Raw genomic sequence first — 144,179 nt, 5'->3', positions numbered from 1 at the left:
GCCAGGAAGCGTCCGGGAAGAATGGCACGTATGGTCACCCTAACTTAGGTTCAATGACAAACACATGACAGTGACTGTAACGCTTTTATACGCTGATGTCGTGTTGTATGAGCTGTTTCTGGATGAAGGCAGGCTGCTGGCTGCAAGTTGTGTTGACAGAGTTCAGGGAAAACGTCCAAATGTCAAGTTTAAAACGAATTTGCGTTTAAGGTGTGTGACAAAAACACACGCACTACAATTAGTGCGATATAGATGCGATAAAAGTGTACACTCCACCTGTTTTAATACGATTATACTTGCTGCGATTGTGACCTTAATCACATTATTTTTATCGCAGTATTATGTTTACATGAGGTAAAGTACAATCACAATATAGCCAAAGTCCCATTATAATCGCATTATGAGGTTCATGTATCAAACATTGATACTGACTACGGTCCAGGATTTTCTCTCATATTGCTCGGGAAAATCAGTAATAAATCTTCCTAAAACTCTTGTAGTCTGAGCCATACTTAAGGTAAATTCTTACAGAACAGGGAAAAGAGAGTCTAATCTATGCAGACAACATTTTAAGTTATCGTTCAAATAAATAGCGTAAACATTAATGACACAATGTATGACAAAAACAAAACTACATTATCATCAAAACTATCATTATGGGAAGATGTACTTGAACTTTGAAACAAATCCACAAGGCCATTTGAGGACCCAAGCATGTCCTAACATATTTCCTCACCAATTATAAAAGCATAGCCTACATATTTCATGCAAAAACAATTTGACAGACACAGTGTGGCTTTTTATGTAATAAGGGTTTGTGCCTGTCCAGGATTATGTACAACTAAAGGCTCAAGTGGCGGCCAAGGCGTAAGGAAGACAGTGTTTGTGTTATTGTGTGTTAGGGACGTTGGGTGGGACTGCAGCAGGTGCCTGCACGTCGGACAGCTCATTGAGGAGAGGCGACGGCCTCACATGCCTCAGATTTGGCACATAAATCCACCAGCTTCACACGCTACAGCGGACAGATCTTCTTTCAGCACCGACACTTCTGACACTTCTTCTAGTTTCTGTGGAGTTAATGGCACTGCATGAACATGGCTCTTGATCCCAGATATTGTTATCATTTGTGGTATCCTCATAATCCTGTATTTAATATTATTTTAGGATTTATTATGCCAAAATCACTTTTTTACAATGTACTGGGTTATTGTACAAAGACTTGGTGGACTGGAATAGGTTTTCATATTTGATGTCAAATCAGGGGTGGTGATGGTGCAGTGGATAAGACATACACCTTTGGTGTGAGAGACCCGGGTTTGAATCCACTGTGACACACACCATTGTGTTCCTGAGCAAGACACTTAACCCCTAGTTGCTCCAGAGGCGTGTGACCTCTGACATATATATCAATTGTAAGTCGCTTTGGATAAAAGTTTCATACTAAATGAATAAGTAAGTAAGTTGATGTCTGCCTTTAATGCTCTGTTTAGCTTCGGCTTCTTCTGAAACTCTTATGCTGCGTCCGAAACCGCCTACTTCATACTATATAGTACGCGAAATGCAGTAGGCGAGGCGATTAGTATGTCCGAATACATAGTATTCGAAAAACAGTATACGAAAAGTACCCGGAAAACCTACTACTTCCGGCTAGATTTTGCAGTGTGCATACGATGGTCACTTCACTATCCCATGATGCCCCTGAGAGGAGTTATCCAACGAAGAAGAAGAGGCATGCAGCTGTTTTCGCGCCGGAATGACATGACGTGACGACGACGTATGTCACGTGATGTAGCAACATGGTGGATGTAGTACGTCCAAATCTCATTCATACTACCAGGATTCATACTATACAGTCTTCATACTTCATCTTATTCAGTACCTACTATACAGTATGCGGTTTCGGACACAGCCTTAGTCTTCTCTGATTGGAGCAGACAACAATCTGTTGTTATTAGTCACTGCTGAGAGTGTGTTTCGGAAATGTCCCACCCAGTACAATACCTGCGACCTATAGCTTTGTCACAATAGCAATGGATGCATTAAAGTTCACATATTGGCAAAACTGAAATTTTGTGGCTTTTTTCATGATAACTGAGGTAGGGGCTATGTAAGTACCATATAAGTTTCTAAACAGTCTATTAACAGTCAAAAGCACACAGCCTGCTTGAATTAGCTGTGAGTTAAAACGGTTAGTTTGTACTTCCTTAAAATTGTGATGTCACAAATACACAGTCGCAGCCTTCAGTCTCCACCACGAGCACAAACCCCTAAGGAATCCCAGCTAAAAAAAACAGCATACCAGCAAGACCAGCATATGTTGTGTTTTGGTGCTGGTTTGCTAGTGAACACCAGCTAAACCAGCACCAAACCAGCATCAGCAACCAGCACCGGCTCCCAGTTGCCGCTTCTGAAAGCAGCTGATAGTGATTTACTACAAATCAATGAACCGGCTTTACTGACGAGGTGCGCGAGACAATTGCATGCAATTTATCATGCAGCCCTAACTTTAAGTTACATTATGGAGCCAGAGAAAAATGAAATGATATATTGTAAACAGTTATGCAACGCTAATGTGATGCTAACACGTTGTTTTGTAACATTAAATTCTTTGGTAGCCACAAGTTTTGATTGAATATCTGTTGGAAATGAGACACTGTTTGTTTCAAAAACGTTGAAGACCCCTGCCATAGAGGATTTTCAGATGACCTCCTATCTTTTGGACTGATTTGTTAAAACAGTGAGACATACTGCTGCTCACCTGGCAAGGGCTGACCAGGGTTACATCTGAATGGGGTGTGGGTGACAAAATGTGACCCGTCACGGAAACCAGGGACTCAAGTCGGCAGCACAAGTTTCGAGAAAATGAGAAACAAAGTTTTTTTTTCGAAATTTGTGATTTTCGTTTTATTGCAGAATCTGTTAGTTGAGATCACGAAGAAGCCTCTCCATGTTTGAGATAGCAGTTTTTGTATATTTAAAAGCGTACATTTTGCTGTTAAAATAGGCTTGTTTTTCCGGAGATTCTAGCGTGCAGCGGGGGGCGTCATTGTCTGTGTGTATATTTACATACTGTATAAGCTTGTGTTTTCGCCTCCGCCCACAAAGGGAACAGCGTGACTACTAAATAAGGATAGTTCGCCCAAAAATGAAAATAATGTAATTAATGACTCACCCTTATGTCGTTCTAAACTCGGAAGACCTCCGTTCATCTTCGGAACACAGTTAAAGATGTTTTATCGTTAAATTTAGTCCGAGAGCTTTGGTCTTCATTGAAAATCTATGTATGGTTTCCATGTCCAGAAAGTTAATAAAAACATCATCAAAGTAGTCCATGTGACATCAGTGGGTCAGTAAGATTGTGTTGATGCATCGAAAATACAGTATATTAGCAGAATTACGACTTTATTCAGCATTGTCTTCTCTTCCGGCTCGAGCGTGAAGTCACGTGACTGTAGTGACGCGCTGCCCTGTTCCTCAGACATGTTTGCTAAGTTTTTTTTTTTTTTTTCAAACTTATAGCCTGCGTCTCCCCAGACTGTAAAGCTCGGGCGCACAAAACAAAAGAAAAATAAAAGAAGCTGGGGCGGAACAAATAACAGTCAGCCGCATCGTACGTCAGCCGCGTCACTGACTTTATGCGGCGCCGCAGTCGGATGACGTCAAAGTACCGCGAGAGCTCTTCAAGAAATCTTACGGAGTAGTTTAATTTCGACTCGCTCTCGCGGTACTTTGACGTCATCTGTATGTCAGTTCTTGCAGCGCAGCATGAGTCCAAACACACAGAAGTTACACAGATATAGTTGTATTCTTCATATAATTGGCTACATGTTTTGTCTATCAATATTTTCCATGAAGTCATTGGCTGATGGAGGAACGAGCGAGCCATTGGTAACCTCTCTAAAGGATGTCACGTTTTCGACGGCGCTGTTTGGATGATCTATTATACTACTTCCCTATTTTAAATACAAACTTTGAAGGCGGGTTCATGTGTTTAACGGAGTGAAAGCTCATATACCCTTACATGTTACGATTTAAATAGTCTTCAGATTATATATTATATTGTATTACCAGACATTCATGCGAAATCTGATGTAAACAATCTATATTTCACGGATTATACGCATTTGTGGACAAATATGGACATTGGATAATCTGAAACAGACTGGATTCGACTTGTGATCCCCACAAAGGTAAAAGAGTCATGTTTATTTTTGCGGGTTGTCATTTGGTCATAAAATACTACATATGATGCTAGAACATCTCAAAAAGGGTTTTACAGGGGGCATGGCTTAGCTAAATGAGATGTAAATGAGCCATATTGTCTCCCCCAGCTGAAAAGAAGAGTCCCTTTCGTCTCGATTTTCTCGGTTTGAGTATTTCTGAGTTCCTATATTCAAATGGCCACAACTTCTCCAAATCTTATCAGATTTCCATGTGTTACACATCGTTGGAAAGCTTAGAAACTGCACTTTCAGAATCTGTGAATAACTCAAAATGCCCAGATCCGACTTGTGTCCCTACTTTCCGTGACTGGTCACAAATTGTTGCTTACGCACAGCATTGTAAAAAGACAATGCCAGAAACATTGTTTCAGCCCTAAAAGATCTCCACTGGGACCACAACCTTGTTTCGCCGATATGCTGAACCTAACTTTCAGGGCTGGACTGAAAGAGGTCCAACACCTATTACAAAAGGTTAAGATGATAATTGAATACTTCCACAGTTGCTTCAGACAAACTCAAGGCCACACAAAAACAGATGGGTCAAGAGAAATTACTAAACCATTTTGGAGGTCACCATCAAAGTGAGCGCAGAAAAGTAATTTAACATTTTTATTAACATTCCATTTAAATCCACATTTCAAAATTTATATTTCATGATGCAAGTTTACTTGAAGCCTTACATGTATTTTTAACAGAAGAATGTACTGTATACAATTGATATTGATTTTGTTATTAATTAATAATGTAATTATGTATGTCAATATAATTAATACAATAATGACTTATATAATTATTTTATGTCAACATCTGTTAATCTTCATAGGTTTCCAATTTTTAAAAAGCAAGCCCTTATAAACCCTAGGCAGCAGAAGAAACAGCAAGGAAAGTTACAGCATCTACAGCAGCTGCTAACTCAACTCAAAGCGAAGAGGAGAATCCTTCAGATTCTGGTATGACTGCCACTGCAGGGGACGTGTTTTGAGAGTCCTTTAATGAGAGGATAGCAAGCCTAAGGCCTTTTCCTACCATTTCAAATTCATCAGATGCTATGGTGGAAATGCAGGCATACCTTGCAGAACCACTCGGTGCAGGCATGGAGATGTTCAACCGTCTACAAAAGCCTTGTTCTGAGGTCATAAAGGCTAGACTTGTGTATTCAGGTGTATTGTGGCCACATCTGTGCCATCTGAAAGAGTTTTTTCTAAGCTTGGGGAGATAATCTCAGACAGACAAACAGCCTCAGCCCATCCAGGTCCAGGTGCTTGTCACGTGACAAATGAACGAACCAACAAACGACTTTTCTCGGATCCGAAGACTCAAAAGGTGAACTAATCCATTCTGTTTCCTGTACAGACTGAAGCGTATTGGAAAGAATGAACGACTCGAGGCTCAGACCCGAGACTTGAGAAGTGCACTAATCTATTCTGTTTCCGGGACACAGACCGCATGGCCTATTGGAAATAATGAACGACTCTGACTCGAGAGGTAAACAAATCAATTCTGTTTCCGGTATAAAACGAAAGGCAAAATTATACATGTTTAAATACAAGATTTTATTATACAGCTTTTTTTCTGTAAAAAGTGGTGACGTCGTCCTCCATTGCGCTGACACGTCTTAAAATGGGAATATCTGATCTGTCCTCGTACATTGCAGGCACTAATGCATATATCCAATTCATATCCCATTATTTTCCATTCATTTCCAGATATGAAGGAATATGGAAATGTTTACACGTTCGTTCATGGGTCATATCCAATCTGTGCCACGTGAGAGAAAAAGATTTGAATTGTGTCTTTTCTGTGTAAATGCGGCCTTGATTACTTTCTTTCTGGTGACATGACTAAACAACATCTCTCTGAATTAATTATTTAAAAAAAAATTTTTTAAAGTTCATCCATGGCTGCTGATATGGAAGGTTCTTACACAAGTTTGTATTCATTTAATTCCCATTCAGACAAGTTACACAGCTAAAAGCAGCTAGCCTGACCTGCTTAAACCAGCTATCACCAGCCATCCTGACCAGCTAAAACCAGCTAAGTCCAGCTAAAACCAGCCTAACCAGCTAAAAAAGTGGTCAAAACCCTTCTTAAACCAGCATGATAAACCAGCTATGACCAGGCTTGGAGACCAGGTAAAACCATCTTGACCAGTTTAAGCTGGTTTTAGTTGTTTTTTCAGCAGGGAACTGAGCAGCCACTAACTGCATCAGGAAAGTGTTTAGGTTTAAGTCGTTTAAACTCGCAGACTTCCGACAAGCTTTATTATTCTGGAGGAGCACAGCATTGATTTGTGTGTTATGTTATGTTGTGACCCCGAATAAATGATTGAGCTGCCAAGTAAATATGTGAAATAGCCAGCTTTAGACGCTGCAAAAATTTTACATTTATACCAAAGACGACTGAACAATGTCCACACAACTGAATGAGACACAGTGGGCAGGGTTCTGGTGTCTACGCCAAATTTGGCTCAATTTCACGTTTCCACCAATGAAAAAGCAGATTCTGGAGCTAAACCTGCTGGTCTCAAACCAGGAATTACTAATGTCAGTAGCTAGGGATAGGATAATGTCTTCAACAAAGTCAAGTTTTTAAAACAATGACTCAGTCTGGCTACAAAGCAAAACTACAGCACTCACATAACAATCAACAACACTGTCTACACCAGGAAACACCTGCTGCGTCTAAATCATTGATAGACGCTATATCAGCATTTGAAGTTCCACCAAAAAAATATGTTTTTATTTACTACTACAGTATAAAATGTGTGGGTTGCCAATGTTATGAATGCACACTCATTCAAAAACAACAGACATTCTTTCAAATGTTTTCTTTTGTAATACAGTTTTGACATACACAATAACAGGTTTTTTTTAGGTAGCGTCTGGGCTTCTCCTCGGTATCCCTCTAATCTCTGGCACACATTTTAGTTTCATCTCTCGAGACAGTTCAGATCAAAAGAACTACTCACCGTCTCTTAACTGTGAGACAATGAGCTTTGTGAGTTAGCACACGTCCAACACCCACTACAGACCGTGCACACTCTGGATTCTTCCACTGCTTACGAACCTCTTCAGCTGTCCTCCGCCCCCATCATACCTGAGAGATTATTCTCCATGGCCCAAACGCTGTGAATTGTTCACATTCTTTCCCCGTTTTCATAATGCTCCGGAAAAGTGAGACGAGAGCTTAGTGGGGAAGGCCAAAAACGTCCTCTGAAGTTACAGGGTTCATCCCTGGTTCATTGTGTTTGTTTGGAGATGTGTTAATGTGTGAACGTAGAGAGTGATTTAAATCGAGCTGGAATGTAAGAACGAGTGCTTTGCTTATCGGTGGAGTGAGTTAATCGCCATTTAATGTCCGTCTGAAATTACAGATGCACGATGGTCGGCCATTTTCCAAACTCTTGATGGTGTGAGTTCTTTTCTCTGGGATTTTCATGAAAGGTTTTGGCATGTCACAGCTGAAGAGTGGGATCCCGTACAGTTGAGTCCAGGTGAATGTTATCGCTCAGCAGCTGGCCAGAAGATGACATCAGATCAATTCAAAAATGTGTTCTGAAGGGAATCTCAGGTCACGGAGACTGGGAGGAAACAAAGGGAGAAACAGGCGTAATGAAAAACAACTGTGCATTAAAGTAGCAGCCTGTCTAACGTCTACTGTACACTACAGAGAGATAACCTACGACCCTGGCTTCCTGTTTATGGAGTAACACGACCCCCTTTTAACCCGACTGAAAAGACCAGCATGACTACCCATGAGGCTGGATCATGCTTGTTTGATTCTGGTTTTCACCTGATAGACCAGCACAGCTAAGCTCCCCACCAGCACAACTGAAAACATGGTCTTTGTGTGTTTGTTTCATTAAGGAAATCTTGATTTGTTAAAGGAACAGTTCATCTAAAAGTTTAAATGCTTAGTTTAGTCTCTAATTTCAATTTGAAAAGACACATGTGTCCGCCACAGGACAAACACGTCATCGTCTGAAACAACGTAGTGACGAAACACACTCTGTAGAGTAGTATCCGTTTAGTTTGTCCCAATCCTGGGGCCTTATTTATGAAGCGTGCGTACGCACAAAACGGGGCTGAAAACGTGCGTACGCCAGTTCCCACGCAAAGGTTGTGATTTATAAAAAAACAAACTTTATGGGAGAATGGGTTTGCAGGGTGGGATATTAGGATGATTCATGTACGCACACTTGCAGGTGATCTGTGATTTATAAAGGGAACACTGCTTTGTTTTATAAGTCTTCATAATTTTTGGTGTATGCTATTTTTGGCTTTTTGTAGACTTTTAGCAAGGTTCCTACGCACAGTTGAATGAGGCCCCTGGTTGTTGCGTACCACTTCTCAGAATGTTTTAGATGTCTTTTTGTGATTCAACTCAGCAGCCTCCTTCCAAAATGGTTAACAGCATTATCCAAACAGCATTTATGCACCCATGAGGGGCCCTTCGTGAAGGGGACGCCATTTGTAGGGACGTTTCACACAAAAGTGATCTTGAGTTTTTGCAATGCATTAAAAAAAATATGGCTGGGAAATTATTCAGTTTGTCTTGATTTTAATTTAACCCCGGAGAACCCATGGGGTCAAATTTGTTCAATAGAAGAAATGGGTTTTTGGATTCTCCTGGGTTCTCCAGGGTTAAAGGCTAGTTTAGATTGTAGGAAAGTGTTTTATAACTGCAGCTGTGTTTTATTGCTATATCTACTTTAAACACCAAGCAGATAAAAAATCAGTTTTAAATAAGACAAAAATAAACAATATTTGACAATAAGTAATAATATTAATGTGCAATAACTGAATCATGGATTCCATGCACACGAGTGGCGTTGTCAATGTTGGTTTATTATTCAGAATCTTACACCCTTCAAAGAGCTCACTCCAAGGGCTCTGCCCTCCGAAGGGAGTAAGGCATAGGGATGCTCACTTCACCCCTGGAAATCACCCCCCTGTCCCCTGATGAGTTGAAGCAAATTTTTTATATAAGAGACATCAATAACATTCTGGCAGCGGGGACGCGAGGACCAGGATTGGGAGACACTGATCTATTTCGTCGCTGTCCGATGAAAACCACGTATGTCCATTTTGCCAATTTTGAGATTTTTCGATGGATTAAATGTCCAGGTTCATTTCTGTATACAGTATGCTTCACATATCTAAATGGCCAATGAAAAGTTGTGAAATCATTTTGTCGTATATCCATTTGGTGTCAAAGCTGTCAATCACGCCGTGTATCTCCCGCCCAGTGGAAGCATCTCGCCGGTTTCGTGAAGTTTCATCGGAGCTCAGCACTGGATAGCCGAATAAACATAGCCTGGTGAGACAATGACTTTCCTTCATCGAGGTAAACGTTTCCCCCTGATGCCAGACGTACGTCTTGGAATGACAAAATTACGGTAGGACTGTGTAAACAAAGTATCTGTCTAGCATTACCATGTCAGTGTATTGATTCATTGTCCCTTCATAGTTTGCAAGAGACATTTGATTTAATAAATGTATAATTAATATTAAATAAACTAAGCATATTTAATAAACTAAGAAGTAGGCTATTTAATAAACTGAGCGTTTTCATTGCGTATTCATGTATTCAAGAAAGCGTATCGACCACCGTTACTGTAAAATATGCAAGTATGTCCATTTAAACTTAATTTTGGTAAAATGTGGATTATATCATTACACTGGCAAGAATATGGTTACATATAAAGATGCCGTACCAAGTATGACAACGCTACATTCAACTGCTTTTGAAATACTGTGTTTTTTTTTCACTTCCTGAAAAGTAACCGTTTTGGAGTTTCATCGGGCAGCGACAAAATGGTAGTTTTGTGTGAGGATTATGTAAAAAAAAATGTAAATCACTGTTTACTGAAAATCTCCAATTGCAGCTCAAATGTTAGTTTTTAGCAACACATAGGGCACACTTGCTTATGACACATGCCACAACTGGTTGTCATCAAACTTGCTGTTGTACATATGTGTCACTTCTGAATCTAAATGTTTACACAAATATAGGAGAATAAACTTTTAGTATGAAAATATTGGTTTGTTCTTGCTATTGCATGACTTATACCCCACATGGACTTTACTTAAACGGTTCATTTTGGCGCTTGAGAGCTTTGTGAAGGCAAAACACTGGGAAAAATGATCGCAGCACTCGTGTTCACAAAGCATCGTTTTAGGTCACACGACCGGTAATTTCTGTATAAGGGCATGACAATATAAATGTGTCAAATGTTATTTGAATGGCTTAACAAACAACTATGTTTTATTGAAAGTGTAAAACTACAAAAATGTTTCTGCGAGGGGTTAATGAATAGTAAATTTCATTAGCTCAGTATGAAAACAATTACACCAATGGAAAGTTCTTGCAAACCATATATGCTGGCCTGGCAGGGATGTGTGCATGTGTGTGCTTGCGAGATGATGGTATGGGAAACCTACAGTACGTTCTCATGCCACTTTGACTCGGTGGCTAATGGCAGGAAAAGCTCCGACCTTCACACAGGAAAGCAACTTTGTCTGCTCCACTTGTTGGCAGTCCAGCAGACACACAACAGTGGCCTTGATCAAACACACACCCCTACATATAGACCATCACACACTGTGTCTCTCTGTTCTGTCTGCCTCCCACACACTGTCTGTCTATAAAACTGACCGCAGGCACAGAGAAACGCACAAAGCTCAGAGCTTAAAGTGTTTGGATAAGATATGGAGGCGAGGGGCTTTCCCTGCTGAAGTGAAGAACATCAGACGCCTTCTGTCAGACCAACAACAGCCCTCTCTAACTCTCCATTAAAAACACACAGAGCTCTTTGATTCCCACAGGAAAGAAAAATTACAAATGAGATCTCCGATATCTCAATTCTTACTTCTAGAAATGTGTTTCTAATCTTTTTTCCCTTTGACTCCTATATAGTTTCAGAACCAGAAAGCTTAATATCTGAAATTGCTCAGATTTGCCAAGATACCAAAGTCATCAAAAATCCATCAAAAAGATTTCAATATAAATGCAAACATTTCATTCTCCTAAGACCAGATGATTTAAACTACGCTCCTATAGTCTTCTAAGCTATGAACGAGAAACAAAAGAAGCACTAAACTAATCCCCTGGCTTTGTCTGCTGAAATATAAAACTACTGGGTTTAATATAGAAGACCCCTTCCTACCCTTTTAGAAATTTCTGAATAATACACCACACACACACACACACACACACGCACGCACGCACGCACGCACGCACGCACGCACGCACGCACGCACGCACGCACGCACGCACGCACACACACACGCACACACACACACACTCACACACACATTTTTTTGGAAATAATAATCAATTTTGCTGTAGCCAGCCGCATAAATCGTTAATTTTGTGACAAAGCAAGCATATTACATTTCATACGCAACAGTGACAAAGTTAAGCAGAAGCTTCTGCCAGCCAGTTGCACTGACAATGGGCCAAAAGTAAAAGGTAAACCTTATGGTTAGCATTCACTTAGAGGCCTTTCAGCAAATTTGCTGGGACGGCTGGCCAATGAGTAAGGAATAATTGACGACAGGCCGTTAAATTATAAGAAAGTAACGCACACCCAAGGTGGTTATGGGGCACGATGCGCAGGGGAGTGACGTTACACTGCGGGTGTGCATTATTTTCGAATAATTCAAAGGACCAGAGTCAATTATTCCACCTATACCACGGTTAACAAAAATATTGCTTGGGTGCCTATTTTTAGGACATCAACACCCATTGAACATTTCTTAGCCAATCAGAATAAAACTTTCAACAGCCCCATGGTATAACATTGAAGAACAAAGATGATAATATTCACTTGACCCCCCAACTTTTCACATTGTTCCTACAGGCTTTCTCAAGAATCATTTCTCTAAAACCAACAAAAGCTACTGAGATTTGCCAGGCGATTTTTCAGCTCCCACCATGATTTGTGTACAGTTGGGTGGGAGTAGTTTATGTAAGAAAGTTAACTGTTATTTTATGTTTGTTTATCAGATAAGAGACTTTGTCAGTGGTTAGAGTTACTACAGTATCTGGAGATTTGGATGCTGGTTATTTTGGGGGTTCCCAATGTCATGATGAGTTAAGTCATGTTTGGGTCAAAAGCAGGATTTGCCAGCCAAATAGAATCAGCTAACGTTGTTCGCTAAAAGTGGCGGGTAATGTTGTCAAATCACTAGCCAATATAATTTTATAAATTATGTTCAATGGTTAATTTCTTTGTAAAGTTGTGTGTACATAAAGGGTGTGTGCTTTCCCCACAGCTTTTAAAGACTCCCGGATAACCCTTCTGCTGAAGAAACCCAAATTTTGGGCCAATCCCATTTCTCTATCTTACCCCTTCCCCTTACCCCTTAGTTTTGCACGTTCACGAGAGTGAAAGGGCTATCCCGATTGGTCCTTACTCTTACGTGAACATGCAAAACTAAGGGGTAGGGGTAAGGGGTAAGACAGAGAAATGGGATTGGGCATTAATCCTGCAATGTTAGAAAACTCTATCTACTCACCGAGTATCTCTCCTTCCCTTCATTGCCAAGACTCTTGAGTATGTGGTTTTTGACCAGCTCACCTCCTTCTTTAAACAAAATAACCTTCTGGACAGCAACCAGTCGGGTCATTTCACTGAAACTGCACTGATTTCAGTCATTGAAACCCTGAGGCAGGCAAGGGCAGCCTCTAAATCATCATATTGATCCTACTGGATCTATCTGCTGCTTTTGACACTGTCAATCACCACATCATCCTGTCGACCCTCAAGGCTATGGGTGTCTCTGGAACGGCACCACTATGGTTCAGGTCTTACCTCTCAGGTAGTTAATTTAGAGTATCCTGGACGTCTCTGAACCTCAACATCTTAATACTGGGGTACCTTAAGGCTCAGTGCTTGGACCACTGCTCTTTTCTATATACATGACATCCCTGGGTCATTCAGAAACATGGCTTTTCCTACCACTGCTATGCAGATGACACACAACTCCACTTGTCATCATCGTATACTAATACAACATTAATTAATTTCATTATACATTGGGACACTTGATAACTTATTTTCCGGTGACGTGTTTATTAAAAGAAGACATCACCACTGAAATTTAAAAGCAATAAGGAGAAACAACATCTCTCGGACAATAAAAAAAAACTGGTTAAAGAACAGTATGAAAAACACTTTAATTATTATTCTCTTCATGTAGTAAAAGAATAAAGTCCAGTAAAACAAGACAGTGCTCTAGTACAGGGATAAGATGAAACAGAAAATCTATTTAGTATATTAAATTAATATATAAATGATAGAAAGTATTCAATGCTTTATTTATTGTTTATTGTACTGTGTTGATTTTTTTACCTAAAACAGTTTTAGTGAAAAGGACAAGGATGAAAGTAAGGGAGGAGATGGCAGGATGACAGCATTTTGTTTGAATAATATGCAATTTAGATTTTATAATAAATTATAATGAAATGTTTAACAAATTAATATATCTTTTTTGCTAGTACAAGTTGTAAATGACCAGTCACTTACAAATTAAGTAGTGTGTATGGATCTATTTGCAGAAAGTGGGGCTGTGAGAGAGCGAGTAACATCAGTAAATGCTCTCGAGGGTCGTGAATAACAAGTCATTAGCCGATTAGGTCAATGCCTGTCTGATTATTCACTCTTTCTCTATCTCTCTCAAATTTAAACATTTACATCGTCCATTCACACGCCCCTGACAACCTCGCATTCAATCCCCCATCATAACTCACACCTGTGCCCGGGAGGCGTTCTTTCAGTGTCAATCACAGCAGCCTGGGAAGAAGTGCGTGAGTTTATCGTCTCAAACCACCCAGCAAGAGTTACAGGTACCGTACATCATTACGAGTGAAGATAGTGTCATCTCTGGAAGTCAGGGAAGGCCGCCAACAGGTACTACACCCTGAGCAAACCACCCAGGACGCACCGCTAACATCTGTCAACGGCGGAGTCGGTCAGTCTCACTGCGTGTGAATTATGGAGGAGGAAATCTGGGTCGACACCGGGGCAGAAAGAGACAAAATGTGCTAATATATAGTACTCGACAACATTTTACTACCATAAATTGCACAGAAAATTTTTATTTTACATTGCAGAATAATTGCTTTATGTGTGACTTTGTGAACAAACATTTGGGCCTTTCAGTCTTGAAGCTTTAGTGCTGCAGCATTGCTAATACAAAGTAAATTTAAAAACAAAAAATTTTACCGCTTTACTCGTTTGTTGGTTATTGTCAGAACGTTGCCATGGCTGATTGCTAACAGAAGTGTTCTGACTGTTTTTAGTCTATGGTAGATTGATATTGATGTGTGACATGTTCAAAATAATAAAAAATATGCAAGAAATTCAAACTAAAGCTTATCTGCTTGCATACAACCACATATTTGTAACAGAAAAACTGCCATGCACAGCCAGTCACATTTTTATAAGTGACATCGTGCCTCTTAAATCCTGTTAAAGGGACCATATTATGCCACATGTCTCAGGTGTGCCTCAAAGTTTCAGCTCAAAATACAAAAAAGTGCATGTGTGTTTTCATGTGTCTGCCTTTAAATGCAAATGTGCTCTTGCTTTCGGTTATAAATAGATCTGATTTTCTTTTAATACAGTCAGGTTATATTTAGCTGCATTAGTGCTACAATGTGCTTACAAACACATTTAAAAAAGGTTTTGTTTAAGGTTAACCAGTCAGTCAGTGGCTGTGGGCGGGGCTTAGTTTGTGTGACATCATATTTACAAGAGAATCAAAACAACATGTCTAATGAGACTGGTCTGGTTGGAGTGGTTGGATTTTTTTATTGTAGGGTGGTTGTGTTCACACATTTAACTCCTTGTTAAGTGAAAATATGCTGTTATAAGCAATAATTTTTCAGCTGCTTGGTTCACCCTTATGCAACAAACATATATTTCTCAATATATTACATGACAATATATTTAATGTGTCTCCATATATTGTGAAATTTACAAAGTAATATATATCATGATATATTATATAAAAATATATTATATATATGTAAGTGATATATTGCAATATATTATACAATACTGCAATTATTGCCGTTTTCATATATTGATTAAATACATCTCATTATACTATTTAATATATCCCATAATATATTGGAAATATATGAAGTAATATATTGATGCATATATTCTAAATGCATGTAATATATTGAAGTATATATTGGCAATATATGTAGTAATAAGTTGATAAATATACTCTTAATGCATGTAATATATTGCAGTATATATTGGCAATATATGGAGTAATATGTTGATAAATATACTCTTAATGCATGTAATATATTGCAGTATATATTGGCAATATATGGAGTAATATGTTGATAAATATACTCTTAATGCATGTAATATATTGCAGTATATATTGGCAATATATGGAGTAATATGTTGATAAATATACTCTTAATGCATGTAATATATTGCAGTATATATTGGCAATATATGGAGTAATATGTTGATAAATATACTCTTAATGCATGTAATATATTGCAGTATATATTGGCAATATATGGAGTAATATGTTGATAAATATACTCTTAATGCATGTAATATATTGCAGTATATATTGGCAATATATGGAGTAATATGTTGATAAATATACTCTTAATGCATGTAATATATTGCAGTATATATTGGCAATATATGGAGTAATATGTTGATAAATATACTCTTAATGCATGTAATATATTGCAGTATATATTGGCAATATATGGAGTAATATGTTGATAAATATACTCTTAATGCATGTAATATATTGCAGTATATATTGGCAATATATGGAGTAATATGTTGATAAATATACTCTTAATGCATGTAATATATTGCAGTATATATTGGCAATATATGGAGTAATATGTTGATAAATATACTCTTAATGCATGTAATATATTGCAGTATATATTGGCAATATATGGAGTAATATGTTGATAAATATAATCTTAATGTATGTAATATATTGCAGTATATATTGGCAATATATGGAGTAATATGTTGATAAATATACTCTTTATCTATGTAATATATTGCAGTATATATTGGCAATATATGGAGTAATATGTTGATGCATATATTCTTTATGTATGCAATATATTGCAGTATATTGTAAAATACATGAGTAATATGTTGATACATATATTCTATATATATGTAATTTATTGCAGTATATTGATAAATATAAATAATTGTCGCTTTTAATATATTGCACGTGAATATAATATATGTGTTTATATATCTCAAAATATGCAATATTATATTTACAAATATCCACCATATTGTATTCCGATTGATATGCAAAAATGTATTAACAATATATGTACAGATATAGTGTCACATGTATGTTTACTATATTGTAGAATATATTTTAAATAATATGTAAAATTATATAGAAATATATACATAAAAATATGTACACACATTTATACCACATATTAACACAGACTAATGGATAATCTATCAAAAGCCACCTTTATTTTCTTTTAATCAGGCACACATACTAAAACTAATTTGAGGTAGAGAGCTAAACAGACCTAGTACAACCACAAGAGATTTTGCACATGGTCAGACAATGTGGTTTGCTTTACATTACATAAATGTCTTGCATTACATTAACATAAATTACATTTTAAAAGAGTGACATAAAACAGAAAATATACAAAATATAAATGAAAGCAATTTAAATTACAAATGTCTATTTATTTCAAACTTTCAGCAGTGCCGTTATACAGTTAAAAATACAATATAAACAAAATGCACAGACAATAATAGATAAATAAATAATAAACAAACTTTCAAGGAGCTTTGGCAATGTGAAAAAGCAAAGACATAAATTACCAAAAGAACAGGCCTTTATCCTGGCTAGGAGTCCATCTTGGCTCTTCACTGGTTTAAATTACTTATATACCCATGCTTTTGCACTTCACCTGGTGTCTTAGCTCGCATATTCTACTGTTGATGGATTTTCTAACATCAGCTTCGGCCGTGGAAACTGGTTTAAAACAGCATCTGTGGAACAAAACAACAACGATTACTCTCTCCCTTCTCACTCCTTCCCCTCTGGTTCACAAAAATCTCTCCTGGAAGAGATGCAATCAAAACTGGAAAGCACCACCTCTGAAAACTATGTACCTTGTAAAGCTTGAAGTTTTTCCTGGGTTGAGAGCATGCCAACGATCAGTCTCCTTCTCAAGTTTTACTGGTGGTTAGCAAACAACTTTTAGGTGCATTACCGCCACCTACTGATTAGGAGTATGAGTTAGGACTATAGGTCAGGACCAGAGATGTATAAAGTACTAGGGACCCAGACTTGAGTAAAAGTACAAGTGCTCTATCAAAAAAGTGACTTGAGTAGAAGTTGAAGTGCTCTTTAAGCACAGCACTTAAGTGGAAGTACTAAAGTATTAAACATGTTTTGTACTTAAGTATTGCAAGTAGTTTATTTTAAAATATACTACTCAAGTACTGAAAGTAAAAGTACAAGTATTGTGTAATGTAGTTATTAAAGAAAACAGTCAAAAGTTTGAATATAATATTGTTTATATTATTTCAAATGTTTTAGCTAAAGGACACTCACAATTCCTTTGGCTGTAGCAGGAGTACAAAGACAGGACTGTTCAGATAATTTAGATTAATTTAACCAAATAATTAAATATTAGTCGATATAATGGTAATAGGTACAGTAAAGGTACAAGGTGTTTCAATGAACTTAAGTTTCCTTCTTTCACGCACACTCGCCCTTTCTCACGCATTCTCTCTCTCTCTGTCTTTCTCGCGCACTTTGGTTCTCTATTTGCTTCACTTTGTCCACAACCCCGGCTCATATTTGGGAGTGAGAGGGAGGGAGGGGTCCGCCCTTCACTATCTCCGATTGGTTTAGAACACGATCTGTGTGTGTTTCTAATGTGTATCACCGCTCTGGCAGTGATAATGTGGGTTTGGAATGATTCGTAACATTTGAGTGTAACGAGTAACTATGCAGCACATAAAAAATGTATCGGAGTAAAAGTATTAAACTCATCGAAAATATGTACTGAAGTAAAAGTGGAAGTAGGAGAAAAATATATACTTCAGTAGAGTACAGATACTGTCTTTTAGTACTTAAGTACAGTAGTGAAGTAGTTCTACTTCGTTACTATACATCTCTGGTCAGGACCTATCAGCCTCATTGTTGCTAGTCACAGGTATGTGTCCTTGTCCTCTCCTCGCGCCTGAATCTCAGCTTCCTACTCAAGCATTATGCTCCATCGCCTTTGGCACGCATTCTGGTTGAAGCAGTCGGTGCTGAGTAGAGTACTGACAAATGTAGAAAATGAAAGAAAGGTCTCTGCTGTTTCAATAAAACTGTTATTTGTGTAATGCAGATTTTTGTCTTTAATATTTTCTTTAGGCTATATGCCATGCATATTCATGAATATGCTGTAGTTGTTTATTTGGAAAGAAAAAAAAATTGTTAAATCATATATACATACATACATACATACATACATACATACATACATACATACATACATACATACATAGCACATCCATATATTCATGGGCATTGCTAGATATAAAGCTCTACTGGGGCACAGGCCCCCCATTTTTTGCTGACTTTTTTGAAAGCCTGCTGTGTGCAAGAAGTGTGCAACACTTCTATACAATGTCCTTTGCTCAACCCACTATTCTACAGTTCAACAGTTACTGCAAAAGATACATATATACAAGTATAATCTTCGTTATACCTAACATTATTACACATTTCTTGAAACTATGCCTCATATTCTCAAAACAGTAAAGACAATTCCATAAAGTCTCACACAATACTCCAAACATCATATTTTCAGGTCAAAATGAAGCTCTACACTCAAAACCATTCACTCTTACTGAAATACCAAACTTTTCCCTCAGACAACACACACAAGCTTTCAAAAACACACACACTACAATATAGTATTACACACTTGTGCAATCAATTCAAAACAATATATCCAAAACTGGTAAGTTGCTTGTGGTTCTCCCCCTCAAAAACCTTTTCACATGACCAAAAAGACACAATCAATGTATGCATTTTTATTCATTCATGTGCTATACACAGCACAACTGTAAATTGTAATATTTCGCCTCAACATCCCGTCTTAGTTCTGGGTCAGGCCAGAGAATCTCATCCACATCACAGGCTATATTGGTCCTAGCCAAACAGCAAGGGTAAAATCCTCTTGCCTGATCCACTCCTTGCATTCATCTGCTGATATGTCTATCTGTATGGAAGGCAATTTGATGCATTTCTTTATTCCAGTAGCATAGTCCAACAGTGTATGCACACTAAAGTTACTGTATAGAGCAGTCTTACTGTAAGTACACCTATCTGTTTTCCTCCCTGAAGGCTCTGAAGATGGAGGCATAAGTAAAGCGACTCAAATTAGGCTTTACTCGTTGCTCAGCCTCCCTCATAGTCATACCATGGACCAGGACATGGTCAACTAGAGTGGCTTGTATTTCACCTTGAAATTGCTTGTCACCTTGCCCTTCATCTCCTTCCTCCTCTTTCACCACGTCCTCCTCCTCTTCCTCCTCCTCCACTATGTCCTCTTCCTCCTCCTTCACCACGTCCTCCTCCTTTCCCTCCTCCTCTCCCTCCTCCTATTCCTCTCCCTCCTCCTCCTCGACCTATTTCTTCATCATGTCCCCTCCCTCCTCCTTTACCATGTCCTCTTCCTCCTCCTCCTTCACCACGTCCTCCTTCTTTCCCTACTCTTCTGCCTCTTCCTCTCCCTCCTCCTCTTCCTCCTCCTCCTCGACCTATTTCTTCATCATGTCCTCTCCCTCCTCCTTTACCATGTCCTCTTTCTCCTCCTTCACCATGTCCTTCTTCTTTCCCTCCTCCTCTTCCTCCTCCTCTTCCTCGACCTATTCCTTCATTTCTCTGTGGATCCATTGTTTCAAAGCTCAATGAACAGATTCAGGCCCTTTTATGTATCTATTGAAGGATCTGATTGCTGTGTGTTCAATTTTGACTTTTAGTGTTTCCAGCTTGGTAATTGTTTGCTAAGCTGTGCTGACTTGAGTGAACAGTATTGAATGCTAGTGCTTTCCATATGACCAGATGGTGTAAGCACTGAGAAATGTAAGGATTTGTGTGTAGAGTTTTGAAGTAACAGTTCACCAAAACTGACTCATGTGTTAACCAAGGTGAAAAAGTAGTACACTTCCATAGTGTATTTTAAGTGCTTTATTTTCGCACACTAATTTTGTACTTAAGAAGTACTAAAGACAAATTTTTAGTATATTAAGATGTTCTTAAGATCATCTTAGTGTACTTCACTGTGCTATTTTGAGACACCATAAATATGAACTAAAATGTGCTAAAAATGTATTTAAAAAATGTATTTATGTACCACTTGTAGTAAACTTGAACCCATCTTTGTATAAAAGTTGTGTTCAAGATTAATACAAGTGTTAACTAAATAAGTTTTTTTATACAGAGATAGTATGTTAAAAGTGCATGTTAGTTCATATTCATGGTGCCTCAAAATAGCACAGTGAAGTACACTTAGATAATCTTAAGAACATCTTACATCTGTCTCAGCAACAATTCAATTCTACAGACTTGACAAGGTTTTCCTGAGATTTTTCCTCTAATGTTTCAGACCTGATCGGGTGAGGATGTAGTTTGTCTTACCTCCTTAAAACTCATCATCTCTCTTGTCTGCTTCGCTTTCCCTGCTTTGCACAAAACATGTTCATCTAAAGAAGCCAATAATGATCGAGTCAAAATAAGATTATTATTATTATTTAGAAACTTACTTTAGTCTGGTCATGTTTTCATAAGCTAAGTCACTCACGTGGCATCACCTTTTGAATGCGGTTGTGTGCAATGCGGATGAGCGCAAGACGTGCGCGGACATGGATACGTGCGTGCACGAGTCAATGCGACTGCTTCGTTACAAGCGTAAATTGGGTAACTACATTGCATATAGATCCGTTTTTGCCGCGATTATCTTTGTAAAGGAATACACTATTTAACTGCTAAAATTTAAACTTGAGATTTACACCGGGGCACAAAAGATTTACACTGGGGCATGTGTCCTGGTTAAAGGGGTCTAGCGATGCCCCTGCATATATTGCAGTATATTAAATCATATAAAGACAAACTATTACATGGAAAAACATAGTGCCCTTTTTGGTCTTGGTTACAATATATTTTGTATCAATATATACATGTATGGTCTATTCATATACTGCAATATAATGGAAAATATACATATTAAATCCTATATATGGGAATATACTGCCTAATATATTACATGATATTTTCTATGCATATATTACAATATATTGGGAAATATAAATATTAAATCCGATATATGGTAATATATTGCCTAATATATTACATGATATTTTCCAATATACTGCAGTATATGTTTGTTGCATAAGGGCAGGGTGCCCTTCCTGCTTCCATCACATGCAATAGTAACTAGCGGGCACACATACCAAACGTGAATTCAATGATTTGTGCAAGTAGATTACATGCAACGTCAATGCAAAGACGCAAATAGATGCAGGCGATGCGAATGACGCGATTGCCACAAAAACATACGCCATTAAAAATATTCAACAGAAACATGACACAAAGTTAAATCCCGCGAGTAATCTAGAGTAAGGAATGCGATGCTTCACGTTTGGTGTGTACGCAGCATTAGCAAGCACCACAAATAAGCAAACTCAAGTAACAAACTTTGATATCAAGTATAGTAATACACCTAACTTGCCAATGTCATGCTCCAAAAAAGCTGGTCCAAGACCTTAGATGACTGGGTAATTTCATAAACAGATAGGACTGTGTGTGTTTGTCTTTGTGTGAGTTATGAGGCCACCAGGGCTCTAGGTTTGCACACTGCATTGTTTTGATCTCCCTCATGTAGGGCATTAGTGTGGTATCGCTGTACACAGCCTGTGGCATTGAGACGCTGGCTACAGTGTATCCACGTTGGCAGAGGACCCATACAGAAAAATGCAGTGCATTGTTTGGTATATGAGGGGATCTGCGAGGGGTGCTTTAGAGTTCACTCGCCACACACATGTGCACTTGGACGAGTTGGCAGGTGTAGCCTCGATTAAGCTCATTGTATTGATGGACAGGGCCAGTTGGGTTTCCTGGCAGCAAACCAGGAACATCGCTGTGCCTGATATATAAGATACAATATAACCCATTTCATACGCAAACTACAGAGTTATTTTTCACATGCTTGACCAAGACCTCACACAGGCTAGATTGTGTTAAGATTGTGCATATGCGTAGCCCTGGCCTTTTTTCAAACTGTAATAGCATGGCTCTCAATGAATGCATTTGTGCAGTAGTAGATCAATTTTGCACCTTTATACGCAAGTGATAGACAGGGACAGATTGTTCACAGTCTCTACTTAAGGATTATTATAAAGCTTATTCCTATATAGAGCAGCCTATGCAACGACCATAGCAATTGAGTGTGAGCCAAGCTGCAGTGTATTGGATGGAGATAAACAGCAGACTCATTTCAGCTGTTTTTGAGTCTGTTTTTTTTGTGCAGAGCACAAGAAGTTACAGTCATTCCTAAACAGCATACACATAACCTAAGGTGGAGGTCTCAGAGGGGTCGATGAAGCACCTGAGACCCAGCAGAGGTGCGCCATATCCCTGGAGGCCTGGTAGTCTTGGAATTTAGAGGTAAAGAATTTTTGGGGACATGTGAAAAATGATACCGACCCTGCAATTGCTCAAAGCCGCCACTGACAGCTGGATTACGCCCTGCGATGCAAACCATTATGTGCCATTAATCTTGCAGGCTGGTACGAGTCATTACGTGCTATTAATCTCCGCGAGCTGGGTGCGACCAATTATACGCCATTAATCTTTGGAAATAGGGTGCAGCTTTTGTGACCACAAGCGGAGCAGGTTCTTTGGGTCAAACTTTGCTCCCCGCTGGTACTTCAGTACAGAGCATTCATAAGTGCACATGATGGAGTGCTGTTTAATTACTTCCTTACACAGGCAATGTATGACAGGATTAACAGAGCAATGGTTATTGTTAACTCTCTGCTTCGCTCTGACCTTATTCACCTCAGCCAATACATCTTACCCACAGGAACTGACAGGTGCACAAACGCGTTCTCCTTCTGTGAGGGTTTCACCAAACAGTGAAATGGGAACGTTTTTTGTATTAATCGCGTTTAATGGCATACAAAATAAAAGGTTGTTTTTGCATTATATACTGAATGTGTGTAATTATTTTGTATATATAAATACACATACATGCATGTATTTCAACATTTACGTGTGTGTGTGTGTGTGTGTGTGTGTGTGTGTGTGTGTGTGTGTGTGTGTGTGTGTGTGTGTGTGTGTGTGTGTGTGTGTGTGTTATACATTTAAAAATATATATACACTCACCTAAAGGATTATTAGGAACACCTGTTCAATTTCTCATTAATGCAATTATAGTTGCTTCAATGCATTTAGGGATGTGGTCCTGGTCAAGAGAATCTCCTGATACTGAATGTCAGAATGGGAAAGAAAGGTGATTTAAGCAGTTTTGAGCGTGACATGGTTGTTGGTGCCAGACAGGCCGGTCTGAGTATTTCACAATCTGCTCAGTTACTGGGATTTTCACGCACAACCATTTCTAGGGTTTTACAAAGAATGGTGTGAAAAGGGAAAAACATCCAGTATGCGGCTTGTTGATGCTAGAGGTCAGATGAGAATGGGCTGACCGAAACAAGCTGATAGAAGAGCAACTTTGACTGAAATAACTTTGACTCACTACAACCGAGGTATGCAGCAAAGCATTTGTGAAGCCACAACACGCACAACCTTGAGGCGGATGGGCTACAACAGCAGAAGACCCCACCGGGTACCACTCGTCTCCACTACAAATAGGAAAAAGAGGCTACAATTTGCACAAGCTCACCAAAATTGGACAGTTGAAGACTAAAAAAATTTTGCCTGGTCTGATGAGTCTCGATTTCTGTTGAGACGTTCAGATGGTAGAGTCAGAATTTGGCGTAAACAGAATGAGAACATGGATCTATCATGCCTTGTTGCCACTGTGCAGGCTGGTGGTGGTGGTGTAATGTGTGGGGGATGTTTTCTCAGCACACTTTAGGCCCCTTAGTGCCAATTGGGCATCGTTTAAATGCCACGGCCTACCTGAGCATTGTTGTCCATCCCTTTATGACCACCATGTACTCTGATGTCTAAGAAGGCTAATTTATTTTACAGCTGAAACAGGCACACAAATGGCAACACAGATTTTCTGCAGTGTCTGCAAAATGTTTTGTGCAACTCACTGTTCGCTTCAGAAAAAAGCTAAATGCCTGAATGTAAATGTAATGTTTACATACCCCAAAATTCATGTTAATAAAAAGGGCTGATTCTAAAATCTGGTGGACCCATATACCTGTGACCGCACATTCAAAATCAATGCACCTGCATAAATAAATATTTCTAGTTTAAATGAACACTAAAGTTGCTTTTACCACGGTTAAGTGATGTTCTTAGGCACGACACAAACGTCATGTTAAATATCTCTAGTGGCTTAATAATGGAGGCTGCAGTCTGCAGGCGTATGAGAAATCTACCCAGCTGTCAACACATCGTCTCTGCTCTGCTCATCCTGTTACCAAAACCGCAGGCATTTTATTAAGAGTTTAAAAAGCATTGGGCAGGTAATTTACTCTCTGAGATGAAGAACAGGGAACGGAGCCATGAACATACTTTCCAGAAAGTCTCTCTTACATAATCTATATTCTGTTTCTCTCAAACACTTTATATTTGGGTTCTTAGCTAGGGGTTAAACTGAACCAGAATCCTCAGACTCTTAAATAATGAACTATTGGCAGTCTCTGGATGGGGTGGGACTGCTACTCCTTTCTTCTTCTTTATGGGAGGTGGATGTAGACTCTTGCATTTATGTTGCATTGTGTGGCCTTCCCACCAGGTTTAACCAGCTTCACCAATTTACAGTGCCTAACCAACACAGAATGGTAAAAACACGTCAGTAAAATTTGTACTAGTTGAAGCTGGTCTCTTCGGGGATTCCGATTAGAGGTTGGGACGCTATTTGAACTGAATGAAACTTTTGTCTTACACACAGAGTATCTAGTGAGGTGAGGAAACACACTGGTTGCTTATGTGCTGAGTAAGCTAACAGTGACCAACACAGTCATGAGGAATGTCTCACGGAGTAAAGGTCCGCACCCAGCACGCCACAGTGGTGATACTTACGTTTTCGGCCCTGTTTTAAGCATTTGTTGAATTTGCATCATAAGCTTTGGAAGATCCCAACAATATCTATCAGATGTTATGTCAGTTATGTCAATGGCCATAATATTTTTTTCATGGCCTCTGAAAACATTGAAATGTGAGATATGTAATAGTTCATGTTATGAATTTGGAAATTGTGTAGTTAGTATCTGTTAATTTTACATTGGCTATCATAGTGATTGTTCAAGCATCTGTTTAAATGTGAGGAGTTATGAGAGCAGATGCTGCATGTGGGTGTAAATGAGTGAATACACACACACACAGCTGTAGACACTGTTACACAATGTGTATCATTTTACAGTCAAGTCAATGGGCAAATGAGGAAAAACAACTTGAAATCTGAGCTGATCTTTTAGAATGAATCACATTAGCAAAAATCTAGTTTTAAAGCACACACAGACTATAAACAGATCTGCTACCTGTCTGAACAAAACCCCAGAGCATATACATCTAAAAACTCTACAGGAAGTGATTGTGGTTTAGATTCTCTTGATGATCTTATTTCAGTGATTTTTATCTTGAGCGACTACACGGGACTAGATCAATTAAATAAGCACTCATTGTTTTAATTTGTAAAATTTCAGCAGATGACTACTGTGACGTCCCCAACCATTATAAAGTTACAGTATTTTGAATTGTTATCCATTCGGCTGGATTTAAGCATTCAGTTTCTCATGTAAATGTCTTGGAAGACTCTCTTTAATGACAAGAACAGATTGTTATTATCGACAGCAACAAGAAAAACACAAAACCATTAATAACCCTCCCACTGCTGCTCCGCCTGATACAAACCTGCTGGTTTCCAGAGACGGCTGAGTTTTAATTGTTATTTTATATGATGATGGGTCATGATGTTTATATATGAAGCTAAAATGCTCCACAGGGATCTTAAAGTCCCCTATACTCTTCAGCAGGCTGTGGGGCTGTTTGATCTTAAGATGCGTTTTGGTCGATCGGATCACAAGTGTGAGTTTTTGTTTATGAATTGCTCTGAAATATCTATGCCAAATATGCTTTATCTCATTCCCTATTAATTACATGTTAATGCGAACTTGTGCTATGTTTGCGTCCACATGAACGATAGTGTTTCCCTTACGAAAATGAACAATGGTTTTACTACAGTTAAAATCAAAAACCATGGTTACTGTAGTAAAACCACAAAATAACCATTGTTTTCAAAAACGATAGTGTAGTAAAACTATGGATTTGCTGATAGTAATCAATACACCAAAACACATGGTTACTACACTTTTACTACAATAAAACCATGGTTAATATGGGTTCACTACAGAGTTTCACTATAGCATCATGAATGCATGAGCTTTTTTCATTCAAATGGATTTAATTCAAATGTTTTATTGTCAGTCAGCAAAAATAAATTTGAAAACGATCCTAAGGATATTGTTCCTCTGTGCTGTTATCATTACATTTTGTGTCAGCAATAGACATACGTAGATGCCTCATTCAAACCGCTCTATAATTGCTAGCCATTAATTGGGCATCTATGTATAAATGTATGTTTCCTGTAGAAATGCATAGAATGATTCCAGATCAGGTGCTACAAATCATAGAATTTGCAGCTGACACCCGAGTTGAAAAATTTGAACTTTGGCGGATTTTCACGCCACGATAACCAATCAGGAGCCTGCTTGCTGCTGTGGCGGCACTCATTCAACATGAAGGAACGCTTGATATTGTCCATGAGCAGTCACCCGGAGCTATACGACGATAAGTTCTTATTTCTACAGAGACAGAAATAAAAAGGACCTCGCTTAGAAGAGTGTTAGTGAGGACATCAGTAAGTTGTAAATACACATTTCACTTTTGAGTCACGTGACGTTTATTGACCCGCGCCGTTTATTTTCCCCCTATAGACCAAATACAAACCGGTAACTCTCTCGATAAATGCACAATCAACATCAGCCATCTTGCAAACAGACAACCGCATAGCACTTGACGCACGTCAAATGCTTGCTTCTTTTGCACGTCTACTTGAACGAATGCATTCAAACTGTTCAAGCGGCAAGCTAGGCGCGGTTTTGACGCCTCAAACGCGGTTGGTGTTAATGCAGCATAAGAGAATGCCCATTTCAATATACAGCACTCAAATTTCATCTCTTCAGCTATATGCACTATAAATACCTGCCCTGCTGTGTTGCTGTCTTGTTTGACATGTTTGGTTTTCAATATTCCTTTATTATAAATTTTTACAATATAGTAAGTATACGTGTGTGTGATAGTCGTGGCCAAAAACAGGCAGGACAGATGATGATCTAGTGGAAAAAATTGTTTATTCAATAAGGGAAAATAATCTTCCCATAGCAAAATGACAAACATAAAGGCTAGCAGCCCATGCTGTTATAAGGGCTTGACAACACTGACTCACATTTTAACACAGCACCCCTATAAATACATTTTGGCCTCTACCAATTTCCCACAAAAGGTATATATTAAATAATACTTTAATCAGTAAACCTTTAAACCATACTAATATTCTCAAAACATACATATTGTATTACAATTAACTCAATACAATCAATTATCTAAGAAAGAATAAAGTTATTAATTACTACAAACAAACAAAGACATGAACTACTTGAAAAGAATAAATGATATCCCCCTCAGAGTCTGAACATGATGGTATAGTCCAACTTCCTCTGGAACAGCATAAGTTGAGGCTTGAAGCCCCGCCTCTTCCTTTGTTTGCTGGCACATGGAATGTGGCCATTCACTCCACACCAGAACAACAAGACTCAGGTAAAAGATAAACAGTATTAAGAAACAGTATTAAGAAGTGTGCACCCTTCCATACTCAGGTTCCAATAAACTGTCAACTTTTAACATGTCTTGAGATTGTTTATTTGTATATGTCACAGGTAGGGGTGGACCCAGGTGTAAATAAGGTCACGCCCCTTTCTCCACCTCGAGGAGATTCCCAAAGCCACCCCAATGACCAGACACACAAGATAAGCATAAAATTTAAAATATACTTTATTAAATTACTTAAAAATATTAAATAGGGAAGGGGAAAGGGGAACTTAAAATAACAGCCACTCCAGGCTCTCCTCCACAGCTCAATATCTCCATGTTCACGTTGGCTCTCCTTTTCTCTCTCCACAGATGACTGCTGGGACACAAAGGCACAATGAATCGGTTTCCAATGGTTCTCTCACCTCTGCGCTGACTACAGCTTTGGGTAGGTATGGCTCTCTTCACAATTCGATATCTCAGCGTTCACGCTGGCTCTGTCTCTCCACAGATGACTGCTGGGACACAAAGGCACAATGAATCGGTTTCCAATGGTTCTCTCACCTCTGCGCTGACTACAGCTTTGGGTAGGTATGGCTCTCTGCACAGCTCTCACAACACACTCCTCTTCCCTGTTGGTTTAGCAATTTTAACAGGTCGTATTTTATTCAGCAGGGTGGCGGACTTACGATAGCGGCCTACACGTTGCGTCAACTGGACAGTGGTTTCCTCTGTGCCGCCGGGGGCCAAAACCCTCTCGGCGAGCTCGTTGGTCTACAGAGGGGCGAGAACGTCACGCCGGCACACCGGGTCGAGCGCTGCCCTTTCCTCGAGACCCGTTGGTCAATCGAAAACTGGACCGGGGCGCCCTTTCGTCGAGACCTCGGGCCGACGGATCTCCTTCGCCTCAAGCTCTGTGATGATAAAAAGACACAGGTAAGGTAGCAATATTATAGGTAATACTCACACGCCGTCGATAGCACAGTTCTTCACCGCCACTCCTAAACTCAAGTCCGCCAAGCGTTTGGCTGGGAAAATACTTCGAGATGCCGCTCCGTGATTTTAAAACTGAAACACACTCACAGCATATTCATGTCTTACTCTAGGACCGTTCTTCCTCTTCGTCGTCTCAGGAACGAGTGACTGTAGGCGGGGGTACGTCAGACAAGACAACAGCAATCTCACTGCAATACACAGCATTACACAGCACCACTTCAAGTGAAAATTTCTATATCCAAGACTCACCCTCCACGCTCAGTGCACACAAATAGACGCCCGTCTTCCTTTACTTCGCTCTGGACGAAAATATGGAGATGGTAACTCGGCCTAGTGTTTGTCTTCGTCACCGGAGCTGTTTCAGCACAAAAACTCTTCGGCTCACCCACCGCGCTGGCTCAGGGGTAGGGCCACCCACTCTCTTTCGGAAACACTCAAAGAGATATACAGGTCAAATACATGCACAACACTTCCATAAGGAGACTCCGTTACTCACAACTGCTGCACTTTCTTCGTCCCACGTTCTCCAAGGTTGATCTCACACTGCTAAGGCTCCAGATGCATAGACAGGGTGGTTTTCAGCCACCAACACCCTTTTTCCACAACCGTATACTCACAATGGTGCGTCTTTCCTTCCTTTGTGTCTTTCATCCAAGGTCAGTGTTCATTTAATTCTTCTACCTATAAGGTCTTCGGTATCTTCATCAATGTAAGTCTTTAATCCAAATGAGAGAGAGAGCAAATACAGCAATCCAAATTAGCGTACCCGGTGAGCCCAACTCAACGCTACGATACACTCCAACAACAGGAATAATAAGCACCCTCGGGGTGCTCCTTTCAAAAGATCCACCGCTTTTCTTCCTTTCACCTCCTATGGCTCTGTCCTCTCTCCGCTCGCTTTAGCGATCCCCGGATCAACAGAGCTTCGGGCTCTTCAGAAGGTGCGTGTCTTTATATTGCCTTCGGCAAAGGAGCTCCCCCGTGTCACTCGCCTCTCCTGTCCATCGCGCTCGTGTGAATCGCCCCCAAACTGTGGTTTAAACTGCCCTGAAATACTCTCCTGAGTGTTGCCATCGTCCAATCACCCGGCGCTCCTCTTAATGACTCTCAGCTGTATGTAATTTGGCTGATTTCAGCGTTCGCGACGCTACCGGATGTCCGGTGTTTTCTCTTACCGGTCCGGGCGGAAACATCCGGGCGGAACCAAAACTTTCCAAATTTTTGGTTCCGCCTAAAAGATCGTCACCTTGTGACATATACATGAGGGAATTCAAAAAGCAACAAAATGCAATTAAACTTCAAACTAACTTAAAATTGGTAGAGCTAAATGCTTAAATGTGCAGTGTGCTACGTACCCGTCACACTCTCCCCCTCCTCTGGTTTCTCGCCAACATGGCGGGAAAGAAAGTCAGCAGCAAGATTTTCTCTTCCTGGTCGATGGAGAATTGTAAATTGGTAGGGTTGTAATGACAAATACCAGCGTGTTATCCTGGCATTTGAGTCCTTCATTTTATTCATCCAGAGCAGGGCTCGATGATCTGTCTCCAAAGTGAAATGTCTTCCCAGTAGATAATATTTGAGAGAGTCTAAGGCCCACTTTACTGCCAAACATTCCTTCTCAATAGTCGAATAACGTGTTTCCCGAGAAAACAACTTACGGCTAATATAAGCCACCGGGTGACGATCCTCCCCTTCTCCCTGAAGTAACACTGCTCCCAGTCCAATTCCTGAAGCATCAGTCTGCAGAATAAAGGGTTTATCAAACTGGGGACAGTATAACAATGAACTTTCCTGAAGAGCTCCTTGAATATCCCGAAAAGCTTGTTGCGCTTGCTCAGTCCACTTAATCTGGTTCGGAGCATTCTTCTTGATTAGATCTGTTAGAGCAGCAGCTCGTGAAGAAAAATTTGGTACAAAACGACGATACCAACCGACCAAGCCGAGGAAAGATCTCACTTGTTTCTTGGTTGAGGGCAGTGAACAGGACTCAACAGCTTGGACCTTTCCCACTTGTGGCCGAATGACTCCATTCCCCAGGACATAACCTAGATATTCAATCCTCGTCTTTACCAGGGCACATTTTCCAGGATTAATTGTCAGTCCCGCTTCTTGAATGCATTGGAAAACTACCTGTAAGTGCTTCAGATGCTCCTCCCAGGTTTTGCTAAAGATCACAATGTCATCAAGATATGCTGAAGTAAAATCAGATAGGCCATGCAACACCTGATCCATTAGTCTTTGAAAGGTGGGCGGAGCCCCATGGAGTCCAAAAGGTATGGTCTTAAAATGATGTAGGCCCCAAGGAGTCCGAAAGGCAGTCAACTCTTTGGATTTGGCACTCAAAGGCACTTGCCAATATCCCTTAAAAAGATCAACTGTACTCAGATATTTTGCTTCACCCAAGCATTCAAGCAACTCCTCAATGCGAGGCATGGGATTGGAGTCAAATTTTGAAACTGAGTTCAAGTATCGGAAATCAATGCAAAATCTTGTAGTTCCATCCTTTTTAGGCACTAAAACTACCGGACTACACCATTCGCTTTTGGAGGGTTCAATCACTCCTAGGGAAATCATCATGTCTAGTTCTCTTTTAAGAGCTGGAAGTAATCTTTCAGGTATACGATAACTCAGTCTCTTAGGGGCCGCATCCTTCTTCAAGACAATGTCATGCTCTACCAGTTTTGTTAGACCCGGCTTTTCTTGGAACAACTCAGGAGGACACAAAGAATGAATTTGTTGTTGCTGAGACTCAGAGATGTTTCAAACTGAGCTCTGCCACATTCTGCACCGGAAAATACTGTTCTTCCACCCAGGGGCGAAAATCTCATCTAAATGTTGGGGGGGACAATAAACATAAAATTTTTCAAGAACAATTTTTGAAGGGGACACCAATAATACAGGCAAAATTGTACTTGCAAGGAAATGGGTACAGATAGAAAACGTTTCTCTTTCTCTATGAACGGACGCAAATTTAATTTTAATACATATGAATGCAGAGGTGAAAAGAGTAATACAATTTTCTACTTAAGTAATAGTAAAGTTACTTTAATAATATTTTACTTAAGTAAAAGTAAAGTTACTGGTCTAAAAATCTACTCAAGTAAAAAGTCATTTTAATTTTAAGAGTTACTTTTTTACAGCGGGGAGAGGTTTCTAGTATAGTTCACAAAGGAAGGATATATACATCTCAAACTATGTTTTTAATTGTAAACATCTCTACAATTAAAGTGCAATAACAAATGTTAATAAAATAAAAAGCTTTTTATAACTAAGAAACATTTATGGAATTATTTAATGATTTTTACAGGTGAGTTATGCACTTTTGAAGCAAAAATAATATGAGGTCAGCAGCTAGTAAATACAATCATTATATGAAGGTTGTAATTGATGTATTGCTGGTAACATACATTGTTATTAAACTATATACATAAATGAACATATAATGAGATGAGTGCCATGGCTATACACTATACATCCTTTACACGTTTATTAGCTCCCAGACCTGTGTACCTGATGTCTTTCAATCTATCTCTCTCGCGCTCTCTCTCTCTCTGCAATGTCTAATGATCTGCGCATTCTCGAGGACGTTCTCAAGTTGTTTGACTTGACGCGAAGCTGCTAGACCTCGGAAGATAATGCGCATGTATTAAAAATGCATCGTGCAAATTAGCGGTTAAACACGGTCGGCAATTCTCAAACTCCGTACTCAAGAGCATGAACCCTACCTGAATGAAACAATCGCTTTGCGTCAATGGCCAGGGGTTTCTTTCGTAAGAATTGAATTGAGGGTCTGCATTAGCCTGCGCCTGTCTCGTCCCTCTCCATGGTTCTTTTTGCGCGTTCCCCCGCCCATCAATCAATCATCCGACCGTGGCGCGTCTTTATCACCTTACTTTTTTATTTATTTTTACTCAGTAACGGATATGATTTAACATGTAGCGAAGTAACCAACAATACTTTAAACATACTTAAGTAAAAGTAAAGTACAGATTTTAAAAACTACTCAAAGTAAAAGTACACAAAAAACTCAGTTACAGCAAGGTGAGTAAATGTAATTTGTTACTTTCAGCTCTGCCTCACCTCTGCATGAATGCATAAAAATGTTTTCTTGATCGTTTATCTGCTTCTGTTCTCAGAAAACGAAATATGTTCATGTTTATATGTCAAAATAGTCCAGTTTTAAAACATATGAGGATAAACTGATAAGTGATGGGAAACGTTGTATTGTATATAGCTTATTAACGCGTCGGCTCCGTACACTTCTCTACCACCGGAATGTGTGGTGGTGAGGTAAAAGGGGCGTGGGCAGTGGACCAAACCACTGTGAGGCAAGGGAGGGGGAATCCAAATATTTAAAACGTTTTTTTGTTGTTGCTCCGTTTGCATTTGTATTGTTTCACTTCTTACACAACTAGTTTAAGTATTATAAATCATTAAATTATTTTCAATACACATATTCTAATGATAATTTAGGGGGGACAACCCTCAGATAGGGGGGGTCCTGTCCCCCCCGACCCCCCCGGGATTTCCGCCCATGCTTCCACCTCTTCCTCGTCTTTCACAGAGCGAATAAGCATACAGTTTTTCCGAGGGAACCACTCTTTCAGGAGATTTACATGCAAAATCCTACTTGAGCGCCCTTGTCCAGGTGTTGCAATCTCATTCGTTGTAGGACCAATTTTCTTGAGTACATTAAAAGGCCCTTGCCATTTAGCTAAAAGTTTACTGGATGCAGTGGGCAACATTACCAGCACTTGTTGTCCGGGAACAAAGGTACGGGTTCTAGCAGACCTATCATACCAGGATGTTTGTTTCTGTTGAGCCTCTGACATATGCTCCTGAGCCAAGTTGGTCATCCTCTGCAATTTCTCATGCATGGCTACCACAAAGGAAGCAACATCTTTCTCTTCCCCCTTCTCCTTCTGGCCAGCCCAAGACTCTTTTAACAGTGACAATGGTCCTTTCACTTCATGGCCATATAAGAGTGTAAAGGGTGAAAACCCCGTGGAAGCCTGGGGAACTTCACGATATGCGAAAAGCAAATAAGGCAACCACTTATCCCAATCTGAGCCAGTCTCATTTATGAATTTTCGGAGCATATTTTTGAGAGTTTGGTTAAACCTTTCTACTAATCCATCTGTTTGATGATGGAATGGCGTAGACTTTAGTCCCTTTATGCTCAAAAGCTGATAGACCTGCTTCAAGAGTTTTGAAGTGAAATTGGTGCCACAGTCAGTAAGTATCTCCCTTGGAAATCCTACTCTCGAAAATAATTGAATGAGACAGGAAGCTACTTGCTTTGCTCCAATAGTCCTCAGGGGGAAAACCTCAGGATACTTGGTTGCATAGTCACTCAACACTAACATGAACCTATGACCTGTTCTACTTTTCTCAACTGGGCCCACAATGTCCATAGCAAGTCAATCAAATGGGCCTCCTACAACTGGAAGAGGATTAAGAGGGGCTTTGGAGGGTAGTCTATTAGATGTCAACTGACACTCTGGACAGGTTTTGCAGAATTTAATTACATCTCTTCTAAGGCCAGGCCAAAAAAAATGTTTCCTGATACGAGCCAACGTTTTCTGCCTACCTAGATGACCGGCCCAGGGGATAGAATGACCCAAAGACAAGACAATATTTTGAACGTCCTTGGGGACCACCATCTGCAAACTATCTCCCTGTTGTCGATACAACACTGCTTTTTTAAGGACAAACTTCTCACCTGCACTCCCTTTTACAGACTCCTCACCTTCTCCATGACTTGTCATAACTTGTTGGTACAATGGCGACAAAATAGGATCGTTCTGTTGTAGCTGGGATATATTACTGGGAATATTAAATTCTATGAATTCCTCCATCTTACCACCCAATTCTTGACCTTCAGTTTCTGCATACCTATACTTTTCTTGTCTCCTCTGCCTTCTGGATTTCCTCTCCTTAACTGGCCTCACCTCAAGCTCAGAATCAAAGAAAGGGAGGTTTTTAAGAGTTTCAGACTCCTTTTCAGAATGCTTAATCTGTGCCCGAGTCATTACCATATTACTGGCAGAATTAGGGGCAAGCAAACTCATAAGTAAAGGAAAATCTTGGCCTAAAATCACAGGATACGGTAGCTTCTCGACTACACCTACTCTCAATAGACAGGGTTGCCCTTGTACCACTACCTGATTTTCAGTTGTAGGGTAAGTCTGCTCCTCACCATGCACACATTTAATGACCACCTCACCTTCACTCTTTTCCAAAAGTTTAAAAACTAGCTGTCTTTCGACCAGTGTCTGCATGCTACCGGAGTCTAACAATGCACTCACTGTTTTCCCGTTCACTTCTACAGGAACTGTTAGACTTAAGAACGGAGTTGACTTCTCTACTTGGACTGATGGAACAGAACAAACGTGAGAAGTTTTAACAGACAACTTGGGACACATCGGCTTCTTATGCCCTTCCTGTCCACATTTATAACAGATGGGCACCTGAGTAACCTGCTGTAAAGGTCCAGAGGGCTGATTTCCTGTACTTTTAGGCTTTCTACTAAAGGGATTACCCTTACTGTCACCCCGACCAACTGATGAACTACTACACTCTCTACTGCCCTTGTGAATAAACCCCCAGGCTTGTGAACGAGACCGAGCAGCTACAAATACATCAGCTAAAGAAGCCGCCTGAGCAGCTGTATTAGGATTATGCTCTCTTAACCACACCTGCAATTCGGGTGAAAGCATTCTTAAATACTGCTCTAAAATAATCACTTCTCCCACAGCCTCTCCAGTCTTCCCTTTAGGTTGCACCCATTTTTCAAACAGTTCTTTAAGTCGGACATAGAGTTCTTTTGGAGTTTCATCAAGCTCAATCTCTAATGAGCGAAATCTTTGACGTTAAGTCTCTGGACTAATGGCATACTTGCTCAAAATGGCAGACTTTACCTTGTCATATTCTAATGACTCTTCAATGTCCATGTGCACATAGGCACTTCTAGCCTTACCAGTCAATAAGGGAATTAACCTTAGGGCCCAATCAGTTTTTGCCCACTTACAGGCTAGAGCAATTCTTTCGGATGTGGTAAGAAAATGTTCAATGTCATCTGAATCTTGCAATTTCTGCAATGTAGGCTCAATCATACCTCGAACAGGATCTGGAGCAAGGGGCACAGAGGCGTCGGACCCATTATCTGGAACATCAGAATGCACATCAGGTCTTGGTAAAGGTGCAGGGTCAGGGGTAGTACGAAAATCCACCTCCTCCCTAAGAAGATTAAATTGATGCTGCATTGTTTTCCATCTTTGTTCCTGTCTGGCTGCCTCCCGTTCCATCTGAGCCTCATGTTTCCTCTGTAAATCCATACCTTTACGAAACATCTCCGCCAGGTCCTTCAGAGTCAATTGCTCAGGCTCATCGGCCCCTTGAGGTACTCCTCCAACCGCTGATGACTCCTCAACTGGTTGCTTCAGTGGTACTTTCTTCGGAGCCATAATGCACGTCCTCACCACTGCCCTCTACTGACTATCCCACCACTGCCACCAAATTGTGATAGTCGTGGCCAAAAACAGGCAGGACAGAGGACAGATGATGATCCAGTGGAAAAAATTGTTTATTCAATAAGGGAAAATAATCTTCCCATAGCAAAATGACAAACATAAAGACTAGCAGCCCATGCTGTTATAAGGGCTTGACAACACTGACTCACATTTTAACACAGCACCCCTATAAATACATTTTGGCCTCTACCAATTTCCCACAAAAGGTATATATTAAATAATACTTTAATCAGTAAACCTTTAAACCATACTTATATTCTCAAAACATACATATTGTATTACAATTAACTCAATACAATCAATTATCTAAGAAAGAATAAAGTTATTAATTACTACAAACAAACAAAGACATGAATGATATCCCCCTCAGAGTCTGAACATGATGGTATAGTCCAACTTCCTCTGGAACAACATAAGTTGAGGCTTGAAGCCCCGCCTCTTCCTTTGTTTGCTGGCACATGGAATGTGGCCATTCACTCCACACCAGAACAACAAGACTCAGGTAAAAGAAAAACTGTATTAAGAAACAGTATTAAGAAGTGTGCACCCTTCCATACTCAGGTTCCAATAAACTGTCAACTTTTAACATGTCTTGAGATTGTTTATTTGTATACATGAGGGAATTCAAAAAGCAACAAAATGCAAGTAAACTTCAAACTAACTTAAAATTGGTAGAGCTAAATGCTTAAATGTGCAGTGGGCTACGTACCCGTCACAGTGTGTGTGGGTGTTCGTGGCTCAATGGGGGGGAGTCCAGTGTCACGGCCATGTCACCAGGCAGACCGGCACTGAAGGGATCGAATATCCAGGGCTCCACGCTCTCTTCCTGCCGGCCTCTATCATGACATCTCCAAGATGCTTGTCAAAGTCAAGAGAAGGGCGGGTGGAGGAACACTTTGTACTCGGGTTCGGTGAGACACTCGGCCTGCCTGCGTGACCCTTTTCAGTGCTTACACAAAGAGTTACTAATCCGCAGCTCAAAGACGCAGACTTTCCTGTGTAATTACGGATGCAATACAAGCCTCTGTCTGCGGGGCAATTATTGCTGACACACACGAGACAGGCCAAGAGCGATAGAGACAGATGTCAACACGGCATCAAAGGAATTCTTTGAATTTCCATACAAACACTCAAGTGAATTTTGCTTTCCTCGTATTTTTCTTGCATGAATGAACACACAAACAGCTTTTGACAAGTAGTCCAAAAATTCCTCTCTTTGCTAATGGGGTCTCTACGTGGTTTCATGCTGACATCATCTGTGAAAATGCTTCTCGCTAATTTCATATCATTGTGTGCAGCCAGCTGTGTCTGAATCCCCAAATCACTTTACTCCTGGGGGGCCGGTGGCCCTTTCACCTTAAACTTGGATTACTGGATCTGCTTGTATGTGAAAATTTGAGATGGGCATAAACACTTGAATGAAAGAGTGTGTGGAAGGTTGACAATAATAAAGAGAAAAACTGATACAATACATTTTTTTTTTCTTTGAACTTGTCTACGGCTTACTTCAAACAACAGAAAAGGGTGAAGATAAAAAACTTAAATATTATCCTATAAATAGTTTTTCCCATAATTATTCTTCAGGGGAAAAGCTGTCATGACCACTTTAAAAGTTTCAACCTACTAAAACAAACACATTTCCTGTTTCCTCTGCTGCCCCATCAGCCAACGAATGCCATATTTGACGATAACTTGCAAACGTCCTGAAAAATGTTTACCCAGCGCTGGTGTCCAATGGGAGCATGAGCTCCATTGTGTTTTATTAGAAAAGGCTCTTGTGAAGTACTAAGATGAAAAACCAGCACATGCCCCAGCAGTCTAAAGAGTCATTGGCCGTATCTCAGTACCAATAATGCCAAGTTCGGACTTGCAAGTTCAGACTCAGACTGAGAGCCGTTCAAATGAATAATAAATTGATGAGACAAAAAATGCCAGTTAGATTTATATCCAAAGGGAATATTTCATGTTTGACGACCAGACACCAAAGAGCAAAGCAGCTTCACTGAGATGGTGGCAAATTTCAGAAGGACTTGCCGAGATGAGGCTGCCCTCATAGCGAACGCACAAGAACACATATCGAGAAACGACCAATCTCACACAGCCTATATGGGTGACATCATTGGTTTGTCGAGCATTTATCTGAAGAATGTTGAGCTTTTAATCAACGTGAAGTCCAGATTGACAGTCTCCAGAGCTTCCCCCCGTCAAGTCTCACTATTAGAAGCACAAACTCTGCGCTAATGAGCCTGGCGTGACTCCAGAGCTTAAGGGCCAGTGAATGATATATAGTATCAAAGCAACCTCAACACCAGACCAAGGCTTTGTACTGTAGACTTACTGTAAGTGGCATGTGTGGAGGGAGGTTTGGGAAATAATGGTTATCTTTGTTTAGATGTCTGTCTATAGTCTGTTTATATTAGAAGAACTGTTGCCTTTTCAAATTAACCTCATACAAAACGTTTGTAAAACACAAATAGAAATGTTTAAGAAAATGTTTACATTGCAGTCCACAACAGATAGTCATCCTTGAATATTTTCCCATAAAATTGAATCTGTTTTTCATACAATGCTTTCATTTGGTTTCAGAACGCATGGAATGTAGTCCACGAGAGATATGGACGAGTCATAAGGTGCATGATGTTTTGTATTGAGTCACTGTCTAATTTTGCTGCATAGAAAAAAAGCTGTTTAAACATTTTGCCTGACCTCACTTTCTGTGTTCAACAGAAGGAATGGTTTTATTTTTAGTTAAAGGAATACTCCACTTTCATAAAAATAAAATGCCGATAATTGACTCACCTCCATCTCATCCAAGATGTTAATGTGTTTATTTTTTCAGTCGAGAATAAATAAGGTTTTTATTTTTTGAGGAAAACATTCCAGGATTTTTCTCAATATAATGGACTTTATTGGACCCCAACTGTTTAGAGTTTCAATGCAGTTTAAAATTGCAGTTTCAATGCAGCTTCAAAGAGCTCTAAATGATCCCAACCAAGGCACTTATCTAGCAAAAAAATTGGCAAAAATAAAAAATAAGCACTTTTAAAATTCTCATCTTGCACTAGCCTTGGGATGTGCCAATGCGACCCCAGTTCAAAAACTGTGCATTGGATACAAATTAGCATTTGCATCGCGATGCATCGTTTCTAACACATTGCACCGGTAAATCACAGATTTATGTATGTATAATTATTAGTAGATAGAGCTATACTTTTATTATATTTTATTAAGATTGCTTTGTCCCCTCTTGTGGAATGGATGTGACTGACGGTGCACTGACAAATTAGAGAAAGAGGGAGTGGGTCCAATATCCAATATCATTAGTGTTAAAGTGGTTTTATAATAATTCAGACGCCCATCTACAAACTTTAAGTGTGGAAACTGTACACTCTAAGAAAGGTGTTAATTTGAACACTACACATTGTTTTATGTTATTCAATTTGACACAATATGTGTTATTTTAACACAGTTTATATTATTAAGTCTGTTGTTCCAATAATAACACAGAGATGTGTCTAGTTAGGGACAACACATTAAATGTGTTGTGCTTAACTAGACACAAAATCTGTTGTTTTACCACAACTGTTTTAAGAGTGTACCATATTAAATTGCATAGCATCATATTTTTTCATTGCATCGGACCGCACTGCATTGTAAAGAGGTGAATTACATAGTATCACATCGGTAGCTGCTCATATGTATCTTTAATGTATCGTATCCTAGGCTATGCATCGAGATGGGTATCGCATTGGATTCGGTTATGGAGATGCACATCCGTATTACACATACAACAGCGTCTTTACGGTCCTCTTTCTCCACACTTGTTAACACTGGAGCGGTAGTTTCCTTACATCATGTGTGATGTTTCAATGTTATTACTCCTTACATAAGATCGCGCTGGTGCTTCATACCTGTACACCTAGTGCAAGAGGAGAAGTTGTGGTTTAAAGGTGTTTATTTTAATTTTTCTTGTCAAAAATTACAATGGTTTTGCTAGATAAGACCCTTATGCCTCAGTTGGGATCATTTAGAGCCCTTTGTTGCTGTTTGAAACTGCAATTTTAAAACTGCATTGAGTCTATATGCACATATTTTTAGGTATATCAAAGCCTTTATTTTTTACAGTGTAGAGTCTAGATGGGCCAAGGCGCTGGATCTTGATGTATTGTTGGACTGTTTTTCCGTACAGCACAACCTTTAGATATCATTTGTTGCCATTTTTTTAAAGTGGCTCTCTGGTTAAATACTGTGAATAAGTTCCACAATGCTTTTATTATTAGATACTTACTGTAACCAGTGTTGTGAGTTTTGTGGCAGTACAAACTATTATTTTTTTAAAGACAGGGTATCTGATTTGATTTTAGTTAAGTCTCCTCACATCCTGATGGCAATCACTCTGTTAAAGGGATAGATCATCCAAAAATGAAAATAATGTCATTAATGACTCACCTCATGTAGTTTCAAACTTTTTAGACCTCCGTTAATCTTTGGAAACAGTTTAAGATTTAGTCCGAGAGCTTTCTGACCCTCCATTAAAAATATATACTGTCCATGTACAGAAAAGTAATAAAAACATCATCAAAGTAGTCCATGTGACATCAGTGGGTCAGTTAGAACAGTGGTTCTCAACGTTATTCCTGGAGGCCCACTGCTCTGCACATTTTGTATGTCTCCCTTATTTAAAACGCCTGATTCAAATCATCAACTCATTAGTAAAGATCTCTATGAACTGAACTGATTGTGTCAGATGAAAGAAACATACAAAATGTACAGAGCAGTTGGCCTCCAGGAATGGAGTTGAGAACCACTGAGTTAGAATTAGGGATGCACCGATACCACTTTTTTGGAATATGAGTACGAGTACGAGTACTTGCATTTCAGTACTTGCCAATACCGATACCAAGTACCTAATAAAAAAACATGATTTAAATTTACAAATAACAGCTTTAGTAATATAATTTAACAAAAAAACAAGGGACTAGTTTTCCAGTTCATTGTAAACTCTGCCTCTTTGGACAACACAAGAGGCATTAACCCCTTACACGCCGCTCAAACATAGACATTTCGCAGACCGTGGTATCGATCCCTGGTATCGGGGGACTTTTAACGAGTACGAGTACTTTAGAAAATGTGGTATCGAGGCCGATACCCGATACCAGTATCGGTATCGGTGCATCCCTAGTTAGAATGTGTTTAAGCATCAAAAATACATTTTGGTTAAAAATAACAAAAAATATGACTTTATTAAGCGTTGTCTTCTCTTCCGGGTCTGTTGTGAACCGCGTGCACAATGACACTGCTGATGTATGACACTGCTGACGTGTTATCTGGCGCGCCCCAGCTTTTTTGGCACCCAAGCTTTGTTTACAGTCTGAGGGAGATGCACGCTGTAAGTTAAAAAAAATTGCAAACATGTCTGAGGATAACACGTCAGCAGCGTCGTACGTCAGCAGCGTCACTGTGCACTCGCATTCACAGCAGACCCTGAAGAGAAGACATTCCTGAATAAAGTTGTACTTTTTGCTATTTTTGGATCAAAAATAAATTTTTATGCTTTAACAAATTCTAAATGACTCATTGATGTCACATGGACTACTTTCATGATGTTTTATTACCTTTCTGGACATGGACAGTATGGTGTACATACATTTTCAATAGAGGGTCAGAAAGCTAAAACATCTTAAACTGTGTTTCCAAAGATGAACAAAGGTCTTATGAGTTTGGAACGACATGAGGGTGAGTCATTAATGATATTACTTTCATTTGTGGGTGATCTATCCATTCAAGTTGTCTAAATGTATTTTTATAAATATATGTCATCTGTGAAAAGCATATGACCAAAAATGTTCAACAAATCATTGCATGTAATGTATGTAAACCGAGGGAGAATGGCAAACTTTCCTGCTGAATTGACAACCTGCATAGGAGCCACAAAACGAAAGACATCTTTTGATACAACAACAACAACGGTTTGGATCAGCAAGAGCAAAAACCTGAATTAACATTGGTAACTTTGCTGCTTTTCTCCAAAATGGTAACGGCTGCGGGAGGCAAAGGGTCTGAAAGGTTGTTGCAGTGTTTCTTTTGGAAAAGTAGGTATGTGGTATGATTTTATCTAGATGGATTCAGATAGTCTATTTTGATGAAACATTGTGTTGCTTATGAAGTTTGTGTTACGAATTAGCGAATTAACAATGTTTATGTTCTCAACGTTACAAGCAAACTACTACATCTACTCAACTGAAAACGTGCTGTATCTTCTGATTTAAAATAGTTGCTTATTTTTATTATTTTGGTAATGTTGTTCACTTTGTACTCCAAAGTTGTATTACTGGTGAATGAGACAGGATTGGGCTTCTGGTCTGTGTGTGTGTTTTGGAGGAAATGTGGCTTTGGATGGCGATTTGAATGGATGGTGGGATTGGGATTTCAGTGCAGCTTTTTCAAAATCAAATACCCTGCCTTTAAGTGCTTTTGTTAAACACATAACACATAATTATTATTGTAATAACTGTAAATTATGCGTTATTACATGCAACTCATTACAATGTATTAAACAGTGATGTCTTAAAATAAAATATAACCTCACTTTTTAATAGTGAAGCTGTTTCAGTCACTTTTCCAACAAAATGAAACTCAACATTTTGGTATGACTGAAATGGTATAAGAAAGATTTGGCGGGTCATTTTAGTCTTAAAAATCCAAATATTTAGCTAAATCATAAAAACATGACTGAATAAGAAATTAAAACGTAAGCACATACCTTTCATTGTAACTTAAATAATTTATTTACCACTAGAGCACCACAACAGTAATGTGTCATAATACATCATAGTGGGTCAACAATATCGACATCATCATAGACAACAATAACAATAAACAGCTCTGGTGTGACAATGCTGGTGTCTCCTTCCACCTCCTGTATTTCCAGGAAGTCTAACTGGCTTTTTTGCCCTAATAAAATTAAAATAAGTGTCACTTTAAAATCTTGGGCATAGGTGAAGGTTGCTCTTTCAAACTGCTACCAGTTTTTCCTCTTAAACTGGTTGGATACGAACTAGTTAAAAGAGGAACCTCCACCTGGAAGCCACTCACATCATCAACTCATGTTACGTGGGTGAAGCTATAACTACGAATAAAAACCAACAAACAATAGTTACAAATAAAAAAACATTTCATGAAAATATTCAGTGCAATTATTGTAATTAAAAACATCTCTTTTCCAATGAGAGAAAACAATAAAATTCAGGAAGACACCTTGAGATGCGAAAATGTTTCTCAATCTAACCTTGGATGTCAGCGTCTGCTGCAGTGCATTTGTGAAGCTGCTTAAACAAACCCAAATTACCTTTCCCTCACGTATCACACGTACACAACCTGTCTGTTATATATCTTCTCATCTCTGACTTTACACAAATCCTCTCTCACTTCTCAAATCAATCGCTGCGACCCAAACCGCCTACCTCCATACTATGTAGTAGGCAGAGAGTACGAGAAGTAGTGCTTTTTGCCTACTATATAGTATGGAAGTATGCGGTCTGGGACGCAGCCAATCTGAATTACCTGCCATGACCTCTTTACCTATCTGATGACATCACTTCCTCCCACTACAGTCTTGACCATTGTGTTAGTGACATCACAGCCTGCACCTGTTCTGTAATGCTGATAAGTGGCTCTGATGTTCAAGTCTTGTTAAAAATTAACCGGGTGCTATCTGTGAGCCATATTCATTTAAATTGAACTAAATCTTTCAGGTTTGGCACAAACATGTCTTCTTTCTAAGTAAATTAGGCTTTTTAAAGAATGCACCATATTTATTAACTCTGTGCTGTTCATGCCTGCAGAAAGTATGAGGTAAAAGAAAATATATGTAAGTGAGATGTATTTTTTATTGATCATGAAACCAGGAATTTATCAAAAAAATTCAAATTTGGAAGAACACTAAACTGATACCCAAGTGAGCAGTGTAGTTGAATGCATTTTCTGCATTTTGAAACATAAGTACAGTATAGTTTCTTTAAATAAGGCCAAATCTACCGTTAACTGAGTTACTCTTTTGGATATTTGCATACATAAAGATTCTGCAAGTGGTACCATAAGTTAAACTGTCTTTTATGGTTATTTGTTAGATGAACTACTGTCACGACAGAACAACAATCTGAAAATAATCTCGTTGAGGAAGTTGACATGTTTATAGCAAGCTACTTGGACACATGCGCTTTAAAAGCCCAGACTTTAAATGGTACCTGTATCGCTCCCTTGAGTATTAAGATTGGATACCGCCGCTGAGGAGTGAGACTGTACCTACAACTTATTGCCCAAACGTTTGTGTTTGCGTACTGTCCAAAATGATCTCTAATTGTTTAAAATAACATAACTTGCTGGTCTTGAATTTTTCACGTCATGAGAAATGGCTAATCCTAGTGCTTCTGAGGAAAACTTTTCCATCTTTCTATTGCCAACTCTGACCCCTTGCAAAACAGTTTGTTTGTGGCCTTCTTGCACTTCATTTGGAGCAGATCTGCAGCAAACTAAACCGTTTCCTATAAATGTTTGCCAGAAGCTCTTTAGCAGTAGTGGTGAACTATGGTCACTAGGGCTGGTCATTACCTCTTCTAGCCAAATATCAAAATAACAAGCAGAAGACCAACTTTATTTACTATTGGGGAAACCAAAACAACAATGAGAAAATAGCAGAAAGTATTTGTTTGCAATAAATGCTGGAACAAGGGATTTTCTCTTCCGCTTGCTTCACATATAAACACCTTTCACGTACTTCCAGTGTTTGCCAAACTCACATCCATAGAGTGATGAGTGTGTGAAGTGACGCACGCCGTCAGGGCCCGTTTTCCAGCACAAGTCCACAAATGGACACGCAATGGACACTGCATGTCATCTTGGTGCTTACTTATCCGTTGTATCGTGACACCCTGACCAGCATGTCCGTGAGTTATTGTGTGTTTGTTATAATGAAAGTGATCAGTTCCTAGCTGCACTTGCAGGACTTGACAATCATGTTGGAGAGCTGCTCAATTTTGGGAGTTCTGCCGATGAAGTAAAGGATTGTGAGGGGTTCCAGATCCTGAGACACACAGCATGGAGACGCAGACGCATCTGGATTTATGGTATTATAGAGGCCGAGGATCTGACAGAGAACAGGAAATGCAGTCATTCAACTGAAACCATTTCTTGCGAAAATGTTGACTTAAGATTCATAGATGAATGTGAAATAATACAGTATACATTTGACAGATCCTTTTCCCAAAGTGACTTACAGCAATATATTCAAGCAATTCAAACAATATATTTTATTAGTATGCTGTGTGTTCCCTGGGAATCCAAACCCTTTTTGGGAATTTTTGGTGTATTATTCGTTTAACTCTCCTGCATATACTGTAACAACCTAATGTGTATAACCTTTTCTAAAGATTACTACAACTGTGATGATTTAGGTTTCTCACCTTGCTGTACTGAGTGTCTGCGCTCCACAGATACGGACAGGCTCCAGCACAGAAGTTGGCATAATAACCTTCGGGTTCGTGAATCCACCTCCAGCCAAGATCCTTCTTGAAATTGATGTAGAGAGAGCGTAAACAACAGTTATCCTGCACGTTTCTGTGGGACGATGGGTGAAAAACAGAATAAAAAAAGTTAGTCCTGAAAATTCAGCATAAATAAAATCATCCAGTTGTATTCTCAAAAAAAAGTGAAATTCAGGTTAAACTCTCATTTTAATAATTTAATATTGACACAATCTTACTGAGTCAATATTAAAGATATCTTAGTTAAATTTTCACAGAATGTTTTTTACATTATGTAGGATGATGATTTTATGTAGAAAACAGTAAATCACACATAATGACTTTAGCTGGCTTTTCACAGACTGGTTCACATATGCAAACTGGTGTCCCTATTAATAATCTGGCTTATGAGTGATTCTATAATTATGGGGTACATATCATGTCCATGTACCTTATTATCAATTTGATTTGAACATTTATTCATTAAGTTTTCACTACAAGCAATGGATACTTTTATATCAATGGACTTTTTTTTAAAATAATTTAATAAAAAAATCCAACATATACCCATCTTTAATCTTTGAAAAGAAATTGCATAATCAATACTGGAGTGTCCTGTGTGTGTGCTCTCCTATTTGGTAAATGTGAGGTTTTGCTAGTCAGATAAGCTCTACTATACATGTTTCTGTATATATTTCCTATAAACATTTGTCCAAAATTATAAGTAAATTATCACAAAGGTGTTTTTAAAAAATATTTTGCTCATTAAATCGTCAATTTTGGGTATGTCCGAGAAATCAGTGTCAACTGTGTTACTTTTGTTAAAACCACATATAAATCAGCAATGGTTTGTTTCAAAGTCACAAGTCCAACATCAAGGGATGTCATTTCCATTTAAGAGGGAAATATGAAGAGAGTGTGGTAAGTCATAACAACTTCCCTTTAATATTATATAATATTGTCTGCACATAGAGTAGATTAATTGATGGTCAACTGTGTTATCAGCATGTCCTAGTGAACTTGCAAACCCATGCTATATTTATAAATATATAGAGAAAGAATATAAAAACATAAGTTAATCAAAGTCATGTTCTTAATAGTCCAAGGTCAGCAGTTTGCACAAGGCCATGAAATGTAACTGTGTTACCTGTCAACTGTGTTATCCATAAACTGTAACATAGTTGACAAGAATTAACACAGTTGACAATGTTGGCAAATCTGTGTCAACTTGTGCTCACACTGAGTGTTGTTGATAAAAAATTGCCTAAAACCATCTTATGCATTACGATGGATAAACTTAAATGATCTAATCTCTCCACACTTACTATGAACTCAGTATCCATAATATTATATTCACATTATTTTCACATTTGTCAAGGGTTATAAATACAGAATTCCGGACCATTGACTTAAACTTATATAATATTATAGACTTGACATATGACACTGCTTAGTCATGACTTATACAGTAGTGTCATGATGCATTATAAAACTTTATTAATGTTTATAATAATATAATATATTTATTAATGTTATAATATATATATTATTATAATGTGTGTGTGTTTAAAATGTTTTATGGATACTGAGTTCATATATTTACAGCAAACACTATAGGGAAGTTTCCCTGACAGCGTTCAGATAAATCCAGGACTAGGCCTTAGTTATTTTAAGACATTTAAGAAGTTTTTACAACCTTACAAAAAGCTATACTGGTGTGCTTCTTGTGACAAAAAAATGGCACTGGTATATGTTAAAATATGTCAGTACAAGGTGTTTTGAAATTTAAGTAGCATAAAAAATGCATTTTAGTCTGGGACTAGGATAAGCCCTGTCCAGGAAACCACACCTATACATTACAATGATTTCATAGAGTATTCATAAATTTGATATGACTCCATGATTTAAAATAAGCTTACCATCATATTAAACAGAGTGATTTGTGTTTTAGGGAGATGTGTTTATCTGCCGGTGAGAAATGAGCAAGAATAGGGCTCTCTCGTTGACTTCTAATGTGTCCTGTCAACTGTGTTATGTTATCTTTCAACTGTGTTATCTGTGATGTTCATGTCATAAATCTTTTAAATGTGAACTAAACCATAAGAAAAAAATGGGGATATCTCTGTAGATGAAAGTCTTGTTGGGTATGATGGTGAATGACACTAAATACAGCATAATGTGCATACATGATAGCATCCAACAGTATGCCCATGCTAAAATCAGTTAGACAGATAACCTTAAAACTTTGGTGAATGGACTTAAAAACCTTCAAATAATCAATGTAGCACATTAGAAGGATATCATTTTCAACAAACTAAGTTACTTATCAAAAATGAATACTGTTTTTCTGACTTTTTGGCTAACATTAAATGTACCCCTAAATATAGAATGACCTGGCTGTATATGATGGACGCTTGTTGTTGTGTTTTACAATTTTTAAAAAAGTGTGCCTAAAATTTTTTATTTAAAAATAACCTTTGACTGAAAGGTGCTTTTGGGGAACCAATTGCGGTTCTTCTATGGCATGACGGTAATGAACCTTTTATAGCACCTTTATTTTTAAAGGGTATGTCAAAGATTATTAAATTTATACTTAACAGCACTGAGGTAAATCAGTTTGACTGCGAAAGCAATGGGCGGGGCAGAGCGAATACAGACGCTTTTGATTATGAGACATTTGAGTCACATTTAGTTTTAATCCAGCATTGATAGGTTTTTCAGTTCATTGAATAAATGCAGTCTGAATTGATAGGTGGGCCAGGCTGCTTTGATGCGTGTCCCACCAGTTGCATAATCCTGGGCTATGGCTGTTGCTAACAAATGACAGATGAGTATCTATAGAGACACCAGAAGCACTGTGGAATTGCATGTGATTCAAATACAGCCTGTGAGGAAAGTCACATTAGGATTTTGAGAAATGGATGGACCTGGAGCAGAAGGCTGCGTCTAGAGCTCGTTTCTGTCTGTGGCTCTTGTGCTGGGACTCCAGACGGTATGACGGAAGCAACATCAGCAGCAGGTGTGGAGAGTGACCACTGTGACCACGGCGCGCTTTATACTTCCGGTCCGATCCTTGCACCGAGCTGTCATCTATACCTGCGGAACGGGCAAAAAATGAACGATAAAGTTCCTCCTATCTTCTATTGGTTGGTCATACAGATAAGTCTCTATAGTAATAGTTTACTTATAGCTGTCTCTGATATACTTATAAACCTACCCAGTCTCACAAAGTTTCGTGATATAGTCACGTATTTGTTTGATTCTTTTTTCGTGCTATTATCACGAAATTTCGTGTTTTTTCGTGATCGTATAACGAATTCCTGTTTTCGTGTGATTATCACGTATTGGTTACTCAACTGCTTTTTCCTATTTTTAAACCATTGTCGCTTCGGTTTAGGGTTAGATTTGGTGCTTGCATTAGAATGTCACTTTATATATTGGTTTATACTATTTTTTCTGATTTATTTTTTTATATGTCGCCTGGCGTTAGGGTTAGAGTTGGGTTTGGTTAGGGATGTCATTTTATGTAAATCTAACCCTAAACCGAAGCGACAATGGTAAGAAAATAGGACAAAACAGTTGAGTAACCAATACGTGATAATCACACGAAAACAGGAATTCGTTATACGATCACGAAAAAACACGAAATTTCGTGATAATAGCACGAAAAAAGAATCAAAAAAATATGTGACTATATAACGAAATTTCGTGAGACTGGGCTGTTATAAACATATAAACTGGAGCATTTGCCTTAGTTACTACAGCAAAAAAAACTATTTCAACTCATACTTAGGCTGCACAACTTCCAACTTTATGACAAATGTTAATATATAAATACAATCTGACGAACGTTATGGACACACATTCCCATTTTTCTTTCCTTTCTCTCCAAAACACACAGACACAAAGCAACACCCTCATACACAAACGAACTCACTCGCCCCCCACCCAAATCCACCTGCAAAGCGTGTCTCCAGCTCCTCGCTCTTGTTGGGAATGATGTAATTATTTGACGGCACAAATGTGCAGCAGGGACAGTGCAGGCTGATCTTGAATCCATTGTTTCTGTCTGGTGGGAGATAAACAGTAAAGAACACACAAAGGTTAGATAATCTACAGCAGATAAATGAGATCATATCTGGAGCTGAGTGAACCCACTCCCACAGTCACTGCCGTCTCTCAGCAGAAAGCTCCAGAATCCATCACTGCCGTACTATAGTAATGCGAGTAATATCTCCTGATCTATTCTCTCCTGTGTGGATCTCCATCACTCTCATGTGTAATGTGGAGGAGATCCGCTGGGCTGAACCTCTTATGAGCTCATGAGCTGTGTGTACGGATCAGAACGGATCAACATCAAAGACAACCATTTGGTTTAAACAGACTTAGCATAGATTTGCTTGGGGTTCAAGTGTCAACTGCATGTTTTCATGAATTACTCTATAACCCCCACCCAGAAAACTACGCGCCAGATGTCTTAAGGCCTATGAGCTTTGCATAATTTTTTATTATAAACACAAGAATCACTTTGTTTGAGAGCCCACACTATATATTTTTAGTTTGTTTATAAATCTAAAGGGAACAATTTTGGTACAAGCAATCTTTTTCCTTTATATATATATATAAAGTTTGCGCCTAGCATTAGGAAAATTCCATATTAGCAGATACTCAATATTCAAATTAGGTGTGAAAAAACTTGATCAGTACAATCCCTGATCATAATGTGTAGCTATATTCCTAATGCTGCGTTAACACCAGCCGCGGTAGAGGTGTCAAGCGCAAGTGATTTCAATGTTAAGTCAATGTGAAGATGCGTTGACGCACGTCTGGAGGTCTCGCAGCACGGATGAGGCGTATAGCACGGCGCCGTAGATGAGGATTCGGGGCGAATTCAGCATCTGGGGCGGTACCCGCCATATGCGCGAATGGTGCTTTTTGTGCATTTTGCATTTGATGCGAATTTGCAGCTGATGCCCAAGTTGAAAAATTTGAACTTTGCTGGATTTTCGCGCCACGTTAACCAATCAGGAGCCTGCTTGCTGCTGTGTCGGCAGCCCCGCCTGGAGTCCCTCCAACATGAAGGAAGTCTTGATATTGTCCGTGAGCAGTCACCCGGAGCTATACGACACAAGTTCTTATTTCTATAGAGACAGGAATAAAAAGGACCTCGCTTGGAAGAGTGTCAGTGAGGACATTGGGCAACTTGGTAGGTTGTAAATACACATTTCACTTTTGAGTCACGTTACGTTACGTCGACCCGCGGCATTCCCGCCGTATTTTTAACTATTTTCCCCCTATAGTAAGGTGACCAAATACAAACCGGTAACTCTCTTGATAAATGCACAATCAACATCAGCCATTTTGCAAACAGACAACCGCATAGCACTTGCCCCTCCCACAAGAAGCGGATTTCGCCTCTGACGCACGTCAAATGCTTGCTTTTTCCACGCGTCTACTCCGCTCTAGATGTGCAAATGCATTTAAACTGTTCAAGCTGCAAACTAGGCGCAGTAGATTTTGACGCCTCAAACGCGGCTGGTGTAAACGCAGCATAACAGGCTTTCCTAAAAACAGCCTTATAATGCTATAAAAATATTTTGTATGTGTGCAGCTCATTCACGTGTCAGCTCTTTAAGGGCCGGGTCTACGGGCAGGGTCCAGATTTTCCCTCTGCCCCCCCCCAAAATGTCCAGCCAACCATAAAAAAGCGGAGGGTTACAGTTAGGTAAATACAGATAAATACATACATAACTAAAACAATGAATACTTTTAATAAAAAAAACAAAATGCACCTAAAAATCATGATGACTGCCTCCCAGTGCCGCAAACCTGTTACCGGGCCTGTTTGAGAGTAGGCTATACATAGAGAGAAAACAGGGCTGATGTGTGAATGAGCTAATCACATACAAAACAGTGTTTCCGAGGACCAGTCACTTATTTGTGTATGGTTGGATGCTCCTTTAAAATATATTTTTTCAGTAAACCGGTTTGGTACATGCAAACTCATCAATGTGTCAGCTCCGTATGGTCTAAACTGAACCATGCACAGCTTAATGCACAGAGTATAGACAGCGAGAGAGACACGCATTTCACTGGGAAAGAAAATCCTGGCACTTGTGGATGGTACAGATGTGTACAGATGTGAAGCTAAGGGTCACCCAAACAGTTGCTAGTTTTGTTGGTACAGTAGTTGTTTTTTGTAAAGGGGTCTAAAAGTCACTAAATCTCGCAATAAAGTTGCCTCAGACACTCTCCGTAAACTCCACCCACTGATTAACATAGAATTTGCATACAAGTTCAGCAATTTATTTTTCAATTTAATTATAACATCAATTCATTACACAATATATATTGTGCTTTTCTGCACTACTCAAAGTGCTCATTAAATTAAAGGGGGAATTTTTTTCAACCAGCACCAATGTGCAGCATCCACCTAGATCCAGCCATAGTGCATCAGAAAGCCCACCACACACCAGCTTATAGCCAATCAGTGTATATAGGGATGATTTGTACAGGGTTGCTGCAGGTTTCACCAAGTCAAATTTAAGACTTTTTAAGACCTTTTTAAGACCATTATGAGTGAAATTTAAGACCAACGCGACACAATGATCTCAGAAATTCTTAAAACAATAAATGTTTTATTTGTATTATATATATATATAGTTTTTATTATAAATATATATATATATATATATATATATATATATATATATATATATATATATATATATATATATATATATATATATATTTATTATTATATATATAATATTTATTATATTTTTTTTCTTTGGACAAATAAAATCAACTAATATGGGAAGATCAGTATGGTCAGCTGCTGATATGTGCCTTGATAACATGTTTTACACTTTCTGGCAAATGCTCAGGTTCTGAAATGCATTGTTGCATAGATTCTGTTTAAATAATATAGCAGCAATAACAATTTAACAATTACAGGTAACATAATTATGATTACAATAGAAAATCTAGCAAACACGTAAAACACTGATTAATTGTAACATTACAAAAGTGACCCTAATATAGAAGGCTAATATATATTGGTATTGATAACTGCATTACCAGGATGCTATTACTACTAAATAGGCAATGTTTTTAAAAACATACCATCAGCCTTTTCGTGTTCCACCTCAACATGGAATACAAGGATGTTTGTCGAATGTCCCTCAAGCAGGATGCGCCAATACATCAAACACTATTTGATAGACAGGTCGGTGTCTCCATCACTAATGAACATATTTGTCACGACACTTCTTGTGTTTTTGGCACTTTCGCCATGTTTATGCAAGGTCTGGCGCTTAAAATGTGTGGATTCCGCCACCAACACCGTTTTACCTGCAACCTCCGTTTCACAGTATTTACAGTAAACACCGTAACATCGAGTCATTTTCATAGCGGAGCCACTCGTTATCTTTAAGCCACTCTCTCCGAAAGGTTTAACGTTAAGCCTTATTTTCTGGTGGTGAAGTTGCATTTAAATCCGGACCGTCGTTATGAATTAAGTAACATTGTAGTAACATTGGCTGTTGTCGGCTCGTTCTCTTCATGCTCGTAGTTCGTCTTTTCACATTTTCGCGCTTTACGTACCAAGTAGCACAGCAACAAGGAATGATTGACATTCATATTAGCCAATCTGCGCTCTTCATTAAACGCAAGAGTGAAATTTGATTGGTTATGTAATGTAGGAGAGAACACTGAACCTGGAACAGCACACAGCATACACAATCTAAATCAAGTCACACTACAACAAAATAGGCAGTCGCAAAAATGCTCCCAAATATATTTTAAGGTCGCACAGAACCCTGTACACTATACAGTTAGATCACAACAACTGATATATAGCTTATGACATGAATTGCAATGGATTATAATAGCCTACATTTGTATCCTTTTTAACTGAACTGAAATGCGATTCAGTGATGCGCGAGGTGCGGAACTTTTCTTTTTAGAGGCCCGCCCATCAAACACTTTCTTCCTCCGTTACTGATTAGTTCTACAGCATTTTAAATTACTATTTTATATTTTTGCGGACAAAACTTTTCTGGAATAAACGGAGGTAAGAAATTTAAGACTTGGGTTAATTAAATTTAAGACCTAGGATGAAAATCTGGCCGTTTTTAAGACTTTTTATGGACTTAAATGTAACTTTCTGAATTTTAGACTTTTTAAGACTTTTTAAGACCCCGCGGGAACCCTGTTGTAGGCCAATGGGCAAATTTGCCCAGGATGCCGGGGAACACCCCTATTCTTTTTGAAGGACATCCTGAGATTTTTTATGACCACAGAGAGTCAGGACCTCGGTTTAACTTTTCATTTGAATGACTGTGCTTTTTGACAGTATAGTGTCCCCATCACTATACTGGGATTTTAGGACCCACACACACCTAAGGGTAAACACTGTCCCACTAACACCTCTAAAAGCAGCAACCTAGTTTTCTCAGGAGGTCTTTGACAGGGAAGATGCATTATCATCCAATTTTGGCACATATTTTGCATACAGTTTTCTATAATTAAAATGTAAATCTAGTTTTATTTTTCTCATTAATTAATTCATTTAAAATTATATGAGAAAAATTTTACATACTGTACTTAAAAGTGCCGCAAAAACAATAGAAAATAATCGTCTGTCTTTTAAACTCACTGAAGAGTCTGTCAGAGTACTATATGTCTCAGAAAGCAACACAATGAAAAATCAGTTGACTAATTATAAAATTTAAGTTGACATAAAATACAAAAACCCTGACCTGGAGGGCATAAATAAATACAATAATTTATAACAAAAAGAAAATTACCCCTAAAAAAAATCAGTAAGCAGCTTTCTTTTCTCATCTCTGAATGGGTGTTTGTTAGTCACCATTCTTAAATTAAAGCTTTACCTCAATAAATGATGTAATGGACTATTAGACCTTAGTCACATAAATTACTGAAAACAATTCACAAATTTGCAACCTAACTGTGTACATTTCATCAGATTTACCATTATTATTTTTACAAAAAAAAAAAAAAAATCTGGGGACCCTTAAGTCTTTTTTAGCTTTTTATGGGCAGTCCTAGATTCCACATTTTTTTCTCCATCCTAAAAAATAACAGGTTGGAGCAGCAATCCCTGGTCAGGTCTGTTTTTTTCTTACATTGTAGTCTCTTTTTTATGTTTCAACACCTCTCCAGAAGAGAAAAACTGCAAACCTTAAGCCGCGTGCACACCGCCAGTGACTTGCAACGGCAGAACGACGTGATCTTGTTCATTTCAATGAAAGCTTGGTGACTTCCGGCAACGCAAATGACAGTGACTGTTGGCGAGGGGGAAAAGTTTAACTTTATGAAAATGATAAGAGCCTTTCGGGAGCGACTACCAATAGGACTAAGACAGTGGAGTTCCCATTTTTCGTCTTTCATCAGTGATTGAACGGGGCGATTACTCTATTGTCATCCACGCCATCGCTGCCGATGTTCACGCAGAATTAGTGTATGTCTGTTTTTTGTCAACGTTCTGCAGTACAATTTATTTTATGGAGTCCTCCATATATTCACCCTAACATATGTTAAAATACTGTACATTCTCATTGCAGACACACTTGCTTACCTCTGTGTAGCAGCCACTCGCTGACAACCTCTGTCACATCGAAAGACAGCCACTCCCCTTCCGTACGTGTGCGCACCACCTTACTGTCAATGTAGCGCTGCGTGGGTGAGGTGAGGTCTTTATGAGATAAAATCTAAAGGAAACAGGAAACACATTAGCATCCATAACCCACAGACCACAATCAATGTCCTTGATATGCCTTCCCTCGTTCACCCCGTTTTAAAACGGTACCACGTCCCAGTGCCTCAAACATTAGTTCGACCGGTGATCCCCTCTCTTGTTTCCACCACCCCAGATCCCTTCCTCCCGCTGGAAGCTTCCTGATTGATTAGCCAGGTCTAGGAAAGGCTTGGAGAGGCTGTGCTAGCGGAAACAGATGCCGAATAGGGTGCTCTGTCCTTCATGGCTGCGTGTTTACATTGGACGGCACAGCTCCTAATGTGTAAAACACTGCTTCAGCTGCAATCCTTGCAACGGCTTAGCTTTCCTACACCAGGCCGCGGAGATGAAGGCTCCAAAATGGAGATTGTTACTTTGTAATTCTTAGAATAAAACTACAGGGGTCTACCATGCGTAAACCAGTGAAAGAGCTTTGGGGCTTTCTGGAATCTGATGATATAAAGATAAATCTCATTGCTGGACGGCAATAAGACTTGATTTGTTTAACAGAAGAACTGAATTATTTAAATATCCAGTATATGGTACTGTGCAAAAGTCTTAGGGAAGTTAGCTTCACCAACAAAAGTTTGGTGCAGTATAGATTTCCATACTTTTTTGCCTGACATTAATAATCAAGAGTGATTTTGTGTGAACAGGGAGTCCTACAACAGACAGTGTGGCCACACAGAGTTCTGATCTCACCAGCATCGAGTCAGTCTGGGATCAGATAAACTAAATACATAAATCCACTCAAGATGCTTGAAACAAGCTACCTTGTTCAGATTAGTTAAGTCCCTAACAAACCATTAAACAGAGACTGGAAGTTAATTTCGGGCCAGGCACGTAACCGTGAGAACATGTGTGGTGAGATGAAACCGTCTATAGTGTGTTTACTCTCTCTGGGTAACATGTCAGTGTTCATTTATTATATATTTGGATAATTTCTGTCAAATCTGTTTAAAATGATCCACACAGGAGTTTCATAGACCCACAATAGTGGTCAGGCCCTCTCATTGGCTAAAGTCGGGCTCACACTACAAGATTATTGGACCGAATTTACCCATATTCCCCCACAAGAATCCGAGAGAAAATCAGTTCCTGGACGTTGATCGGCTATCTTTGGCTATGTTATGTTTAAAGGTCAAATCTTACATACCCTACTGAAAAAACATCTAAAACCAGCATAAGCTGGTGAGCTGTTTTTGCTTGTCTACCAGCATGCTCAGCTGTGCTTTGGTCACTTTTTAAGATGGTTCAGCAGGACTTAAGCCCAATTTATAGTCGTAAAGCTCTACACCGTAGCTACCCCATAGGTTATCCGTAGCCTCTGCGTAGCCGGATGTGCACCTCGCAAAAATTTTAACAGCGCATCATCAGTTCTACGCGGACCGCAAGCGCTGTGATTGGTCGCCAGAACCCCTCCCGTCAGGTAAAAAAACTGCGTCTTAGGTATTTCCGTTTGCGACGGTGAAAACAAAGATGAGCCTAGTTGAGGAGTGATGTAACAACTGCCTAAGTAATGCATCTGTTAAAATGTATCATGTTGCCTCAAAAACGAGCTGAAGAGAAATCATCTCGGTTTTAAACACTCCAGGTAGTGTAATAAGCTACGCAAGCTACATTAAAAACAATAATACATCTGCCACAATCTCCATTCATTTACACCCACTTCCCTGAGGTAAACTTCTTAATACATGACTATTATTTTAGACATCATAATTAATGAAATGTTTTATTATATTATCAGCACTGAACTACTCTATCATTTTGTATTTATGTATTTTCAGCTACAAGAGAAAAAAATCTGACTCTCCCTACCCTGTCAACTCCTTTTTAAGCCTCCCTAACACATTCACCATCTCTGTGTTAGTGAGGTAGTGTTTACTGCACCTGTCATGACAGACCTGACACATGAAGAGTGGAGGGGAGCGAGGTTAAATGGAGAGGCAGGTGGTGGGTGGGAGACCCAGATTCCAACAGCACTGGGATTTTATTCTGCCCTTGAGACCTTTCAAACTCTAAATCACCAAACAGCGTTCCAGCCTCATTTCTCTCCACACACAAACACACACACACACACATACATAAAACCTTACTGATCGATGGCCTGAAGCCCTACGGGACCCTTAAAGTAAATAAATGAACATATGAGGAAAGAGAACGAAAAAAGAAACCAGGTTAAAAAACGCATGCGTGGACGCTTTTATGCTAGAAGTCCGTTTGACATCATTGACGTAAATGGCATCTTTGCATCACATTTATTTAAGAAAAACACATAAGTGTGCTGTTGTAATAAATATTAGCACGTCTGTGTTTTGGCTGTAGGAAACATTACAGGCAGTTCTTTTGTTTCTATTTGCTCTGCAAATGAAAATGGCTCGAAAAGAAAGCAAAGCACGATAAACTCTAGCATATCCCCAAGCAATGCAAAAAGCCAAAACGTCTTGAAGCCAAACAGTACAATGCTTCAGTGATGTTATGAGAAATATCTGCATTAGTCTTGAAATGAGAAATACTGTTATATAACACATCTCACGTTGCCGTTCGTCTCATAATAAATCGTTTTTGGAGCGTTTGTGGCACATGGCACAAGTGTCGTTTTGAGTGTGTAAAGTTTTGGTAGGCAAAGAGACAAATAAATAACATAATGAAACTAATGTCTTCTCCTTCTGAGTCAGTACCTAGTTACAGCGGTAAACAGCTGCCTAATACTCAGTGATGTCATCATCGTGAGTACAGTCATGACGCAAACGTACTGTGGTTCGGACCCAAACATTTCAATGTGAAAAGAGAAGTCGGAGGGAAGCCGATTGAACCAAGTGCCTAGGCTAAAATAGTTTAGACAAAGTTGCTGCCGTATCAGTCGAGCTGACATAAATCTAAATGCTATAATGATGAAGGGATAAGGGATGAGAGGACTGACCTGATAAAGCTCGATCCGCTGCTCGGACACGCGAGCCTTTGAGTTCTGCAGCCTGAAGAGTCTCAGCTCTGCCTTCACCAGGTTTGAGGCGTTCTTCTCCATGGAGCTCACGTCAAACCGTAGCCTCCTGAAGTACAGGCTGTATTGTGTTGGATAGATGCCATCTGGAACATAACACACAGTTGGCACTGTTACTGCCACGCAATGGCAAGCTCTTATTTCAACTCCAGAACCCATTTTTCACTTTAGTTGAAGATCTCAGCATTCTGGCTTTCCTTAGCTTCCCTGCATGGGCTTTTACAAAGGCACCGGCTGACCCTGTTAAATGTAAGGAAAATGAATTTGATAAAAAGTGAAAGTTGATAAATGACCACTGGCTTAACAAGATCTGGATATTACACATTCACAGTCTCCTAGGATCAAATCAAGTGCTTGCGGTTGGGTGAAAACCTAAAAAATAGAACTTTATTACACTTACAGTCGTGCCAAGAGAGAAGCTCAAAGCACAGGGCATTGATGTTGTAATTATAATCGAAGTGTGATGAAACAATGTGAAGACACACCTCTCGGGCTGTCACGCGAGGGTCAACCGGGGTGCAATCCTGCCCCATATGGTTCCTGACCGAGCCCGGTAGCCCAACACTCACGCAGTACTCGAAACCATGTGTGAATGTCATATGATTTGACAGGGCCCTGTACAGACGCAGCATGTGCCGAGAACCATGTGTGGAATAGCGAGATGAGAGCGTCACCCTGAACAGTAGCTCAACAAATTAACAAAGACAACCAAAGCCAGATGCACAACCACGCAATCTAACGTCAGGAGCAGGGCGCCGTGATACAGCATGAATTTACAGTGCCGTGATGTCCTGTGACATGTAGCGGTATATTCGGTTTCCCTGAAAGCCACCCACAGCTATGCTGGAGCGTGATTGAAGAGGGCTACGCCATGCCGCAGTGCACGTACAACTCCAACCATGTGCAATAAGTGTGTGCTTAGCGTGGGCTTCGTATGTTTCCCGTTAAAACAGAAAAGGCATGCGTGCAATGATGTGATGGGTTAAGGCAGCGTATGATGAGGCCTCGAAGCACTAAATTGTTGCACAGAAGCCGGGGATTAGAAACCTTCAGCGGTTTATTTAATAAGCCTACACAAGCAGAAGCAGGACGTCCATCCACAAGAGACCAAGAGATGAAAACACAGAGCAGCTGCAGTGACTGAAAGAACAATCAATGCTTTGAAGAAAAAAATATATCGATGAATTTTTACTTTCTTCTTCACTTTTATTGCTTGGCTCTCTGGAAACAAGTGATATCAGACATGAACCATATTCTTACATAATGCTTGGGTATTCTAGGGGTGGTTCTCAAACGCGAGGAAGTGCCCTAGGAAGGCTGTTTCCTTTCCAGTACGATCCTTCTTACAGTTCAAGGTTAGAGTCATCCACAACTTTAAAACGCTAGAATGAGACTTTAAAGTGAGAAGTTGAAGGTAATGCAATGTATCGCCAGAAAAGTTATTTCAACTTTCTGTAAATTCAGTACTTTGAATGAGAATTATATATCAAATGTTTGTGGTCTCCCAGTTCTATACAGAATTTGCAGTTTAACATTGTGATTAATTTACAACAAATCTAGGAAAACAAATGTCTTTGTCATGTTTTTGTCGTACATTTTAAAATGAAATTGTGTGACGAAAGTGCCAAATTGATTCTCGCAATGTTTTTTAATGTGTGTAAAGCATTGTGGGTGATTTAAGAGGAAGGAAGAATACAGTTCATGCATCCTTCTAAAGGAAGGAATATGTGCTTAAAACAAGCAATATCCACCTAAAGGATTATTAGGAACACCTGTTCAATTTCTCATTAATGCAGTTATCTAATCAACCAATCACATGGCAGTTGCTATAATGCATTTAGGGGTGTGGTCCTGGTCAAAGACGGGCTGGTCTGAGTATTTCACAATCTGCTCAGTCACTGTGATTTTCACGCACAACCATTTCTAGGGTTTACAAAGAATGGTGTGAAAAGGGAAAAACATCCAGTATGCGGCAGTCCTGTGGGCAAAAATGCCTTTTTGATGCTAGAGGTCAGAGGAGAATGGGCCGACTGCTTCAAGCTGATAGAAGAGCAACTTTGACTGAAATAACCACTCGTTACAACCGAGGTATGCAGCAAAGCATTTGTGAAGCCACAACACGCACAACCTTGAGGCAGATGGGCTACAACAGCAGAAGACCCCACCGGGTACCACTCATCTCCACTACAAATAGGAAAAAGAGGCTACAATTTGCATACCCCGGATTCGGAGTCCAAGCTTCACTCCGGATCCGAGCCCTCCCCAGGATAGCACGCCAAAATATGCTTACTTTCCCAATCAGATTATACAGTATGTAAGGGCAAACTCGTGAAAAGTAATATTTTTAAAATTATACAAATAGTTAAAAGAAGCTACTTTTTAAAAATATTTCCTGCTTCAGTTTCATTCTCCTTTCCTCCATTATAAGGGTGATCACATTTATAGAGAAGCCAACACTAACTCTTCTCTGTATGATCAGCTGGCCTGAAGGGCCAAGACCAGCTCACTTTCTCTCCAGCTTCCTCCATCCATCAACAGAAAAAGTCACACTTTCAATGAGCCAGAATAAAGAGCAGAGTTTGCATAAACCCGACTCCATGAAACGCTCTGCTGTTTTGGATAATACAGTGGATGCTTTCAGCAGGGTTCACTGGAAACCGCACAGCGCACACTTTCGGATAATGATACTTCTAATCTCTATACGCCACAAGCTTCCTGTCACCATCTTACCAACAGAGACTGTGTAACCGCCAATTTATAAAATGTTACGTAAATAATGATTGGCCACATGCGCTCTGAACAAACTCATCAAAACTCGATAAAGATATGTAGAAATTATGTCACATACAGCAAAGAGTGAGTACAACTACAGGTATGTGTAAATCACTGAGTGCTAGATGATAGAGGGAAGACACAGACTATGACAAAAAGTAAACTACTCTAAAAAAAAAAAAACTGCTGGGTTATTTACAACCCAGCGATGAGCCAAAAAGGGACGAGCCAGCAGCTGGGTTAAAATGAACCCAGAAAATGTTTATATTTGACCTAACATTGTGTTAAAACATGTTTCCATCTTGTGATTGGTTGACGCTGAACCACGTCATAGCTCATTAACATAAAGTAATGCCAATCCATGTTGCAGCAATTTGCACCAAAACTTTTTTTTAGGCTACTTAAAATGTACATTTTCATTTTTTTTCTTTAAATAAAATGAATATGTAACCCTTCTACAATTAACATTAACTGAATTAAAAGATTATCTACACTTATCTGAAACTTTCAGAAGCATATTTCTTTGCACCTGTAAAAACTAATGTTCAGGGATTGTACATCTTTAAAATTCATTTGGCGTTCTCCGGGCGTTTTCAGCCGCGTTTAAAAGTTTTGGTTTAATGACCTGCTCTAAAACCTGACTGATGATCATTTAGAATATTATTATCTCTTAAAAACGTTATTATTTGCTAAACTGAGTGAAAAACAAGACATAAATTCTGCTGAAGGAAATGATTTTGCAGTGTAGATGTAATATCATAATCTTGTGAATTTAGCCGCACGCCCTGCTTTGGCACATACTGTATGACCTGCCAATCTATGACTTTATAGGCACTTTAAAAGGCTAAACTAACAATCTTGGCTGGGCATATTTCTAAGAATGAAAATATGGGCTTATTATTTCCTTTTAAGGAATTTTACTGGCTTACATAAAGTCTTTGACAGCACCTTGTTACCAAACACACAAAATTATGTAATATAAAATAATTTTACCATTTACCAAAACAACAAGATAATGTTGGAGAAGATTAGCCGAATCTTCTGTCAAAAACGAACCAGTTGAACCCACTATGAAGCACGTAAAAAACGTTGAGGGCTTGTGATGAATTATCTCACACACACTTAATACACACTAATAATAACAACGAAGCTTTTTTACGTTCCCATAAATCACTCGTCAGGTTTGCCATTGCAAACACTTGGATATTAAACTCAGGAAGTCTTCCCGAGTGAGGACCACTTGTAATGTGTGCCAAAAAATATGCACAACAGCTTGATCTCACAAGAGCTTCCTTCCTGAGAGGAAAGACTTTACGCTTTCTTCCCGAGTGTCTCTGACAGAGTTTCGCTGTGGTAGCCGCCAACTGTTTGGTCACTGTAAGCGCTTATCTATCGCTTCCACACAGTTTCCAACACCTGCGGTCCAAACCTCTGCTGAAACCTCTGAAAGCGGCACATGCACATATGTGAACACATGACATCATGTTTGTTTAAAATGTTGAAACCGTAAGTCCTGCCGGAGTATACGCTGTTTATCCTATGCGGAGTATACATCTTGAAGGCATTAAGTAGTTAAATAGACATTGGAGCTGGATCCGGGTTCCCGATCCGCACCCCTGAACGCTCACTGATCAAACACCTGTGCCAGGGAACGCTTCCCAGTGTCCTCTGCTCTCACGCTGACCCCATTCCTACTTCCTGTGTGCTGGATTCTCTCCAGGCATTAATGAGAAAGATAGATCCGCATGCTTGTCTGCTCAATGACACGGTGGTCCGTCCATAGGTCTGGAAATAACTCCTGTTGCCGACCGGACCGTCCCTCTCTCCCTGATAATCAGGCTGGAAACACTGGCAGATGTGCGCTTGACAGGCAAAGACCAAGCGTTTAAATTAAATCGCACACAGGTACACTTCCCTAAACACACACTCACATGGACGAATACTTGCGTACCTTCTTTTTTATGTTACAGGAAGTCTCAAGATTGGCATCAGATGTTTAGGTAATGTGTGCAACCAGAACTCCATTAATCCACCATTATTAATGAATTGTATGTGAACAGCAAATGCTGAGGTTGGCTGGCAGGCTTTTACAAGATCCTGTTTTCTGTTTTTAAGTGGCGGGACGAAGGCTTTGCTGTCCAGGCAGTAGGACACAGAGGAAGAAGGTGACCCTTGTTTCTAAATTAGTGTAGCTTTAAAACTCTTAACCATCTCTGTCCTCATATGCAATGCCATGATTTCTACCTTTACATTTGCTCTGACTGATTACGAAAATGATTCATTCAATTTACTAAATTTTTTTAAGGTAAGTGGTTGCAATCAATTTATTTAAGCTACATTTAAACAAAAGTTTTTGTTTTGTATTCCAAATTTTTTTGTTTAAATGTAGCTTAATTAAATTGATTGCAACCACTAACCTTAAAAAAATGAGTAAACTGTATGTATGTATAACACTGAAGTATATGTGTATTTTTGGAGCTGTTTTTTTATTATTATTATTATTAAACATTTCTTTATTTATCTATATTTTTTTTTACCACAAAATGCATAATAGTACCTCAAAGCAATTGTACACATATCTGTACCTAAATGGTACATACAGTGAATTAGGACCTTTTTTAAAAGGTACCATCACCCTTTTTTACATTATACGTAAAACTGCCCCTTGGGCAAAAATTAAGTGTTTATGAACTTTTAATTTACAGTTAGCAAATTAAACATTTCAGTAACACTTTATTACAAGGGTCCATGAATCATAATGAACTTATACCTAAGTGAATTCTTACTTAAATATGAATGAATGCTGAGTTAAGGCATGTACTAATCATAAACTAATGAACAGTCATCCTTAACTACAACATGAGTTATGCTGGGTACACACCAAAAGATGAGGCTGATTTTGGGCCGTTTTCCACCCTTCCGACTATCCTAGCGATGTCCTGATTATCTTGATGGTTTTACAGTTTATCTTATCAGATTTTCCCGAGGTGTGAAATGTGTTAAGAGTGACCGAACCTGATCGGAAAAACGTTGGAGCCGCCCCGATCACAAATCGTAAATATTTAACATGTTTAATATTTAAGATTAGAAATCCTAATGTGTGGGGGAAAACCAGAGGACAAACGCACACACGCTCTCGAGATTATCACGTGAAATCAAACAATATCCAATCAGAAAGCAAGATGATGGAAGACGAAAGCAGTGAAGTTGATGTGGAAAGTGAAAATTGTGAATACAAGAAATCTCACAAAATCTCGTGAGGCTTCAAAATAAGCATGGCGGACGATATGCAGAAAGAAATTATATCGTCCGCCGTGCTTATTTTGAAGTCTCACAAGATTTTGTGAGATTTCTTGTATTCACAGTCGAGAATCTGGTTAAAAATCTGTTTGTGTGTGGTGCGCTGTCTTTGAGACATCATGGCACACCACACACTATAGGAGCAAAACGGTTAAATCTTGGATTTTTTATCCTTATGGTTGTGGTCTATAACATTTTAAAAATCTTATAAGATGTAAAAAATGTCATGTTGTTCATTAGTCCATGCTAAAGTAAAACTAAATGTATGTCTTACAGTAGTTCATTACGATTCATGGACCCTTATTATAAAGTGTAACCATAATGGCTGTTAATCATATGTTGAATAAATAGTTTTGCTGTTGTCATAAATGATTTCTTAAATCATGCAGCTTGTTGTGGAGACCTGTGATGTTATTTTTCTAAGAAACTGGATGTTGGGTTTTCAGCTTAGACTTTAGAGCATCCCCAGCCACACATCAAGAGACCAGAAATATCAGATCAAATTGACCCAACATCTAACCATACAACCACCCAAACTCTAAAGTGGGCTTGATTTGAATCCACTTAATTTTATGCGTCAATCTCACATTGACATTTATCAATTTCTATCATTCCCAACTCTTTCTTTCCCATTACTCTGTATGTGTGTCTATTGGATAGTTGTTCAAAAGAAGTCCTGCAGAAATGGAGCGGCCTTCATGCACAGGCCTTTAAAGTTTGAGGTATTTTTAGTTCCCAGGGATTATGAAGAGAGTTGTTTTCAATTTGGTATTGGCAGGTGAGCCTCTGTGTGAAGGGAAGGTTCTTTTTATTCCTCTCTCTGTTTTTTCCTCTCAGTCCTCAGCTGTTTCTTTTTCTCTGAACTCCCTCCCTCTCTCCGTTCTCTCTCTCGTCCTTTATTTCTTTTGCAGTTTCTCCTCTTTTCTCACTCCTACTCCTCGGCCCCCGCTGCTTAATCTGGCTTCCGTTCGGGCCCTCAAGGCCTCGGCTCTCAGCAGCAGTGTCAGGGTAGTTACTTTAAATTATGCGCAGCTTCACAAGCTACAGTTTCAAAGTAAAGAAATATCATTATTTTCATTAAGGTCATTATTTATGCGGCCTCATGTCTTTCGAAACCCATATGACTTTTTCCTCTGGAACACCAGAAGGGGTTATTTATATTAAAATGTCCAAGCTGCTTGATTCCATACAATGAAAGTGAAGGCTGCCCACAGCTGTCTAGCAAGACTGTCAGGGGAAGATTTTCAGTAAATGATTAAGATTCTAGTCCGCATTAATTTGTATTGTGTTGAAAAGATCACAGCAGACATGGAAAAGTTTCCTTTGGTGCTCCATGAAAGAAATAAAGGCATATGGGGGCGACAATAACTGAGAAAATGATGACAGATATTTTATTTTGGGGTGAACTATTTCTTTCTACAATACAAGCTAAAAATGTTATTTCCCCACACACACTGATGCCGTTTACACACAATGCCCCTCATTTATCAAACAAGCGTACGACAGAAAACTGTGTTTTCCATGCAAGACTTGGCATTTATCAATATGGACGTCAGCGGTGGCTACAATCAAATCTCATGTCAGGTTTCACCTCATGTACGAAAGTTTTGAGTTGGCGTTACGATGCCAACAGTGTACAGTTTAAAGTGTTATACCCGTTTGATATCCTATCTGAAGAGGGATAATGATAAAAGGTTAGAAATAATGTTTTTGTTTAGTTTAACAAATAGAAAATAAGATTTCTGCTTATTTTTCCCCACAGAAAAAACCTTTAGTATTTACTACAACAAAACGTATAACAATTTCCATAGTTGGCGCTTTAAAGCTTTAAACCGTCAAAGCTCAAATGAGGCTGCATTTAATGCATCCATACATGAGAGAGAGAGAGAGATTGTTATTAATTAAAAAATTATTTTACATGAATTGTAATAAATTTACTAATTTACCTACACTGTTATTGGCAAAAAAGCAACAAAATTCACATACAGCATTTATTAACATTTATATTTGTAAAAAAAAATTCATCATAAAAATCATTTTACTACACAGCACAGTAAGACCCAATCCCATTTCTCTGTCTTCCCCCTTCCCCCTACCCCTTAGTTTTGCACGTTCACGTGAGGGTAAGGGCCAATTGGGATAGCTCTTACTCTCACGTGAACATGCAAAACTAAGGGGTAGGGGTAAAGGGAAGTGGTAAGACAGAGAAATGGGATTGGGCCTAAGTCTAACAACACTATCTAAAATTGCCTGACTTCCTTCAATTTAGCTTTTTAAGTTATTTTGTTTGAACTCTAAATGTAAAAGTTCAGCATCCATGAAGACCTGGCCGGGTTACGATTCTTAGGGAGCGTGCACACAAATGCGTTTACGCCAGCGGACAGCGAATGTTTTCAACTGTTGTCTCCTATGAAAGCGCCACACTTTTCAGAAACGAAAACAGCTGGCGGGTTGTCCGTGTTAAGCACTGAGACTTTGTGTGAAACACTCAGCTCGTCAATGACACTTCTAACCCAGCCGTCCAATCACAGTGGAGGAGGGGCGGGACAAATATCACAACAAACCAAACGGCGCATCGTTCAACGATTGATAAACAAAGCAGAAGTATTATATCAACCAAAGCACTCAGCTGAGAAAAGGCTGGCAGGCGTCTACAGTCAGTGTCGGCCTGCCATTTTCAGAAACGTTTAAACTCTTTGGTGTACACGCCCCCTTAATGTTGTGAATTATGTTGGGTCAAGGCTTCATTTATATGTGCGTAATATTCAATTCGTATTCACGCTTTGTAACTACTGTAATGCTCTTTTTTACGGTCTCCCTTACAAATCGCTAAATTGCCTAGAAATGGTACAGAACTCAGCAGCTAGAATTATTGTACGAGAATTATTGTCTTACTATTTGGATTTAAATTAGACCAATCTACTATTTTATGTAACATACTCAAAACTGTTATGATCAGTCTTAAAGAAAAAAAAAATAGATGACTAACTTTAAAGACTAGTCTAACTGTGGGTTCACACCAGATGCGAGTCCAAGGATATGCGCAAGTAGATTACATAAAAAGTCAATGCAAAGACGCGATCAGATGCGTCCTCGTGTGGAGTGATGTGAATGACGTGATATGGGTGACGCGTTTGCCGCGAAAATACGCGCTATTCGCCTTAACCGTTTCTTCGCCCAAGTTGAAAATATTAAACTCGAGCAAAAAATTCGTTAGATCCCGCGAGTAATCTAAAACGACTAAAAAAAATCTAACGACTAAAAAAAATCTAACGTAATCCCCCGCATTTGGTGTGTACGTAGCATAAGAGTTTTATGCAACCGGCAACACCCACTGGCTTCGGTTCAAGGACCGTATTGAGTTTAAGATTTTACTCCGGGGATTTAAGGCACTTCATAACCTGGCCCCGTCTTATCTTACTAATCTTCTTGTCTCTTTCTTTAAGGTATGCATCTTTTCTGTGCAACATGTTCATCTTTCTTCTATTGGTTCGTGAGTATTTAGTAACGCTGACCCTTTTTTATGGACTTAGCTTCCTTAGGATATCCGAAATAGCCACTCTTTGCTCACTTTTAAATCACGTTAAAAACTCAAATATTTTTACGCAGGCCTACTTTTAATTAGTTTGTTTTGTTTTCTTCTTTGACTGAATGTAAATACAATTGTTTTGCATTTTATTATTGCTTTATGTTTTACTTTTTGTTAGGTGTCCTTGAGTGCATTGAAAGGCGCCTATAAATAAAATGTAAATTACAATTGTTTTTAGCCATCACATTTATCAACACCCGTTCATTCGTGCGACGGAATCGCTTGCAGACGAAAGTTTAATGAATCACACGTGAGTGTTGGCGTAAGAGAATTTTTCCGCTTGGACGCCATTTGATAAATAAGGGCCAATATGTGTCATTTATTATATAGCTTTATTTTTATATATATTTTCTGAAGCAAATTGAAATTGACAATACTACCAATAAACTTGAAAATGCCAACTTTTATTTTAGTACACATAGTTTGAACAGCGAGAAGGAGTCTGTATAAATGAACTGCACTTCAAAATGCTTCATACTGTAAGAAAGATTGGATGTTTCGATGAGAGCTTAGATTATTAGCTCAATTTGTCCGGCTGTAAAGCTGCTTGTGGAATGCAATGTTACAAAATTATCAGTTGAACATTCTGTCATGGCATTGCTTATTTGAAAAAATAGCTTGTTTTGAGTAAAGCTATACTTTCATAGAAACAGCTGAGCTACTTGTAGCATCGCTAATCATTAACAGCGCTCTGCAGAAGCCTTTACTGTAATATTCACTCCCAGCGGTCACCGTTTGCCCCCCCCCCCAATTTCCTCTCTCTGTGTGACCCTCACAGGACAGGGCGAGATCAAAAAACATCATGACCTTCTGAGGGAACGGGGGAATCCCAGAACATGTCTTACAGAAGTGAGAAATGCTCAAAAGTAGGTCAAATACTTTCCTGTCTTGAAGTTTTGGAGCGCCACTAACAGAATTTGTTCTCAGTTTCCATTTTCCAATGGTAAAAGTGACTCTGAGGTAGCGAACGGTTGCATCCGGCAATTTCTCCAACTCATAAATCAGGATCGAGTCCTTTGCATGTGAACAAACTTTTGAATATTTTCCTCATAATTCATGCATGTAAAAGCTGAGAAAATGAATATTTCCTCATAAATAACCCTACAATGTCATTTTTTTTTTTTTTTTAAGTTGAATGTCATGCCATAAATCTCCACTGTGACTAAAAATTATACCTTTAAAAACAATATAAACAGTGTCTGTTCAGGTTACAGTTACCGAGTTAACGGTTCCCATTGAATTCCAAAGGATTTATTTTCCTACAATGGAAGTCAATGGTTTCCATCAGCTGTGTGCTTACCATCATTTATCAAAATATCTTCTTTTGTGTAAGAAAAAATACCATTCATACATGTTTGTAACAACATAATTTTCATTCCATTTATATCTCTTTAAATGTTATTTTGTTTTCTTTTGCCCCCTCAGCAGTTTACACAAAGCTAAAATGTTTTGGACTCTATGGCAAATGATTTTTTTTTTTCATCAACTCTGTTCTTCTGGATTTTAGGGAGAAGCAGTGGAAATCACAAGCACATTTGTTACATTATTGCCACATTTTAATAATCAATTGTCATATGTTTACAGACTGCTACATGCAAAATTGCAAAGCTGTTGTGCCAGGGTGTTCTGGTTGGTTGCCAGGATGTTGCTATGCGGTTGCTAGTGTGCATAAGGGCACACTATTAAGTCTTCAAAATATTTGCGGACACCTGTATTTGACAAACAGCGTGGGAAAGTTATGCAAGACAGTTAAATACTAATGGTTAGAGTAATACTTGCCTCATTATGTCATTTTGAGCCGCAAAGAGTGACTGGACATTTAACCAATCGCTTGGTTATACTGGATAGTCCTGCCTACTGTGACCACAATCCCCCTCTCACAAGACTATCAAAATCTTTTGATTGGCTTTGTCTTGTTGCGTTGCGTCCGTTGAGGTGCTTATGCATGCAAACGTAATTATTTTAGTAATTTGTGACATTCGCCCACTTCTTTCTAACCTCACAAAGCATCTTGATCTTCTTTCTTTCTTTAGAGACCTTAAAGGGCTCCAGATTTCTTTCCCACACAGCGCTGTGCTCGTGTTAGAGTATTGTATTACATGGGACCTGTGCTCTCCCTGTAAACAGTATTAAAGCATTGGACGAGCAGTTGTTATTCTTTCACAATCACACTCTTTCTCATCCTTTCCTCAAACTCACTCTCCGCTCTTTCCCTGTTACGCAATTCAGTTTGGCTGTCGCTCGAACTCCTAGTAGAAGCAGAAGAGGGTCCAGGTCTTGCGTAAGTACTGAGCCCCATTTCTCGACAATAACCCCACTGAGCCGATCACAGGGATCTCACTGAAAGAGAGAAGAACCGAGAGAGACGCTTGATTGAGCAAAACCAAATCTCTCAAGGCAGCTGTGAGGAAACCAATCCTCTTTGTGATCAGGATGTTCTGCATAAACACCCAGGCTGTAAATCTGAACACGGACTACTCCAAACACTCGTATCCGACTCGTAACACAAAAAAGCTTTCTTAAAGGGATAGTTCTTACGAAAATCTAAATAACACCATAATTTACTCACCCTCAAAAAATATAATGCTAGTAAATGTTGCTCCTGATTTAAAGCTCAAAAATGCCATCCATCCTTCACAGAAGTAATCCACATGGCTTCAGGGGGTAAATAAAGGCCTTCTGATAGCAAACAATATTAATTCCATAATATTTAAAACTTTACAAACGAAAATAACTAGCTTCCGGTAACAATGAGAGTATGTATTCTTCTTTAAATTGTGGACAAAGCTTACGAGACGTAGTGGGATAGTGACAGAGAGCAAAACAAAACGCCAGTCATGAAATCCGCAGAAAATGGTTCGGCCCTGCATCTATCCAGGATGTGTTCCACGTTCATCACTATGCTACTACGTCTCATACACTTAGTCCTGTCTCATACTCTGAAAACACACACTCTCGAGAACGCACGCTGGTCATTTCCAGATATGTTTTTACAAAATCACATTGATTACCCTCAGAAGGCCTTTATTAACCCCCTGGAGATGTGTGGGTTACATCTGTGAACGATGGACTTCACATTAGAATCACCATTTACTACCATTATAAAGCTTGAAACAGTTTTGTAATACAACTCCGACTTCGTCTGAAAAAAGATAATCATATACAACACATAAAAACACATCATTTTCCATATACCGTACATTTTTGTAGTTCCAGATTTCACTCTCTTCCTGAAACGCACGGATTTGAAAAGCTCTGTGTCCCTGATTGGCCAGCTAATCTGTCGTTGTGATTGGTCTGAATACCTCTGACATCAGCAGGAAATGTGACGCTCCCTACCATGTTTAAAAGATTCGGTTGCTAACAGGAGTTCATTTACAGACTGTGAGTTAAAGTGGGAGGAATTATGATAATGTCATTCTTGTCTACATCACCAATCCCAGGAAGTAAACTGTTGCCTACAATCCGTGTGTTTGTTGTAGTCCAAGAAAAAGATTTACATTGGAGACAACAACTCACGCCATCGTTTACCTTGAGGTATGTACCTTTTGCATATCATTAACATGTACAAATACACATAAACACCAAAAGAAATGTGAATCGGACAATAGGTGCTCTTTAAGGACAAAAGCTTAGGCCTGCGCCATAGGGGCCTATTGTGCACTACCCCATCTCTTCAAAAAAAAGAAAAAATGTTTTCCAAAGACCATAATGACTATAATGTTATATTTAAATGTTAATGTTTAAAAGATTGCAATGCACTAGGCTACCTGTTTTAGCCGCTGGTATTAGAACAATGCAAATACATGAAAGTAATATTGAGAATTAACATGCGTTTCATGGAGCGGAAGATATGATGACTAGTTGTCTAAAAGTTTTGTAATGGTGCAAAAAGTCAAACATTAATAACTTTTATTGCAATGTAAATGTACATCCAAGCTTAGCGGCAGGAATCTGTGAGGGTACAGACAAAAAAAAACTGTGTACCCGTCTACTATGTCCAGTATTAGGGGTAAAGAGTTACAAAGTTAGTATAGCCTACTTATCACAACATTGTCAATCACGTTGTCAATGGCAAGCACTAATTTATTCAAACGTCTCTCTACCGAACTACCTACTTAAGCTTAATTTGCGGAGGGTGAAGAGAAAGAAATACTTTGATAAATAAGCCAGTAGTGGAGAAATAATAACTTTTAAGAAATAATCTTTTTGAGTAACGACCCCAGCACATGTCCTCCTTGCTGGAGTGTGACGTGATTTGTGTCATGTTCAGGTGCGATGGATCGTGTACAAACCAATAGGGTGTCAAAATAGTATATGTTTATACTTTTCATCCAACCACAATCAAATTCACTCTATACAGATGGCACGATTTATCTGGATTGGGTTTTTTTAACAATGACAAACCGGAATGAAAACAAGCCAAAATGAAATAGGGGTAACGAGGCGATTTTTTAAATGTAAGGTGTAGAAAGTACATATAATTGTGTAAAAATGTAAGGAGTAGAAAAAAGTAGTAAAAAGTCAGCTGAAAAATTATTTACTTGAGTAAAGTATAGATACCCAAAATTTTGACTTAAGTTAGGAAATGAAGTATTTGTAATTGACACCTCTGACTATTCCTTTAATATCAACAACATTCACCCCAACGGCACAGAATAACATTTCAGGCAACATTTGAGTCGTTTTTTTACAACAACAATCCAGTTGAGGGGACTATTGCTTTTATTGAACAACAGCAACTCTAATCTGATAAAATACACCAATTAAAAAACATCTATGAACTAATATTAATTATGAATAAATTAATCTTATTGGTCTAAAAGGCCCATTCACACCAAGGTGTCATTGTAGTTATCTTTTAGTTATCATGAACGGGCCTTTACTGTCCTGTGGCTTGTTTACAGTTGCCTGCCAACTCTCCAACTCATTCATATAAAATATGAATGAGTTGAGTGTTCATTTATTAGCATTTTGGACAGCTTTGGATGCTGCTCATCCAATCAGATTCTAGATTCGGACTATCCCAGAGCTGCCAGATAACAAGCTCAGATTTGCGTGCTGCATCCTGAGCTGCAAATCTTTCCAGACCACAAATAAAACCTTAACGCAAGCACAGATTGTTTAAAATCAAACCCTGTTTGTTCGTCACCAGAAACGCACACAAAAAGCACACACACCCCAGAAGAGCTGACGCGAGCGATCGTGACAGGTCTCTGCGAGGGGATTTGGAGCGCCCGCCCTTGGCCCGTGTGCTCTGGTGTGTTGGGTTGTTTTCGGGATGGCCTTTCCACACGCCTGTGTTTATTTACAGAGGGAGAGGCGCAGTGGGCTGGAGGGATCTCTCAGAATCACTAAACACAATCCGTCATGCATACGCACCAGAGGAAACACAGGCACTGACACACTTCTTACACGGCACAAACAAGATACTCGCACGTTCAAATGTTAAATATACTTAATGCTGTGGATGTCATTTTATTAGATAAGAAGAAATATCTCAGCTAATGAAGTTTATATTGAAGCATGTTTAACTTGTGTGACCTTGAGGTGAACTGACTTCATACGTCCTCTAAAATTGGGACCAGTTGTTCAATTCGCCTGAGGCGGCATTTTTGCATTGACTTTAACATTAGTTCGGAGAAAAGGTCCAGCATCATTTGTTGGCAAATGCCACATTCTGTATCGAATCTAATGGAATTTATACAATGTAGGTGTGCCTTTATTCTCTAAATACTGTGTGCATTAATGCTTTCATACACTGTACACATACAGTAAGGACTTTTGTGACTTTTACATTTTTCCCTTAGGTTCTTTTCTATTTGTAAGAAAATCTAACAATCGACTGTAGCTCCCAATAAATCTGATATAGTTAGACTTTGCTAGTATTTCCACTTTATTCATACTGTCTGTATTGAATAAGACAATATTTATTCATTCACTGGTTTTGTATGACTCATTTAACATTTACTCATACTAGTATGGCCTTATAAATCATTTAGCGAGTACTATTTCATTTAGTATTATCTATGATTCACATTGTATGGACTGGTGGGTATCTTAGTGTTATTTGGATAAAAATAGCTCACAAATTAACCATATGTGAAAAATTAGTAAGTACACCCTGTACTTTTCTAAGAGATAAAAGAGCAACTGTTGTCTACAACTGTGTTAATTTTGCTTTTAAAAAATCTGCTGACTTCAGAAGAGCAGAAATAACTACAAAAGCATTACTGATGAAATGAGTCAGAATTTAAGGTGTTTGTTATCCAAAAATCTCTTTTGAGTAACACTTCATCATAATAACACTGATTCTGTCATATTATATAATACATTATTGGTTAATGTAGATTGTACAATGTATTATATACACCATATTTGGGTGTGCATGAAGTAATAGCATGTTAAGAAGTAACTTTTATTAATGATAATAACTGACTTTAATCTGAGCTGTCTGGCGTTTTGAATAATGTCTGGGTCTTATGTTAGTATGTATGTGAACTGGGGTTAATGTTTGTACACTGAGCTGACTAAACTATACATAACTACACTGTTGCGGGGATACTTCACTAGACTGGCTCATGTAAAGATGAATTTTTCCTGTGAGACGATAAAATAAACACTTATTAAACACTGCCCAAGCTCATGTAATGATTAATGTTCTGTAATAAATCATATGAAGCTGTTTATTTGAAAACTGGATTTTCTAGGATCACCACGTTGAACAATCATTTAAAGGGTTTAATGCCTCAAAATATTTTTCCTGCAATGGCAGATACTAAAATAAACTAAAGCTTTAATTAAGACTTGTCAATCAAAAAATATGACCATGTAGAGCTATAATAACTAAAAAAGTGTGTTTTTATTTAGTGGTTAAAGCTTTTTGCTAATTTTATGGCTTATTTTAGTTGGTGATAAAACTATGATTTATCGCAACCCATTCTCATGAAATGCGTATAAATAGCACGCAGTGTGAACAGTTGTGCAATACACATAAGCCAAATTTCAAATTTTGCGTGCATATAATACACAAGTCTTGTTCACTTTTACGGCGCATCTTTTTTGTGACGTTTTATCTATTGATTTCTCTTTTTTTCGGCTTTTAAACAATTGTGGGTTAGATTTGGGATTTGCTTTAGGGTGTCATATAATATATACGTTTCTTCATATTTTGTTTATTTTTAAACCATGGTCGCTTAAAATTGGGGTTATATAAGTGAACAGGAAGGATTGGCGTATATATTTTCACACTGTGTGCTATTTATGTGCATTTCATTACAACGGTCTGTGTATCACAGCTACGTTCGGCAGTTTTCCCTCATGTTAGTGGTGAAAACAGGCCGCTGATATCCAGCGCAAACAGAGAGCATACTTCAGCAAGCACTCAAAGCACATACGCAAAGTCATATACTCTTGAACAACATAAACCACACAAAGTCATAAAACAGTTGCAATATAAACCATTTCCTAGAGCCTTGTCCCGGTGCACAGAGGCAGCCTTGTGTTTCTCTGTGTACGGTCACAAGGGAGCTCTGTACCGTGCTTCAAGAGACCTGCATTTACAAACAGACCGGTGGGGCCACGGTATGTTAGCATTTATGCATGCATGGACATTTAATACCACAGCAAAAACATACTGGCCTGTTGTATGGGACATTAGATTTAATGGACACCCCTGCAGGGCTGAAGGTATTTGAAGGAGTTGGTTTGTTTCTTAGGGAACATGGCAGTATAGTCCGTATATTAAAAGGGTGGTTGTACAGTCGACCGTGCTATAAACCTGAAATCAACTGGAATGTCACAAATGTGCATATATGGTTATATCGCAATGGTTTGCAATAAATTATATTTCATTTTAATACTTCAAAAAGTAAAATATGAGAGGTTTGCCAATACAAATGTGGTGCCCTCCTAAGACAGATTGCGCCACAGCAGCACAACAAAAAATTTAAATATTATTGTATGTAACGTATATTTCTAAAGTTGATTAATTTGATATACTGTTGGTTAGTTTAGCCAATCTACATCAAGGTGTCATATTATTTAAAATAAAGTTTTCTGGTTCCGTGTTTATTTTAATAAGTTGGAAAACATCTGCGCTGTGTCCTGCTGACCGGCGCTGTGGGCTTGTACAGCAGGTGATGCAACTTTTTAGACCGATGTGGATAGTACAGTATCTGACACCTGGATGTTAGTTGTGATGTTAGTGTTTTCAAAGTTGTTGGGATGCTTTCTTTCCCTGAAATATGAAACATATGAGAAGCTCAGATTCAAAAGCCGCTAAACACCACCTTCCTCAAAAATTAGAAACTAACCATTTGCTCTTGGCATGTATAATACGTTCATTAAATACATTCACCTCAAATATGCTTATTTCTGGCCTCAGGCCTTTCATAAATACCGGTTTGTTAGCAGAATCCATTAAGGGTCTGATATAAAATGCTTATTTACAAGTAAACATTTCAGACGCACTTAGGGGCCAATCACACCAAATGCGTTTTAAACAATAGAAAACGTTTGGCACTGCCTTTTTTCATCACTTTAAATTAACATAAACTTTAAAAAGAGGACGCTTGCTCTGACCTTGATCGAGGGTGAGAGGTGCACAAACACACAGGAGACAGTGAATGACTGCAGTCTCTGGTTGTTCCAAACAACCGTAAACTAAACTGGCTCTACTGATTTTGCAAGTAGTTGATGTCATCAGGGCAACATTTCAATCAACCAGCAGATTTCAGAAATAAGTTTACAATTTGTTTAAGCTTACAACCAGAGTTAGCTGTTTCTAGACCATTGTTTTTCACTTATCAAGTCCCTCTGATTTTAGGGATTGGTTAGGGTTGGGGTTTGGGGTGGGTTTAGGTTTTGCTTAGAAAAATGATGTCTTTGGGTCAACACAAAATGTTGCCCTGAGGACAACTCTCACTTGGCAAAATCAGTTCGAGCCTCTAAACTTCCGTCACCACAACGAAAGGCCCGCCTCTCCTCTCAGTCGATTGGACAATGAAAAAATGTGAATGCTCTTTTTCCACTCTAAGCGCTCCTTAAGAAACGCATGTTGCTGCATGTGTCAAAAAATGCAAGGCGTTCGGCACGCACAAACAGTGCGCATAACGCTCACTGCCCAAAGAAATTATTCAAAAAAGGCGCCCGCCATTAACGCATTTGGTGTGATCGGCCCCTTAGAGTCTTTTGCATCTGAGCTCTTCACTTGTTGGTTATATGCATTTTTAAATACATTTTAATATAATGGTAGAAAAGAGACCGCACTCAGAGACTGAATCAAGTACAAAAACTGTATTCAAGTACCGAATAATACTAACAGGCCATAACAAATTATTCAGTACTTTAATACAGTTTTTGTACTTGATTCAGTCTCTGAATGCGGTCTCTTTTCTACCATTATACTACTTTATCTTGGAGTTACGCACCAGGCATACAATTTGGATATTAGGCGCAGACACCACTTTTCTCACGTAAATACATTTTAATAAAAAAATTTAATGAATTTAGAAAAATAAATACTGTATCGCATATTGAATAGCGAACCAACGCTGCTGCATATCGCAGTTTTGTGTCAATATCGCACAGCCCTATATCTAAAATTGGACAACTTTACGATAAACATATTAGTACCGTGCAGAAACACAAAGATATTAAGGACATAGCACTGAGATTTTTTTACCGAACCATATAACCAACTATATGAAATAGTTCTTGAGAAGTTTAAAGGAGAAGGCAAAGTTTTTTGGCTCAACTTAAAGTTTTTGTATTAGAATCCTCTGAGAATTTTCATTTTTCATTTTGGAGTTATTCTCAAGATTTTAAACAGAACATGATCAGACTATTGTGGCTTAAAATAAAAATGTTTAATGCAAACAAACTGCTGTAAGCTTCACGATAATTTTCACTTTTCTTTACTTGTCTTCGCTATTATGCCTGTAACCGTTTTAATTTGAAGACAAACTAAATCTGATCAGATTAATAGCTTTAGTTATGGCGCTTAAACAACGATATAGCCAACCTCAAAACCCCACAGACCTAAAAAGATCTGTTTGATAAGTATGCAGTTTATTGCAGAACTAAAGAGCGACTGAAGAACCTTTTGTTTTTAAGAGTATATGAGATGGTAAGGAGGGTGCGTTTGGGGGGAGAGGGGAAACCTCTCCAGTGACTCTAGCACTCCACTCCCCAGCAACAGTGGGTCTCAGGATGGAATTTTCCATGAAGCATGTGGCACGGTGTGTAGTATACGCACACAGCTCTCTAGCTTAAATAGTGCTATGTGGGCTCTGCCAGCGCTCTGTCTCTGTATGAGTCTCTTACTCCACATATCTCTTGATTTTTCTAGTGCATTTTTGTGTGGCTTCCAGTTCCATTGTGCCCTGCAGTGCTGCTTGCAAGGACTTCCTGGCGCCCGACCAAATAAGTCTGATAGTCTGAGAGTGTGTGTGTGTGTGTTAACACGTTGTTCTGGCATGGGACATCCCATTCAAAGTTCACTTCTAGCAAAATTACAACTACGTTTTGTTTAATAGAGATATTAGACCTTTGTATTTGCTCATTTTGCCTATCCACTGATTCTGTTTTAGTACCTGCACTGCTTTGCTGTATACTGCTGCCTATATACCGTAGGAAGGCTACCTGCCTTTAACAACATATCTAATGGGATATTTAGTGATTTGTTATAAGCCAACACTATGGCAGTTCCCTTATAAGGAAAAAATACATAGCACACACAAACATTGGGCAAACGGTTGATCTTGTATGGTGGTAGAGATTTGCGTTAGCAGTGCAAAAGGTCATGGGTTCAAACTGGAAACCCAGGGAACAGACATACTGAAAGAAAAATGTATACCTTAATGTCGATTTGGATAAAAGATTCTGCCAAATGCATAAATATATATGTTTTATGTCTGTATATGTTTAAAAAAAACATACAGAATTGAAATGAGACATATCTTAGCAGCATCCAGCATTAGTGCCTCGGAAGCACCCTTAAAATGCTGCCTACGTAGACAGCTCACAAGATTTGGAAGAAAGCCACTGGGTTTTAAGATACAATCCAATGTGCCAAGGCTGAAGTCTAAAATAATCCGAGACGTTTCTCTGAACGTTGACACAGAATTATTTATATCCCATAAATGCCTCGTTGACTGAGGCTGGCACCGTGCCATCTCTATTCATATTTGGAGTATTTATATAACGGGCAGAGCCAAGAATAACATTTAACACAAAATTTACCTTAGGGCATAAAACATCTGCTAATTTATTTTTCTTGCACGCTGTATACTCCCATTTGATCTGGGAACAGAAAATGATTACATAATTAATGGCACAACGAAGACGTTTAAAAGCATTGATTTGCTTATACAGGCCTGACTTGAAGCCACAGTGGGGCAATATGGAGGTGTATTATTTAACTCATAGCGTGCGTGACTCATAGAGAGCTGGGTGGAATAAGCATCACATTCCTAAATCAGGCTTTGCAGTGATCTTCTGGAAAAAACTGGAGTAGTAACGTAATTCAACACTGCCTTTAAAAATATGCAGACAATTTTATTTGAGCACTTCTGGTGCCTAAAAGAGCATGTGTGAAATCTACTTTCAATTTAGTGCTCGACCAAATGATGGTGCGAAACGAAAGACAGCTGCAAATATATTTATTATGAGAGATCACCGTGAGTGACGTTTGAGCTTTCATCACGGCGTCCTTGATAAAAGCCTAACCTCGGTTTGTGCTTGTAATATTTAGACACACTGGTTAAATGACAAAACAGCAACGTCTTATTTAGCCATTTAGAATCTACGTCAAGAAACTGGCAATAACGTCTTGGTACTTGGATTGGAAAGTCAAACAGTCCCACCTCACATCTCACATGAGGTTCATATTAGGCAGCAATCAGATAACTGTGCGTTCCAGGCGCAGGCAACAACACTGGGCAGCATTTTTGAGAAAATGAGACAGATAAAAGAAAGAAATTCACGTAGGACAATTTACAACAAATATTTCATAAAGAAAACAAAATCTAAAACAAAAACAGTCATCTGTGGGAATAACTGGCACGCTATTTGTTTTCTGTATCTGGGATTGTTTAGTTAGTTAGCTGGATCTTTTATCCAAAGTGACACAAACGGTGGCGTCACTGCCGGCAGTGTGGGTGGGGCCGTCGCAAAGGGACCCCGTGGACCTGGGGGGCCTCTGCTGACCGGGGCCTCCCACAATATATTTTCACACACAAAACGCAAGACAAAATAATCGATACCAACTGATATAATAATCACATTTATCTGGCACTCATTAGGCTTCAAAGGTGCCTTGAGGGGACCGGCTTGGTTGAGACACATAGATATTGAGCAAGCAATAAAATAGCAGTGGGAATTTGCTGGTGGTAGAGGACCCAGTAAACTTATTACTGGTTAAAGCTTCTGCCTATAATAACCAGAGTTAAAGTGTCTTCTTGCCCAACACTCAGCATTAATAACACATACAAACTTGAATACATGAATAGCTCAAATCTTGAAATGGGGAAACGAAACACTCACTTTCGGCAGGATACAAGGGCTGCATGTCTATCTTGTGCACTTCTTTCGCGTAATACTCCTCCTCACTGCGCTGTCTCTCACAGGTGGCCGCGCGCTCGTTGGCTTTCTCCAGCAGCAGGTCCCGTGTGCTGTTATAGATGGCGATGATGTCCTTGGACACCTCCTCAGGCTCGGGATAACTCTCGGGAGGACTGCTTAACTTCAGTTTACTGAGAATCTGACCACGGATGGCCTCGATTCGCTTCTTTTTGAACTGATCCATGTCCAGAGTGCTGCATGTGGATAAACTGACGGCCACCGTGGCTAAATCCAAAGTCAGCAGAAGACTCAAGACGTACAAGTTCATCTTGTGCTTTTGTTTTTGAACTTCTAAAACAATGAGATTTAGTGAATTAAGTTAAGTAGGCACCCAATCATTTCAGTAAAATATTTTTAGATTGTCTCGATGACAACTTTTACGCGCTATTATCAAGCACACAAACGTCTCCTTTTTATTGACAATCCATCTATGGTGACGGCATGAAATGATCTGTCAAATTCGTTTTGCGCGTGAGAAAAATCTTCATTCCAGATCACTTCACTGTAAATGCACATTCATCTTCACACGGCGCAAAATCACTGGACACTGAAACAGCCATTGATGTGGCCATCTAATGCCCTAACAAAAGTTTCTGATTCTCAAAGCACTGCAGACTGGTTGCGGGTGCCCTGGCTGATTGCAGACGCGTCGCCTGCGGGGTTTTTGCGCGCACCTTCGCCACATCAGAGCGCCGCAAAATCTCTCCAAACTGTCGCACAATCTCGCCTTTCACTCCTGCTCACTGTATGCGAGAAGATGCGAAACTCAAACCTCCGCTCACTCCGCACAGCGCATCGTCGCTCCTCTGACAGACAGGCTCGCGCGCTTGGTACCAATAAACGCCCAAGTACAAAACTTTTTCGCAGCGTCCTAACGCATATACGTGTCTGCGGTTGAGAAACGGCAAGAGGCTTGAATGATTTGACACACGGCTGTAAGAGAAGGCTAAAGTTATTCCCCCTTCAGATTACGCGCTCCTTCATTCCTCCTGGTGGAAACAATGGTCCCTATGCCAGTGCGCGCACACGCGTTTGAAGGCAGCCGGTTGGAAAGAGAGATTTATATAGGTCTGACTTCACCACGTGGTTGCGGTCATCACGGTGAGAACGCGAGATTCGTCAGCGCGCGCGTTTACCGAGTGTAAATATCTCAGCGCGTCATTGCGCTTCAGCACTGCGGCCAGGTCCTAACGCCCACTGTGTACTGACAGCGTAATTTGGGGTCTTAATGTAGGTTAGAGGTCAGACTTAAGGTCGGTCGGAGTCCGGGTTTACGCATGGAGTACACTCTCGTGAGCATACGGAGGAGGCAACCATGGTAACCACTTGTCAGGACTGTGCAAAATACGTGCTGACATTAAACTGTAAAAATGTATGCCACAAAAATCTTTGTCACACTAAAACATTTATTTTACTGTGCTTAGGGGCCATAAGACAATTAAGTGATCGGCTACTTACAATTAGAGATAAAACTACATTAAAGTGGTATGGGAACAACATCAGCTCCACTTCTGACCGTTTTCATATTGACTTATGCTCAAATGGGATAGTTAGGCAGCAACATGAGCTAAAATTTTTTATCAAAAGAATCCAACATTTCTTTCTGGATTTTATGGAAAGTAGAACATGGAGTGCCTGACGTTTCTTTTTCAACTGCCTCAACACACCTGCTTAATTAACTCTTCCTTCCTTTGAGCTTCTCTATTAAAAATCATAATTCGCCAAAGCCTCTTGTACCCAGCCCACACTCCAGTAATATATGAGGAGTTATGGCTCTCAGAACCCCTGACAGCCCTCTGCCCACAGCTCATAACCAGATGTTATCACTAAATCAGTACCAACAGATGGATGACTGTGTGAAAGACATTCAATGAACTGGGAATTTGTGTCCAGGTGCATTTGATGAAGTGCACCAAAAACGCAAGCGTTTAGCAAGCTTAAATACATATAAAAATGAAAACACATATAAAATTCACATAATACATAAATCATACATTTATTTTTACATTTACATTTAGCAGACGTTTTTATCCAATGCGACTTACAAATGAGGTAACAATAGAAACATTTATAGCAACACAAAATCAGTAATACATAAGTGCACTAGATAAGTCTCTACATAAGTCTAACACAGCGTACATAGCCATGGGTAATATATATTTTTCTTTTTTGTGACAGATAAAGATAGAAAAATAGAAAAAGACATAAGCAAGTGAGGTGTTGGCGGAAAAGATGGATTTTTAGCCGATTCTTAAAGACGGCTAGTCTTTAACAGAACCAGAGAAGTGATTTTTTTCCCTTTTTGTGATGGCACCACAAGCTATCGCTCAGTGGCAGAGTGCATGGATCTAAATGGTACACAAGTCTGTATAAGCGATTGAAGGTAAGGTGGTGTTAATCCAGTGGTGGTTTTAAAGACCAGGAGCAGAGCTTTGAATTTAATGCCAGTTGCTATAGGAAGCAAGTGTAATCTGATGAAGAGAGACGTGCTGCATCATTCTGGATCATCTGTAGTGGTTTGGTTGTGCAGGCTGGGAATCCAGCCAGTAACGCATTGTAATGGTCCAGTCTGGACAGGACAAGAGCTTGGACTTGTGTAGCATGCGCAGATAGGAATGGTTGAATTTTCCTAGGAAACTAAGCTGATCATCAATTTTTACTTGTATGAAGAGCCTTTGACATGCAACAATGTTAAAAGATTTTCTAAATTCACACAATAATAACATGACATTGATTACAAACATTTATTTGAATAAAAAGAGAGTGCCCTATCTGTATCCACAAATGTCCATGAAATACTGTCACGCTATTGTTTACATAAAAACAGAGTCAACCGTTTATTCAAATAAGTAACTCATGTCTCCTCTGATTTCTGAAACTATACTCTTAGCGTCTGTGAGAAGATGCTGAGAAAGTAAGAGAGATCTTGACCCCTTCTAGAGCTGTGTGTCAACAAGTCCTGGAGAGGTCTGGGATTCCTGAGTGGCAGTTTGTGGTGTCGATGTGACGAATGAGCGTTTTACGTCGGATAAAATGAAGTGCTGTACTTCAGAGGCTGATAGTGGACCCTCTCAGACACTGGGTAAATATATCTCTGGGTGTGTACACATGCAGCTCGACTGAGAGAAAGTCTAGAACCAGAACAACCTGTCATCCCTGCAGGGTCGTACCCTAAAAGGTCAAGGATTAGCTGTGACACAACTTTTGGTAACTCTTCACTACACTTCTGCGAAAGAGGACAAATATACGACAGCCCACAGTCTTTATGAAACCAAGAGCATTGAGAGCAACATGTGTCAACAAACCATATAATGATGGGAATCATAAATTCAGTTGGGGTTCATAGATCTGGCTTCACTCTGGAGGCAAGGATGACAACTGTGACTTGCGGTTATTGTTTTACTTTGACGTTAGCACCACCCTGTGGTCACCTTATAAGACGACACACAAATCTAGAAAGTATTTGGACACATAAAAATCAGTGGATGTCACTGTATTAGACAAATACAGAACCATGCTGCATTTATAGAAAGATTGCACAAGCACATATTGAAGTTTTATGTATACTGTGCATAAAAATAAACAAAAAAATAATCTGACAATGACATACAATGAAATGATGACATAAATTTGATTTATTTTTTGGTAATAACAATGATATAAATGACTATATACAGAAACCGAGCATAGAGTTGTTGCAAAAATATGCAACATTATTATTCATTAATGAGACCCTGTTGACCAAAACACACGAGAAGTCTTGATCACAAGATCCAGAGCAACATCGTCTCTCCTCTATTCCACTGTCAGGTATTTGAGTCCCCCGCACAGATCTCTGGGTAATGCAGAGTCTTAACACAGGTGCAGACCTTGTGTGTTTTTATCCACTGTTTTGGGAAGCAGGGATCAGTCGGATTCACTGCTGTAGTCCTCAGCCGGCTCCTGGTCAGCAGCACCTCTCTCTTCATCGCTCTCCTTATCCCAGTCCTTCATAGATGCACCCATCATAAAATCATCTCGCAGTACACTCCAAGAGGGTTTGCCTGCTTTCACCTCAACAGCCTGTTATAACACAAGTTCAGATAAAAGAAGTCAGATAAAGTCAGGCGATCATTACAGGTCTCACTTCATCTTTTTGTGTTTACAGTGCCACCACTTTACAATACTGAGAAACATTTAATGACTAAAGAAAGATCAGTTATATGGATCTGAAAGTCAATACTGCATTTATTTATGATGTAATTTCAGAATGAAACTGATTTTTGCCCACCAAGTTCACATCTTACACAACTACACATTGTGAATGACACAGACGTGAGATTTCTCCAAATCATTTGGAGAGTATTATGACGATTTCAATTAATTTGTGTAACTATTAACATAAAAAGAGCCAATCACTTTCCATGATCCTTCATATTCTGAAGTAAGATGTTAGTTTCCCACTAAATATATTAACTGTTGTTTTTTAAATAAAGGTTTCAAGAGTTTCCATTACGTGTTATCAATTGTATAATGGCATAAAGCATATTTGGTGTGCTCTCCAAGCTCAGAATATAAGTCTGATCCCAGTGTACTTCCCTTTAACTGTCTAGGATAAATGTACTAGCAGAGAGTGAGGTGATGGGGTAGAGGAGGGATGCTGCAAAAAACTGTCACAGGACAGAGGTGAGGGAAGGTTATATATACAGACATCTTGCTGATTGGTCATGCTTGTCCCAAACTAATCCTGAATGAAGTTTATTTAACAAAGTCAAATGTCAAATTCCCTGACTTTTACAGCTCCAAAACGAATAATTGTGACTAATCGTTTGCAGAATAAACGTTTTTGTTTACATCATATACGTGTGTGTAGGGAAGAGCAGGGGCATAAGTCCAATTTTTTAGAAAAACTTCATTTTAAAAGTTAGGCAGAGATATAATTTTGCTGTGGCCATTAACTCCAAAAAGTAAAATCCAAAAAGTGTGGTGTGGTGAAATTTTAGCACATTGTTACAACAAAACAAGATCGATTTTTGTGGTTTTTTTAGTAAATATGCATGACTATGACCTTGTTAATATGTAACTGCAAACATATGTTGTCATTTTTTTTTTGCAAAAAGTAACTTAATCACATTTTCATTTTGAATTTCAGTTTCATCAAATGTTTTAAAAGCAACCCGACAGTACACACTTGAATTCTTGAGAATAGGGATGCTCCGATCGATCGGCCGCCGATTGTAATTGGCCGATAACGGCATTAAATGACGCGATCGGCACTCGCTAAATTTGCCGATCTCATGAGCCGATCTTTCTGTTTACTTTTGTCATCATAGCGTTCCTGATGCGGCTGCAATCAGAGACCATTTTACACAGTGCGAGCATTTTGTAACCCGTTGCTCATGTGTGACGTGCAGATTTGGAGCTCTCTCTCTCTGCCTTTACAGAGATATGCGTATTTTCTATGAGGACGGGTTCCGGTCCTCAGCGCGATGCGTCTTCACATCCCTATCAAACAGCGTATACAACACATATCTATCGCGGACAATTGCATCCTCATGACGAAAGTTTATAACTTGCATTCGTTTTAAAGTTTTGAAGGTTTAAACTCACAGCTGCTCTTGTTTGCGGACAGCATCTCTACTTGAGAATAAATAAATTCAACGGTTTAAACACTATAAATAGAATAATATAATTTTTTTACATAATGCAACAGTATTGGCAGTGGGAAAAAGTAACAAGTGTTTCTTTTGTGTGGACAGGAACTCCTGACATTTAAAGCTGATTTACTTTTATTCTGAAAAACTCTGAATAGTCAAACGTCAGGATGTGTTAGAGCACTAAATAACCTGTAGATTGATCAGTCCTGTAACATATGAAACCAGAAACAAAACACGTTATAAAAAATGACCGCTTTAGGAATTTAATTATCATGCTAAAGATGCTGTCATAGTTTGGAATGCAAATGTTGTGAGCGCTCAGAGAAAATCGCTTTAAATACTTTAGCCCCAGTTCTCCCCTACTGTGTGTAATAATAATTATGTATATATAAATTCACACACATGCATGCATCATTTTTATTTAAAAAAATATGTATATATTAAGTATTTAAAATTATATATACTATAAATTATATATACATATAAAAATTTATAAACGTTTATTAAATATATCCTTGCATCTGTGTGTATTTATACATGCATAATTATTATACACAATTATTATACACAACAAGAACTTTAATTCTGCAAACAATTAGTTAGGATTAATTGTTATGAAGCCCTACTGACTTTCCCCTGACTAAAAAGTTGAATTTCCATGACCTATGTCCAGGATGTCATGAGTCTGGATAATGTAGTAGTGTATACCGTGAGTTTATAAAAATGAATAAACAGTGCCAATAAACAGTTTTTTAAACTCTAGTCAGCGGAGGCTTGGACCTGGAAATGGTGTTCCTTACGTTACAAATTAACAAGCAGATTACATTTTGATAAATGAATGTAAAGCAACAGACAAAAATCCTTGATATTCCATGATTTGGACAAAAACAATTAAATGTCTGGAAAATACCTTTTAAAATTCCATGATATTCCAGAAACCCTGTTCTAATCCACTTAACAATATGAATGATCTGATTAAAAATATAATCAAAATAATGTATGACTACAGTATGTTTTTATACATATGTTGTTTTCATAAAAATGCTATTTGATTTAAATAAACACTTCTGTTTATTTATTGTACAGTTATATTGGTGTATATAAGTGTGTAAAACATTTCTCGATTTTTTGAAACCCTTTAAATCTACTTGGCTACAGTGGCTGCTTGGTTAAAATGATGTGCCTGTGATAAAAGCCATTGCAGTGTAAACACTAATTTTGAGTACCACTGAGCCTTACATTGATTTTTAATCCAGTAAATCCACAGAAAACAGAGCAACTTTCCTCCTCTTGATAAAGCTTTTTACCAGGACACCCTACAACTTATAAATAAGAAATCAAACTAGATTGACAATACCCAGCCCTATCAGCAAAGTTTTAAACTACTTGGCATCAAATAAATGTTGTAAGTTTGGGAATATTTTTGAAATGATGATGAATTCTCAACTGTAAAATCATGTATAAAAATTAACATTAAATTCAACTTTTTCCTTTTTTTAAGCAGGGAGGATAATGGAAAAAGCAGAGTAATCTCACCGTTTCTGTCTCTTTCTTGATGGCAGGGTTGTGAGCGCCATCTGCTGCTCGCAGAACATCAATAAAGTCTTTCTTAGACACAGACGAGATGATTTTAGCTTTCTTTCTCACAGAGCCCCCAGCGTCCTTTACCTTTTCATCCATATTCTTCTGATGTTTCTTCACTGCGTTAAACAACTGCACAACACCTCTAAAAAGATTCACACAACAGAAGAATTATTTCATTTTTATTAATATTTTACTTTAAAAAAAATGTAAAGGTGTTTATTAGGTTTTCAGTGGTATCCGGTTGATATTGGTGTTGTGTTAAGCCTTGCTCATCTACTTTAATTATTAGACACCCAGTTCTTTGTCATCTTAAAGGGATAGTTCACCCAAATACTCACCCTCATGTTGTTACAAACCTGTACACATTTCTTTGTTCTGATGAACATGAAGGAAGGAAGATATTTTGAGGAATGTTTGTAACTAAACCGATCATGAGCCCCATTCACTTCCATAGTAGATAAAAAGAATAAACTGTTTGTTTACAAAATATCTTCCTTCCTGTTTATCAGAAGAAATCGATACAGGTTTGTAACAACTTGAGAGTAAATTATGACAGTATTTTCATTTTTGGGTGAACTATACCTAAACAGGGATTTTATTCATCTATAGGCAGCAGCTCACAAATGCCAAAGGGCCTAAACGTTTTATTGTACCTGGTAGCAATTCTTTGTAAAGCCCTCTCTTGGTCTCTGTCTCGAACCACGTCAGGTTTTTCGCGGCACATGTTCTCCCACGCTCGTTTCTTATCGATCTGTCAATCATATCATGAAAAGAGCAAAGTGTATGATGAGACACACATCAATGCCTCTTCTGAGTAAAGTACTGTACGATGAACACTGCTCTACCTTCTTCTTCTTTTCAAGAAGCTCTTTCTTCTCCTTCTCCTTGATCTTGTCCAGCTCTTTGTTTTTCAGGAGAATGCTGGGTTTGCTTTCTGGTGTTTTCTTGTCCAGGATTTTGGCCATAGCCTCAGCCCAGCCAGCGTTTGGATTATCCTCTTCATCATCATCATCATCATTCTCCTCCTCTCCATCACTCTTCTCCACATCTGATGCCTCCTGATTGCTTAAGGCTTCTTCTTCATCCTCCTCTTCTATACTGACACTATCATCAGAAACATCCTCTGCACATTCACATCAGAAAAAATATTATTAATGTCAACATGATTTTTTTTTATAAAGAAATTAGACGAAGCTGTCGCTTTCTAAACGCTTTTCTAAATTTGCTTTTTTGAGCCCATGATTTATTATGTGTTGTTGTTATTATTATTATAAGTAACAGTTAATAGAATTAAAGCCGTGTGCTTTAACAACTATGTGCTGTTTACAGTACAGTCGGAATACAGAGAGTTTTTTATATATATTATATATATTTTTATATTATCTGCCAAATGGCTTATGAGAAGAGAAACATATTACAATAACACGATGGGAAACAGGTTAACTTTGAAAGCTATTACCATTTGTTATTCTCAGCAGAACATTATGTTAAATGCGAATGCCAATCTGTACCTAATAACAATACACATACACTGATAATACAAAGGATATAACATACCGTTAGTACATTGACATCATGTGAATTTGCTCAGTATAACTGATCGCATTATTATAAAATGGAGAGTCAGTTTAATGTTTAAAGATCAATTAAGAAGATTATAATGTATTTCTTGTAATTGTAAAATAAAACAGAGACTTTTCTCACCATTTTCATTTACAACAACGACATGTGGTTTCTCCACGCGCGTCGCCATGTTCGCTGATATTTACGTGTAACCTTAAAACTGTCCGTGTGACAGAAGGAGCGCACTGTCTGTAAAAGAAAGGTTCCGCTTTATTTTTCAAACTTGTTCGACTTCATGCGACGCCGCAAGAACCGAAAGCCGGATGACGTCAAAGTTCCGCGAGAGCGATATAAAAGCAAACTCCTCCGTATGATTTCGCGGTACTTTGCGTAATCCGGCTGTCGATTCTTGCGGCGCCGCATGAAGTCGAACAAGCCTAACATCTTTAGCACATCGAACCACGTGATTTGGGTTTCTGTTCGCCTGCCCTGAATAACATTCAAAACCAAATTTCCATAGTGCTTTCACACTTTTGCATTGTTGCAAAGCAGCTTCACAGAAAATACATTTAGCACAAACAGCAGAGACACAGATAAAGTAAAAAAAAAATTAACTCAACATAAAGACCCACTGAGATCTGACTTTCCTTTAAAAACAAATAAAATTCATAACATAACTATTCAATACGACTTCTGTGCTGGCTTTAGCAGGTGATTCAGCTGTAAATTATGGATATATATATATTTAAAATGGGGGTTTAAGTCTCATAGCCAGCAGATTGCGACTTTGGTGCCCTTTAGCAAAGCACCTTAACCACAGTTATTTCCTGTGCGCTGAAGGGATGTTAATTGTGCTTACAACTGGTAGACACTGAGGTTGTATATATCTTTTATGATATTTTGAAATATGCTTGTTGTTATTCCCTTCTTGAATGTGTACATTTTTGTTATATAAAAAATAAAAAAAATGTGCCTTTCTTTATTGTTTGTTCTAAATGACACCCTGACAAAAATCTGTTGGTCTTGGTGAAGTACAGCATAGCATCTCACTAAGCTAATAAACTTGTACTACTTCTAAAGGCAATGTGTCTTGTTGTTGTTAGATTTATATGATAAAGATGGGCTGGATGGGAGGGGTGGCGAAATAAGAGAGATTGTTGCAGGTGCACACATGGCAAGAGAGGTGCTGTCTCAGCCCTGCAGGTGTATTGAAGGAGAGATAACACCTGCAGAGCTCTTCTTCACATTCAAGAGGAACAACGTTACCTGTGTTTGTCGAGGTCACCATGGTGTCATCACAGCAGAGTAAGACAAAACCTGGTTAACATTCATAGACAATTTCATTAAACTAAAACATTTTTGTTATAGTATGTGTATATGTTTGTTTACCATTTAAAAAAAGTATAAACCAGTTTATTTTATTCAGAACAACTTAGGACGCACTAGGATACTCTTGTTGACACATCCATGTTTATGAAAGATCATATAATATCTAAAATAAAAATAATCAACCTGAAGGAAATGAAACATATTCCTCATTTTACTACTGCCTGCATGTGTACACATTATGAACACCACCATAATGCCGCATAGCACCTGGATAGACTGGCTGGACATGTTTTCGAACTGTTCACAGCCATCTGAAAATATAAAACAGAATTATATTTCGCTACTCATTTGTTCCTTAGATAATACCGTATCTATTGCAAGGACAGTCTCGCTGGGATAATCTCAGTACAATGGACATCTCTTCCTGAAGGATCAGAACCTACAGCCCAGGGGCCTCATTTAGATAAAGTTTCAACGTTCGTATTCAAAAGGAACATTTACAAGACTAATTTAAAGGAAAACACCAACGTTTTTTCTATATTTTACTATGTTCTTATCTCAACTTAGAGCAATTAACCCTGCTAAAAAACCATCACAGAAATTCTATTGGTTTTATTGGGAATTTTATTGGTTCTAATGGAATATGGCCCAAAACACACTACAGTGTAGTGGTTTTAATGGTAAAAGCTAATGGTTCCTATCAGGGGCGTAGGCAGAAATTGAATTTTGGGTGGGCCGGGGCAAAAGTGAGTGGGCCAATAGTTTATCCTAGAATAAAATGACTTAAATAATAATTAAACCTTAGAGTAGAAAAAAAGAATAGACAATCTGAAAAAACACTGACATCTTTACTTTGCAATTTTCGGCAAAGGCAATAATAAAACACTGTCTAAAAATTTTCAACCAACACAGAGCTCAATAAAAGCTGGACAAACCAGGCCAGGCAGTCTTATTCAGGCTAGTCAGTAGTGCAAAAACCGTTCACCTGAAATAAAGTAGGCTAAAACTAACAGGAAATTTAAATAATGAAAACTCAGCAGAGCACGTCTGAAATAAATAACAACACACTGCCTAATTTATATTAAATCAACCATATACAGTGCAATCACCCTGGTGGAAATTAAGCTTTTGTGCCAAAAAATAGCAACTCGTTTAAATTAAACAATGTAAGTTAACCTATAAGGCATACATCTATACACAACACACCACTTGGTTAAATCACTTCACGAGCAAAAATTAAGGAGTTAAACAACAGGCCTACCTTTGTTGTTTTCATTCTACAAAACAAGACGCAAGCCCCTGGGTTTATTGTTGAAAACAGAAATGATCTAATTATAGTCCAAAGAGTCACAGAGTTATTTTTCAAAAAACAAAAGGCACAGGTTTTTGAGGCGGGTAGTACTCATGGATTCAAATTGGGTTGTACGTGGTTCATCAATTGCCGTTAGATCGGCGGGTCAACCTGTGTCAGGCTGACCGGGAGACCGCACTGGAACGGAACTGCCTCCAGGGAGAGAGCGGCAACCGGCGCCACCAGCGCCTGACTAGCCGCCTTGTGGGTTGATGAGTCTGAAGAACTGAGCTGGTAGGACTCGGCAGATGGAGGCAGTGGCGTATCGTCTTCCTCAACTCTTGCTTTTTTAAATAACACATTAAAGAAACTTTAGCCATTATTGTGGCAAAGCTAAAAAAGCAGTTAGCAAAGTTAGCTAGCTGGCTGCCTGCCAGAGCCCGCCGCTCCACCCACAGAGCCTACCGGTCAGAACCCCTAGCAACCAAGCAACCAATTACGTTCCGGAGGCTTCCTACAACTTGCTTTAACAATTCAATTTTATTTAGAAAGCAAATTAAACACACGCCAGTCAACAATAAATCAGGTTTATATTAATATATTTTCTTAAATACATTTGAATAATAAAAATAAAATGTATTTTGATTAAACTTGCCTGGGCGGGCCAGGGAGTTATGTGGGCGGGCCAGTGCCGCCCTGGCCCATTACTGGCTACGCCCCTGGTTCCTATTGGTATTTTAATGGAAACCATTAGAATTTTCTGTAATGGTTTTATTGTTTTTTTTTTCAGCAGGGAAAACATACCTATCTTTTTTCAATGCGTGCACTTCATCTTTGTACAGCACGTTGTGAATGTGTTAGCATTTAGCCTAGCCCCATTCATTCCTTAGGTACACACCAGAAGATTTTTTTACATCTTATAAGATTTTCAAAATGTGATAGACCACAAACATGAGAATAAAAAATCCTTGATTTAACCGTTTTGCTCCTACAGATTTTTAACCAGAGTCTCAACTGTAAAAACAGGAAATCCCACAAAATCTCGCGAGACTTCAGAATAAGCATGGCGGACGACATGCGGGAAGACATTTCAATGATAGTGCTTGTAATAATTTTTACAAGACACATTTGTGCTGTTGCCACAAATCAACAAGCTGATCCTCCATCTCTGCTGTCCACATCAACTTCACTTTGGCCGTTTCTCTGTAGCCTGCGGAGGTCGCATAAGCAGGCTGCATATGTCATGAAACCTGGTTTATTAAAGTTAACTGCGCATTACAGTTGCAAGTCATAAGTATATTACAACAATATACGATACTAGGAATAATAGTCAATGTTAATATTCTGAAATAAGACAGGCTTGATGACGTATATGCAGCCTGGAAATGTGACCTACGGATTGAGAAGCGGCCTTTGCGCTGCGCCATGACTGCTTCCGTCTTTCATCATCTCGCTTTCTGATTGGATATGGTTTCGTTTTACATGATAATCTCAATAGCGTGCTCACATTTGTCCTCGGGATTTCCCCCACACATCAGGATTTCTGATCGTAAATATTCAACATGTTGAATATTTACGATTCGCGATCGGCGCGGCTCCGACGTTCTTCCGAGCAGGTTCGGACACTCTTAACACACCTCACACCAAGGGAAAATCTGATAAGATAATTTGGAAAACCATCGCGATACTTGGGACATAGCTAGTATTGTCAGAAGGGGGGATATCGGCCCAATATCAGCCCGATTATCTTGGTGTGTACCCAGCCTTAGGATCCAAACAGGGATGAATTTAGAACCCACCAAACACTTCCATGTTTTCCATATTTAAAGACTGTTACATGAGTAGTTACCCGAGTAAGTATGATGGCATAAAATAAAACATGGCTTTTTTAAGCAGATAAAAAATAAGAACTATATTGGTTGGCGGAAGAGCACTTAGTTTGCAGTAATATTGAAGGAAGTTTGAGCGAGAGGGGGAGTAGTGATGATGTTACTGCACGCTGAGGTCGAAGTGCTGCAAACTAAGTGCTCTTCCGCCAAAATAAGATGTAAAATAAATCTTTGGTGCTCCCAGAGTACGTTTGTATTTGTTTTTTGGTGTCTCCGTTAAAATGCAAATGAGCTGATGAATTGCAAACACTGATGATGGTGGTTTGTTGAAATTGAAACTCCTCTTTACGGGAGTGATGCTAGAACATTTACGGGACGCGATTGTGTTCACACAGAAGCCTCTCTGCTGATTTTACGGAAATTTTCTGGGACCAAAGTGCTGTTTAAAGGAACTGTATGTAGGATTGTGGCCAAAACTGGTATTGCAATAACAAAACTTGTGGCTAAAACTGGTACTGCAGTCACACAACTGGTGGCCAATACACAAAATGACAACATAAACATCAGTTGAGGGCTGCAACTCCACTGTTGTCAGTGATATAAATATTTGAAATGAAACTGATTTCTTAATGTCTAGGGACATATCAGGGCCATTTTATGATTAATTTATATACGTTTCTTACATACAGTTCCATTAAAGTGATGCAGGTTAAAAACAACATGAGAGCAAATCATTTTGAGGGGATTTTGATTCATTGACCAATAACCTGTGCTTTCCAGCATGATCATTTCTTATTGAATTTAAAATTGATTTTACTGTTGTCTGTTCAGACACCCTTTGATAAATGATTATTTCCTTTAACCAGAGACCAAGAGCCCAGTGATGGAGTCTGCAGTTAGCTTTGTGCTCGGAGCGGTGGCTGGAGGTACGCTGGGAGCCACAGAAGCACCATTGAATCAAGTCATGACTGAAATCATTTCAGGAGCCCTAATGAAACCCATCACAGATGGTGTTAAGACGGTCGGGACTCTTGGACTGGGAACTCTTCTGGGAGCCACTGCACTGACCACATCAATGACATCGGTTGTAATTGGGGTCATCGCAGCTGCTTCAGTGGGATTGTTGCTGTTAAGAGTAATGAAGAATGAAGGATGGGCAGTAGCTGGGCTGGTCGCCGCCCTGGTTACAACATTATGCGGTTCAGGGATGGGGGCTGTCATTGAACAACTTGTGAGCTATGGATTGGTCAACTTGCTCTGGGCACTGGGAATTTTTACAGTGTTTAAACTATCAATGCATGCTGTTGTGCAGTTTACATGGAGGGAATGGGATTGCTGTGAAATTTTGGATACAAATAATGATGCTTGTGAGACAGAACCGATGAGACCGGATCCTTTGAAGATCAAGCAAAGACAGCAAGATGCAATGGCAGTTGAACAGAGGATTATCATCCTTGAGATAAATAAAAGTCAAGGAAGTCAAGAGCACAGAGTCGACTGGGAGGCCCAACAAAGAGAAAGAGAACAAACAGAGAGACAACAAAGGAAGATTGTTGAGGTGGAAACGAAACAGAGGAGTTCTCGAAAAAACCTTCGTAAAGTCATAGCCAAATACATGGAGTTTTTGGCATTGTCTGGTATTCCGATGACCGTGACCGCCTCTGTGACAGCTGGCTTTGGCTTTTATGGGTTTGGAGAGTACACATTTGTTTTTGTTATCCTGTTAGTCTTGGTGTTGGTTATGTCCTTTGGTCTAATGAGGTCACGGCATTTAAACTTTTGGATGTTTACAGGCTGCATGGCAATGTTTGCCACGTTTGCCATTGCCATGTTGACTGTTCGGGCCAGGCAGGAGGTGGCAGACATGTCCATAAAAATGCTTAGGGCAGGACAAGCGATTAGCAAGGAAAACATCAATATCCGTATGACACACACGTCCTCCGTAGAGGCCATTTTTGCTGGGTTCTTTGTGACAAAAGTGTGTCAGGTTGGTTTGGGGGCCACAGTGGGTGGTAAATTGGCCCGAGGGAAAGAGAGAATAGCAATTGTGGGGGCGTCTTTAACAGCGGTGGTTATTTTGTCGATAGTCGAAGCATCGTCGCTGATGCTGGGAGCTGGTGGTACAGCTGGGGCGTTGTTGGGGGTGGTTGCAGCAGCAGGTGTGTCTACTGGGGCCGCTTCAGTTGTAGCAGGAAAATCATCCTCATGGGGAGGAACATTGGTAACTATAGCTGGGATGATTTTAGGATTATTGACCACTGGAACGTGGGACTTTGTGAACATTGGACTTCACATATCTGTGGCATATATTTTTGCCATGACAGATTTTAATTGATTTAATGTGACTTATGTCATTTCAAGCATGATGTGCAGTGCATAATATTTAAATAAGCAAAAATGAATTTAAAAGAATATAGAATATTTTTTATTACATTTATATTATTACTACACTATTATCATATTATACAAAAACTAAATATTATTATTATATTATTTGATATTTTTACCTCCAAAGACCAAGAGTAGGGGGGGGGGGGGGTTTGGGAGTGAAAATGCCGGTCATTTTCTCTGTGCTAAAACGAATTCTTGGCAATAATGTATAAACCTAGCTTATATATAGTATACAGTATAAAGCCACAAAGTTATTTGAAGCACATATATACAAGCTTTGCATACAGTATCAAAGTGGTTTTAGCCCATTGTTCTTGGCAGATTTGCTCTTAATTGTTCAGGTTGCTTGAGGACTGCAATTTTAAATACTGCCCCAGATTCAGAGATCCGTCAGATTGTGGGACTTTTTATCATTTTGTTCTACTCCAACGTTTCTTTGGCCTTGGTGCAAAGAAGTAATCAACCTTATCTCACATGAATCTGTATATATTTCAAGAAGTGGCTAATTTGTATTAAAGTTCAACAGAGTCCACCAGAGTCCTTGCCATGGACCAAATACATGAAAAAAGTCCTCCAAGATCTAACTTGTTTAAATGTTTCTGTAAATTTCATTCTCAGTACAAGAAGTTCAAATGAACAAAATCTGGGCCCCAAAGGCCTTATAGAGCAATACAGAGTGTATCATGGTAAATTGCAGCAACACCTTTTGTGGGATTGTAAACTCATTAAATCTAACGTTTTCCAGGAGTATAAACCGGCTTAGTTATTGGTAATGTTTAAGGATGACTTCTGAGTTTTGTAAAACCTGTGGTCAGGCTGGTCTGGTTGCTCAAACAAGGTGTACACATTTTAATAGCTAGAACAGACAACATTCCCTACTTAAAAATCCAGCTAAGACCAGCATAAGCTGGCGAGCTGGTTTAAGCTGGTCTCCCAGCTTGGTTTTAGCTGGTATTGCTGGTGTAGCAAGCTGGTCTAGCTGTGTTTTGGTCACTTTTTAAGCTGGTCTAGCTGGACTAAGCTGGTCGGGCTGGAAGACCAGCTGACCCACCAGCTTAACCAGCTTTGCCAGGCTGGGAGGACCAGCTTAGACCAGATACTGCCACCTTAAAGGGGTCATATTATGTGATTTTTCGAAACTAAATCTTTGGTGTCCCCCGAGTGCGTAATTGAAGTACTAGCTCAAAATACCCCACAGATAATTTGCCGTTTTTGGGTGTTTCCTTTAAAATGCAAATTAGCTGATGAAGTGCAAACACTGATCACAATGCTGGTGGTTTGTTGCAATTGAAACTCAATTGTGCTGTCAATTATTTTTTCTCTCTCTTTGTCGGGTTGTAGTAGGCCAAGTGGTAAGGAAGGAGCAAGGAAGGCACAAAACGATGGTTTGCTGTTTAGAAAATTGTCCCAAGGTGATTTATTGGTGAGTTTTAAATCAAAACAATAAAGGAAAAAAAAATAAAGAAAATTGCTTCAAGCAGCAAAACACTAGTGTTGGTCAAACACTTTCACTCAAGGAGCATAACTCTCTCCACATACGTCTCACAGCAGACCTCTCTGTTCACACCCCAAGCCAAAACTGACCGTCCAGGTGCAAACACTCCCAGACTAATTAAACTTTCCCGCCAGCACTGTGGAACAGCCCACACTAGCAGGGACCAAACAATCTTTATCTGAGTATTAAAATACATGGCATTACCTGAACTAATGCACCATATCCTTTCATCTCAAAAATGACTTAATCAGCATCTCATAAACTTGGACAATACTCAAAATATACATTGACACAACAGGGTCATACACAGAATTATCAACCCCCATCACTAAAATGGTACATTCCATGTCAATGGTAAAGCAGTATTGCAGTATTGAATAAAAGCATCTCATTAGTTAGTAAAGACATTGTTTTTATGCCCACACACTTTCAACATGAACAGTTCAATCACACTGTGATCTCATAAAAGTGTATACATGAGAATGAACTGATGAATGTAGCATAGATTACACATGATATTAAAATCCAAGTGATGTTAAATGATGACAAGTGGTTTAACATTGAAAAACAAGAGACAACGCAATGTAAATAAAAGGACATGGTAGATTGCACTCTGGTGATGATGTCATCATAAGGATGCTTCATCACACACCCCCCTCCTCAAGACGCCCACTACCCCTAGTGGCGTGACAAGAAGTCAGCAATTACGTTTAAAGTCCCAGGTCTATAAACAACTTTAAACTTGAACGGTTGTAAAGACAAATACCAACGTGTGATCCTTGCGTTACTGTCTCTCATTTTATTTAGCCATTGTAAGGCCCTGTGATCAGTTTCAAGCAAAAAGTCTTTGCCGATCAAATAGTACTTTAACGTGTCTAAAGCCCATTTAATGGCTAAAGCCTCTTTCTCAATTGTTGAGTACTTAGTTTCTCGTGGGAATAACTTTCTGCTAATGTACAGAACAGGATGACGATCAACCCCTTCGCCCTGTAACAAAACAGCTCCCAGTCCAAGTTCAGAAGCATCAGTCTGTACAACGAAAGGAAGGTCAAAGTTTGGGCTTTGTAAAACAGGATCTTTACATAAGCAATTCTTTAGATCATGAAAAGCATGCTCACACTGTGATGTCCACTTAACTTTGATGGGGCTGCTCTTCCTTGTCAGATCAGTCAGCACTGAGGCTCTGCTAGCAAAGTTAGGAATGAATCTTCTATACCAGCCTGCTAGACCAAGAAAAGAACGAACTCTCCTCTTTGTTGTTGGGGGTGCAGCAGACAAGATAGCATGAATTTTATCCACCTGTGGTCTGATGGAACCACCTCCTACTACATAGCCCAGGTAAGAAACTTCTGGCTTAGCAATGTGGCACTTCTTAGCATTTACTACTAATCCAGCTGACTGTATCCTTCTGAATACCTCTGCCAGATGCTCCACATGCTCTGTCCATGTAGCACTGAAGATGACTATATCATCGATATAAGCTGCTGCAAAACTGTCCAATCCTCTTAGCACCTGATCCATCAAGCGCTGAAAAGTTGCCGCCGCCCCATGAAGGCCAAAGGGCATGTATTTAAAATGGTATAAACCAGAAGGCACTCTAAAGGCAGTAAGTTCTTTAGCTGAATCCACCATAGGAATTTGCCAATAGCCTTTACATAAGTCAAGTGTTGTCAAATACTTTGCCTTACCCAGTCTTTCGATGAGCTCATCAGCTCTCGGCATTGGATAAGGATCAAAGGATGAAACTGCATTCAGTTTGGAAAAGTCAACACAAAATCTTAGTGAGCCGTCCTTTTTAGGTACCAACACCACCGGGCTGCACCATTCACTTTTTGAAGGCTCAATTATATCCAACTCAAGCATTGTTTTTACCTCCTCTTTCAAGACTGGTATCAGGCGAGCAGGAACTCTACAATGTGTTTGTCTGATTGGCTCGTGAGCAAGAAGATGAATATTGTGCTGAATTAAATCAGTTTTTCCAGGTCTGTCACTAAACATACCTTCAGGAATTAAGTTGTAGAATTCTGTACGTTGTTCCCAAGTTAGATGGTCTACAGATGGTAATGTAAGTGAATTTTGACTCACAGGAAAATACTGTTCATTCACTTCTTCCTCTTCTTCCACTTTCCTTGCCCACAACTGCTCAGACCATTCTTGTTTTCGGTCATACCAGGGTCTTAGAAGATTAATGTGGAATATTTGAAGTTTCTTCCGACGATCAGGCAATACAATCTCGTAGTTGGTAGAACTCAATTTACGTGTGACTTCATATGGTCCTTGCCATTTGGCTAACAAGCTGCAATCTGAAGAAGGGAGAAGTAACAAAACTTTCTGACCAGGAATTAAGGATCTCTTCCTGCTTGACTGGTCATACCATTGCTTCTGGTGCTGTTGTGCTTTAGTCATGTTAGTTTCCACCATTTCTGCCAAAGTCTCCATCTTCTCTCTCATTTTGATGACATATGACAGGATGTTTGTCTGTTCAGATGAATTATCTGCTTCCCAGGCTTCCTTCAGAACATCGAGAGGTCCACGTACCTGTCGCCCATACAGCAACTCAAAAGGTGAGAAACCTGTAGATGCCTGTGGAACTTCACGATAGGCAAACATTAAATAAGGTAGCCAGTGGTCCCAATCTGCACCTGTTTCAGACACATACTTGCGTAACATGGATTTCAATGTCTGGTTAAACCTTTCTACCATACCATCGGTCTGAGGATGATAAGGCGAGGTCTGAAGAGGAAGTATATGCAGCATTGAATAGATTTGTTTCATCTGTCTAGACGTAAAGTTAGTTCCTTGATCAGTAATTATCTCTTTCGGTAAGCCTACCCGAGAGAAAAGTTGAATCAGGGCATTCACTACCTGTCTAGTCTTCATATTCCTTAAAGGAAATGCTTCTGGATATCTAGTAGCATAGTCTGAAACAACAAGAATGTACCGGTTTCCTGACTTGCTCTTCTGTAAAGGACCAATAATGTCCATAGCAATGCGGGAGAAGGGAACATCAATTATTGGGAGGTTTACTAAAGGGACTCGATCACCTTTCTTAGCTGGCCTCACCATCTGACAGTCTGGGCAAGATTTACAAAAATCTAGCACATCCATATACAACCTTGGCCAGTAAAATCTAGCAGCAATCCTACAGTAAGTTTTATGTTGGGCCAAATGTCCAGCCCATGGAACCGAGTGACCCAACTGTAAGACTTTTAATCTCATGGATTCAGGCACTACTAATCTTTCTCCTTCAGCACCCTGTAGGTAGAGTCTGTCTTCTCTAATCACAAAGTGATCTTTTAATGACATAGCAACTTCATGACTTGCCTTATCAAATAAAGGTTTAAGTGACTCATCCTGCCTTTGAAGTTCAACAATATCGTGGGGAATATACTCAATGTCATCAGTGTGAGGAATAGGTAAGTTTTCCTTCACTTTTGTTCCCTCAACTTTCTGTTGACGTCTCTCACGTCTAGACTTCCTGACTTTTGGGTTTTGATCAAAAGGTAAGTCTTGCAAGAATTGTTTATTAATTTCCACCTGTTTAGCCTGAGCTCTTGTTAACACATTTACCTCGGCTGTCTGTTTGTCACCCTGCAGTAAATCAACAAGCACAGGAACATCCCTGCCTAGGATAACTGGGTAAGGAGACTGCTCTACAATACCGACTGACAAATGGTAAGCCTGCTCAGCTATCTCAATAACCACATCAGTTCTGGGATATTCTCTCTCATCCCCATGGATACAGCGAACTTTTAGACTACCCAGTGGAACTGTGTTTAAACCATCCAAGCATTCATTTCTCACCAGAGTTTGACTAGAACCAGAATCCAAAAGTGCTTTAAAAACCCTGTCTCCTATCTTTATATCAATGATAGTATCAGTATTTAGGTCTAGTTCATGAAGCTCCCTCATTGGTCTTGGTACATAACAAAGACGAGTGTTAGTGACTTTCTGTAAAGAACAATCTGCTCTTTTATGCCCTGGCTGGCCACATCCATGACACACAATAACAGATTTAAACTTCTGTTGGTCTTTCACACTCTGCTGTTTCTTAATGTGCGTATTAAAGTTACCAGAAGAAACATGAGTATCTGAAACTAAATTACTCAGACCATCGCCAAAATCATCAACAGACTTACCGGTTGGTGAACTTTTGTAGGACCGCCATCGCCTTGGCTGATGTACTGATCTTCTGGCGGCCATGAAAGTTTCTGCCATCTCTGCTGCATGCTTTGAAGATGTAGGGTTGTTTTGTTTCACCCATGTCCTAGTATCTGGATTCAAAAGCTTGAGGAATTGCTCTAGAATGATCTGGTCTCCAATTTCCTCTTTCGTGCGATTGCTTGGGTTCATCCATTTCTCATACAAATCCTTCAATCTAGCCTGTAGCTCTCTAGGCGTTTCATCTTCATGCATAGCATAAGCTCTAAAACGTTGCCTATAAGTTTCAGTGCAGATTTCAAATTTGTCCAATATAGCACGTTTAACACAATCATACTCAAGGGAATTGTCTGCATCCATAGCTACATAAGCAGCTCTAGCTTTTCCTGTCAAAAGGGGTAAGAGGTGTAACACCCAGTCTTGCCTTGGCCATCTACATGCATATGCAATACGTTCAAAAGTTGTTAAGTAATGTTCTATGTCTTCATCATTAGACCATGGTACCATCTTAGGCACAGAAAATCGCGGCAGGGAGGTACCCTGCACTCCCAACAAAGAGTCTTGAGATGCCGTCAACGGAGGCATATTAGTAATAGGCTGTGTGTTAAAATCACTTGCTGGAGGTAAACTCACCGAGCCACTTGCTGTTGCAGCAGCCGGGACTGTTGCTCCTTCCATTAGCAGTCGTTGTTGTCTGTCTTGGTGCATCTCAGATTGCAAAAGTGAAAACTGATGTTGCAACATACGCCATTTATGTTCTTGACGTTGTGCCTCTCTCTCCAATCGCTCTTCTCTTTGCTCTTGCCTTTGAAGAAATGAATGCAACATTGACTTAAGTGCATCTGGAGCCTCTTCCAGTAACTCCTCATTTTCACCCGCATCGGCTCCGCGAGCCTGATCACTCACTGTTGAATCAACATTGGGTCTAACAATCTTTGAAGCTTCTTTAGGAAGCTCTTGTTTCTTAGGCGGCATGTTCCATGAAACAGCACCTCAATGCCATATATACACTCCTCCAGAAAATACGTCTGCTTATGACATACAGTAAAGTCTCTGGTTAAAGTGATCTTCCATTAGCTTGAAAGCAGTGTTGTTAACATACGTATTGGCCTCCTAATGGCCTGGAAGCACCGCTGCCACCATATGTCGGGTTGTAGTAGGCCAAGTGGTAAGGAAGGAGCAAGGAAGGCACAAAACGATGGTTTGCTGTTTAGAAAATTGTCCCAAGGTGATTTATTGGTGAGTTTTAAATCAAAACAATAAAGGAAAAAAAAATAAAGAAAATTGCTTCAAGCAGCAAAACACTAGTGTTGGTCAAACACTTTCACTCAAGGAGCATAACTCTCTCCACATACGTCTCACAGCAGACCTCTCTGTTCACACCCCAAGCCAAAACTGACCATCCAGGTGCAAACACTCCCAGACTAATTAAACTTTCCCGCCAGCACTGTGGAACAGCCCACACTAGCAGGGACCAAACAATCTTTATCTGAGTATTAAAATACATGGCATTACCTGAACTAATGCACCATATCCTTTCATCTCAAAAATGACTTAATCAGCATCTCATAAACTTGGACAATACTCAAAATATACATTGACACAACAGGGTCATACACAGAATTATCAACCCCCATCACTAAAATGGTACATTCCATGTCAATGGTAAAGCAGTATTGCAGTATTGAATAAAAGCATCTCATTAGTTAGTAAAGACATTGTTTTTATGCCCACACACTTTCAACATGAACAGTTCAATCACACTGTGATCTCATAAAAGTGTATACATGAGAATGAACTGATGAATGTAGCATAGATTACACATGATATTAAAATCCAAGTGATGTTAAATGATGACAAGTGGTTTAACATTGAAAAACAAGAGACAACGCAATGTAAATAAAAGGACATGGTAGATTGCACTCTGGTGATGATGTCATCATAAGGATGCTTCATCACACTCTTTCTCTCTGTACTAAATTGCTGTGCTGTGGTTGGATATTGCAGATAAAGGGGGCGGTATTATTGTAATTGGCCTCGCTACCTACCTCACAAAACAGGTGCAATATGAACGACCTAATTAGGCCTTAATAAGCACTGGGGACCCAATTATAGCACTTAAACATGGAAAAAGTCTGATTTTCACGCTATGACCCATTTAAACCAACTAAAACCAGCTACCAGCTCATGCTGGTCTTTGCTGGATTTTTCAGTAGGGTATTAATCAAAGAATTTGCTATGTTATATATCTACTGTACACTGGTTAACTTGACATAATAGACAGTATAGAGAAACAAAGAAAAAGATTCACCCCCTCCCCCATGGAGTGAACAATCACATTATCATAAAAAAAATCACAATCGGCAACACTAGATGGCAGTATACACCATAATAACTAACTGATTATGTCTTCTTGACTCCTCTTCAGGTTAATTGGTAGTATTTTGTTGCAAGTTTTAATTCAACCAAAATATAAATAAACCATCCAGTCTAAACTTAAATTAGAAAATAATGAAAATACAAGAAATTCTGTTTAAATTAGGTTTTACATAAGCAATAGTATTACTTTCCAGAAGATTACATAAAATTTGATGCCACCTATAGTAATTTTTTTATTTAACTAAAGCCTTAATTTTATGGATCATGGTGAAGGAATTTTTCCAGGTGACTCTACACAGATATTGATGTGAAAATGTAAATGATGTTGAAGTCATTGTTGGAGTTATTTTGAAAGTACTGAACTGAGTAAAGCATAACTTTGTAAAGAATTGAATATGTCAATCAATATTAAAATAAAAAATACCAGTACTTTTCAATTCTGTTCCTGAAGAACAAAGTCCAACCCTGCATTCACACACCTGACGATTATTGTCATGTATTCATGATGACCACGATTGGCTGATAACTCTTTAGGAACCCTTACAGGACGTTGACCCTTCAGGAGCAGAACTGAATGACCCTTAAGGATATTAAATGATGGACTTCATTAATTTAGCTGTCTGTGCCCACATACGTCTTTCTTTTTTTCTTCTCTGCTAGCTGGGATCAACTATGGATGAATATTCATCTATATTTCTTTTGTATTAGAAAATTTATCTTTCCCAGTCAGTTCAGGACACAATGAATAGTGAAATTCTGATATATCAGCATAAAACACATATTCAACTTGGATAAATGTTTATTAATTAATAAATACTCATTCAATGCATTTGTCTCCATTCATGCCATATTCCTCCAGTTCTCATTTTCTTTCAAATGCCCCACAGCGCATGTGTACGTGTGAGTCGAGCGGAGACTGACCAGCGGGGGAGCAGGCAGTGATCGTCTGAGCATGCTCACAATCATCATACAACAGCATCACTGTTCACATAGCAACAATGCTTGATTGTGTGAATGTAGTGTGTACACTTCTTCTGTTGTCTAGTTGTATTTTTTATGATTTTAAACAGTACGTAAAATAAAGCTTCATCATGAATACATGAGTGTTTGTATATTGCCATACAAATGCAGGGAATCCTTACTGATGCCCAAACTGTATATAGCCTGAATTTGACTGAAATTTGGACATATGATGCTGGCCCGAGAATTTTGGGGTGTTCGATGTACCCCCCACCAGTAAACGAAAGTTTAATGCATTTTAGGAAGGATTGTTCCGGTGCACCTATGCAGCCATTGTGAAGGTGGGGGCTGATACAACAGAAACCAGAAATTCTCGGGCCAGCATCATATATCCAAATTTCAGTCAAAACCATTCTATTTTATCATAAACAATCTGAAAACAGGGCTTTAAGTGTAAAATACCAAACTTGTCCTTTAAGGAGCGGTATTATCCCCTTTTGACATCTCAAAGGGAGCCAAATTTCAATGACCTATTATTTCACATTCTTGCAGAAAATGGTTTATCAAATCTAAGTTACTGGGTTTATCTTTATCGCACTGGCCACCCAATTCTAATGGAATGGAGATTGGAGGTAAGCTGTGCCGGTGCATCCTCTGTGTAATGTACACAGAGTTTCATTTTCTAAAACCTCTCAGCAAGAAGCCTGTGCCTGTGTCTTTATTTTGGACAGGAAAGTATTTCTGTCTCTTTTGCTCCTTCCAAGTGAAAGGGTCTGGGTGGATCCTGAACCAGAAATGACCCTCTTTGAACATTATGGTGTGGTACAGTAAGCACACTTGGTCAAGGTTTGCTGGGCATAACTCAAGTTTTCCTTCAACTACGCATAAATCTTTTTCCTTTTACCAAAGATTTCCGTGGAGGGCGACCGGAGGGTGAGTTTATTGTATTTTTGGGTGCTCTGCTCACAGCAAATCTGAGTAACTTTGGTCAATTGCAGAAAGTCTTTGTTTATAGTTTTGTTTGTCGCAAGGTGTTTAGTGGCTTTAAACAAATGCGCTAACTCCAACATAGGGATGTCAATAGGTGTGAAAAGGAACAGCCGTGTGTAGCTTGTGCATTTTAAACGGCAGTCATGAGAGAAAGGAAACCTCCCTTTCAGGGGAATCAAACCCCAGACAGGTGTCCACTATACTAACGAGGACTTCATGTTGTATGGGCGTCACGCCGGCCAAACTATCCTTCCAAAAAGTACTATTGGGCTTCTGTGGTTATCAAGTTACAGACACCAGCAGGAGGCATGGTATTAGTGATGGGAGAAACGAAGCTTTTGGAAGCTACGAATTAATTGAACCAATTGCTTCACAAATTGATTCAGTTTTTCGAAGCTTTCGAAACACCATACACGCTGGCGACATCTGCTGGTCAAAATAGTGTAAAAGCAGCAAGATCTGTCCAAAAATTTGACACTTTTTACAAAATAATAGCAAGATTGTTCTAAAAATATGTTTTTAAGAAAAATAAAGTATTTTATTTAGTTAAGACATAATTAAAAGTGTATTTTGTGTTTTTAGTTTTATTTATGGCAAACACATCATTAAAACAAACTCTCTTTTTAATTCTGCACATTTTTGTCATTAAATCTGTCTATAAACAAAAAGTAGACAAATTGGGAGAGTTATTAGTCAGAAGGATGAATGTTTTATGAACTTTTATAATAAAACTGACCCGACACCCGACTTCACCTACACTTGTCATTTGTGATCAACTCCCCCTAGTGGTGAATCGTCGGATTTTCGAAACGTTTCGAAACAGTTATGACGTAATGAAGCCTAGTTTGCTAAATCACGTGACTTTGGCCAGTTTGAAACAAGTTCCGAACAAATGATTCAAAACAAAAGATCTGTAAATGTTTCGAAGCCTCATGAAGCATGCTTTGAAATCGCCCATCACTACATGGTACACTCTCAGAAATTAAGGTACAAAACTGTACCTTTTCTGTCACTGGGGGTGTACCCTTTCAAAAAGTACAGCTTTGCACCTAGGGATTTCATTTTAGTACGTCAGAGGTGCATACTGGGACCAAAGAGAGCTTTTTAGTACCTCAAAAATAATATGAATATCTCAAAGGTGCATATTGGTACTAAATGTTTACATATCTGTACCTTATGGTCCATACAATTACCCTTTTAAAGCGTGCTTCCCCACTGACACCTAGGGTAAATTTTTTGACTTTTTCTAACAATGTAGGTCTTAAAGGTACGGTAATCTACCCAAAATTGTATTGTGTTTTATATTCCTGTAAAGGAATCAAACGGAAACTAAGAGTACAGCCCCAGTGACAGAAAAGTTACAGTTTTGTACCTTTATTTCTGACAGTGTAAGGAATCGACCAAATCCGTGATCAATTCAGTGCAGCTCTGAAACAACAGTTGGTTCTGGACATTCACAAGTCCTGTTGAGCAACACCCGCCTGCCTGCGTTGGTGGTATAGTGGTGAGCATAGCTGCCTTCCAAGCAGTTGACCCGGGTTCGATTCCCGGCCAACGCATAGCTTTTTGCTCGACCTCATTGTGAGAACGAGAGAAACGCAAAACACTTCTTCAGCTGATTGGGTACGTAACGGTGGCTTGTGCAAGTTGTTTTTGAGAAGTTAAACGAAAAAGGAAATCTCTCCCCGTCTGGGAATTGAACCCCAGTTTTCTGCTTGACAAGCAGACATACTTTCCACTATACTAATGAGGACCAGATGCCTGAGCTGAGTCTTCATCATTTTCTTTCTTCCCTTCTACTGCCCCAGCCAACTACCATCCTTACCCCAAAATCAGTAAGCCCTTGGATTGGTCCTTTAAAAGGACAACCCTACCCCATTCTCTACCTTAACCCAACCCCTCCGGTCCTTTTTTATTTACCTAAAATAAATTAACCCTGATCTACACCCTACCCCAATATTGTTGTGGTAGAATGATTGTCTTTTCTTTTAAAATTAAATATGCATGCATTTTATTGCATTCTTTTGAATGTTTATTTTTTTATTCATTTGTCATTTGCTTGCCCCTCACCTGGTGAAGAGAGACACTCATCTAAGAAAGGCTGTCAGTTTCCAGAAGAGAGTGGCTGTTGCGTTGTGGCCGAACCATAGCTCATCTTTTTGGTTTAGGAAGATCAACTGTGCATGCAATCACACGGGAGTTCTGCAAAGCTGTCTGCCAACACTTACAACCTATTTTCGTGTGCTTCCGAAATGCCAATGAGTCCGAGCAAACAGTAGATTATTTTCTCCATTATTGGGGATTTTCACAAGTAGTTGGCTGTCTGGAAGGTACACACATAAAAATAGATCACCCTGATGGCCCCAATGCAACGGCCTACTATAACAGAAAAGGGTTTTACTCCATCGTCATGCAGGCAGTAATTGACCACAAAGGAATATTAAGGGACGTGTGCATAGGCTGGCTAGGTAGTGTGCATGATGCCCGGGTGCTTGCAAACTCCGGATTGTACAGAAAGGCACAGAGGGGCACTCTGTTTCCACCCATCCCTTCAAAACGCATTGAAGGCGTCAACATCATGTTATTAATATTAGCTCATCCACAATATCCCCTACTCAGTTGGATAAAGAAGCCATATTCAGACAATGGTCACTTGACAAATGCTCATAGGCACTTTGTTAAGCATATTTAGGCCAATGGTGGTTCCAATGAGATTCATCGCGCACAGGGAGTTGCGTGGCCTCAGAGAAGTTATTTTGGAGGACCCGCAGATAGACGCAGGAGAAGAAGAAGCTCTCGCGGAAGATGAGGCAAAGAACAGAGAGGCATATGGATGTGTATGGTAGGCTGTATTATCTTAAAACTGTAGAAAATGTTGATGAAGTGTATGGTTGTCATGACATTCAGACGTGGCATAGGATACTTGGTCATTGTAACTTTGATGATGTTGCTAAATTAGAAAAGGTAGTTAAAGGGATGACAATGAAAGAGAAACATGACAAGTCCAATCAAAATTGTGAAATATGCACACAGGGCAAATTTACACAAAGTAGAAATAGACAGGCAGACGCTAAAGCTACATCCGTACTAGAGCAAGTACATACAGACCTATGCAGCCCTATAAAACCAGCAGATAAAGATGGATACAGGTATGCGATAGCATTTACCGATGACTACAGTGGGATGATTTTTCCATACTTTATCAAAGCAAAGAGTGACACAACAAAAGCTACAGAAAAATTCATAGCAGACGTAGCTCCATATGGAAAGATAAAGTGTATAAGATCTGATAACGATACAGAATTTACCGGACAGGAATTTCAGTCCCTAATTAGGAGTAACAGGATAAGGCACGAGACCAGTGCACCCTACTCATCTCATCAAAATGGAACTGCCGAAAAAACACCTAACCTATCTAACATGAAGATATTTGGCTCTGAATGCTACGTATATGAGCAGGATAAGAAGAAGCTGGATTCTAGATGTGAAAAGGGGATTTTTGTAGGCTATGATAAATATAGTCCAGCATATAATGTTTATTATCCTGAGACAGGAAAAATCCTAAAACATAGGCTGGGGAAATTAATCTCCAAAGGCAGCACAGATAGCCAGATTCAGACAGATTGCAATATGGAAGACAACATTGAGAGTTATGGAGACACATCACCAAAAATAGTCAAACTAGGTCAGGGACAGCCTAAGGAGAGTAAAGAGTCCAGTACTGAGGATGGTCCGGCCCAGACAGATAGTATTCAGAGTGAACAGAAAGAAAGAAGGTATCCTACAAGATGGAAAAAAGCTCCAGAATACCTTAATGAATACCAGTGTAAAGCTGAGTGTAATGATGAATGTGAAAATGTAGATTATTTCTACCGAGTGGCTTATGATGTACGTAAAACATTTAGAGATGCTATGGACTCTAAGAAGTCAAAAATGTGGACTGATGCGATGAAAGAGGAAATGAACTCTTTGACAGAAAATTAAACTTTCACTCTGACGCCACTGCCAAGAGGCAAACAAGCAGTGGGAGGTCGCTGGGTATATGCAGTGAAAGATAACCCAGATGGATCTGAGACTTATAAAGCCAGATATGTTGCAAAGGGGTATGGTCAAGTGGAAGGGATTGAATATAAAGACACTTTTTCACCGACAGCCAACATGACCTCTGTCCGAGCATTAATGCAGGCTGTACAGGAGAATCTCACCCTGCACCAAATGGATGTAAAGACTGCTTACCTCCATTCTCTGATGGACTGTGAGGTATATATGGAGCAACCGGAAGGTTTTGAGATCAAATCAAAAACAGGAGAACTCTTAGTGTGTAAACTCAATAAGTCATTATGGGGCGGTTACCCAGACAGGGATTAGACTAGCCCAAGACTAAAATAAAAGTAAGAGCTGTCCAAACTGAAAACAGCTTACACTGACACATCTTAAAATACATCAGTGTCCTTTGTGTTGCCTCAAAATGCAAACAAGTAATGTTTTTAGTAAGGCATGTTTGTTAAAACTAGTTATATTTCATAATTAAACTAAGGCCTAGTCCTGGTTTAAGCTAATCCCTGTCTGGGAAACCACCCCTATATGGTTTAAGTTTAACAGTCCGGGTGTAACTGGAACATGTTATTGCATGATCACCTTACAGAGAATGGTTTTGTACAAAATTATGCTGACCATTGTGTCTACAGCAGAGAATCTGAGAATGAGGAAGTGATTTTGAAAAGTATGAGTAGATGACTTAATAGCAGCAAGTAACAACACCTTATTCAGTGATGTAAAAGAAATGTTGAAGAGAAGGTTTAAGATGAAATATATGGGTCCACTTAAACACTATCTGGGTATTAATTTTGTGCAAAGTGAGGGAGAGATCAAAATGACTCAAAAGAGACACATAAAGAAGATGTTAGGGACATTTGGAATGTCCGAATGCATGCCGAGATCCACCACATGTGAGCAAAAGTTAAACTTTGTCAGTGAGGGTGAAGTTATTGACTCAACAGGATATAGAGAGATAGTAGGTAGTTTGATATACATTATGACACCCGAGTTGGGTTGTTAGTAAACTATCACAACACCTAGCAGAACCAAAGTGACAGCATTGGGTTACAGCAATACACCTACTGAGGTACTTAACGGGTACTATAGATCAAAACTACACAACCGAAAATGTGAAGAAAACCTACAGCTTGAGGGATACAGTGATGCTGATTGGGCAGCTTATACAAATGATAAGGAGGATATTGTTTCAGCTTAACTGAGAATGGTCCAGTAATATCGTGGAAACGTAGGAAACAGCCAACCGTGGCTTTATACACCTGTGAAGCCGAGTATATGGCACTAGCAGCCACAACTCAAGAGAGTATGTATCTTGCACAACTACTTAAAGGAATTGATAGTAGAAACCAGCAAGAGGTATGAGGACAACCAGGGGGCAATAGCTTTGTCTAAAAACCCAGTGTGCAGACAGAGAAGTAAACAAGTAGATATAAAATATCACTTTGTACGATCTGCACACACAGAGGGGAAAATATCTATAGAATACTGCCCTACTACAAACATGGTAGCTTATGAAAAATCTGGGTCTTAACAGTCACTTGTGTAACTGGGTCCTGGACTTCCTGACCGGCAGACCCCAGGTGGTCAGAATTGGCAATCACACATCCTCCTCACTTATAGACCCTTTGCAAACACATGACCTAGACCACGTGACGACGCCATGCTGGACGGCAAAATCACTGACGCACTAGGTTGATTAGTAATAGACGAGCAGGATTTTTGATTAGTTTTAAACAGTTTAAATATATATTACACTAAAATACATGGCTTCTTATATTAAGGAAGTTGTTGTGCCGTTATCGGTCGAGGTAGGGCATTTGGTAGGTCCTCACAAAAAGCGCTATTTAGAGAAGTTAGAGATAGCGGGACTGGATACCGACCCTTACCTTCTTCCTCCTTCAATTTTCACGGACCTCATTAAACAACGAGTCTGCCCAACTTCAGCCCGCATGAATTGTACCACTATGTGGTAAACGGGATATCCCCATACACTGGTGCTGATCTTAAGGCTTTTAAAAGTCTGCAGAGCTGGCAACTTCTGAGTTCAGCTTGGAGTGAGATTTTTTTGGGGGAGTGGGGGTTTGTGGTAATAATTTTTTATATAAGTCCTAACCATTTGCCAATTGATAATAGTGTGGATTTTAGCTATTTCTGTGTTAAATAGTTGGAAAAGACTGCATTAAAATGGTTCACAATACAAATCGAATCATATTTTAGAAATTAAATTGAAATAAAAGCTTTTACTGAGTTTAAATGCCTGAGATTAGAGTCTTTACTATTATTTTATACACTTCTATTATGCTTTCCTTCTGATAAAAGTGCAAAAAAAGTTCTTAAAATCTAATGAAGGCTACTGGTCTCTGTAAAATGTATAACTGCAGATAACAGCAGCTTTGATTCAGTTTATCCACTGAGAAAGAGAAGCGTAAAGTGATGATTGTGATTGGTGATAGAGGGACTGTCACAATCAAATAAACCAAATGAGTAGTTTATATTAAACTAAAGCAACAGATAATGTGTATGTCAAGACCATATAATTATATTTCGTATATATTATTGTTTATAGATGTCAAATATCAATTGACTTTTTTCTCTTTTATTAAAACCTGTCACCGCAAACATCACGCAGGCTTGTACTGCTTGCAAACACACGCGAGTGATGGTTGATTAAAATTGCTGTTTTCTGAGGGTATCTGCGTGCGTGGAATCCGGGAGGTCTCTGCTTTTCATCCAGACCTTGACGCTTTGTGTGTTCGACTGGTGCGGAGCTGACTGATCGGCGTATGACATCAGAGTAACGCGAGAGCAAAGGTAAAGGTGGACCCTTTTGTAACATTTCGACTTTCTCTCGCGGTACTATGATGTCCTCGCTGCCGAACTTCCTGCGCAGCACCACATAAAGTGAAATGCTCTTTGACTCTTTGCAGCAAAGTACCAGCAACATGAGAAGTGGTGGCACCCAAAAGACAGTGAAGGTACGCTAAAATATAAATGTCAGTACTGCGAGCACTGGTTTAGCTACTTACATCGTGAAAATGGATGTGTGGCGTGAGAATGGGGTCAATTGCGATGCGTGGGAGTTAGCAGCTATGATTTATGGTGTCACTGCAGCATTAAACAATAACAATAAATATATTCATGTAAAAATAATGTATTTATGCCACTTTTCTGTAATGGTAGGTGCATCATAGCAACACGAAATAACCATTTTATGACCCTAACGAACACAAACACGTACTTGTTCGGCTTGCCGTCCGTCTACAACATAGCACTTCCGCCGTCCGTCATGGCGTCCACAATTCGCGCGAGTAGAGCGTGACGTCACGTGCAAGGGGTCTATACTCAGCACTGGTGCCCCACAGGGATGTGAACTCAGTCCTCTCTTGTACTCCCTGTTCACTTATGACTGCTCTGCTAAGAATAGCTCCAACACCATCATCAAATTTGCTGACGATACAACTATCCTAGGACTCATCACCATTGGCGTTGAGACATCCTACCGAGATGAGGTTAATGCACTCACAGCATGGTGTGCTGATAACAATCTCTCTCTAAACGTCAGCAAGACCAAGGAGATGATTGTGGACTACAGGAAGTCACAGAGAGAGTGGGTCACGTTCCCATTCACATCAACTGAGATACAGTAGAGACAGTTAAGAGCTACAAGTTCCTTGGCATTAACATCTCTGAGGATCTTTCCTGAAGCCTACACTCAGAGGCCATAGTGAGAACAGCCCGCCAGCGTCTCTACTTCCTGCAGAGATTTTTTCCTGAAGAGGTTTGGCATCTCCTCTAACATCATGTCAAACTTCTACCGCTGCACTATAGAGAGCATTCTGACCAGCTGCATCACTGTATGGTACGGCAACTGCTCTTCCTTGGACCGCAAAGCTCTTCAGCGAGTGGTGAGAACAGCAGAGCTCATCATTGGACATAAACTCCCAGCCTTACAGGACATCTATCAAACTCGCTGCTTGGAAAGGCTTGCAGCATCATCAAGGACCACACTCACCCTGATCATCACCTGTTTGCCATACTACCATCTGGCAGACGTTTCCGATCCATCCGTTCATGGACAACCAGATTTAAGAACAGCTTCTATCTCCAAACCATAAGACTGCTTAATCAGCTGTCCTCCATCTAAAATTGCTCTACTCAGGAATGCATCTTTATGTGTGCTGCTCTTAAGTTTATTTATTGCATCTGCACTGCCACTTTAATTTTCCTCCATGTAGCTCTATGTCACTCTACAAAGACATTTTAGTCACTGCTCTACCGCAGTAATCACAATATTACCTCAGGACTTCTTATGTACTGACTGATTACCTTTATTGTACCTGCTACTTCCACTTATTTGTATATAATGGTCCGTCCATGTCTTTCTGTCTATGGGTACTGTAGTCACTCAAAAATCTCAGTGCTCTCCATGTACGTCTATGTCTTATGTCTTGTTATTGTCACTGTATGTCTGAGCCCCGTCACAAGCATTTCAATGCCCAGTTTTCCCCAGTGTTAACTATGCAAATGACAAATAAATGCCTCTTGACTTGACTCTTGATGTCTTTACCAAGCCAGTGACAAAGGCTAAATTTGAGAACATCAAGGTGTATTTGTTTGGAGAATAATCTGAACTGGCAGATGTAACAATTATTATTTTTATTTTTGTAAATCCTGCCAGTATACACAATTTTTATTTTTGGAGTTATGTATTGTTCTGTTTTTGTTTGAAACTATAGGAAGCTATAAACATGTCTTTGAGTGGGAGTGTTAAGCATATTTCACAGTAAAAGTGGCAAAGCCATGTTAAACAGTCTACGCAGTGATGTCATTAGAACGGGTGTGTCTGTGAGCACTGTATTGTTTTTGAGCATGCGCAGAAACAAAAATCTGTTGTCAGTTGTTCCAGAGGAAAGAGATGGTGGTCTATCTGATTTTTCTCCCGTAAATAAGTTAATCACTTTGGTGACTGTGACATGCAAGACTGCTGCAGAAATGTCTAACGCTACACGCTTTAATTTTAAATTTAGCCAAAGCAGGATGGCAGTAGAGATGGCTTTTGGAAGACTTAAAAGAAGGCGGAGAAGCCTTGCACACAGAAGCGAGCACATCATTAAGGCAATCTGTCGCGTGATGTTAGCTTGTGCTGTTTTGCACAATTTCTGTGAACGAACGGGCAAAATCATACCTTTGGAAGACAATGTCACTGAAAAACATCAACAAGACGTCAATGAAGTTGACCCAGAGGCTAGAAAGGAAGCACAGGCTATCCGACTTGCACTGACACAACATCTTGCGATAAAATTCACAAACTATCCCGATCAGAATTTGTTCGCAGTTGCCAACTCTCACGAGACAAACAAGCAACTGCAGCTTCAAAAACAAGCCTAATATTATAATCTATTATTTATTACCTATAAATGAGCCTGCAACATGTTAAACTGAAACCTCTAAAAAAGGATAAACAAGTTACTTAGCAAAATCTTCTACACAGGAAAAAAAAGATAATAGCATTAATGGGAGCTGTAACATATTTACCTTAAAGGACAAGTTTGGTATTTTACACTTAAAGCCCTGTTTTCAGATTGTCTATGATGAAATAGAACGGTTTTGACTGAAATTTGCACATATGATGCCGACATGAGAATTTTCGGGTGTTTGTTGTATCACCTCCCACCTTTACAATGGCTGCATAGGTGCACTTGAACAATCCTTCCTAAAATGCATTAAACTTTGTAAAATTCTTACAAAGACGTGAAACTCACCGAGTGGTCAGGGGTGTTCACTGATATGCTCACACAAAAATCGCTGCAAAAGATGCTTTCCAACAGGTTTTATCGTAGTTTTTGTCCAACTTTATTGACTTGTATTAGATGTGCTGTGAGGTACGGTATTACTCCACGCAGGGAACGTTGTTTCTATTCTTGCAATTGGCAAAGGCGGATTATCTCCACCAACTGGGCTAGAGTGTCTATTATTCAAGCTCTAAGCAGAAGAATATACGGGTGTGAGGCGTTTGGAAAAATAGGTCCACAAGTTTACAACGAATGCTAAAACACCTGTTGGAAAGCATCTTTTGCAGCGATTTTTGTGTGAGCATTTCAGTGAACACCCCTGACCACTTGGTGAGTTTCACGTCTTTGTAAATTAAAGTTTAATGCATTTAAGGAAGGATTGTTCCTGTGCACCTATGTACCCATTGTAGAGGTGGGGGCTGATACAACAAACACCCTAAAATTCTCAGGACAGCATCATATGTCAAAATTTCAGTCAAAACCGTTCTATTTCATCATAAACAATCTGAAAACAGGTATTTCAATGTAAAATACAGAACCTGTCTTTTAATAAAATACATTTGAACCATACATGTTTCTACTTTTAGTATTAGTAGACTACTTGTTTTATAAATTACATATGCATTTGTCACAAGGTGACGATCTTTTCAGGGGCGGGACCAAAGTTAGGGAAGTTTGGTTCCGCCCGGAAGGTTTCCCACCGGGCCGGAAAAGAGGAACACCGGACTTCCGGTAGCGCCGTAAGAGGGAAAATCAGTAAATCGAGCGCAGCTGTGTCTTGTTAAGAGAAGCGATTGACGATTGGAGGATACGCTAAACAAGGACAGTATTTAAGGACAACTAAAATCACAGTTTGGGTGGGTGGTGTGCAGTGTGAAGCGCTGTTGTTCGTATCTTCCAGTAAGTTGGCCGTAGGCTGTTTATCTCTCTCTCGCTGGAGCTTACGTGATTGTGTGGACTTTGGACACATTAAGGGTTGAAGCAAGATTGAACACATTGGATGCTGAGATGAAATAATGCAGAGGAAGTAAAGAAAGCGTGAGTGTATTTCTGCATGGAGAACCTGGAGATGTATGTTATTGCTGTATAACTCTTGCTAGGAGGAGAGACGCCCTGTGTGTGTGTGACCGAAGCGATCGCTGAGGAAATGAGAACAAAGGACAGTTGGAGCTGAAAGTGATAGTATCCGTGAGTATAACACACTGAGCTGATTACACATTGTGTGGACTATTTGTATTGAAGCGATTAACCTCTGAGTGAAAGAGGAAGGCCCTACCCCTAGATTAGCGTGGTAGGAGAGCCTAAAGGACATTTGGCTGGGGCTAGCCACGGCGACGTATCCGCTGACTGGGCTGCAAATACCATCACCGAACAGACCCCGACGAAGTGGAGAAAGGCAGGCTTCTTGAGTGTACACTGGAACGTGGTGGGTGAGTCTTTGTGCTGTGGAACTTTCACTTTTGACGTGGTGCTGTGCATTGCTGTGTATTGCTGTGTGTCTTGTCTGATAAAAACCCCCGCCTTCGTACGCCTAGTCATGGGAAACCAAAGAGGCTGTCAGTCTCGGGCAGCCATTAATTATATGCTGTGAGCACGTCCCAGGTAGAAAATAACCGTGTGGTGTCCAGAACGTTTCCAGTCCTTGACATTGGAGTGGGTCTAGGAGTGGCGGTGAAGTGCTGGAGTAGTACAGTTGTGTGAGTACGATTACGAGTCACTAGTGTGGATATTGTCATCTGTGTGATACTTATCGTTGCAGAAGAGAGGAGTGGAAAAATCCCGTCTGTCCCGAGGTCTCGTCGAAAGGGCGCCCCGTCCTGTATTCGAACGCCTAAGGAGGGTGAGGGAAGGGCAGCGCTCGGCTCGGTGAGACAGTACGACGTTTTCCCCCTCCCCGCAACCACCGAGCTCGTCGAGAGGGTTTTGCCCCCGACGCCCCACGAGAACCATTTACGCCAGCTGACGCATCGAAGACATCAGTATCGTAAGTCCGCCGCCCCCCTGTGTAATCAAATTTAATATATTCTAGTACCTGTCTGTTAGGAACAAGGAACGTGCTGTGTAGAGTTGGAACGAGTAGAACGCCACGGAAAGGAACCGTGTGAAACCCGTACTTACGGTACGCTGTGCCCAGCAGAGAGGTGAGAGCAAACCAAGTCCAAGTAACTGTGCCTCTTGTGTCCCAGCTGTTGCCTGTGGAAAGAGAAGAGAGAAAGCGATTGAGCGCCACGGAAAGGAACCGTGTGGAACCTGTACTTACTGTACGCTGTGTCCAGCAGAGAGGTGAGAGCAAACCAAGTCCAAGTAACTGTGCCTCTTGTGTCCCAGCTGTTGCCTGTGGAAAGAGAAGAGAGAAAGCGAGTGAGCGCCACGGAAAGGAACCGTGTGGAGCCCGTACTTACTGTACCCTGTGCCCAGCAGAGAGGTGAGAGCAAACCAAGTCCAAGTAACTGTGCCTCTTGTGTCCCAGCTGTTGCCTGTGGAAAGAGAAGAGAGAAAGCGAGTGAGCGCCACGGAATGGAACCGTGTGGAACCCGTACTTACTGTACGCTGTGTCCAGCAGAGAGGTGAGAGCTAACCAAGTCCAAGTAACTGTGCCTCTTGTGTCCCAGCTGTTGCCTGTGGAAAAAGAAGAGAGAAAGCGAGTGAGCGACGTGCAAAGGAACCGTGTGCAACTCATACTTACTGTACGCTGCGTCCAGCAGAGAGGTGAGAGCAAACCAAATCCAAGTAACTGGGCCTCTTGTGTCCCAGCTGTTGCCTGTGGAAAGAGAGAGAGAAAGAGAGTGAGCAACACGAAGAGGAACTGTGAGAAACCCGTACTTACTGTACGCTGTGTTCAGCAGAGAGGTGAGAGCAAACCAAGTCCAAATAATTGTGCCTCTTGTATCCCAGCCGCCGCCTGTGGAGAGGGAAAGAAAGGAGAGAAGGAAGAGGAAAGGAATCTATACTTACCCGACTGTGCTCCGAGTGAAGGCGAGCAGAGGTCTTTCGCAATTGGTAGGTCGGACCCCCTGGTGTTCTGCAGCAGCCTGCAAGGAAAAGAGACACCTGTCAGACAAAGGAACATTCGTGTAACCCCCAGAGCACATACAGAGGAAGAACTCTGCACGGAGAGCAAGGTACACAGAAGAATATCACCAGCCAAGCACTCATCTTGTTTCCATTTCTGCCTCCAGGAGGAAAAGGAGGGCGCCACGGGTAGAACTGACCAGGCAGGAGCCTGCGTCCTACATCCCTGGCCCACAGTGTCTGGCCCCTGTTGTCCCCCACCCCACTTTTCCTCAATACTCTTTCTGGCTGTAGCCTACCTGGAGGGCAGAACCAAGAGTATTAGTTTTAATTTCCCCTTCCCCAAGTTCATTTTAATTATTTAAATTCAATAAAAACTTGTTTTTATACTTACCTGTGCCCGTTTTTGTCTGGTCATTGGGTTGGCTTTGGGGACCTCCTCGAGGTGGAAGTTGAGAAGGGGCGTGGCTTAGGCATATAGCAGCCAGCCCCGGGGCGTGACACATTCATACATCACATAAACATTGTAAAAATGACATATTTACCTTAGAAAAGATGTCCATCCATTACACTGTCCATCATCTCAGCCGTCTCCTCTTGACTATCATAACAGGCTAACGTTAGTTAGTAATGCGCAGTGAACATGACTTTTCTCTAATGTAGGGAAGAACGGGGCGGATTCGTACGAATTACTCCACAGCACTTACTGTATATTATCTGTGAGCAGACAGTGTCAATCAATGTATTGGATATTGAGAAAACGGCAATCATAAATGTAAAGAAAACAGATTTTCCTAACAATCAACCTTATTTCTTTAAATAAGCCCCCCAAAAAAACCCAGTGATTTTTAAAGCGACTTATAAGAAGCCCAAAGTCGCGAATTATAAGCGGACTTGGCAAACAAGGAATTTGTTTTCAGACCCTCATATGTCCCGCCCACTTTTTCAATTGGTTGAGTCTAAAGTTAAAACATGGGGACCAATATAATAGGCATAACGTTTTAAAAGCACATTAACCCTAGAATTATTTTAAAACTAAATGCATAATAATAGCCAAATAACCATGCTACTTTGTAACTGTGCCAATACGACCCTGTTATTTACCAGCTGCAATAAGCAAAAAAAAAATCCAACATGGCTTCATGACATCTTTATTTGATTTCCATGTGATGACAACAATATTAATATTTAGGCATTAGGCACTTACAGTACATTTTTTATTATGTATACAACAATTAAATATAAATAATTATTCATAAATGATCCAGAAGAAAAATAGAAAACTACGTTACTGAACAGGTTAGAGATCTACTACTATAAAGTTTTACTCTTCTTCTAACAGGCAATAAAATGAGTCTGGTGTGTTGATATGTGGAGCTGAAGTAGTGGCTTCATAACTAGAGTAAGCTGGTTGATGTTGGTTGGTTGGCATATATTGAAGGCGAGATGTGTATGAGTGGATGTTTGGTGATTGTGCATTCAAATACATGTTTTGTGATGTGTGATGGTAGCTATGTTTTGTTTGTTCCTGTAGGGAGTGTCAGGGTTTGGAACACTCAAAACACGAACCCAGATGCAGACATAAATAACAAAGGAATTTATTAACAAAACCGGGGAAAACAGAAAAACAAAACCCACGAGGGGGCAAAACAAGACAAGGGAAAACAATACTAAACTAACACTAAACTTAACAAAAAACTAACAATAAACTTCCAACACTTAAACAGATCAAGACTTGGATATATCAAAAACTTACAGGAACCGACAGGGAATAAGACAAGACGAATGTGCACAGAACAGCAAACACAAGGACAATAAATAGGGAGAACTAATGAGGGACACAGCTGAAATCAATGACAAGTAAGGGAGCGGGTAAAAAGTGACAAGACAAGAGAAACACGTGGCTGGGTAAAAACACTTGATGCCACGTGTTCCCACACAAAACATGATACTGTCAGAACCCTGCCACAAAGACTATAATATAAGACATGATTCTGACAGGATCCTGACAGTACCCCCCCCCCCCTTAAGGAGCGACTACCAGACGCTCCTCAGGGGAACACTAAACACGGGACATAACAGACTGACACACAGACAAAACCCAAGAAAACATTACAAATAGTAACAACAGTAAACAAGCAATAATGACAAATGGGTTGGGGTGGAATAATAAAAATATATACAGCCCAGCCTGTAACCCGTGTTTTTACAACCTTCTACCTGTGAAAATGCACTGGAACGGCAGTCAAACCTGTGACTTCCCACCCTTGAACTCGTACTTGATCGATGTACTCCCAGTTCAGAGTCGTGAGTCGTGGTTTTGAAGTCGTGAGTTACGGGTTACAGGTTGCCTGGAACGCAGCATTATTCTGAAACAAAAGTTACTAGTCACATACATACACAAATGACACACTAAATCAGAAAGACTGTCTGATTGAAGTAATAACACTAACTTCTTGCAAGTTTAAAATGTGTTGCATTTGGCAGAGACGGAATCCGCCCCGTTCTCCCCCACATTAGAGAAAAGTCATGTTCACTGCGCATTACTAACTAACGTTAGCCTGTTATGATAGTCAAGAGGAGACGCTGAGATGATGAACAGTGTAATGGATGGACATCTTTTCTAAGGTAAATATGTCATTTTTACAATGTTTCTGCCTCAAAGTGACTTTTAATGCATTTTAGCTTCTTTAAAGCTGAACAAAAATAGAAATGAACAAAAAATCAGTTATTGAATATGTAGACCAAAAATAATCAGTGTTTTAAACTGTCTCCTTACCTTGTCCCAATTCACAATGGTAAGCTTACAGGGCCGGTTTTAAGACATTTGGAGGCCCTAGGCAAAATTTATGTTGGAGGCCCCTGCACCACTCATTTCTTCCACTTTTTAGAATAAACACAAAGCACCAGAAAAAATACGGTTCTTAAGGGCGATTTATAGTCGTGCGTAGGTCCTACGGCGTAGGCTATCCGTAGCCTGTGCGTAGCTCTGCGTAGCCTGACGCGCACCTCACAAAATTTCTAACAGTGCGTCGGCTCTAAGCGGACCGCAAGCGCTGTGATTGGTCCACCAGAACCCCTCCCGTCAGGTAAGAAAACTGCGTCATAGGTATTTCTGTTTGAGACGGTGAAAACAAAGATGAGCCAAGTTGAGGAGTGATTTAACTCAAACTGAAACATAAGTCGCGGTTTATTTACTTCCATCATTGCTGGTCTTCTCAAATTATACCAACAAGTTGCTATTTCTTCTTCGTTTGTGGGTTTAATTGCTTAGCTTCTTCTTCTGTGACGACTTCTGCTGCTACTGTAGTTACACGCGTGATTACTGCCAACCAGCGGTTTCGCGTGTGTTTGCACGTCGACGCGGACGGCGACGCACAAGTATAAATGAAAACCGACGCGGAACCTACGCCGTCGCTGCTACGCCGTAGGACCTACGCACGACTATAAATCGGCTTTTAACCTTTTTATTATATAACTTTTATTACTATTTGTACATTTTCACTAATATATGTACACACATACAAGAACTGTATGTTTTTTGTTTACATGTACATTTTAATTTAACGAACACTAAAACAATTTAAATTAAAGAATCAAATAATCTTTAACAAATAAATAATGAGAAACCATCTGGACCATCTCTAGCTCCTTTGTTAAGGATGATATAATGGCAAAGACCACCTACAAAGGCACTCTTCTGCTTTTTGTTGAAGCAAAGTCATCAATAACTGATTCATAAGAAATCTGCTGTGCAAGTTCTCTGTTAATGCTAATTAAAGCAAGTCCACTAAGCCGTTCCTGATTCATTGTGGATCGCAGATATGTTTTTATAAGCTTTAATTTGGAAAAGCTTCCCTCAGCACCTGCTACAGTTACTGGCAGGGTAACTGAAATTCTGAGTGCGATCCAGAGATTTGGATAAATGTCCTGCAGTTGTTTCTGGTGAAGAAATTTCAAAAGCTCCATGGCTGTGTTTTTTGATGGTAATGGTGGAAGGTTGAGGATCTCCTCGGCCAATTCTATTCCAGAGATATCTGCATCTCCTTCCTTGCTGAGTGCCTTCTCAATGTCTTCACAGTGTTTTTTCACTGTACCTCTTGACATGGATGAAACATCATTAAAATTCAAAAGAATACCAAAAGTGTCACTGACATTATCCATACTCTGAAATCTCTCCTCAAGAGAATTGAGGGCTACATCCACAACTGTGTTGAAAAAAGTTACTTCCAAGTTTCGTAGTGCATCATGTAGAGGTTCATCAGCAGCTTCATAAGAGAACTGCTTCTTGGTGGTTCGGAGTCTTTTCTGTACAAGAACTGCCTCTATATTCATCTCCTCACAAAGATCCTTTGCTGTTGCTTGTGCTGCGGCAAAGTCAGAGGTCCTGTACTGTGAAAGTGCTGCTTTGGTGGAATTAATTAGGTTTGAAGCAACATCCAGTTGCATAGTGGATGACTGAAAAAGCTTATTGACTTGGTTGAAAAGTGTCAGAATGTCATACCACACAACATAACAAATCAAAAAGCGATAAGATCCCAGTTCTTCAGCAAGCGCTTAGGCCTCCACCTTAGAAACAGGGTCAGACAAACTCTGATGTACTTCTAGAAGTGCTTCCCTGATTTGGGCTACCTGGAACCTGACAGCCTGAACACTTTGTAATCTGCTCTCCCACCTTGTGTCACTCCATGATTTAAGAGTGAGGTCTACATGTTTTTTCAAAATAGACCATCTCTGAGTGGATGATGAAAAAAAGTTAAATAGCTTCTGCAGATGTCCAAAGAATCCAACAGCATCCTTTGAAGCTCTTGTAGCATCTGCCAGGACCAGATTTAATGTGTGTGCCCCACATGGGACAAACAGGGCTCTATGGTTCTTTTCCAGCAGCCTGGCTTGTACACCTTGCTTCTTGCCCTTCATATTGGATCCATTGTCATATGACTGACCTCGACAATCCATAAAGTCAATCTGAAGGTCCTTTAGCTTATTTAGGATCACTGTTGACAAATTTTTGCCAGTTGTCTCCTCCACAATCAAGAATCCCAGAAAATGTTCTTTAATTTCTGGCTCTGGCTGTATTTCCATGATGCGTATAATGACAGACATCTGTTCCTGGTGGCTAATGTCTGGTGTACAATCAAGGATTATTGAAAAGTACTTTGCAGTGTGGATTTTTGCAACTATTTCTTTGATTAGCTGACTACTCATCAGATTCAGTAGCTCATTTTGTATGTCTTTCCCTAAGTAGTTTGTGTGTGTACTCCCATCTTTGATTTTTGCCAAGTGCTCCTGCATTACTGGGTCAAACTTTGCTACGAGCTCCACTTCCTTTAAGAAATGACCATTATCAGAACCATCCCCTGAATCCAAGATTTCTCTCAGCAAGAGATTGTATTATTGCTAAGAGTCTTGTAAGAACATTTCGCCACCTCTGTCTTTCTTTCTCCAAGAGGGTCATCTGCCTCTGGTCTATGGTTTGACCTGTTGCAGAGCGCAACTCAAATTCTCTCTACTTCTGCATGGTGCATATATGATCAGAACATTGTTTTCTACAGAGTAAAAATAAACTTTAGTACAGTAAGTTATGGCATGTACTTCAAAATTATTAAAACTTTTAAGTCTGTAACTGGTTATTATCATTTTAAAACGAGTAAGTATTTAAGTTAGCCAGGATTTTAGTAGTAGTTTTGCTGTAATTTGTTCAGTAATTTATTTATTTTGCAATAACACAGAACAAGGAAAACATCTATACAGAACAACATTACATTTACAGAAGTACAATTGCTGGACATCCCTTCAGTTCATAAACATAAGTGCCTTTATAGTTATTTTCTATCTGAGTATGAACATGATTTCCCATAAAAAACAATGATTTAATATTGCCCCATTATGCCATTGCAATACATTAAACACACAATATATATATATACACAAATAAACTGCTAGTGAACGGAAACGGACAAACAAAGCAAAAAGAACAGTTTGTTGTTAAAAAATATGCTTCTGTTTATTAAGTATTTATTGATTTAAAAATTAAGTAGTATGTTTGAGCAACTAAACAACAGCATAGCTTATTTACAATATACAGATATTTGAAACAATTAAACATACTTTATTGTATTTGCTCCTTGTCTTTGAACTCAAATTTATTTACTGTAATATAATGCAAATCAGTTCCTGACGCAATGTTTTATACGTGCAATTTCATCACGTCTGAAATGTTATGACGGTCGCCACAGTCAGATTAAACCGGCAAAATCATTAAGATAATGATCCGGATTTGGAACAGGTTACATTACAAATTACTTCAAAAGATGATGACAAATCACATACCTTAATAATGCGCTGCACTTTCTTTGCGTGCCTGCTTTGCCTTTCGCTTAGCAGCCCCCGAAGGATGCACTCGTTTAGGCACCCTCATAAATCATTAACTTTTTGCATATCGATCATTAACTTTACTCTGCCCAATAGCAGTGCTTCACCTTCTGAGAATATACATGAATATCAGCTGACGTCACTCACTTGTCTTCCGCCATTTTGAGTACCTGAAGTGGTCGCAAAAGAACTAGAAGCTATGACTTCAATATGTTGTGAGCATCAAAATAGCTATTTTTACAACACTAAGAAGGCTTGACACAACATGATACTTTGCTCACACGTGAACTCGAGCATTGAGAACATTGTTTGTGAACACAGAGTTTACTAAAAAGAAGGTTTTGAACAACTGACTTTGGTTGATTTGGCGTCTGCTCGACGCCATCTTCCCAGTCAAGATGTATCGATCTCCGAATCAGACGTAAGGAGGGAGGAGAGTTAAGGTGGACAATATTGACCTTCTAGTTGAAAAAGGAGCCTCATATGTGATTCATTCATTTGCATTCTGAAATCGATTATTTACGTCTGGCAGAGATGACGAGCGGAAACCTTAACATCCAAACTCAGTTGTACAAAACCTTTCTTTTTAGTAAACTCTGTGTACACAAATAATGTTCTCAATGCTCGCGTTCATGTGTAGAGATCCAGGTGATACTTCGAGCAAAGATTCATGCTGTGTCGTGCCTTCTTATGTTGTAAAATAGTGGTAGTTTGGTAGCAGCGGACAGCGGCTGGAAGAACGCATCAGGGACCGAGTAGGCATCACACCTTAAACAAGATATTTTTAGTTTCTTTTCATGAAGTAGCGTTTCTTTTCATGACAGCCGAGGTGCGACATGTTGTCTTTTGTAGCCCTTTACTGTATCTGCAAGAATCATAGACAGTAAAAGATAAGAAATCCGTAAATCGTAGCAAGCTAGCCAATGCTTGTCCATAGCCTAGTGGTACTCGGTAGGTCCTCAAGATGGCGGCATGACGTAAAAGGTCACATGACTGATTTCCATCTATAGTTCCCAGTTTGTATACGGTTGAAAGATGGCTGTGTCTCATAGGACCTTGTTATTTGTACACGTTGTGACTATACAAAGGTTATTTTTACATAATGTTCTTTAGTTTATGTAAATATTCAAACACACTTAGTATTTTGATGTTACTAAATACTTTTAATGTTATGTTTGCCCAATTTCACGCGTACCAAGCCCCTAAGGTGACATTGGAGTAAAAAAAATCTTACGTTTAGTTTCATGTGCTCACGTGGAACATTTCAGTGCTTACGTGAAACTTTCATGTGCTCACGCGATAGTTTCATGTGCGCACGCGAAACTAAACGTTATTTAATTTTTGCTCCATGTCCCCTTATGGGCTCCGTACTTAATTCATATTTGTTTGTTGTTCCTTTTTTTTTTTTTTTATTTGTTGCACATTTGGATTGGAACTCCAAATTGTTCTAACAACCTGCTGTCTTGTGTTTTTACTGACTACTTCTCATACAATAAGAATGAAACATCTGAAATAACCTTTACATTGTTACACAAGAAGCTTCTGTCAATGTTTGAATGTGTTCTGAAGCTTTTGTGAATGGGAACTGGTCTACACTGACATTTGTGGCATAATGGACCTGTTTGTGATTGTGCAAAGCCCACCAGAGATTAGTAATGAATCTCATTTGGCAAGCTCACTGAGGGCGCCTGACTTTGATGTTCTATTGTTCTGAATGTTAGATCATCATTTATACATTCTGAATGACTGAAGGGTTTAAATAGTACACAAATACACACAAAGATAACTTGTGGCAAATACACGTAAATAATTCCACCTTAAAGTTGATGTAAGAGATCTGTTTGCAGCACGTTGTTACTGTTTAAACGCTACACAGTTTTACCTGACTTCAAAAAATTTAATCTCAATGTTTTCAATAGAGAGAGAATGGATTATTATCTTTAAAAATCGTGAATCGTTTGATTACTTCCATATGCCATACATATGGGGATCTCATGGCCTCGCTCAGACTTGGTCACACAAGGAAATGGACTAGTATTGTTTTGCTGGCGGACGTACAGCTCATTATTAAATGCACTTTATTAAGTCCCCACCATAGATGTGTTAATGCTTAATTAGATCAATAATTATTTTTGAATTAAGTTTATTAAACAGAAGGAACATGGTCATGCCAGAGGTCATGACTCCCACCATATATATGAAATTGAAAACATTTTTGTTGAAGATCAAGCTTTACTGCCCATGTTTTACAAAAGCACAGGACTTCACAGGAAAACATTTGCACAATTACAGATGACTTTATTCGAACAACCCTCTTCAGCATCTCTTGATGTAACTGAGGATGATGGTGATGAAAATTAATTCACACTAAGTAAATGTAACACATAATCATTGTACATGAAAACATGTGCCTGTTTTACAGTATGTGCAGCTGTAAGCCAAATACCTGCTGCCTTCATCAAACATTTTGTCAATCAGATGATTGTAGAGGAATTCACTGATTAAATGATATCTGTCATCAGTACACACAATAGAGGTGCACGGACATACTTAAAGGGACATTCCAATTGTTTAAAAATATGCTAATTTTCCGGCTCCCCTAGAGTTAAACATTACATTTTTACAGTTTTAGAATCCATTCAGCTGATCTCTGGGTCTGCCACTACCACTTTTAGCATAGCTTAGCATAATTCATTGAATCCGATTAGACCATTAGCATCGCGTAAAAAAATAACCAAAGAGTTTTTATTTTTTTCTATTTAAAACTTGACACTTCTCTAGTTACATCTTGCACTAAGAGTGATGGAAAATTAAAAGTTGGCCGATAGTGGAGTCAAAGAAGAAGCAGCTTGGCCAGTAAATCCACAAAAACGGAAAAAAAAGCAGCTTGTTGTGTATTATTTGAGAAGACCAGCAGTGATGAAGGTAAATAAATGATGACTTTGTTGCAGTTTCAGCTACATCACCCCTCAACATGGCCCATCTTTGTTCTCACTGTTGCAAACAGAAATGCCTATAAAGAAATGTGACACATTTTTTTAACCTAACAGGAAGTGTTCTGGACAAATCTCAGGGCTTGCTGTCTGCGTAGAAAGCACATTCTGTCAAAATTTTGTCGAGGTGCGCAAAGGCTACACAGATTTACATACAGCCTACGGATGTAACCTACACAGTAGACCTTACATTATACATGTTTTTTTTTTGGCCACGAGGGCCGTTGTTGTCATACCACCGGGTTGAAGGTTGCTGTCCCTAAGCTGCCAGCACTTATACAGCTGCACTCGCGTAATTTACCAGATTTAAACATGTTAACGCAGGACGCGTGATTTTCTTCTGCTTTTTCAAGCGCTCACCTGTAAACACGAGTTTAGCTTCAGACGCATCTATATGTGCACTTGCCGCACGTCTAGATGCGCGACCTGATACAAACGGTCACTAAAAGGAAAAGGATACAAATCGTAATTTTTTCAAATCTAAGTCTGCAATAATGAATGGTCTATATGAGTTATTCATCGTCTATTGATAACAAAAATCTATTTGATGCGAAACTCACCAGTTTATGCAGAAAGTTTAATATGAATATAATGTTTTCTCAAGTAAAACAAAAATGTAAAAGTCAATGAAATATTTGTTCTTTTATGACACAAGGTAGGTACGTTATTTGGCAATGTACATGATCTAAGTACTAAAAATTAAGATAAGGATTTTTATTTTTCCATCAGTTTCCTCTGCATACTTCAATCTTGCTTGTGTATTGCATATCAGGACTTGAACATTATACAATAATTTAACTGGCATAATCAGACTGTATTGGCATCATTCACACCTTTCAGGCAGTTTTTAACATCACCTGGATTTCTTTAAAACCCATTACACCTCCCTTCAAAAACCCTATGACAGATCTTACTTGTCACTATCAGAAATATAACCATAAATCTGCTGCTGAAAACCTGACTGATGGCACGTAAACCAGAGCAACTACGTATATAGTGTCTGTTATGTACAATATTCCCCACAATAGGCTACACAATCATGAATAGCCACAGCTGTCAACTTAAGAATTGACTGCTTTACATTGTTTATCAATGTTTCTTTCAAGTTTTACCACATATATCTAATGGAGATATAAACACATTTGTGTTTGTTTGTTATGATATAGTAACATTTAGCTTTATTTATTTTTTGGATGAGTAACCAAAAGTGCATTTATTTCAATGGGCTCAGTCGAAGCGTCTACATGGGCAGCTGCACGTTTGCTGTTGCTTAATTCTGAATGGGCGGAGAGCCAATCTGTCAGCTGGTAATAACGAGTGGGTTAAAGTTAAAGTCACCCGCTCCAATTCTGTGTGCACTATAGGGGACGCTGTTGAATGTAGAGAAGAATAATTATATGAGAACATGGGGTTGAACATGGGTTTACTTGGCACAAAGTGCAGCTCCTGATAAGAGACTGCTGGAAGTCAAGGTTGCTGTGCTAATGATGTCATATTTATTGTCATATTGTAGTTCATGTGTAATCTTTAGCATGGATGAGGCCAGATACAAATAAAGCGATGTGTTCATTTTTTAAATTCTTTGATGATAATGATCTGGTAAACTGATTCCTGACATAACAACACTCAATATGGAAAACAATTCCTGTGAATTCAATTATATTAAAATATAAAACAGTCAATTGCATTGAGTTGGAGGGATCTGTTTGTATATATTTTTGTATGAACATGCAAATTAGACATTTTGTTGACAATTATTATTTACAATGCCATTGTGAGATTTTCATTGCTGTGTCACACACACACACACACACACACAAAAATATTTTATTGAATGTATTTATAACTTTCACTCAAAAGTTGTCATTAGGTCAGATCAATACATTTACATGGACACATTTTGCCTCAATCCGAATTAAATCATTCAGATTGATAAATCCTAACATAGCATTTAACTGAACACTAAATAATGTAATCGGATTGAAGTGTGTATTAATATGGCACAAGCGTCGAGCACATTGCACGAACATATGTTGTGTTTCTATTTCAAGCCATCCTCCTACAATAGCTTTTTTTGCTTTAGAAAGATTAGTATCTTTTTTCAGGTCCTATTTAAGAAACAAAAAGCACAGGAAGCTTTGTGCCATGCTGATTATATTTATCAAGCAGCCATGAGAGTGCAAATCGGGGACTGGTGGGACAACGTGGTATTACTTCACAGACGATTTGTGGAAAAAGAAAAAGAACAACACCAGCTTGTCCTTTATATCATTACGCCAATACTACTTTATTGCACATACACAGAGTGTCCAAGTTTCAGTTTTCAATCCGATCAATATGTCCTTTCAAACGGATTACAAAAGGTATTCCACCCCTCCAAAACCAATTCCATTTTTATTCCGATTGAGGATATTATATTATTTTTTAAAGTTGTCATGAATAAATACCTAGGTGAATTAATAAATAGTTAATGGTGGCTCAATAATTTCAATCCCACCAAAAATGTACAAAGGTGTCTGCCAAATGCATGAATGTAACTTAAATAATGGCCAAAAGTGTGAGTGTTGTTGACAATAAATCTTCATGAACATATACTGTAAGTGATATAACCTCATGGTGTTCATTAAAGAAAGTTCATAAGACACAATGAAAATTCCAGTCATGACTTACAGGGGAGATTAGACTATAACAGTCAGCAGCAGTAGTTTAAAGGTCAGCTGTCGGTACAGAGAAGTGCTGTAGGGTGGGATCATGGGAGAAAGTGTTATGGAAATGAGATCCACTGTATTCCATTGGAGCGCTGCGCCTCATTTCTGTTGGGGAAATACTGACGAGGTCAGCACCCAAAGATCGCAGCGGCCGTATCTCTCTTCTTTTAACACCTCCTCCTCCCCAACGCATTCTTCACCGGCTCCTGAGATAACGGCAGCTGCTGCAAGGTTAACATTTAAAACAGGAGGATATCAGCTGAAGGTCTGATATGAATATTATGGCTAAGGAGGTCAATGAGAGATTTTGACCTTCATTACTTTGAAGTGCCATTGTCACGACCTTCTTTGTGTAGAGGAGATGCTGGTCTGGGATCTGGGAATGGTCTTAAGGGTGGAAATCAATTCATGACCAACAAATAGCCCACAGGCTTGTTCTAGTGATCTAAAAAAAATAACAGGAACATGTTTGGTAAATTTAAGTAATAAACTGCATCTTTAACATTTCTATATTCGTTTCTATTGACAGCGATGAAGGCAGCCGTTTCATACAGTATATATTTATAATCTCTTGTAAACATTCTTGAAAACAAAAGACGTCAGAAGAAACTTTTATACATGAAATAGAGCTTCATAAAAATAAACAGTGTTTATGCCGACCATCTGTCTTGTGAGACATTTCAAAAAGCCCTATTAAAAACTTTACATTTTGTGACCTATGCATGATTATTTCAAAGAAGCTTTGATCTTTGTTTGATAAACAGTTTAGATGCTTTGCACATCACCACTTGATGCCCAATCTAATACTATTTATGTCCTTAGGCAAAAACACTTGAGAAACACTGATCCCAGTTTGCCTCGTGGCCTACATTTCACATAAATGTTTGTAAATGTTAATGTTTCTGGCACGAAACACATCTGCGTTTCGCAAAATGCTTTTGAATTAATGGAGGACGACTTTAAAGGCGACATACCGTTGAGTTCACGTACACATGGATCAAAGCGTGTGTAGACATGACAGACAGAGTCAGTTGTTTTGTTGACAGACGTACACGGCTCTCGACTGTCATTGGGGAGGTTGTGTCAACCCACACGCTTTAACACCTATAAAACAACACGAGCCGGAGGGGGTGCCGTTTTATTTCAGCTGTAACCAGATAAGGTTCGTCTGGCCGCAAGCTTTTGGTGAGGCTAAATGATTTGACTCATAAGGCTCGCGTGACGTTCAAGGAGCTAATTCGGTCATCCAGATCTCATTGTGTTCTGGTGGAAAAGCAGTTTTGAATTTTTGTCTTTAATGTGCTTTTGTTCTTTGAACTAAAATCGACATAATAGCATCACCACCATAGTGAATTTGAAATAGTTGAAATAGAAAGATACTCGAGTGGATACTTTTTGGGTTAATATGAAGTGGTGAGTTAAGGAATGTCTTAAAGGATTATTCAGAAATCAGAATAAAAAAAAGAGGTTTATTGCCAGGTATGTTTGCACATATCAGGAATTTGTTTTTGTGTCACAGCTTCCAGTGGACAGAGACAACAACGACACACAGATAAATAAATATACATATATGAATAGAAATAAAATAATAAAACAAGGTATGAATTAAAATACACATATTATATACATAATGTATATAATTATTGCACATATTATTATTATTATTATTGCAGTTGGAGAACATTTATCTGTTCATGAGGTAGATTGCTTGGGGAAGAAACTGTTCTTGTGCCTGAATTGAAGGTAAAGTTCTCGATAGTGACTTTGTCCTTCATTGTGATGGAGCCACCAGGTGTGTTTTTACACAGGTATTTTTATAGTTTTACCTTTGATAAAAAAACATATCCACACAAGCATGGTTTAAAAAAATCTATCCACATGAAAAGCTAAAACATGCTATGAAGCACTATCAACAGGTGGTGATAAACCTAACTGTAAATCCGGGCTGGCCAATCAGAAGCCTGAATAAAGGTTAACACCGCTTCCACAGACTCACCTCATGTAAACAAAAGAGAAAGTGCACAGTGTGACGTAAACAAAGGAGGTAAAAGTGCACACTCTGATGTCACAAGCCAAAATCTTTGGTTTCACCGGCTACACAACAACACTGCAACCAGAGTTACTGAAAATCTTCAAAAAGGGTTGGTTTTAGTGATTTGTAGTAAAATTATTTGCTACCTTAAATTTTTTAGGTTTAATCAACTTAAATTGACAAGTCATTTTAACTTTTACTTTATTTATCTTGACTAGAGATGAGTTATCATAATTTATAAAATGAAGTTGATTTATTTCAACTATATTTTATATGTTTTAGCAACTCATCACTAGTCAAGATAAATAATATTGAGTTAAATGACTTGTCAATTTAAATTTAAGGCAGCAAAGATTTTTTTTTACAGTGTGCGCTTATGAAAATACCCTTGTTCGTGTGGACAGAGCCTGAGATATGCAGCGGCTGGTCCAGTGAAAGCCCACCAACAAATCAATGCAGAGGGGTCTTGAAATGATAATGCAGCACCTGTGATGCCCACATCCAAAACAGTGGTACAGCTAAAGTAATAAAGGCAAATATACACATGTAGAAATTACAGTATTGCTGCCAGTTGATTACTGTAGATTTAAATTTATGTTAAATGAACATTAAACTTTAACAATACTTTATCTTTACAGGACAAAATTATAAAATAACAGCCTCATGCAAAGCATTCTGGGAACCAAAAACCAAAAAAAAAAAAAAAAAAAAAAAAATAGTGGCAGAAAGCTTTGCATGATGCTGTTATTTCATAGTTTTATTCTGTAAAGATAAAGACTTGTTAATGCTTACAGGTTTTTTTAACTTTATACAAACTGTTGCTAGTAAATAGCATACTTTTAAATCTACAGCAAGTTACATTTTTAGCAGTGTATTTCAAAGGACAAACACTCACACGAAACAACATCATTATATCAGTAATCTAATTAAAGCTGTTTTAAAACACATGGGACAGGTTGCCCACTCGTGGGGTCTTCTCTTCAAACAAAAATGGTGTTAAATAGCACTAAAAATTCTGTAATCAGATGGGGGAGCATTTTAGTGCTATATAGCACCTATGAAGAACTGTATGGGGTTATATAGCACCAATTTTGGTTCTACAGAGCACAACATGGTTCTACACAGGTGCTACATATTGTGCTTAAAATGGTTCCCCTATGATTACGAGCCAGTGAACCACTTTTAGTGCTATTTAGCACTGTTTGTTTTTAGAGTGTTTTTAAGTGTATACTAGTGTGGCCATTCATGCCAGTTCCGCCGGACACGTCCCGAACAGGATTTCGGGTGCGTTCTCCGGAAGTCCCGTTGGTTGACCGCATACATCATCAAGGTTTAATATTTCGGGCTCAATTTCAGAAAAGCAACCGTTACATTTCAAGGTAAGAATGAAACTACAATGATTGTACGTCTTAAAAGAAATACATCTTAATTTTCTAATGTATTTTAACTGAAATGTGAGAACTTCAATGACGTATGCGGTCGTATCCAGAGAACGCTTCCGAAATCCTGTTCAGAACATGTCCACCGAATAGCACTCAGTAAGGTCCCAGTTTTTTTCAGTTGTGGAATATAGTAATGTGACAAACACACCAGTGAATAATGTACTTCTTCAAGTGGTCTTGGTAATCAAAATGTTTGCTTTGATCTCATGACATTTTTTTTGACATATAAATTATAGCTTCAGTTATGGCTTCAGCTTGTGTGTCCATTTGCTATGTAAGGAGGCCTGGAAAACTTTATCACATGAGCTGTCATCACTCAGAAAAAAGCAATAACAAAAAGCAGTGAGGAACAGCCTATTCTGCTCAGACTGTTCCTCGCACCGTCGGCCAAAGCACTCGATCAGCTGTGCGGCACAACCAGAACGTGAAAGACCAGAGGCAGAAATAGCCAACCCTGATAAACACCTTTAAATATAAACGCGCCTGACATTCACACATAGACAGACATGTTTTGCCAAAGCTGAAACCTTGTGTGCTTTGTCATCCACATCAAAGAATAACACCCAGTGATGTGAGGAGCTCATTTCACACAGCTGTCAATCTGTCAAAGACTTCTGTGCATGGCACCTGGAGTGATTCAGTTTAACATTACATAAATTAATGACCCAAATGTAAGATTCAGGCTTCAATTGAGCTGTTTTCCAGGGTATACTTGATAACATGAGAGACGCCCAATCAAGAATTTGCACTGATCAGGGACATTTGCAAGACTTAATATACTGTAGGACCTCGAATCAGTGCCAACTTTGTGTCTGGAAAGTCACTTAATGCACAACTGGGCATATTCAAGACTTGACAGTGTATTTTGTTCAATGTGTTTTTATAGATCTTCGTTTGGGACGTGACCAAAGGAAAAATGCAGGACACACTGCTTGCAGTTAATAACGGAGATTTTTATTGTCTCTAAAAGACTTTGAAGAATATGGACACAACTGTGATCCTACTCACAGAGAGACCCCAGCAAACTGACCAAACAATGAAGGATAAGGAAGGGTTAAACCAGTATACACACATGGAAAATGAAAATCATATACTGTACATAAATACGCAACTAAACTTACATTTAACACTTAAGTTCAAATTAAAATTGAAACATTTATATTATCCCCCAAAAAATAAACAATACATTTCCAAAAATAATATTTTAAGGAAATACGATAAAAGACAATGATCCCCTGCTCAATCATTAGATGGACTAGGGCTACACTACCCATAATCCTCCAGGATAGCATAAAATAGGGAACAGGAAGGCTGCGTGTCCTTTTTCAATTTACCCCAGGAAACATGCTGCAGTCATGCTCCCCTAGAAACAAAAGGGAAGAAATTAACCAGACTTTAAATAAAGTAAAATATGAAAACTTTGTGTCCTTTCTTTAATCTAATGTGCACTTTAGACCAGAAAGTAACAAATTCTTTTTAAACAACCAAACAAAAGGAAGCATAAACATGTATTTAAATAATAAACCAAAAAAATTACAAAACACATCAAAGACAATTTATGACATCCTCACAGTCTTACATTAAAAACAAAATGTGTTTGGCTTAAGAAGGCATGTGATTGTGTCAAAGGGACTTTTATGATTATTTGGTACTTTTTGTTCTTTTTAGAGCTTGATATGATCATGATCATAAACTTTAAGTTTTATGGAAAAAGAAAACATTTTGCCTGAAGAATTCCTTTCATGTTTCACAGAACCAAGAATGCAGTACAGGACGGGAACAACAAGACAATACGTAAATGCTTATCTGAAAGAATTTACAATACATCAATTACATGAACGATCCTCCTGGAGTAATGTTGCATTAACATTCCTGTTCAACCCTACTGAAAAATCCAGCAAAGACCAGCATAAGCTGGTTTAATGTGGCAGGAGCTGGTCTAAGCTGGTCCTCCCAGCCTGACACAGCTAGACCGGCTTGCTACACCAGCAATACCAGCTTAAACCAAGCTAGGAGACCAACTAAAACCAGCTCACCAGCTTATGCTTGTCTTAGCTGGATTTTTCAGTAGGGAAGATCTTGAATCACTCGTGAACACATCAGACATGAGTTGATACTTCACTTCAAAGAGCAAGTGCGCTTATAGGTTTGTTTGGTTCTTATTGTGGCTGAAAGAAATAGAAATCATATCATTCACAGCTGTAGTCATATCATCCATAGCTTGGTGATTGTTTCAGAGCAAGGATGAATGTCTTGTTTAGTCTTAATTTATGATAATATAGTTCTCTCTCTCTCTCTCTCTCTCTCTCTCTCTCTCTCTCTCTCTCTCTCTCTCTCTCTCTCTCTCTCTCTCTCTCTCTCTCGGTTTAACATGGATGTCTAATTGCCAACACATAAGATGACAACACAGTTTGGTAAACTTTCTCTGCAATGTAAAATACGTTTCTGCCAGTTATGTTTTAGATATAAATGTGTGTGGCATTTCATTTTTTAACACATTATTTTATGTGCAAATGAAGGCATTAGTTCTTGGGTACAAACGTTTCATTTCGGGTTTTATGTGTTATAATTTTAAATCTATCAAAAGGGGTAACTAGACTCCGCTAGCAACCAAACTTTGACCTTGGCATCAGCAACATATTGTTGTTATTTTTACTTCTTGTGGTCATGTACAGGTCACAGTGATTTGATAAACTATGGTTTCGAAGCTCTTCAAACTATAAAAAGTATGCAGAATTTTTGTCAAATCAATATACTTGGGTAGGTGCAAATCCAAGATGTTTTAACCCATCAGTTGTTTTTCATTGCAGTCACAAATGGCTAACATGGTTCAACGTCGTATAATGAAAGATCTGTGTTGTATTTTGAGCTGAATCTTTACAGGCACATCTTGGGGATACCAGAGACTATTTTAATATTGCTAAAAACACCTAGGTTAGGGGCCCTTTAATGTTCGTTACTATTGTGTTAGTTTTTTTTGGCAATATTGTAGGTGACTCAATCATGCCTATAAAGTTCCTTTAAATTGAATTGAAAATTAATTTGATGAAATTTCAGCAGCTTGCTGAGTAAAGGGCTCGTTATAGTTGTTTGTAGGTCCTACTGCGTAGCCAAAACGGCGTAGGCTACACATTGGTTTTCAGTTATACTTTTGCGTCGTCGTACGCATCGACCTGCAAACACACAAGCAGACCGCTGGTCGGCTGTATCCATGCTTGGCAAGTTTAACCCACAAACTAAGAAGAAACAGCAACTTGTTGTTTATGATTTGAGATGATTTAATAGTGATGGAAGTAAATAATCAGCAACTAACGTTGCAGTTTGAGTTAAATAACAACTTGGTCCATCTTTGTTCTCACCGTTGCAAACGGAAATACCTACGACGTTGTTTTTTTTACTGATGGGAGTGGTTCTGGTGGACCAATCACAGCGCTTGCGGTCCGCGTAAAACTGACGCGCTGTAAAAAATTTGGCGAGGTGCACGTCAAACTACGCAGAGGCTACGGATAACCTACACCGTAGACATTACGCACGACTTTAAATTGGACTTAAGTCTTGTAAAAGATGTTAATATGGAGAATCAGGGTCTTTTCAACAAAAATCACATTCAGACACGGGGTGTATCTTCATCTGTGAGTCACGATACATGGATCAGTGATGACTGAGGTGAGGTGGGCAGAGAGGAAGGAGAAAATAGCAACTATTCATCTTTTCCAAACCTGAAACATTTGAAAAAATATTGAAGAAATATGCATACCTTTATCCAGACCTCCCCTTGTGAAATGAGCTGCATTTTATCAAAATCCTGGCAAAGATGTTTACTCAATAAACAACAGGGTGCTTCGTTATCAACTGACTGTATGTCTAGACAGCAAGCAGCTCTCAGAAGGTGATCAGGTGTTTTATATAAAACTGTAAATTATTTGTTATTCAATCTATATTTTCCAATTACGAAGTGAATCCTATGCCAATTGACTCTGATGATACACTGAGGTCAACCTGTAGTTGCACCCCCACCACATGAGGGAGCTATGACTTCATAAAGACTGCACTTTGTCTTGATTAATGTCACCCAATATGATTACAAAACTTTCTTGAGAGAGAGAGAGAGAGAGAGAGAGAGAGAGAGAGAGAGAGAGAGAGAGAGAGAGAGAGAGAGAGAGAGAGAGAGAGAGAAATAGTCAAAACGTGAGAATGATTAAAGGGAAATGATAGTTTTCACCAGTGTATTTCCAAAAGAGCACAAAAAAATAAAAATTGTAAAGAGCTCATTGCCTTGACAATATGGAATTACAAATGACCCTGCACCCTACAGACCCTTTTACAGGTTTGTGACGTATTTGTGTGGGCGGGGCTTAGCTAGAGGCAGAAAGAGCCGCGGAGGCAACGTTGGCACATTTTAGGAGGGTTTTATTAAACATGTATTCAGAAAAAGTTTCGGAACTGTCCGAATGTGTACAGTCACTGATTCTGCGGGACTGTGACAGCTGTTTTTGTAAATTAACTCTCACAATTTTAATCAGGTTTTGGATGTTTCCTAGACAACATATGAATTACTTTCAGGTGGTTTGGGTAATTTTGTCCACGCTTATTGTCTAATGTAACCTATCGCTGGGCTAACTATGATTAGCAATGTGGATTATTTTAAAAGACCATTCAAAGGATGGCACACACATCTATCGCTGTATGTTTATTTAACATTTAAGCGAAACAATAGCACGGTTGGCGACTTTTCACCTATAAAACATGCTATATAAACCAACACACCAGTACATATGCATAGATAATTTTACCTGATATGAAGTGTGTGCACTGCAAGCACGAGCATTATTTATGATCGTCTCCGTAGTCTGTACGCCATATTGCATTGAACCACAATTGTCTTCTTGATTTCTGTGAAGGAATGTATGCCGGGATCTGGTAAAACTAAATTTTTTAACCAAAAGTGCTGTTCCTTCAAATCTGGCAGCCAAAAACACAACAAGATGACTGTCAAAACCTCAAACTTTTAGTGCGCCGGCTATGAGTTCCTACTTATTTTTTGCCTCTAGCTGGAGCGGTGACGTCACAGTGACGTGGGCGATTAAGGGGTCTATACTCGCAAGCGTTTACAAGACGTCTAAGTACCTCCTAAATACAGCCCAAACATCTAACCTCTAATAATCCTCATTTATGGCAAATAAAAAATAGACTAATAAAGGATATAATAAGGAATCAACTTGTATAAATAACAATTAATACCTAAACTCTTACATGTGCATGCATTAGTTCAGACACATGATGGTATTATTACTATAACTCACATAAATCCTTTCTGTTAAAGTGATCTGGTTAATAACTTTACCCTACAGTGCACCCTCTGCCTTAGATTTCTTCCTCATTAAATTTTATTCAGAAATACGTCTGATTACACATGGGCACTGGTTAGTTTTTATCTCGGCTCTCATATTTAGTCAGGTCCAGATTTATATCTGTCTTGACCTCTGGACCATCACAGACACCTGTTAAGGTCACTGAGCAAATTTCATTGTGACACTTAGATGATATGTGTGAGGTCTGTCATGGGCTGGTGTGAGGTCTCTGCCAACTGTGTTCCTGCAGCTCAACTGGCATAGCAAAGCGCTAGCAACACCAAGGTCATGGGTTCCATTCTCAAAGTATAGCTACATGAACTGATGACATGTATATCCCCAGATGCACTTGGATAAAAAAGTCTGCCAGATACACAAGTGTAAATCAATTTAATGGACGCTTTGCAAGTGTCCATGCTAGTGTAGGCGGGGTGGGTGTGTCTCATTCTTGCCTGCGTGTGTGTGTGTGTGGTACAGCAGTAAGAAACACATAGGTCAGAGGTTTAAATGAGGACATGACAGGACTTTGACCTGGACCACAGATGTCATCCCACCTACAATGTTTAGGGCTGGGATGTGTTAAGTTTAGGAATTACCATTGTAATTTTACAGCTCACATTGCTTAGCAAGCGTCTTAAAATGTATGGATAGGTCAAGAATAGTGTTTAATCTATATCATATCTCCTAACGCTTTATTGAGGACTTGTATGAAATGCCAGCATGTAGAAGATCCTTGCAGGGAAGTCTAGACTTCTATTCTTTAGTTTATTAGAGAAGCAATACCACTTTGTTCAAACAACTACTGTGCTGTATAAGACCTGACTTGACCAGCTACGGCTCAAGTTAGGGCATTGGTTGGGTGTCAACAGTCTAAAAGGTACTGTATGCATGGAAATGCATCATACTGCATGTTTTCATCTGCTGGCAACACATTAACATTCAAAGCTCATAATCACAAGGATGATTTTCTTTAGTTGCTGAAACATGAAGAGGACCATTACATGAAAGGTGAGTAAATGTGTTGTGTTTAAGGTCACTCATACAGGAGCACTGCAAATGAGAGTCCTTTGCGCAAACCATTCATTAGCTTCCTCAGAAAAGCAGGAATTTACCCAGTCATGTTTTTTGTCTTTTTCTTTTAATCAAACAAAGCCGCCCACTCAATTGCACACGGACGCATTTAGACATAACTGCATGCTTACAAATATAGTGCCACTTATTTTAAATAAAGAATGAGAAAATGAAGCCTTCGGGGAAAGTGTGCAGGCAAAAGCCACCAAAAGTCTAAAATTAATTTGGGAACGTTTCTTTAGAATGTCACTGGAACATACTGTACGCTCCAAATACAAACCTACTTGTTAGTAGCCTAATAAAAAAGGATTTGCGGGAAGTACTGGCGAGACAGCTCTCCAAAATATCACTAGAATTGTTTGCAAAAAGTTGCTGAAAGTGCTAAATCTAGCAACACGGCTATTTGTGCAACCAAAAGTCATCAGAAACATGTGGTAAGAATTCAAGATCTGGCTCTTTGTTTCCAGTCTAAAAGGCTTTCATTACAATAGTTTAGAGAAAACTATACAGTATGATGTAAGAGGAGGTAACTGGAAAGTAAAGCTTTAACTACACCTAAACAAGTATAAGAGTCAAGTATTTTTCTGATTCCCTATACAGATGGTTTTGTGTATCTAGTGGGAAACTATATTTGCTTTTATTGGTACAATGTCCTCATGTTGGCCCTGCTTGATGAAGTGTGGCCCACAGCAAACAAAGCCTGTCTCTAATGGATGTAATTTGTCAATATACATTCACTTTTGCCTGTTTGTCGCCCTAAGCAACAGGTTCCATTCATTTTCTATATTCTAACCAGACATAAAAATGTTTCCCAAACCGGGTCCAAGAGTTATCCCAACACTCCCTAATAACCAATTCAATTCATCATCTTATTATTATCTGGCGAATTGGGTGTGTTAGAAAGAAACAGACATTAGAAGTCTTTCTTACAATGTTTCCGGTCTGGAAAGCATGAATACTCTGATAGATGATGTTTACTCCTTTCTCTCTGCCCTTCTCACCTCAGTCTTCATTGATCCATGTATCATCATGACGCACCAGTTTCTGTGTGTCTGAATCTGATTATACTGACCAGACAAAAGCCTGCAGCATGCGTTTCTGTCTGGCGAGCTGTGGAGATAATGGGATTATTTCTGTGCTGATTTCTCTCACTGTACAGTATATTTAAATATTAATAAATAATACAGATCAAACCATTAAGTATGAGCTGCATGGTACAACTTTACACTTTTATCGTATTTACATTGACTACAATTTTATCCATTGATATTTGTTGGTCCTCTTTTGTGATAATATATTTTGTAGTCATTTTCCTGGACACTTTGCATATGTTGTGTGTACTTTTTTGCCAAGCCAAGCTTACACTTAAAACAAATAAATTGATTAAACATGCACAATGTTTAAAGCATCTTTAATTAAATATTCAGCCTGATCCCACGAATTTATGTGGGATAGTCACAGAATTTTTTGCTCATTTTTCTGTAGCATTCTCACGGATCTCCGCATTTTTCCGTGGCCCTGCTACGGACTGTCTTTATCCGTGGCATTCTCACGGATTGGTTACTCAACTGTGTTGTCCTATTTTCTTACCATTTTCGCTTCGGTTTAGGGTTAGATTTACATAAAATGACATCCCTACCCAAACCCAACTCTCAAATACACAACAAGCTGCTTCTTTTTCTTTGTTTTGGGGTTTTCTGGCCAAGCTATTTCTTCTTTTGCTGTTGCACTGCTGCTGTGGGTTAAAGGCGCTCTAAGCGAATTCACGCGTTTTAGGTCATAACATTTTTGTTACATACAGCAAACATCTCCTCACTATCTGCTAGCTGCCTGTCCCCTGAACGCACTGTAAAATAACGTGGTCGCCGTAGACAGCCCAAGCTCCACAAACAGCAACAAAAACAAAGTGTTGCAGCCTACAACCACGAAACATAACAAACGTGTTCCAGCCAATAAACGACAAGAAGGATTTGGGTGTGGGGTTTTGTCTCAAAATGCACACCAGTAATGTTTTTTTGTAAGGTATGTTTGTAAAAACGACTTTAATGTCTTAATATAAATAAGGCCTAGTCCTAGATTAATCTAAACCCTGTCCGGGAAACTATCCCGAAGCGTTGAGAATGTGGGAGAGAGGGATCTTTTTGGTCATCCTTTAAAGGGAATCCCGATTATTCCAACAGCAGTCTTTCCCCCTTCAACATTTCGTTTCATATCTATCAAGTGTAATATTTATGTAATATAAATATCCCCACCATATTAGATCCCCCTGCCGTATCTCTGTGTCAGGTGTTTAGTTGCTCTCTATAAATGGCAGATGCTATGTTGGCTGACCTCACGAAATACAGACACGTCCTAG

The 144,179-nt window shown here is 39.1% G+C and overlaps 3 protein-coding genes and 2 non-coding genes across 5 annotated transcripts; 3 read left to right on the top strand and 2 right to left on the bottom strand.

Moving 5' to 3' along the window:
• Nucleotides 1–44,714: 44,714 nt before the first annotated feature.
• tgfb2 (transforming growth factor, beta 2) lies at nucleotides 44,715–82,431 on the bottom strand. The gene is made up of 7 exons (XM_065246398.2): nucleotides 81,306–82,431; nucleotides 59,021–59,184; nucleotides 55,939–56,071; nucleotides 50,296–50,406; nucleotides 49,265–49,433; nucleotides 46,278–46,431; nucleotides 44,715–45,961 (listed from the first exon to the last, which is right to left on the bottom strand). The coding sequence occupies exons 1-7, from the start codon at nucleotides 81,649–81,651 to the stop codon at nucleotides 45,803–45,805; spliced, it is 1,236 nt and encodes a 411-aa protein (XP_065102470.1). The 5' UTR covers nucleotides 81,652–82,431; the 3' UTR covers nucleotides 44,715–45,802.
• A 2,564-nt stretch (nucleotides 82,432–84,995) lies between these two features.
• rrp15 (ribosomal RNA processing 15 homolog) lies at nucleotides 84,996–90,444 on the bottom strand. The gene is made up of 5 exons (XM_065246397.2): nucleotides 90,308–90,444; nucleotides 89,449–89,726; nucleotides 89,257–89,354; nucleotides 88,556–88,745; nucleotides 84,996–85,445 (listed from the first exon to the last, which is right to left on the bottom strand). The coding sequence occupies exons 1-5, from the start codon at nucleotides 90,354–90,356 to the stop codon at nucleotides 85,290–85,292; spliced, it is 771 nt and encodes a 256-aa protein (XP_065102469.2). The 5' UTR covers nucleotides 90,357–90,444; the 3' UTR covers nucleotides 84,996–85,289.
• Nucleotides 90,445–91,400: 956 nt separating this feature from the next.
• LOC135728375 (uncharacterized) lies at nucleotides 91,401–96,950 on the top strand. The gene is made up of 2 exons (XM_065246524.2): nucleotides 91,401–91,471; nucleotides 95,482–96,950. Exons 1-2 carry the CDS (start codon nucleotides 91,453–91,455, stop codon nucleotides 96,948–96,950), a joined length of 1,488 nt encoding a protein of 495 aa, XP_065102596.2. The 5' UTR covers nucleotides 91,401–91,452.
• A 9,910-nt stretch (nucleotides 96,951–106,860) lies between these two features.
• Nucleotides 106,861–106,977, top strand: LOC135728434 (U5 spliceosomal RNA). The gene has a single exon (XR_010525579.1). It is a non-coding gene; the product is annotated as a U5 spliceosomal RNA (small nuclear RNA).
• Nucleotides 106,978–108,478: 1,501 nt separating this feature from the next.
• On the top strand, nucleotides 108,479–108,550 carry trnag-ucc (transfer RNA glycine (anticodon UCC)). Its single transcript has one exon. It is a non-coding gene; the product is annotated as a tRNA-Gly (tRNA).
• Nucleotides 108,551–144,179: the final 35,629 nt, after the last annotated feature.

The sequence above is a fragment of the Paramisgurnus dabryanus genome, chromosome 13 (assembly GCF_030506205.2).
Source record: "Paramisgurnus dabryanus chromosome 13, PD_genome_1.1, whole genome shotgun sequence".
Lineage (NCBI taxonomy): Eukaryota > Metazoa > Chordata > Actinopteri > Cypriniformes > Cobitidae > Paramisgurnus > Paramisgurnus dabryanus.
The sequence above is the reverse complement of the archived record's forward strand: the minus strand, read 5'-3'. Positions and strand labels throughout refer to the sequence as shown.

Excerpts from the sequence above, each read along its gene's own strand:
- rrp15 (XM_065246397.2), bottom strand. The coding sequence starts at position 90,356 with ATGGCGACGCGCGTGGAGAAACCACATGTCGTTGTTGTAAATGAAAAT. Across the intron at positions 88,746-89,256 it reads TTACAAAGAATTGCTACCAG|AGGTGTTGTGCAGTTGTTTA; the intron begins GTACAATAAAAC and ends GAATCTTTTTAG. Across the intron at positions 85,446-88,555 it reads TCAAGAAAGAGACAGAAACG|GCTGTTGAGGTGAAAGCAGG; the intron begins GTGAGATTACTC and ends GTGTTATAACAG.
- tgfb2 (XM_065246398.2), bottom strand. The coding sequence starts at position 81,651 with ATGAACTTGTACGTCTTGAGTCTTCTGCTGACTTTGGATTTAGCCACG. Across the intron at positions 50,407-55,938 it reads CGAGTGGCTGCTACACAGAG|ACAGAAACAATGGATTCAAG; the intron begins GTAAGCAAGTGT and ends ATCTCCCACCAG. Across the intron at positions 49,434-50,295 it reads GCTGGAGACACGCTTTGCAG|GTATAGATGACAGCTCGGTG; the intron begins GTGGATTTGGGT and ends CCCGTTCCGCAG.